Genomic DNA, 139847 nt, shown 5'->3' on the forward strand with positions numbered 1-139847 from the left:
CTGAGTCCCTGTGACAGTGCAGACGGGAGCCATGGGGGACACCCCCCCCATAGTTCCTCCTTAGTCTCCTGTCCTGGGCTCTGACCCCGTCCTGGTGTGTCCCCCCCAGGCAGTGACAGCGCCCAGGGCTCTGATGTGTCTCTCTCGGCTTCTAAAGGTGAGACCTGCCGTGGGGAGGGGTGGGCAGAGGGAGGCCTGGGTGGTGGGGAGTCTGTGGGACACTGTGAGCATGAAGTGGGTTTGAGAATGTCACCAGTTCCAGCCACTGCCCTGGATCTGCTCATGATGATTGTCCTCCACAGCGTGAGGAGCTGCCCTGTGGGGACTGAGTGATGGAAGGTGTGTCCACGCTCCCACTTCCTGACTCAGGAACCTCTGATGGGGGTGCACACCTGGCCCTGCTCCCCACACTTTCCTGTCAGCAGAGGCAGCTGGGCCCTCCCCCTCCCCTCCCTGCCTTTCCTCCCTGGGGGCTCTGAGTGACAACTTCCTGCTCCGTATTGAAATGAGGCTGTGCATTGACCTGGTTCTTCAATTCTTCCCGTGCCTGGTGACGGTCATTAAAGGAGACCCTGTAATTAAATGTCTTCTGAGAGGAAATAAACGGAAGCTCCAAGAGTTTTGCAGATTCCTGTGTATTCTGTGCTCTTTGCAGGCGGGACGGGAGGGGCTGTGAGGACGGAGCGTGGTCGGGGCCTGGGCCTGGTCAGTGCTCAGTGCATCGTGGGTTTGACGTGGTCACTCCTGGGCCGGGTCACCTCTCTGCTCCTCTGACCTTGTCCCTCAGGGGAACCCTGTCCCACCAGGACCTGTGGTCACAGGGACTCCCATCCCCCAGGCCTTGTCCCGTGTCCTAATGCAGCGCCTCTCCCGGACCCTGGACAGCGAGCTTCCTGGGGCAGGTCAGCCTGGGCTCAGGCCCGGATGCGGCCCAGCACCCATCGTCCGTTGCTTCTTTGCTCTTGTGGACACTATGCCTGTTGCTGTTTCCATGTGGGAGTTGTGGTCTCATTCTCTGGGCGTCCCCGTCTGACAGTATCGGGGCTCATTTTTGCCGTCAGTGCCCCGCAGGCCCAGGGTCCCTGCACCCAGGACTCTGTGGTGAGGAGAGATGGGTGTTCAGGCTCCTCCTGCTCCGCCTCCTTCTAGGGCCTGAACGTTCCAGCCCTCTGACCAGCTTGGTCTTTCTGGGGACCAGCCCCCACCCTGAAGCCTCCAGGCCCTCAGCCAAGAGCCACCTCATCAGCCTCCCAAAGACACCTGTCACTCAGGAGGTGCCCAGGGTTTAGGGGCTCAGTGCCAGGAGCCAGGGGCAAAGACCAGGCACTTCCTCTCATCCCACAGGTCTCTGCCCACAGATCCATTAATAGCCAAAGGGTCCCAGTAGTTAAGGACGCTGGCACCTTACTAGAGTCCACCCCCTCATGAACAAGAGTCCAGTCCATCCTCCTGGTGAGGATGGTACATGGTCCACACATTTATGGAAATTGCCCACCAGTTTTAGAGAGGACGTTCAAGTTCAGCCACAATGTGATGTTGGTGCCACCTCCCCGCATGGTGAAATGACAGTCAGACAAAACCAACTGTTCCCAGGAATGTGGGCTCCTCTCTCTCATACATTCCTGGTGGGAGAGTGATTGTCTCAAACCTGGTGGGAAATGCTGTGGCCGTACTCCCTGCACCTAGAGACAGGGCAGGGTGGGATGTCGGGGAGTCAGAGGCTGAGCGTCACCCACGGGAGGACAGGAGATCACAAATGGGACGAGGGAGAGAGTGAAAGGTCAGAAGGACAGATGGACCGAACGGAGAGACGCCTGTCAGCAAACCTGTGGAGAAAAGAGAGCCCTGACCCCTGTTGGTGAGAACGGACTTGTGCTCCGGAAAGAGATGTTCAGCCCTTACGCACCTCAAACCGCCCAACTTCCATGATGGCTCCCGTTCACCGGTTGGGCACTCCCACCGTGTCCCCCAATCTCCCCCAATGGGGGCCACACATGTGCTGTCACAGCCGGGAACCTTGGTCCAGATCCAGCTGTGCCACTTCCCCTCTTGAAAGAAGTAATAAAAGGAGGGGTTTAATGAGGCACACGGATCGCACAGATCCTGGAATTTAGGGGAAGTCGCTCTGCCCCACGGGACACCTGTACCTGCGTGAGCAGAGCCGGGGAAGACAGGGAACCAGCTCCAGTGGAGGCGAGAGGAGACGGGATGAGGCAGTCGATGTGGAAACACAAAGGTGGGAATGGGACTGAGTCTCTTCTCAGGGGACGCTGAGGGGAAGCTGTTGGCAGCTCCACTGGACAGGAGTGAAGGGACCAGGGTCTCCAATCAGTGGCTCCACACGGCCCCCGATAGAAGGGGACTTGTTCCCGATGCATTGTGACCTTTTATTACTTCGCAGAGTGCTTTTACTGCTCCTGTGGACAGTGTGGGAGCTTATAGAGAAAGTGGTTGACTCCATCAAGTCCCCAAACAGATATGGACAAGAACCCGTAACCCGTTCTCCTGCATCCCAGCCGCGATGGGAATTCATGCCCCACACTTTGTGGGGAGGGCAGGACGGAGGCAGGTCCTCAGAGCGGTGGCTGATTTCCTCTGGAGTCTGAGGAGGGGAAATGCCAGGGCAGGTCGGGCAGCCGCAGGACGGACCGAGAAAGGCTTACGTCCCCCAGGTTACAGCTGACTTCCCTGCCTTCCTTCTTCGCCCAGGATTGGTCCGTGACGTGCAGGTGGGAGGTTTTTTGTGTGACGGTCGTGAACAACGTCATGGTTTCTGCGTTCAGATCCTTTATGTCGAGCCTGAGAACACACCGAGGGAGAACTCCGGTAACCTCCGTGCTCTAGTCTGGCTTTGTGGCCTCAGGGACCCTTTTCCCCATTCATCATTCTCGGGCATTCTCGGGAGTCTTTCATGTGGACTCTGGGGAGTATTATGCTAAATGACATAAGCCAGGCAGAGAAACGCAAATCCCATATGATGTCACTTATGTAAATGACCTGAATAAACTGACAAAATACAGAGGCATGGATACATGGAACAGACTACCAGATCCCAGATCCATGGGGGTAAGGGGGACTGGAGAAAGAGGGTGAAGAGATTAGCCAAAGGATAGATACGCATCATAGCCTCTGGTCATAGACAACAGTCTGACCCAGAGGGGATGGGGGCTGGAGGCTGGGAGGAGGGGGGCAAAGGTAGGGAAATGGGGACGTCTGTAATAGTGTCAATAATAATAATGGAGTAAAACAAATTGCTAAGAGTAGATCTTAAAAGTTCTCACACCCACACCGGTGGTGACTAAGTGATGGGATGGATATGTTAACTACTCAGATCGTGGTCCTCAATTCACAATCTATTCATATATCAAGTCATTACACAGCGTTACATGTCCGTGACACCCCGATAAATCTGGAGGGGAAATAATATGGAACAACACAAGCCCAAGAAAAAACAAGGCAAGTAGGAATAGGATGGGAGGTATTGTCAGAAGTGTGTAGACGTGTGGACACAACGTTTATAGAAATGGTGGTTGGCAACCTCCAGGCTGGTTTTCAATGGTCTTCATGCCCTTGAGTGGGGGTGGCACCTGTGATTGGCTACAACCAATAGGCAACAATGAGGTGATGCCCATTCCCTTCATGCAAGAGCAGGTAAGAGAGTTACTCCTGCCCGGCTAACAAACTCTACTGCCATGCAGGATTTTAAATTTTTCTTTCTCAATTCTTACTAAAGGATACTGATTTGAGAGAGAGAGAGAGAGAGAGAGAGAGAGAGAGAGAGATCTTTTGCCCCCTGTAGGTGCCCAGACCAGAGATTAAACCCACAACCCAGGCCTGTGCCCTGAGCTTGGATCAAACCCGTAACCTTTTGGTGTTCGGGATGATGCTCTAGCCAACTGAGTCACCGTTCAGGGTCCAAGGGTTACTTTTTACTCTCATTGGCTGGGTCCTAGCTCTAAGGGTTCTACATATATTTTCTTTTTCTTTAAAATATATTTTCATTGATTTCAGAGAGAAAGGAAGAGAGAGAGTGATAGAAACATCAATGATGAGAGAGAATCATTGATCAGCTGCCTCCTGCACACCCCCTCCTGGGGATTGAGCTCACAACCCAGGCATGTGCCCTTGACCGGAATCGAGCCTGGGACCTTCAGTTCGCAGGCCAATGCTCTATCCACTGAGCCACACCAGCCAGGACTACGTATATTTTCAATATCCCAACAGAGAAGACCATTCTTCTCACTTTCTAGGTATCTGGCGCTGGCCACAGCCTCTGCCCTCACCCTGTGCAGCCTGGACCATCTCGTCACAGAATTGTCCCAGTCGCCCACAGGACAGAGCCCACTCACCCGACTGTCCGAAGGACACAATCTGGGTGAGCCAAGCCCTCGAGAAGGTGCACAATTCCTTCGTCGCCCAACTTATTTCCAAGCAGGTTGATTTTTTTCAGAGTTTTGCTGCTGCTGAGAACGGAGGCGAGGGCTGCGCAGCAGGCACCGGTGAGCATACACTCTTCCAGCCTGAGAAGAGAGCACACGGGAGGGGGGCAGTCCTTGGGGCCTAGGGGGCCAAGCACATGGGTATGGACGAGTGCCCCGAACACTCCCTCCCAAGTTGTGCCCTAGAGACCGTGCCCATAGAGCGTCATTCCGAACACCAGACCAATACATCCGGGTCTGCACTTCCCCTTTCCCGTTGTCCTTATCCCCTCAGCTCTTCCAAAGCCTACACAGGAGCTCCCCTCCCCGCCCAGGGACCTACCCGATGTTCTCCAAATTGCAGTTTGGATGTCTCATAGCCCCACACAGCAGCTCCATTCCCGCGTCCCCGATGTTATTGCTCCCGAGCTCCAGGCTCTGCAGGTTGGGGTTATTTTGCAGCACATAGACCATGTACTCACAGCCCTTAGCCGTGAAAAAGCAGCCGGATATCCTGCAGAGAGGGAATGAGCTGGAACCACGGCCGCCCGTCTCAAAGGGTCTCAGAGCAGGAAGTGGCGAGTGTCCCTGAGCCTCCCTCCTGATGTCCCTGAAGAAGGGACTCCGTGGAGACAACAGTCACCTATCCTAAGCATCCCGAAGCACCCGTTAGAACGACTGTATGCAGCCCTATGTCCACAGCAGCGTTACGTGCCATAGCCAAGATCTGGAAACTAGCCCACGTGCCCCTCAGTAGAGGAGTGCATTAAAACGTTGTGGCACATTAACTCCTGCCATTTGCAACAGCATGGATGGACCTGGAGAGCATTGTGCTAAGCGAAATAAGCCAGTTGGAGAAAGAGAAATATCACATGATCTCACTCATTTGTGGAATATAATGAACAACATAAACTGATGAACAAAAACAGATCCAGAGACAGAGAAGCATCGACCAGACCATCAAACCTCAGAGGGAAGTCAGGGGAGGGTGGGGGTAAGGGAGAGAGATCAACCAAAGGACTTGTATGCATGCACATAAGCATAACCCATGGACACAGACACCAGGGGGGTGAGGGCATGAGCGGGGTTGGGGTGGGGGAGCAATGGGGGATAAGGACACACATGTAATGCCTTAATCAATCAACCAATAAGTAAGTTGTGGCACATTTACACAATGGAATACGACGTGGCAGTAAAAAGGAAGGGAATTTTACCTTTTGCAACAGCATGGATGGGCCTGGAGACTAGGATGCCAAATGAAATAAGCCAGTCAGAGAAAGACAAATACCACATGATCTCACTTACATGTGGAATCTAAGGAACAAAATTGACCAACAAAATAGAAGCAAAGCCACAGAAGCGTGGAACATACTGACAAATGTCAAAGTGGAGGGGGAAGAGGGATCGATAAAAGAAGGTAAATGACTTGGCCAAAGAACATGTATGGATCACCCATAGACACAGGCAAGCATGTGGTGATGGCCAGAGAGAAGGGGTGGCAGGGACTGGGTAGATGGGGGGCAACGTGGGAAAGTGGGAACATCAGCAATCGTGTGAACAACAAGAATAAAAGTTAGAAAAAGAACAGTCAGGTAATATTCAAAACTAACTGGATATTAACTCAGCTCCTATTATGATTTTAGAATCAGGGAAACTGAGGCAGAACACTGTAAGCATTTTGTATATATTTTTATTGATTTCAGAGAGGAAGGGAGAGGGAGAGAGGAAGATAGAAACATCGATGATGAGAATCATTGATCGGCTGCCTCCTTCACACCCCCTACTGGGGATCAAGCCTGCAACCCAGGCATGGGCCCTGACCTGGAATCGAACCATGATCTCCTGGTTCATAGGTTGATGCTCAACCACTGAGCCATGCCAGCTGGGCTGTAAGTATTTTTGTCTGATGACTCAGATAACATAAAAAAAATTTTTTTAAATTCCAGTGGATATTCAATATTCTGTATCCATTTCCGGCGTACAGCAGAGTTGCTAGACAATTATGTGGTTGATGAAGCGATCAGATGCCATTCCCGGTCTGTGTTTTTGTGATGCTAGACTTGAGCTTCAAGGAGTTGTTTTCGGCAACCTCTTTTGATGCTCATGATTCTGCCGTCCCTACTCACGTCCACAGCCAACATCATTGCCTGGCCGCTGTTGGCCCAGTGGCCAGAGCCTCAGCCCGTGTAGCGAAGGGTTGAGGGTTCCATTCCCAGTCACGGGCGTGTACCTGAGCTGCAGGTTCCATGCCTGGCACGTGCTGGAGGCAACCCATCGATGTGTCTCTCTCATATCCACCTCTCTATGTGCCTCTGTCTCTCTCTCTCCCCTGCCCTCCTTCCCTCCCTTCCACTCTGTAAATATTAACAACAACAACAACAAAATCCTCAGGTGAGGAGTCACAACAGTACAACAAGACAACTCCCGTCCCCAAACCCTTTCTCGGAAGCCACACGGCCATCCAAGAAAGACACTGCGGTGGCAAGACTTACTCCAGCTCTCTCACCGAACAGGTTGGGAACACCAGGGCCATCATCAACACCAGCACTCCGTTATCTCGTATGTTATTCACGCTCACATCCAGATGCTTCAGAGTTTCGGTGAGGACGAGACTTTTTGCGATTAAGCTTAAAGAACGTAATGTGAGAGAACAGAAGAGCAACCTGCGGGGAAAGAAAAACACGAGGAGGAGGAGGAGGAGGTGGAGGAGACGGAGGAAGAGGAGGAGGGGAAGGAAGAGGAGGAAGAGGAGGAGGGGAAGGAGGAGGAGAAGGAGGAGGAGGAGAAGGAGGGGAAGGAAGAGGAGGAGGAGGAGGAGGAAGAGAAGAAGGAAGGGAGGAGGGGAAGGAAGAGGAGGAGGAGGAAGAAGAGGAGGAGGAGGAAGGAAGAGGAGGAGGAGGAGAAGGAGAAGGAAGAGAAGGAGGAGGAAGAGAAGGAGAAGGAGGAGGAGGAGGAGAGGAAGAAGATTCTGAGTCAATAACACAGTTCAACCACCTGAGATATTCTAGAATTAGATAGTGGTGATGGTTATAGGACTCTGAGCATATGGAAAGACCATTAGAATGTGGACCTTATCATTATTGTTTGTTAATCCTCACCTGAGGATATTTCTTTCATTGATTTTTTTTATTTTTTTATTTTTAGTATTTAAAGTATTACAGCCCTAACTGGTTTGGCTCAGTGGATAGAGCATTGACCTGAGGACTGAAGGGTCCCAGGTTCGATTCCAGTCAAGGGCATGCCCCTTGGTTGTGGGCACATCCCCAGTAGGGGTTATGCAGGAGGCAACTGATCGATGTTTCTAACTCTCTATCCCTCTCCCTTCCTCTCTGTAAAAATTCAATAAAATATATTTTTTTAAAAATAAAGTATTACAAATAATAGTACATATGTCTCCTTTTTTCCCCCATTGACCTCCCCCCAGCCTCTCGTACCCCTGGCACATGCCCCCGCTCCCCGCCCAGTGTCTATGTTCATTGGTTATGCGTATATGCATGTATACAAGTCCTTCGACTTTCTTAAAGAGAAACACTGGAAGGGAGAGGGAGAGAGAGAGAGAAGCACGAATTGGTTGCCTTCTGCACGCGTTCCTACTGGGGCCTGGGATCAAACCTGTAACTCAAGTAGGTGCCCTTGACTGGGATTTGAATCCAAGACCCTTCCGTGCCCAGGCCAGCACTCTAACCACTGAGACACACCGGCCAGGGATGAATGTAAACTGTACAGTGCATATTATGGTATGTGAATCAAATCTCAAATCTGTCCAAAAAAAATCAAACAGGAAACAAATCATGAAGATGGCATTCTGAGGTGACATTACACCTATTGGGAGTGTCAGTATTGAGCCAATAACTTCTGACCCTTTTTTGAACAGGAGGAAAATTAAGTCATACTGGAATTAATTACTTCCTGGGTTCCTCAGGGACCAGAAAGATCCTAGAATAACGAGCCTCTGAAGACAATTGTATGTATATTTTGAGACTTGGAGTTAGAAAGAAGAACATGTATTATCCTCCCTCCTCAAATCACTGAGCAAGACCATTAAGTCTAAATGACAGAGCGAGGGGCTAGAGCCTTAGGATCTCATATGTGGAGAATAATCAGCTTGATTACAAGCTTGAATGCCTTTATGAAAAGTTGATCATTTTTTAAAGATGCGCCTGAGGGTATGGATTTATTGATGAGAGAGAGAGAGAGAGAGAGAAGAGAGAAACATCAATGTGAGACAAATACTTCCATCGTTTGTCTTTTATAAGCATACTGACCAGGGATCGAGTCTTCCCCCCGCCCCCCAGTCTAGTTATGTCCCAGCTTGGGAATGGAACCTGCAACCTTTTGTGGTTTAGGACAATGCTCCAACCAATGGAGCCACCCGGCAGCCAGGGCAAAGGTTTATAATTTTTAAGTGTCAAAGATGAGGGGGAAATTATAGAGTTATGAACAGAAGGAATTAATAGAACATTTGTAAACATTTGACCTAAAAAATAAGAAAACAATAGAATACCATGTAATACTACCAGAGGGACTGGTGTTAGAAACAACCACATGAATATTTCTACAGGATAATACATGAACAATCATGACTATCAAGAGTTGTTTTAGTTCCTGGTGTCGTGTGTTGAAATCCTCTGAGTACTGAGAAAACACACATACACACACAAAAACAACAACAAAACAAACCCACACAACACACACCACAAAACAACAATAAGAAACAACAACCGCCAAAACCGGTTTGGCTCAGTGGATGGAGCGTCGGCCTGCGGACTCAGGGGTCCCAGGTTCGATTCTGGTCAAGGGCATGTACCTTGGTTGCGGGCACATCCCCAGTGGGGGGTGTGCGGGAGGCAGCTGGTCGATGTTTCTCTCTCATCGATGTTTCTGGCTCTCTATCCCTCTCTCTTCCTCTCTGTGAAAAATCAATAAAATATATTTTAAAAAAAAACCAAAAAATAAAAAAACAACAACCCACCACCAACACACCTACTATGCACTGCCCGGTAGCTCATTAAGTTGGAGCATCATCCCTATACACCGAGGTTGAGGGTTTGACTCCTGGTCAGGGCACACACAAGAATTAAAAAAAATGAATACATAAATATGTAGAACAACAAATCCATGTTTCTCTCTCTCTCTCTCAAAATCAATAAATAAGAAGAAATAAAGAAATGTAGACATAGCCCCTTGTCTACCATCTTGAAAGAAGTAGAAACTGGAATAAACAGAAGTCCCTACTTCAAGGCACCCTATCTCCACACCTTCCTCTTCTTGGCATCCTTCCTTGTACTCTCAGTGACATCACATCCCTCATGACACCCATCACGGCTACTTATCGAGAAAGTAACGATGAGTCCTCGCTCTTATCAAGTCAGTTGCCATGGCCCAGATGTGTACTGAGCCTGCACAACCCCATATTTAACTCTCCCTCCAAAGCCATAGGATTGGGAGTGTGATGACTCCCTTCTCCTGACATGAAAAAGGCAAATTGAGGAAAGCTACGTAGATAGCCCATTGGGAACAACAATTCAGGTCTGCCTGACCCCCAACACCATGCTTTCACCGTTGTTATACTTCCCCCTCATTGTGTGTAGTGTTGTGTGTGTTTTTTTTCCATTGATTTATTGCTAATCCTCACCTGAAGATGTTTTTTCATTGATTTTTAGAAGTGGGAGGGAGGGAATGAAAGGAGGGGGTAGGGGAAGAGAGGAGCATCAGTGTAAGAGAGGAATGGATTGGTCGCCTCTCCTACCTGCAACCCAGGTAGGTGCCCTTGACAGGGAATAGAACCTGAGACCCTTTGGTATCAGGGCCAACACTCTAACCACTGAGGCACACCATCCTGGGCTTAATCAGTTTGTAGAAAGAGAGGAAGGGAGAGTGAGAGAAAGGAAGGGGAGAGAGAAAGGAAGAGAGAGAGGAGAAGGAAAGAGAGAAAGAGAGAAAGGGAGAGAGAGAGAGAGAGAGAAGGAGACAGAGAGAGAGAGAAAGAGAGGGAGAGAAAGGGAGAGAGAGAGGAGAGAGGAGAGAGAGAGAGAGAGAGAGAGAGAGAGAGAGAGAGAGAGAGAGAGAGAGAGAGAGAAAGAGAAGAGAGAAAAACATCAATTTGTTTCACTTATACTTCCACTAGTAGCCCTGCGCACGAATCCGTGCACCAATAGCTCACCAATAGCTCTCCACCTCTCATAGCTCACTGCCCCAACCTCCTGCTGATCCGTGATCTGGTCGTTATGCGGTCGGTCATTATGCTTCACAGCGTAACAACCATTGCATATTACATCTTTATCATATAGGATTGGTTGTCTTTTTAAAACTGGGACTCAGCCTCAGATTTCCTTTTTTTGTTTGTTTAAAAAATGACTTTTTAGAGAGAGAGGAGAGGAAGGGAGAGGGAGAGAGAGAGAAACATTAATGTGAAAGTGCAACATTGATCAATTGCCTCCTGCACGCCCCCTACTGGGGATCAAGCCCACTACTTGGGCATGTGCCCTAACTTGGAATCTGAACAGCAACCTTGACCTATGAGGATGATCCTTTACCCAACAGAGCTACCCGGTGGCCTCTGCCACACCCACAATGGTGTTTTGACCACATGCTCAGACATTCATGCTCCGGTCCAAATGCGTACGTGGTGGGATTAAATAAGCCGACTTACACCAGCGACTCAAGAACACAGTTTGGATGGAACAAAGCGTCACAGAAGATTTTCATCCCGTCCCTGCTCAGCGCATTTTTGGACAAGGTCAGTTTCTTCAGGTTCTTGCTGCTGATGAGCAGAGAGGCGAGCTGTTTGTAGGCACTGGCTTCCAAATCACACTTCATTAAGCTGTAGGAGGAAATACACACGGATGGGGTGAGGCTGTCCAGGTTTCCAAGCCATCTCTCTTTCGAGAGGAACCAGCTCCCATCGAGGGAGAGGACACCTACTAAATATGAGCAACAAACATCCTTCTTCCGCTTCTCGATCTTGCCCCACAGCAGTTCTCCAAGTTCAAATTCAGGCAAGTTTGGAGATGGAGTAGGCAGTTCTTCCCCCCACCCCCACCCCCACCCCCACCCCCATCCATATGCATCATCCCTGTGTTTCAGAATTCTAACTCGGGTATCAAGACACTCAGCGTTCCATCACATTTACGGTGACCTCTGATTCCCCCCCCGCCCACCCCGGAATAACCTGTGTTGTGTTGCATAATTGGCTCTTGACTAACTTTCTGACTTTGTCTAACGTTCTACTCATTGCCCACACGATGCCGTCTTCCCTCTCTGCACTCTGATGTTCGTGGGAGAGAAATAAACCCCGAGCCAAAAACCTTCTAGGAACGTGGCCTCAAGGAGAAGTAGCAGGAGGTATTATCCAAAGAGCCCCCAGAACACCCAGCTCTTCCCCCCGCAACTCCCTCCCCCCCCCACACACACACAATGCACATTCAGTTGGGTGGCAACCCACCTCAGGTGCTGGATGCTGCACGTCGGATTGGTGAAGACCTGGTGCAGAAGCGAGAACACCTTCAAAGAGATGGGCATGCAACTCAGGCAAAGGCACGTCAGGTTCCGGTTGTGAACTATTGCCTTGAACAGGTCTTCGAACCTGGTGTCGACCGAGAAATAGGTCAACCTGCCGAAGAGGAAACAGCAGGAGAGTTCCAGTCAAGGTCCTCGACCGACGAGCACATCTTCTCTGCGGGTTTCCCTGCCACCCTACTTCATTCTAGAACATTTCTGAGTGTGGACCATTTCTCCACAGACCTTTCAGCATCTTCGATTCCCTGGCAAGTCCAACGACCTCTGCTAATCCCCCAATCAGACTGTTGACTTGGAAAGAACCCTCTGAAATATCATTGCTGTGATGTACACATAAACAACTGTTGGACATAGAAATCGGGACTCAAAAGAACTGTTGGCCCAGAAAGAAAAAATAAATAAAAATCCAGCCCTTAAGTGGACAACCCAGCTCTTCATGATTCGGCCCCAATAGGGCTCTGACCTCACTTCCTCCTACTCTCCTTGCACACCACAGTGCATCTGCCGGTCCACCTTCTCCGCCAGGAGTGCTTTCTTACCACACACGTAGCCAATTTCTCTACTTCTTTCTGGTACCTAATCAAGCATCAACTCAGTTTTCCCCCAGACCCCCCAAAGATTGCATCTAGACTCTTGTACTATTTTTTTCTAGCACATTGCATTTTTAAAAATATATTTTTCTTGATTTCAGAGAGGAAGGGAGAGAGAGAGAGAAATAGAAACATCAATGATGAGAGAGAATCATTCATCGGCTGCCTCCTGCATGCCCCTACTGGGGATCAAGTCCACACCTAGGCATGAGCCCTCGACCAGAATCAAACCTGGGACCTTTCAGTCCACAGGCCAATGCTCTATCCACTGAGCCAAACCAGCTAGGGCCTAACACATTGTATTTTTATTGTGTAGTTAGAATGCAATTTCTGAGAGCAAGAATTTTTGTGGGGGAGGGTTGGTGGGTGGGAAGTGATCAACCAAAGAATATATATATATATACTAGAGGCCCAGTGCACGAATTCATGCAGCAGTGGGGTCCCTCGGCCTGGCCTGTGGGATCAGGCCAAAACCTGCTCTCCAACATCCCCCGAGGGGTCCCAGATTGCGAGAGGGCGCAGGCCATGCTGAGGGACTCCACCAGTGCATGACTGGGGCCGGGGAGGGACTTGGGAGGTTGGCCAGCCAGGAAGGGACCACGGGAGGGCTCCAGGGCATGTTGGGTCCATCTCCCTCAGTCCTGATTGGTCGGACCTGAGCTCAAAGCTAATTTACCGGTTGGAGCGTCTGCCACCTTGTGGTCAATGCACATCATAGCAACTGGTCAACCGATCGACTGTCTACCTCCTGGTTGTCAGTGCACATCATAGTGAGCAGTTCAGTGGCCTTAGCATATCATTAGCATATTGCACTTCGATTGTTTGAACAGACAACTGGACAACCGGACACTTAGCATATTAGGCTTTTATTATATAAGATACTAGAGGCCTGATGCACGAAATTTGTGCAAGGGGCTCAGCCCTCGCAGCCCTGGCTTCATCCTGAAGGTCGTCCAGAAGGTTGTCCGACTGTCCAGCTGTCCAGTCTGATTAGCATATTACACTTTTATTATTATAGATATCCCATGGACACAGACAATAGGGTGGTGAAGGCCTGGAGCAGAGGGTGGGGGCGGGCTAGAAGGGGTCAGTGGAGGGGAAAAGGGACATATATAATACTTTCAACAATAAAGATTTTCTTAAAGGAATTTTAAAAATCCACACCAGTTATTCCTGTTCCCCAAAGGATTGAGATAACACCTACTTGAGTGTCCGAAGTTGACAGTCGGGATGGCTCAGGGCTTTACACAGAACCCTGTCGGAGGTATCGTCAAGGTCAGTGTTACAGAGTTCCAGTTCCCGGAGGGTCCCCCTGGTGTGGAGTAAAGTGCAGACATCCCTCCAGTGGACGAGGCTCTTGATTGTTCTACGTGGAGGAAGAATGCAATTCTCCAGGAATTTAGAAGACGAGGCATTCACTAAAACATCTGTTAACCAGCCCAGACTTAGAGCCAGGCAGGAGGAAATAAAGGACGGCCACACGCACAACAACAACATCCATGTGGCGAGCCGGCGCGGCCATGGCACACTCAGGCCCACGTTGGGCCCCTTACGTGCCGCACCAGCTCAGCCAGGTTCGGTGACCCTGAGAGGGGGCGGTGAAGGATGGAGAACAGACAGACAAGAGAAGAAAGCTGGGTCTGGGTGGGACACCCTCCCCTCTGATGGAGAGCTAGCAACAGCGCCACGGACTACAAGCCGTGTCTTTATTTTACAGCCAGATTCCACGAGGCAAAGTAAGGGCGTGGTCAAGATGTTCACAGCATTCTCTGGGTTTCAATCCTACTCAATTACATGCACCTGAACTCTATCAAGCCCACATCACTCAGGCCACGTGTTCGGACCATAGGTTCAAGCTTACAACTACAGCTGTTGGCTCTAATTGTGTTGGGAGGGCTCTGCCCTCCAAGCTGGGACTTGCACGTGGTCATGAGAGGACTGTGCCCTCTCATTAGCCCGAGGCTTGAACTTGTCCAAACACTGTAGCCGCGCCCCACACATCCAGACCCACAAAAGGAATGGATGAGTCTGTAGACAGTCAAGGGACAATGTTCTGAGTGCAGTGTTCTTGGGTGTGATGATGTTCATGATTAAGAAACACCAGTAATTGTTTAATGTGTTTTTATTGTTTTGAGAGAGAGAGAGAGAGAGAGAGAGAGAGAAAAACATCAATTGGCTGCCACCTCCATGCCCCCTACTGGAGACTGAGGCCACATCCCAGGCATGTGCCCTGACTAGGAATCAAACAGCCACCTCTCCATGTATGGGGCCCTACTCCAACCAACTGAGCCACACTGGCCAGGGCCCAGTATTTTTTTGAAACATATTTTTATTGATTTCAGAGAGGAAGGGAGAAGGGGAGAGAGAGAGAAACATCAAGGATGAGAGAGAATCACTGATCAGCTGCCTCCTGCACGCCCCACATGGAGGATCAAGCCTGCAACCCAGGCATGTGCCCTGACCGGGAATCGAACTGTCACCTTCTGGTTCATAGATCAATGCTCAACCCTGGCCGGGCACCCACCCTCCTTTATATCTAAGCCACCACCAACCCTCACCTGAATTAGTGCCGTAGCCCTCTACCGGGCCTCCTGGCTCCCGCCCTTGCCCTGACCCCTAAGTCTATTCTCACCACAGCAACAGTCTCCTTCTATTTGTTTTCCACCTTTTCTGGCTAAAACCAGTTATTACAGTGACCTACAAGGCCCTGTAATATCAGCCCCCATTATCTCTCTAACCTCATTTCCTACTATTCTCCTCCCACACCACTACCACCACCACACACACACACACACACACACACTCACTTCATTTCACACCAGCCTCCTTACTGTGTTTTGAACACCTGAGGCACACTCCCACATCAGGGCCTTTGTACTTCTATTTCCTCTATCTACACTTTTCGCCACCTCCCTGACTTAGTTCAGGTTTTTGGCCAAGTGTTACTTCCCCCTAATTATCTATAGTAATTAGAGTAATGCCCCACCCCAAAGGTCCACGTCCTCATCCCTGGAACCTATATCGATGATAACACCAGTATTGATGGTACATGTTGCACAGTCTATGCCATCAGGAACATCCCGAAGCAATTTATAAAGATTATTTCAGTTAATCCACACAGTAGGTCTGAAGAACTGAGTGAGGTTAAGCCAGTGGTTATCAACGAGGGGTGATTTGGGATATTTGTTAATGTCTGATGCCTTTTTTTTTTGTTTTTTTTTAATGGTCACAACTAGCGGAGCCATTTCTACTGGTGTCTCGTGGGTAGAGGTCAGAGCTACTAGGAAACTGCTTACAATGCACAGGACAGAAAAGAAGTGTATGGCCCCAGATGTCAATGAGGCTGATGTTCAACCCAGAAGCCCTCACTTAAACTGCAGCCGAGAGACTGTAAAAATCGCCAGTCACTAGAGATGCCCGCATCACCTTTAGTTTCAGCCTCAGGATGGTCAACAGCACTAGAATGATGGGCAGGTCTCAGAAATACAGGAAACAACAAAATGAAAGACGGTGAAGGGCTCAGCCAAAGACCCTATAGGCATCACCCATAGACACAGGCAACAGTGTGGTGATGGCCAGAGGGAAGAGGGGGTCCAAGGTTGGGTAGGGGGGCACAGGGAGGAAACGGGGACCTCTGGAATCGTATCAACAACAACAATAAAAGGAACAAATTTGAAGACTCACCTAGGAGTTGGTTGCTCATTAGACTTGTTCTCAAAGATGTTTTGAACCGTCAGCTTCAGCTTCTGTAGACGACGACAGCGCCCCAGGCAGTAGGACGACACCATCAGGTCTCGGTGGTCTCTCACATAAACAGCCGCTTCTAGAAAGGAGTCCAGGATCCGTTTCACGTATTCCTCCTCCTGGTTCTCAAAGAGACCGTGAAACAGAGGTGTGTGGTGCCCAATGGCTTTCACGTTATCACCGAAACTCCTCATCTCCGTGAGCAGGTACTGGCTGACGGAGTCTGTCCGGAGGCGGCAGCCGAGGGCCGTCTCGAAAGTGTGCCTCCTCTTCTTGTTCAGGAGCCCCAACATGGAGGCAATGACCGCACTGAGGTCATCGGACAGCTCCCGTTTCCCTTTCCACCGGCCCCAGGCCGAGGGGATCCCGCGCTCGGCCAGCGGCAGCATGAACCCTACGGCCGCACAGAACTCCTGGATTTTCGTGTGGATGAACCTGTAATGGCCTTTCAGGTGGCTGCTGGGCCACAGAATCTCCAGGGTCTGCAACGTGGAGATGTCGGCCTGGCTGAACCCCACGCTCCTGAGGTCCTCCTCGGTGAAGTGCAGCGTGTTGTGGAGCAATCCTTCCAGGGCCAATGAGCAGAGGCTTTGCAGGGGGACCCGGGGGCGCCCCTCAGCAGCCTGGGAGGTCAGCGTGTCAGCCAGGAAATGAGTGTAGATGTCGGTGAGCGTTTGGCACGAGCGTTTCAGGTCCGCCCCCTGGTCCATCTGCCGCCTCAGGGCGACGCAGGTGACCCAGCAGAGGATGGGGGCTTGGCACAGGTGCAAGAAGAGCTCGTTCTTCTGCACGAGCTGGAAGGCCGCCTCGGCCCGCTGGCCGTCCCTGAAGAACAAGGTGAAATACTTCTGCCTCTTTTCACGGGAGAACGACAGGGTCATGAGCGTGTCCGTCTTCTTCATGAGATCCCAGGTGACGGCCTGGCCTTGGGGCCTCGACGTGATGAGGAAGCGGCAGCCTGGGGCCAGCTTCCTCGTCAGCAAACTGGCCACCAGCACGGGCGTCGACAGCTGCTGCCTGCTGTCGGTGCACAGAGCCTGCCGGCTGATGCGGAAGGTGAGGTCCACGTCGTCCAAGTCCTCGAGGACAAACAGGATCTTCTGCGGCTCGGAGAGGATGTCGGCCACGGGAGCCTGGCCCTCGGGCCAGTCCTTGGAGATCAGCTCCACCAAGCTGCCGGAGGTCATCTGGTTGAGGTCGTGAGAAGGGAGGTGAATCACGTAGGAGAACACGTCCGCCCAGATGTTGCCATTGACCCACTCGTACAGCGCCCCTCTCAGGACCATCGTCTTCCCAGAGGCTTGCTGCCCTATCAGAAACACGTTCAGGGCCTTGGATGCCTCCAGACTCACGTGGCGAAAGACGAAGTCGAATTTGCCGACGAGCTCTAGGATCATGTCCTGACAGAATGTGTCATGGATGCGGTTGCGAAGGCACCTTTCCCCCTGGAGTTTCTTCTTTATGAGGATCTTGTGTGCCTCTTTGTTCCCTAAGTCAGTGAGAACCGGGCAGAGAAAAATGCGGAACAGAGATGAAAGTTCAAGATACACACACACACACACACACACACACACACACACACACAGACCACACAAAACACCAGTTTCCCCCAGGATCTCTACTTCCTAGCATTCATCATAAAGACACAGTTACAAGAGATTCGCTACCGGGAACGAATAAAGAAAAAGTGGGACAGCCCTAGCCGGTGTGGCTCAGTGGATAAAGCATCGGCCCACAGACTGAAGGGTCCCAGGTTCAATTCTGGTCAAGGGCATGTGCCTCAGTTGCAGGCTCAATCCCTGGCCACCAACCAATCAATGCGTCTCTCTCACATAGATGTTTCTGTGTGTCTCTCCTCCTCCCTTCCACTCTCTAGAAATTCATAGAAAAAATATCCTCAGGTGAGGATTAACTGAAATAAAAAAGAAGAAGAAGAAATGTGAAGATTCAGAATCAGATTCCTCGAGGAAGGAAATGGATGAACAAGGAAAACAACCCAAAACAGGTTTTCCTACGCTTTCTCCAGAAACATCCATGCCAGAAGATAGAGAAGCAATTTCTAGAACACTATAAGGAGTGACCGAAGAGCAGTGTGTCCATAGAGATGTCCAACAGACACATGGAAAGATGTCCAATGTCATCTGAGAAATGCACATCCAAACCACAGGAACATATCACCTCATACCTGTCAGGATGGCCATCATCAATAAATCCACAAACACATGTTGGCGAGGATGTGGAGAAATTGGAACCCTCAAGCACTGTGGGTGGGATTGCTAATTAGTGCAGCTACTATGCAAATCATAGTGTGGAGTGTTCTCTAAACAAATGAATAATAGAACCACCATCTGACCCAGTCATCTCACCTCTGGCCCTTAGTCTAAAGAAATCCAAAACACTAATTGGAAACACTGCAATGGACATAGGGGTGGATCGTATGTCAGCAGTGCTAAACCCGAACCCTGCCCATAAAACGATCTTGGCGAATTACAATCCACTTTTTCATTTGAGAGATTTTGTCAACAATAAGTGTGGAAAGATGCACCAAACGTTACCGATCTCCGATTTCACGTCTCACATCAGAAGATGTGGTAAACACGGGGACCACATTATCATGATTTTAAAAAATCAGCAACAAATTCAGTAGTGGATGCCCGATAACTTATTTGGGGCGAAGACCAGAGAGGATCTGAAATATTTCTTCCATAAGATGAGTTGTAACTGTCTGGAGGGGTTCAAGGGATGGCAGTCAACCCGAAGACATGGTTGTCTAGACCTGGTGACTCCTTTGCAGCTGTGAAATCACCTGGTGACTCCTTTGCAGCTATGAAATCACCCAATGGTCCCTCTGAATATTTGAGTCTTTCCAGATGGGTGGAGAACATATAAGGGATGAAAAAAGATATGAGAAAAGACCCTGGCATTTGGAGTCAGCTATGTTTGGCTTAGAGCCTCAGCTCGGGGGCACGTTGAACTAGATCCATGACCTTGGTGATTTCTCTTAGCCTCTCATATACTCTTTCTTCCCACTGGGATAAACAACTACATCCACTTGAGAGAAGTTTGGTAATGACTGAGGCAGCCCAGGAACATGATATGCTTAGCAGAGTACCTCCTATGTTAATTCTCCATAATCTTTGCACACATCCCCACCGATTTCTTTGGCCAAATCTTACAGTTCTATCCCAAAATATCATGCTTGCAATCTCTTCTAAGTACAGCCAGCACTGTAAAAGGCGGGGGGATAAAAGTTGTGTGGTCTACCGCCATACTACCCTGAATGCACCCGATCTCCTCTGATCTCAGAAGCTAAGCAGGGTCGGGCCTGGTTAGTACTTGGATGGGAGACCGCCTGGGAATACCGGGTGCTGTAGGCTTAAAAAAAAAAAAAAGTTGTGTGTTGGTTGTTTTTTTTTACTTTAGAGAGAGAAAGGAAGGGAGAGGGAGAGAGATAGAAACATCAAGGAGAGAGAAGCATCATCAACATCAATTGGCTGTTTCCTGTATGACCCCTGCTGGGGATCAAGCCCAAAACAGGGGTATGTACCATGACCAGGAATTGAACCATCGACCTCTTGGTGCATGGGTTGACGCTCAACCACTGATCCACACCAGCCGGGCCACAGACAGTACCTTCTTTGGGCAGGTCTAACCCTTCAGCCAGCTCCTTTCATTCAGTCAGTCAGCGTGAGGGAAGAAAATATGGGCAGAATCAGAAAGTCATGAGATGGGACAAAACCCACACCCAAGCCACCACTGGTCCTCTAATGGCGTCCAGGTCTGAAGACCGGCCCTTTGGGGGGGATGGAGACGTCACTTGATCAAAACGACCCGTCTTCCTAAGCACTGCCCCGTCCTTCCCCAACCCACTACTCACGGTTCCGCCTCGCGTTGATGGTCTCGCAGAGGTCTTTCCGCGGGATCTTGTGGAAGATGTTGTACATCAAGTTCCAGAGGTGCTGGGCCTCGTAAGATGTTGTCAACTGGTGGGCCAGGTCTGGCTTTTCTTCGCTTAGCTCGAGCCTGGGGATGGGCGGGAGTCCAATCTCCATGCATTCTTGTCCCAGGAGGTTCCTCAGACTGTGGCATTCCTTTCTGCTGAGCTTCTCTAAATACCACAGCAGGTCAGAGTCAGAAGAATCGGATTCTGCCATCTTGTGTCTCTAGCAAGAATCTTGAGAACCAAAGAATATTATAGGATCTAGAAAACCAAGAGGGAACCAGAGAATCATTCCACAGGGCACCCGTTCTTTCGAAGTGGACTCAGTAAAAAAAAAAAAAAAAAAAAAAAAGACAAAACAAAAAGCACTTGTGGCCCAATATGAGGTGCTTTTTGATAGTCTATTAACAAAGAGCTCTTGCCCTGGCCGGTGTGGCTCAGTGGATAGAACATCAGCCTATGAACTGAAGGGTCCCAGGTTCGATTCCAGTCAAGGGCACATGCCCAGGTTGTGGGCTTGATCCCTAGTAAGGGACTTGTGGGAGGCAGCCGATCCATGATTCTTTTTCATCATTGATGTCTCTCTCTCTCTCTCTCTCTCTCTCTCTCTCCCTCTCCCCCCTCTGAAATCAATAAAGAAACATTAAAAAGATAAAAGTGGGATATCAGTTATGTTAAAAGGCAACATTCTCATAGCCTCGGCTGGGTGGCTCAGTGGCTGGAGCACCATCCTGTGCACCAAAAGGTGGTGGGTTTGATTCCTGGTCAAGGGCACCTACCTGGGCTGCAGGTTTGATCCCTGGGCCCCAGTCAGGGTGCATATGGGAGGCAATGAGTCAATGTCTCTCTCTTTCACTCTCCCTCCCTCCTACCTCCCTTCCACTCTTTCTAAAACTCAATGGAAAAACATCCTCAGGTGAGAATCAACAATAACAAGAAAGGCATTGCAGTGTGGCCAGATGGGTGCAGAATGGTGACGTAGGTGGCTGGTGGGATTCCAGTTGGTGCACATGCTCCAGGTTTCAGGCTCAGTTCCCGGGAGGGGCTGTTGCACTCTTACATTGATATTTCCCTCCCTCCCCCTCCCCCTCCGTCCCTCTCCCTCTTGGGAGGGTCCCAACTCAATGAGGGATGTGGCTGATGACCCCCCAGCTGACCCTCCTTCTCACCCCTTTCTTCTCCCCCTCCCTCCCTATCTCTCTCCCTCCAAATCTCTCTCCCCCTCTCTCTCTATCTCTGGCTCACTCGCTCTCCAAAATAAAAAAAAAAAGAACGGTGGTGTAGAATAGTGACCTCCCTTTGGGACTCTAAATAGTGTTCAAACTTCTAATAAATGGCCCTAGCTGGTTTGGCTCAGTGGATAGAGCGTCGGCCTGTGGCCTGGAGGGTCCCAGGCTTGACACTGACTCTTTTCTCTCTCTCTCTCTCCCTCTCTCCCTCCCTCCCTTCCTCCCTGAAATCAATAAAAATATATGTTTGAAAAAAGGAAAGAAACACTCATGGGCACAGACAGCAGTGTGGGATTGCCAGAGGGAAGAGGAAGGCGGGGGATAAATGGCGATGGAAGGAGGCTTGACTTGGGGTGGTGAGCACACAGTACCCTCTACGGATGATGCGCTGTAGAACTGTACCCTGAAACCTGCACGATCTTATTAACCAATGTCACCCCATTAACTCATAAAAAAAGAAAAGACAAACAAAAGGAATGCCAACTGGAGACCAGCCTGGAGAATTCGGAGCAGATGGAGTCATTCAAGCCACATCAGCAAGAGCAAAGCTGGCTGGTTTCAGGACAGGAGCCCGAGCTGTGTCCGCAAAGGCCTCCGGTCACCACGAGCGGAGCCTCCAGCGCCTTCCTGAGAATGGCAGGAGGTCACCGCCTCCCGCCACGGCCCTGCTCCCCGGAAACCCCGCTGCCAAAGTCACGGATTGTGACGGGTGAACAGTTTCCTGGTTCTCACTGCCTGAGCCCCCGGGACGTCTGTGCTCCAAGCCTCGCCTCGGGGTTGGATTGGAAAACTCCGCCTGTGAAATGCTCCCTGGGCCCCATAAACACGGGCTGAAGGACTGAACGCTCTTACTAACCTGGTGGTCTCAATTGGGCTGTTTGGGGATTTTTTATTTTATTTTTTTTGAGAGGCCCAATGGCCAGAGATACCAGGCCTGTTAAGCCAGAAACTTTAGAAGTTGGACTCAGACAACACTGTGGGGGGGGGGGGTTTGTGTGTGTTTTTATTACAATTGACATCCAATATTATATTAGTCTCAGGTGTGAAGCATGGCGAGTAGACATTTATGTAATTCACACAGTCTCCCTGAGTAGGTCTAGTCCCCACCGCCATAGTTGTTGCAATATCATTGACTATATTCCCTGTGCTGGACTTCACAGCCTGTGACTATTTTTTTAAAATATTTTTTACTGATTTCAGAGAGGAAGGGAGAGGAGAGAGAGACAGAAACATCAATGATGAGAGAGAATCACTGATCGGCTGCCTCCTGCACCCCCCCCCACCGGGGATCGAGCCCGAAACCCAGGCATGTGCCCTTGACTGGAATCGAACCCGAGACCCCTCAGTCCGCAGGCCAATGCTCCACCCACTGAGCCACACCGGTGAGGGCCCGTGACTATTTTGTAACCACCGGTTTGTGCTTCTTAATCCCTTTACCTTTTTGCCCAGCTCCCCGGACCCTCCCCTCTGGTGACCGCCAGTCCGTCCTCTGTGTCTGAGTCTGTTTTGTTAGAATTCCCCCAGAAAACACCCAGGAGCAGCCAACCTCAAGGCCAGTGCCTCTGAGCCCGAGGGAGCATCCCTGGAGATGTGGGAGCCGCACCTGACCACCGAGAACATTCCATCTCTCTGGAACTGTCCCTCACCAAGAGGAGGTGGCGGCCAGCTAAGGCCACAAAGATGAGCTTCTGGTCAAGAGAAACAGCACAGACACACACACACACACACACACACACACACACACATACACAACACACACACACAGACACAAAGAAAGGAAGGAAGGAACGAAAGAAGAAAGAAAAGAGGGAGGGAGAGGGAGAGAAAGGGAGGGGGAGAAAGGGAGGGGGAGAAAGAGAGGGAGAGAAGGAGAGAGGGAAAGAGAGGGAGAGAGAGAAAGAGAGAGAGAGAGAGAGAGAGAGAGAGAGAGAGAGAGAGAGGAAGGAAGAAAAGTGGAGAACTTCAACAATGTTAAGGAAAGGGCTTGTAAAATCAAAAGAAGCCAGTTGGCAAGAAAGGGAACTCACCAGCCCTGACACCATGTCTGGTCTTGGCGGCCAGTTCCTCAGCCACGCAAGCCGGGAGGGAGAGCGAAAAGCTGCGCACGCTCCACGCTTCCTTTTCCTTTTTTATTGGCTGAGGAGGGTTCTCGATGACCAGGTTCACCGGGGAAGGGAACCATTGCTTCACCTGGGCTTCGGGCTCACCTGTCTTTCTCCAGCTTCTCCTTCCTTCTCTCTCCTCTCCTTCCTCTCCTTCTTCTTCTTCTTCCTTCTCCTTCCTCCTCGGGCTCCGCTGACTCCTCGGTGTCCACACCCAAGTGGTGATGTCAGAGCTCTTCGGACACCCGGCTGAGAACCCTCCAACCACTGGTTTGGGCTGTGCCAGAGGAAAAGACCTTCAGGTCACCATCCACACCACCCACCACGTGAGAGGAAAGCCCTGGTCGGGCCCCGTCGGGATCTGACGAGGAGCCTGTTTAACGGGGGCTGAGGTAGGATTGGGATGAATGTGATCAGAAGGTACAGGCCTCACACAGGTGATAGGTATCATGGAGGCACTCCTCAGCCCCAAACCCACTCACCTGGGACCTTGAAAGATGGCTGGCCTGCCCGGTGGGGTAGCTCAGTTGGTCGGAGCATCTTCCCTATTCGCCAAGGTTGTGGGTTCCATCCCTGGTCAGGGCACATACAAGAATCAACCAATGAACGCATCGAGTGGAGTAGCAAGTTGATGTTTCTGTCTCTCTCTCTTCAGCTCTCTCTCCCTCAAAAAAAAAAAATCAATAAAACATCCTTGGGTGAGCATTTAAAAAAATAAGGGAAAAAAAACCATAAAACCTCATAATTAATGAAAAATTAGGAAAGGTGTGGCTAACTGGTTGAAGATCAATCCATGAACCAGGAGGTCATGGTTCGATTCCTGGTTAGGGCACATGCCTAGGTTGTGGGCTCGATCCCCAACATGGGGCATGCAGGAGGCAGCCAATCGATGATTCTCTCTCATCATTGATATTTCTCTCTCTCTCTCCCTCTCCCTTCCTCTCTGAAATCAATGAAAAAAAAAACATATTTTTTTAAATGCTGAAAGAATACCCTTTAAGATAAGATACAAGGCAGTCATGCCCCCTGTTACCAATCCTACTTCAAAGCAATCCTCAAAGTATAGCCAGTTCAGGGACGAGACGATGGGTCTGAAAGAAAGAAGCTGAGTGGATAAACTGAGACATATTCATACATTCAGATCCTGTAAGGCAGGAGAAATAGTAAGTGGTTGCACACACAACTTTAACTCTACTACATCTCAAGAACATAACAGTAAGCAAAAAAAAAAAAAAGTCTTAGAAGGATCTTTTCATTATAAAATTCAAACCAGGGAAAATAAATACATATCTTAGGGAAGTGGTTGGCAAACTGCGGCTCTCGAGCCACATGCGGCTCTGTGGCCCCTTGAGTGTGGCTCTTCCACAAAATACCACGGCCTGGGCGAGTCTATTTTGAAGAAGTGGTGTTAGAAGAAGTTTAAGTTTAAAAAATTTGGCTCTCCAAAGAAATTTCAATCGTTGTCCTGTTGATATCTGGCTCTGTTGACTAATGAGTTTGCTGACCACTGTCTTAGGGGAACATTTATCAGTGGGGAAAATATAAAGTCGGGGGGCGGGTAGGAATAATAACATAAAATTCACTTCATTTGGCAAATATGGAGTGTGGAGAGGGCCGGGTAGGCAGAGCCTGCAAAGGACCTAATAATGTCTATTTCTTCTTAAAATTAAACGTTTTGGGGTGATGTTGGTTAATGCGACTATATAGGTTTCAGGAGTACAGTCTGTAACACATCGTCTGCATTTTGCGCTCACATCCCATGTCTAGTCTCCTTCCATCACCATACAATTAACATGCGCCCTACAATGCCTATTTATTCTTTTTAAATATATTTTATTGATTTTTTATTTATTTATTTTTTACAGAGAGGAAGGGAGAGGGATAGAGAGAGCTATGAGAGAGAAACATCGATCAGTTGCCTCCTGCACACCCCCTACTGGGGATGTGCCCAAAACCAAGGTACATGCCCTTGACCAGAATTGAACCTGGGACCCTTCAGTCCGCAGGCCGACGCTCTACCCACTGAGCCACACCGGTCAGGGCTGCATTGCCTATTTCTTAACCAGGTTCTGGACCAGAGATCTTGCTGTTCTGACTGTGGCCATTCCCTAAGTTTTCCACTACGTTGTCTGCATTTCTGTGTATGACATGTTTCACACCATCCCCCACCCCCTGACTAACGGGCCTCAGCTCACAGGATCCTTGTAAAGAAGGAGCAAAATTATAATGAGACGAGGCTAGTTCGCAGCACATTGAAGTTCTCAGAGCACGCCAGCGGTGCCTGCGGTGAGCACAGGGAAGGCCAGGGCAGGGTGAAAACCACACCTGAAGGCCCTGGCGGGGTAGCTCAGTTGGTTAGGAAGCCATCCAGATACACCAAGGTTGTGGGTTCGGTCCCCGGTCAGGACAGATACAAGAATCAACTAATGAGTGCGAATGCATCAATAAGTGAAACAACCAACTCTCTCTCTCTCTCTCTCTCTCTCTCTCTCTCTCTCTCTCTCTCTCTCAATAACAACGATAAATAAATAAAAATTTAAAGATAGAAAACCACACCTGAAGCGTGTGAAACACATGAGGTGAGTCCCGCTGTACAAACTCAGAATCACTTTGTGCCTCTCCTGTGAGACAGAAGAATGGTCCTGGCACAGTAACATTCCTCATGGAGCTTCAGAGGCGGGAAGGAGCCGATTAGACGAATCTCATAATCGTTTAGATTAAGAAGAGAGTCACCGTGTGGCCTAAATGAGCCGGTTTGGAGAGACCGGAAGGAACTTCCTCACAACCAGAAGCTCTGGGATTCCACAATCGGAATCTTGGTCTGAAATATCTACCCTGATAGGAAATCAGGAACCAAGAGCTAGGCCCCACCCAAGGTGGGGACATGGAAACAAAAAAGAGGAATTTGTTTCACCTATTCTTAGGCCTGGTCATTACAAGCCCCCTTGAGCCAATGGAAGGAGAGCAATTCATTGGCCAATCATATGGCTCCGTCGCCTATTTCTTCCCAGTCCCAGCCGCCACTCATTAAGGACCCGCCAGGAAGACCTGGAGCGGTGAGTCAGCAGATCTTGCCCCCAATCTCTCTTTTATCTGCTTTGTCACTTTAAGTCTTTGCCTTCTTCCCCTTTGTGCTGCCTCCTTTCTTGACCACCCAGATGGCGGTCCTTGTGACCTTCACCGGGGCCCTGGATTTTGACTCTAACACGTGACAAATTTGGGTTCAAAGACACCTGCCATGATGGTGTTCATGCTCTATTGGGACGCTCTACTCAAGTATCATAGCTCGGCCCTGGCCTAGTAGCTCAGCTGGTTAGAGCATCGTCCCAGTCCCCCAAGGTTGCCGGTTCTATCTCCAGGCAGGCACACACAACAACCAACCAGTGAATGCATAGACAAGTGGAACAACAAACTGAGCTCTCTGTCTCTCTCTCTGTCTCTCTCTGTCTCTCTCTCTCTCCTTCCCTCCCTCCCCTCTCTCTTTCTAAAATCAGTTTTAAAAAAATGTAAGTAGCCCTGGGCAGAGGGCTCAGTTTGTTGGAACACTGTTCCATATACCAAAAGGTGATAGGTTTGATTCCCAGTCAGGGCACATACCTAGATTTCGGGTTCCATCCTGGTCTAGTGCATACCGGAGACAACTGGTGGATGTTTCTCTCTCTCTCTAAAAAATCTCAGATGAGGCCCTAGCCGGTTTGGCTCAGTGGATAGAGCGTTGGCCTGTAGACTGGAGGGTCCTGGGTTCAATTGTGGTCATGGGCACATGCCAGGGTTTTGGGCTTGATCCCAAGTAGGGGGCATGCAGGAGGCAGCCGATCCATGATTCTCGCTCATCATCGATGTTTCTATCTCTCTCTTCCCTCTCCCTTCCTCTCTGAAATCAACAAAATTTTTAAAAATTAAAAATCTCGGGTGAGGATAAAAAAAATAAATTAATAAAATAAAGTACCATTTCTCCAACGCTGGCCCAGCCAGGCTCCTCCTACTCCCCTTAGCTGGCTTTTTAAATTTTTTTCTACTCTAAACTGGTAGACCAGATGAACTGTGTGTGCCTGTACGTTCCTTATCAGCTCAGCCTGCAACCAGCGGGAAGGGGGGGCGGGGGGTGGTCTCAAATACAAAGGAAGACATTCATGCACAAAAGGATGGGAGAACTTGGAGCTTAGGGCTGAGTTTTCTTTTTTAATTGGATTCATACCTGTTGCCCTGACCGGTTTGGCTCAGTGGATAGAGCGTCGACCTGCGGACTGAATGGCCCTAGGTTCGATTCCGGTCAAGGGCATGTACCTTGGTTGCAGGCACATCCCCAGTAGGGGGTGTGCAGGAGGCAGCTGATCGATGTTTCTCTCTCATCGATGTTTCTAGCTCTCTCTCCCTCTTCCTTCCTCTCTGTAAAAAAGTCAATAAAATATTAAAATATATATTTTTTAAAAAGATTCATACCTGTTGAGACAAACAGGAGAACAGAGACGAGGTCCAGGAATAACTTGAAAGTGCTCTGAATTTCACACAGGTTTCATTTAGTCCTCGTTCCCCGCAGTTCTCTCTCTCTCTCTTCTCTCTCTCTCTCTCTCTCTCTCTCTCTCTCTGAAGACCGTGATCTCTGTCCGGCTGGAGATGGCATCCTCTTTCTTTTCGGAATTTGGCCTTCTGTGGTACCTGAAGGAGCTCAGCCGGAACGAGTTCAACAGTTTTAAGGAGAAACTCAAGCAAGAGACTCTGCACCTGGGGCTCCAGCAGATCCCCTGGGCTCATGTGAAGAAGGCAACCCGGGAAGTCCTGGCAACCCTGCTGGTCAAGCATTACAAGGAAGCACAGGCCTGGGACGTGGCCTTCACCATCTTCCAGAAGATCAACCGGGAGGACCTCTGCCAGAAGGCCAGGAGGGAGTGTGCAGGTGAGGGGTCCGGGGATGGGGCTCGGGACAAGGGTCCTGTCATCATTGTGATAAATGGTCTCCATCCATCATCTCCATGTACTGGTCTCCACAGCAGGCTCAGCATGTCCTCGGGGGCCCTGTCATCCTTGTGCACAGAAGACAGTGGTTCTACTCTGGTTGGGTGCCATGTCTTCACCTGCATTGCACATCTGGGTTACCGATAATTTTGTGATTTTTAAAAATATATTTTATTGATTTTACAGAGGAAGGGAGAGGGAGAGAGAGGTAGAAACATCCATGATGAGAGAGAATCATGGATTGGCTGCCTCCTGCGTGCCCCCTACTCGGGATCAAGCCCAAAACCCAGGCATGTGCCATTGGCCGGAATCGAACCTGGGACCTTTCAGTCCGCAGACTGATGCTCTATTCATTGAGCCAAACCAGCTAGGGCAATTTTGTTATTTTTATTTATTTATTTTTAATTCCCACCCGAGGATATTTTTTCCATTATTTATTATTATTATTATTGATTTCAGAAAGGAAGAGAGAGATGGAAGCACCCATGATGAGAAAGAAGCTGCCTCCTGCACGACCCACACTGGGGATTGAGCCTGTAACACGGGCATGTGCCCTTGACTAGAATCGAACTTGGGACCCTTCAGTGCCCAGTCCAATGCTCTATCCATTAAGCCAAACCGGCTAGGGCTCCATTGCTTTTTAGAGAGAGTAGAAGGGGCATGGAGGGGAGAGAGAAAAACATCAATTCGTTGCCTCCCACACATACCCTGACCAGGGCCGGGGGTTGAACCTGAACCCAGGTACGTGCCCTTGACCAGGAATTGAACCCGAGACCCTTCAGTGCGTGGGCTGACACTCTAACCACTGCTCACACCAACCAGGGCTGGGTTACTGATCATTTATCCTTGCATCCAAACCAGAAACTCGGAGGTGAAGTTGTATCACAGCAACTATGAACTCGACGGTTCAGCAAAATTCGCAGTTAACATCTGTTGTGGGTCACGCACTGAACTAAGGTTAACTTGGTGTCATTGTGTGTTTGTCCAAAGCAGCCATGGAATGCCAGTGTTCAGTAAGATTTCTACGTCACTGTCCTGTGTGGATGCATTTTAATCGTCAACAAGCAAACGTTTATGTCAGAGGAGCCATGGCCTGTACCCAGTATAGCCTTAAGGGCCAATTTTTTTAAAGGGGAAGATTGTATTTTGTTCTATCAAGAGTGGCTCAGTTGGTTGAAGTATCATACAGTACACCAAAAGGTTGTGTGTTTGATTCCTGGTCAGGGCACGTATGGGAGGCAACAGATCAATGTTTCTCTCTCTCTCTCTCTCTCTCTCTCTCTCTCTCTCTCTCTCTCTCTCTCTCTCCCTCCCTCTCTTGTCTCTCTAACTCTGTGCCCCCTTCCTCTCTCAAAATCAATCATCATATTCTGGGGTAAGGATTATATTAAAAAAAAAAAGAGTTGACCATTTTACAACATGATAGCCCCAATAGCAATACTCATCATGATCTCTGAGTCACCATGATCATCATCGGCATTTGTGTATAGATCACGTTCACATAGAATGCAATTTTCTCAGCAGCTTCATTATACCCTCACGGTAGCCCTATTGGAGCATTTAACTATTGGAATGCAGCCCGGCTGGTGTGGCTCAGTGGCTGAGCGTCAACCTATGAACCAGGAGGTCACAGTTTGATTCCTAGTCAGGGCACATGCCCCAGTTGCAGGCTCGATCCCCAGGGTGGGGCGTGCAGGAGGCAGCCAATCGATGATGCTCTTTCATCATTGATGATGTTTCTATCTCTTCCTCCCTCTCCCTTCCTCTCTGTCTCTCTAAAATTAAAAAAAAAGAAGAACATTCAAAAATGTTGGAATGCATGCCATTTTGCTATAATAACAGTTGGGATAGTATGTTGACTTTTCTATTGCGGTGCCCGAATAGTTGCATATAAAACTACAGTTGTTTCAGGTGTATGTTACAGGGACTCAGCATTTATCTGCCTTACAGTAGGATCACCTCACAGTAACTACTTTTCACCAGGCAAAGTTATTGACTATTATTTATTACTAGAGGCCCCATGCACAAAATTCGTGCAAGAGTAGGCCTTCCGTCCCCCGGCTGCCGGCACCGGCTTCCCTCTGGCACCTGGGACCCGGGCTTCCCTCGCAGCCCCAGCTTCATCCGGAAGGTCGTCCAGAAGGATGTCTGCTCTAATTCGCATATTACGCTGTTATTATTATAGATTATTTTTTTAACCCTCACCCGAGGATATGTTTGTTTTTTTAATTGATCTTAGAGGGAAAGGAATGGGGGGGGGGGGGAAGGGGGAGAGAAACATTGATATGAGAGAGAAACATCAATCAGTTGCCTCCTACCCTCTCACACATGCCCCGACTGGGGATCAAACCTGCAACCTTTTGGTGTACAGGACGACACTCAGCCAGCTGAGCCACTCAGCCAGGGCTGCACTATTGTTGACGAGATTCTGCTTCAGCTTTCTCACCCATCTTTCCATCCCTCCCCTCTGGAACCATCCATTTGTTCTTTGTGTCTATGAGTTTGTTTTTGTTTTGCTTGTTCATTTGTTTATTTTTTTAGAGTCCGCATATAAGTGAAATCAGGGTATTTGTCTTTCTCTGACAGACTTGTTTCACTCAGCACAATATCCTAGGCCCCTCCATGTTGTTGCAAATGATAAGATTTCATTCTTTTTTTATGGCCGAGTGATATTCCATTGTATACATGTTCCACAGTCATCTGTCAAGGGTACTCTATCATATTGACTACACCTAATTTCCCAGTGTCGGGTCCTTCAGATAAACTCCATACCCCGAATACCGCTAGGAGTATCTAAATTCCTTGTAGGCATACACGGGTACGTAGTAGAGACACCATCTTGTTGTGTTGTTTTTTTTAATAACAATTATCCCACACTTTCCCTGGATGGGTGGCTCAGTTGGTTGGAATGTCATCTTGGGTTGCAGGTTCAATCCCTGGTCGAGGTCAAAGAGGAGGCAATAGATGGATGTTTCCCTCTCACATCAGATGTTTCTCTTTCTCTCTCTCCTTCCCCTCTCTCTAAAAACAATACATATCCTCAGGTGGGGATTTTAAAAAATATTCTACACTTTTACTATCTGTGCAATAGTCCGTAAAGAATTTAACCGGTCTCCTATCCATGGTTAGAAGTGATTCTCTAGCCGAAACCGGTTTGGCTCAGTGGATAGAGTGTCAGCCTTCGGACTGAAAGGTCCCAGGTTCGATTCCGGTCAAGGGCATGTACCTTGGTTGCAGGCACATCCCCAGTAGGGGGGTGTGCAAGAGGCAGCTCGTCGATGTTTCTTTCTCATCGATGCTTCTAACTCTCTATCCCTCTCTCTTCCTCACTGTAATAAATCAATAAAATATATATATAAAAAAAAAGTGATTCTCTAGTGTTTGCTATATAGTAGCGACAATGTGGATGTGTGTATGTATGTGTATATATGTGCATGTTTGCATGTTTATGTATATGCATGTGTATCTGTATGTTTTTGTGTGCATGTATATGTGCATGTGCATGTGCATGTGCATGTATATGTATATGTATATGTATATGTATATGTATATGTATATGTGTATGTATATGTGTGTATGTGTGAATGTCTAGACCCAGGTTTGGCAGACTGCAGTGGGCCATGGGGTTTACAGCTAGACTTCATGGGCCACCATCTCCACCATGGAGACTGCTCCTCCTTGCCTTTGTAGTGGAAAAAGCAGCTGTAGACAACATATAAGCAAAGAGCATGACTGAGTCCCGGGAACATTTTTTTACAACACGGACTGTGGACCAGCATTGGTGGCGGGCCACGGTTTTCCCAGATCCCCGAGAAGACGCAGCGAGAGGGAAAATGGCAGGGCCAGCGCCAACGCCTGAACTGGGGTTTTCACGCAGACATGTTGTGTGTTTGTCTTGTTTTCTCGGGCTCACGGACTCAGGACACACGAAGACGTATCGCGCTCACGTCAAGGAGAAATTCAGCGAGGCCTGGTCCCGAGACAGCGTCAGGCGGTGTTGCGGGTACGTTGACAAGGAGCTCACCCAGAAAGAGCGCAGATGCCTGGAGGTCCTCTTTGCTCCCGAGGAGCCCAGGAAACGGACGGTGATCCTTACGGGGGCTCGGGGGGTGGGGAAGACGACGGTCCTGGCGAAGCTGATGCTGGCCTGGGCGGAGGACTCGCTCTACCAGCGGAAGTTCTCCTACGTGTTCCACCTCTGCTGCCGGGAGGTGAGGCAGGTGACGGCCACCAGCCTGGCCGCCTTGATCTGCAGGGACTGGTCCGACTCCCTCGCCCCCATCGCGGAGATCGCCGCCGAGCCCGAGAAGCTCTTGTTCATCCTCGACGGCTTCGAAGAGCTCATGTGTGACTTGGACGGGCCCGAGTCGGACCTCTGCAGCGACTGGATGGCGCAGCGGCCCGTCCAGGTGGTCCTGAGCAGCCTGCTGAGGAGGAAGGTGCTCCCGGAGTCCTCCCTGCTCGTGGCCACGGCGCCCGCGTGCACACGGTTCCTCGAGCGCAGGCTGGGCCACGCGGAGGTCGAAACGCTCCTGGGACTCACGGAGGACGAGATGCTGCTGAGCTTCAGCTGCACGTTCCGGAAGAGGTGGAGAGGCGCGGAAGCCTTCCGTTTCATCAGGAGCAACAGGCAGCTGCTCTCCCTGTGCCAGATCCCCGTCCTGTGCTGGGCCACGGGCGCCTGTCTGAGGCGGGAGATGGAACGCGGGAAGGACCTGGCCCTGACGTGCCGGCGGGCCACCTCGCTCTATTCCTCGTTCGTCTTGAACCTGTTCACGCCCAGGGGGGCCCGCTGCCCGGATGAGGAGAGCCGGGCCCGGCTGCGGGGCCTGTGTTCCCTGGCGGCCGAGGGCATGTGGAGCGACACGTTCGTGTTCGGGGAGGAGGATCTCCGGAGAAACGGGCTGGCGGACTCTGACATCCCCGCCCTGCTGGACACCAAGGCCCTTCGCCGGGGCGGGGGCCCCGGGGGCGCCTCGTACACCTTCCTGCACTTGTGCATCCAGGAGGTCTGCGCCGCCCTGTTCTACTTCGTCAAGGGCCACGCCGCCCACCCGAGCCCGGCGGTGGGCCGTGCCGAGGCCGTGCTGGCGGCCCACATGAAGAGAACCAAGGCCCAGTGGGTCTTCCTGCCGTGCTTCCTGTTCGGCCTTTTGAACGAAGAGGAGCAGCGGAAGCTGGGTGCCTTCCCCGGCGCCCGCCTGGGCCAGGAGGAGGTCCGGCGGGCCGTGGAGCAGCACCTGCGGGGCGTCCCCCGCGGGCAGCTGGACGGCCTGGTGCTGTACTACTGCCTGTTCGAGATGGAGGACGAAGCCTTCGTGCGCTGGGCCGTGGACCTGTTCCCGGAGGTGTCCTTCCTGATCAGCGACCCCATGGACCTGATCGTCCTCGCCTACTGCTTGGCACGCTGCTCGGCCTTGAGGACACTTGGATTTTCCATCCAAAATGTCTTCGTAGCCACCCCCGTGTGAGTCCTCCAATGGCCTTCTCTCGGCCGCCTCGTCGGCATCTGTCCGTATTCCCGAGCGGGTTTCGCTCCCGGCGTTTTTCATGGGGGGTTGGGGTTGGGGACCTCACCTTTCTCTGCCCAACAGACCTCAGCTCACATCCTGGCTGGACTCCTCAGGAAACAGGTGACCTTGTCTGCCAGGGGGAAGGGGAGGTGTCTTTCTCCGTTGAAGTCGCCTCGTTGTAAAAAGGGCAACACTGAACTGCCGAATTGGGAGGCGCTAGAAGAGCGAATGGGAGGCCGTGCGAAGTGTTTCCGTTCTCGAGTATCTGCTGATGGGCTCCCAAATCAATTCTCGCACCGTTTCCATAGGACCACACTCTTCCTGGGCTTCCCAGCTAACAAGTACCTTTTATTTATTTAATTTTTAAATATATTTTCATTGATTTCAGAGAGGAAGGGAGAGAGAGAAACATCAATGATGAGAGAGAATCATTGATCGGCTGCCTCCTGCACGCCTCCTACTGGGGATCGAGCCCACAACCCGGGTATGTGCCCTTGACTGAATCAAACCCGGGACCCTTCAGTCCCCAGGTCGACGCTCTATCCACTGAGCCAAACCAGCTAGGGCACAGTTACCTTTTAAATGGATTCTGAACAATCTCCCAAATGTTAACTTACTTTAATAAAAAAAAATCATGTATGAGATAGATTCTCTCCCTCCCCTTTTTAAATCTATTTTTTATTGTTTTTTGTTTTGTTTTTAAGTATATTTTATTGATTTTTTTTACAGAAAGGAAGGGAGAGGGATAGAGAGTTAGAAACATCGATGAGAGAGAAACATCGATTAGCTGCTTCCTGCACATGCCCCACTGGGGAATGTGCCCGCAACCAAGGTACATGCCCTTGACCGGAATGGAACCCGGGACCCTTTAGTCTGCAGGTCGACGCTCTATCTACTGAGCCACACCGGCCAGGGCTATTTTTTATTGTCGATAGTATTACAGATATTTCTCATTTCCCTCCCCTTTACCCCCCTCCTCCCAGCCCATACCCCCCCCCACGTCTTCACTAACCTATTACTCATGTCCATGCGTGTAAGTATATAAGTTCTTTGGTTTACCTCTTCTCGTCCCCTGAGATAGAGTCTCTTAATTATCATGTTACAAGTGAGGAAACTGAGGCAGAGCTACCTCGAAAGCCGCCCCAGTGAGGAAGAGGTCGAGGCTCAGTTCGAGCCGAGCTGTCTTGCTAGAGGGTCGTTTAACACCTATGCTTTACGGCCGCAGCTTTCCCTACCGGATTCCCGCAGACACACGAACGTTCTTCAGTCGGGCACTGTGGACATTGGGGATGGATCTTCCTTTGTGGGTGGGCGGAGGGTGTCTGTTCATTCTAGTATGTCGAGGAGCATCCCTGGTCTCTGCCCACTCGATGCCAGGAGCACCCCTCTTCCCAAGGGGGAGCAACCACAGATGTCCCCAGACATTGCCCAACGGCCCCTGGGGGAAGGGACCACACGACCCCTGGTTGAGAATCCTGACCATAAGATGAGCTGACCTGACCCCGGGCGGGTCTGCTCTGAGCCAGGTGCCCTGCGTGTGGGAAGATCACTCACGATGCTTCTATGTCACGAACGGCCTGGGGTGACTGCTGACCCGCGGAGAACTTTCCCTGTCTCCTTCCTTCCAGGACAGGGTACCAGCTACTCTATTGGAATAACATCTGCTCCGTGCTCACGGCGAGCGAGAACCTCGAAGAACTCCGAGTGAGTGACAGTAACCTCCCCGGGCCGGCCCTGGTGACCCTGATCAATCATCTGAAGCACCCCAGGTGTCGCCTGCAGATACTTCGGTAAGTTGGAGGCCCGCCTGGACCTGAGTCTGCCGTGGAGACCAACGAGGGTCACCGCTAGCTGTTGGGGCGACCTGGAGACTCACAGCCGAGCGCAGAGTCTCACATGCCCGTGTCTCGAGCGGTGTTGCCTCTACCCCTGCTCGCCGCGTTGGAATGGGCCGCTCAAGGTCACCAAGCTGACAGAGGGCGGAGCTGGTTCCACGGAGCCCCTGCTGGTAGCTACCGCCTCTGCTCCTTCCTAAACGGCTTCCGGGGGCATTGCGCCAACCCACATCTGAGGCCCAGTGAGATGGCGGGCTTTGTGCGGGATCCCATGAAAAGAAAAGAGCTTAAGAGTTATGGTCCCGCCCTGGCCGGCTTGGCTCAGTGGATAGAGCGTCAGCCTGCCAACTCAAGGGTCCCAGGTTCGATTCCGGCCAAGGGCACATGCCTGGGTTGTGGGCTCCATCCGAGTGGGGGGCGTGCAGGAGGCAGCCAATCGATGATTCTCTCTCATCATTGATGTTTCTCTCTGTCTCTCCTTCTCCCTTCCTCTCTGAAATCAATAAAGATGTATATATATATTTTTAAGGGCATGTACCTTGGTTGTGGGCACATCCCCAGTGGGGAGTGTACAGTAGGCAGCTGATTGATGTTTCTCTCTCATCGATGTTTCCAACTCTCTATTCCTCTCTCTTCCTCTCTGTAAAAACTCAATAAAATATATTTTAAAAAAAAAGATATATATATTTTTAAAAAGAGTTGTGGTCCTGACCTCCAGGAATGGTCAAGTGTGGCTTGGTTGGTCTCTGTGCTCCCCACCATCAGACGTGTACATCCTCCTCCGTGGGAGGTGGGTATGAGAGACGTAAGTGAACCTGAGGTTGTGGTGGTCCGGAAAGTCTTTCTAGTCTAGGATTTTAGACTCCCCTCTGCCATGACGTGGAGCGTAAGGATTCCAGAGACAGGAATATGCGAGAGCGACGTTAGTCTAAGAACTGGTGTGGCAGCGATATCCAGGTGCCCCCCACCGAAGTGTGCTCCCCCTGCCCTACTGTGCTGTTGTCTTTCAGCCAAAGGCTGAATAAAAGGCTAATATGCAAATCGACTGAACAGTGGAACCACCGGTCGCTATGACATGCACTGACCACCAGGGGACAGACACTCCATGCAGGAGCTGCCCCCTGGAGGTCAGTGCGTTCCCACAGGGGGAGCACTGCTCAGCCAGAAGCCAGGCTGACGGCTGGTGAGTGCAGTGGCAATGGCAGTCAGTCGGACATCCCCCGAGGGCTCCTGGACTGGGAAAGGGCACAGGCGGGGCTGAGGGACTCCTCCCTACCCCCCCACTCCTACCCCCAAGTGCACAAATGTCGTGCACCAGTCTCGAGTATAAATAATTTTTACTGATTTCAGAGAGGAAGGGAGATAGAAACATCAATAATGAGAGAGAATCACCTATCAGCTGGCTCTTACACACCCGTATTGGGGATCAAGCCTGCAACCCCGGTATGTGCCCTGATCAGGAATCAAACCGTGACCTCCTGGTTCATAGGTCACTGCTCAACCACTGAGCCACACTGGCTGGGGGCTGGGTGAGAACTATTGTCTTAAAGGAACCTTCCTCCCAAACAGTCAGTGACATCTTCATTGAATCATTGCACGAGGAAGAAAAGCAATTTTTTTGTTAATTCAATTATTCGTGGGTGTTTGTAACAGTGGATACTATTACATCACAGATGAAAATCAGCAGATGCTCAAGCCGTCTTCTCGGGTTTTGTTGAATGGAAACCTACCCAATATTTTCTTTTTTTTTTTCTGCAGGATGAATAACGTTTCCTTCTCCGCTGAAAGCCGGTGTTTCTTTGAGTTGTTCAGTCAGAGCCCCGTGTTAAAACACCTGGATCTCAGTGGCACAAGAATCTCCCATGATGACTGCAAGTTGCTGTGTAATGCCTTGAACAATCCTGCGTGCAACATTGAGAAGTTACTGTAGGTCTCCCTGCTCACCAGCCTCCTACATTTTTCTTATCTGTCTACTTTCATCCTCTTTCCTATTCTTCATAGACAAGCTTAACTCCCCGTGAACTTGAGCGTTACATAGGGGAGTTCCAAGTTTCTAAATTAGTACAAACCACTTTGGAAAACCATTTGCCTCTCTTTGGCTTTCGCGGGTTCTGACATCTCGTGTAACCTAGCAATCTCACACTGAGGTGTACATCCAACAGAGCTGTATGCATAAGTTGGCCGAAAGATAGGACCTACAATATTCATGACGACGATGCATGATAACCTGAAAAATGGAAATACCTACTAATAGTCAGTTAGATAAGAGACCTGTCGGTATAGACCCCCTTCCTGAGAATGAACAATCTATAATGATAGCAACGAATTTGGATGAATCTCACAGATCTCCTGGATGGAAAATGAGCCAAAGTGAAGAGTAAATATCTCATATGATTTTATTTATATAACATTCGCAGATGGGCAAGACTCTGGTGTTAGAGGTGAGGATAAGTTACAGGGGTGATGGACACAATATGTTTCTGGACCTGAATGCTAGTAATACAGGTCTGGGCAGGTCAGGACAATTCAGGGTGAACAAGTACATCCTAAGTGGGGTAGAGGAGCTGGAGGGATGGAATTGGGGGAACAGCAAACATAATCAATACCTTGAAGAATAACACCTTTTAGAGGTCAAGCAACTCAACATGGCCCGTGTGACTGACCCACATGGATTTAGGAACCGGCGGGAACCTTGTCGATCACGTGATGTCTTGGGGGCTTTTCACTGGGGAAGTTGAAGCCGTGTATGAGCAATAACTTGGTGTGTATGTGTCTCACGTCTAGAGAATGGGTGTTGGGTTTCAGGGAGGGTCTCAAGCAGAGCAAACATGGGCTTCCTGACTCTGGTGGGGCTGGCCAGAGGGGTGAATCAGGGACATAGAAACGGATGGGACCTGACATTTCCTCTTTCCTACAGGCTGGCGGGGTGTGGCCTCTTAGCGGATGATTGTGAAGGCTTCAAGGAGGTCCTGATGAGGAGCACGACGCTGAAGATTCTTGACTTGTCCTACAACTGCGTGGGCAACGGGCTGTCCCTGTTGTGTGAAGCCCTGTGCCTCCCAGCTTGTGCCCTGAGGGGCTTGGCGTAAGTGACCGTTGGGAGGGCCCACTGTGGAACACCATGGCCCGCTCACTGGCTAAAATCTATCCACTGCTGGAGGCATCGCTAGCTCGCCACCTCTGCTCCATATTTCGCTGTGCCTTACCACTGTCCAAAGTAAACGCGCATCCCTCGGAAAGCCACGCCCTACCGTGATATGGCGCTAAGCGAAATGAGTCAGGCAGCGAGAGGCAAATACTATATGATCTCACGTCTATGTGGGACCTAAAGATCAAAAATACACAAGCAGAACAGACTCGTAGATGCAGAGAACAAACTGGTGGTTGCCAGAGGGGGGAGGGTTGGAGGCCTAGGGATTGAGAAGTACCAATTGGGCCCTGGCCAGGTGGCTCGGTTGGTTGGCGTGTTCTCCCGTGCACTGAAAGACTGTGGGTTCAATTCCAATCAGGGCATGTACAGGGGGCAACCGATCGATGTTTACCTTTCACATCGATGTTTCTCTCTCTCTTCCTTCCTCTCTCTAAAATCAATAAAAACATATCCTTGGGTGAGGATTTTAAAAAAGTACTATTGATATATACAAAACAGTCATGGGAATGTAAAGTATAGCCTAGGCAATATAGTCAATGATATTGTAATAACTATGTGTGGTGCCAGTTGGACACTAGATTTATTGTGGGTGATCACTTCCGAAGTTATATACACTGAGTGGCCAGAATATTATGATCTCTGAACACATAATAATCTGGCCACTCAGTATATATATATGTATTAGAGGTCCAATGCACTAAGATTCATGCAGGAATGGGCCTTCCTTACCCTGGTTGCCGGCACTGCCTTCGCTCCGGCCCGGAGCCACCTTTCTGCCTTCCCATGCTGCCCAGAGGCCCGGAGTGGCTGGGGCAGTGCGGAACACCTGTGTAGTTGCCATGGCAACGATGCAAGTACCCTGCCCCCCCACCACTTGGCACCTGTGTATGCAAATTAACCCACCAGCTTTGTTGGGTTAATTTGCATACTTGCTCCTGATTGGCTGGTGGGCGTTGCTAAGGTATGGTCAATTTGCATCTTACTCTTTTATTGGTGTGTGTGTGTGTGTGTGTGTGTATATATATGTATATATATTAGAGACCCGGTGCATGAATTCATGCATGGATGGGGTCCGGCCAACCTGGCCAGGGGGAGGGGACATGGGCCGTTGGCCGGCCTGCCTGCTGGTCGAACTCCTGGTCCAAGGGACAATTTGCATATTAGCCTTTTATTAAATAGGATATACACTGAGTGGCCAGATTATTATGCGTTCAGAGATCATCATCATCTGGCCACTCGGTATAAATGTCTAATCATGGCATATATATCTGAAATGAATACAATATTGTATGCCAACTGTAATTGAAAAATAAAAAAGGGGGAAGGAATGGGGGACATCTGCAATACTATCAACAATAAATTAAAAAGTGTAAAAAAAAAAGAAATTACAGAGAAAGACTAATGAAATTGAAAAAGTTACAGATTTTATACATAAGATAATTCAATGCACATGACCAATCCATGAGAAAGCAGTATGTTGACCAAAGACAGAATCCAATGTGGAATGAGCATTAACTTCTACATGACTAGGTCAGTTTTATGTTCTAATCTCTTCATCATGTGAGTAAGAGGCTAAAAAAGGGATGTGTTTCAGATAAGAGAGAAGTTCGTATATATACAGCGTGTCCCCAAAAGTGTACACAACTTGAATGATTATAAAGTCAGTGTTTATTAACATCCAGTTCATTTTTTAAATTTATTTATTTTATTTTATTTTTTATTAGAGAGGATATTTTATTGATTTTTTACAGAGAGGAAGGGAGAGGGATAGAGAGTTAGAAACTTCGATGAGAGAGAAACATCGACCAGCTGCCTGCTGCACACCCCCTACTGGGGATGTGCCCAGCAACCAAGGTACATGCCCTTGACCGGAATCGAACCTGGGACCCTTCAGTCCGCAGGCCGACGCTCTATCCACTGAGCCACACCGGTTAGGGCTGTTGGTTCGGTTTTTGTGTATCGTCTACTGTTGCCGGTTTTGTACCATAAACGTTATCTTTTATGCTTCCCCATTAAAAAAAAGTCCAGTGGCACTTTAGGATAAATTTTTTTTGTTCAAAGCTTTGCCTGGCTTCACCAATGACTTCAAATCAGTCAAACCTGAAGAGGACTGAAAACCACATGAGTTATCAGTGTTAACGTGTGTATACATTTTGGGGGGGACACCCTCTATAGGGTGATAGGAATACACCCCATAATATGGAGTCCCTTCCTTCCTTTTCTCCCGTGTATGTGTCCCCACAGGTTGGTTGGCTGCCAACTCAAGGAAGCTTGCTGGGAACACCTCCGTGACGTTGTCCTGGGTAACAGGAACCTGACCCACCTAGACCTCGGCATAAATGACATGAAAGACGAAGACTTGAACCTTCTCAGCGAGGCCTTGAAACAGCCATCCTGCTCCCTGAAGTCACTAGGGTAAGTGTTTGGAGGCTTCCCTGGAGACCAAGCCTCCTTCTCAGGGGTTTGGGTTGCTGGGGAGGCACCGGAAATGGAGAAAGCCCAAGGGCCCGTGACGGAGATGAAGGTGAGAAGGTGAAAAATGACTTGACTCAGATTCTTGGAGAGGCGTTTAGGTGAATCAACCTTGACTCTCGATGTTACGGATTTAATGTGGTAACTGGTCCTCCGTCAGGGTATATACAAAAGGGCTGAGACAGAGAGATGGGGACTGGGGCTGAGGGGCGGTTTTATGACTAGATGTTTTTGCCGTGTGTTCTACAAGATGTGTAAGTTTCGTCAGTTGGAGAAGGAGAGCTGAAATTTCAGGTACAAAGCTTAAACACGGGGATGGGAGACCTGGTGCTATAGGTAGGGAATTGACATGGATAAAATCAGGAGTACTTGAGGAAGGAATAAGGACAGCAAGAGAGTAAGGGGGAAGCAGAGAATGAAAAGACTTCATTTCATGTCATAAAATTGAGAAATATTTGAGTAACCGGTGGTGGTGGTGTTTTGAGGTTACCCATTGGAGTAGGATTTTTAAAAATGTGGTAACCCTGGAGAGGGGCATCACTACTGTTCTCTTGCAGTTTGTTAAACTGTTCCATAACTGCCAGTGGCTGTCGGAACCTCGCCTCCATCCTCACGGGAAACCCAAACCTGAGAATTCTGCAAATCGGGTACAACAACATAGAAAATGAAGGCGTGACGCTGCTGTGTGAAGCTCTGCTGCATCCCGACTGCCGCTTAGAGAAGCTTGGGTGGGTACCTCTTCAATGGCATGGCTACAGCTTGGTGAGTGGCCGAAGGCTGGGGACTGGTGGACGGCAAGAGAGGGAAAAATAAAATCCCATTGGGGCACATAGCAGTTAGCCGTCATGCTAAACTTACTCCAAAACAGAGTCTTTTCCTTTAAATACATTTTTATTGATGTCAGAGAGGAAGGGAGAGGGAGAGAGAGAGAGAGAAACGTCAATGATGAGGGAGAATCATGGATCGGCTGCCTCCTGCACAGTCCCTGCTGGGGATTCAGGCCACAACCCGGGCCTGTGTCCTTGAATGGAATCGAACCGGGACCCTTCAGTCTGCAGGCTGATGCTCTATGCATGGAGCTGAACCAGCCATGGCCCAAACATAGAGTCTTAAACCCATGAGCTCTGAGGATGACAGGGATGACTCTGCTGGCCTGGGGCTGGGCACAGCTCATCTTGAATGGGCACAATCAGGAACCAGGCGGGGGGCGGGGAGGGGGGGGTTGGCCAAGGTGATCGGTTGATCTAGGTGGGCCTCGCTCTCAAGTCCGGAAGTGGGTTGGCTGTCTGTGAAGTGAGACCTGCAGGGATGACTGGACCACAGGTCTCCTATCTACCTGGTGAGCCTGGCCTGGTGGGCGTGGCATCTACAGCAACGTAGATCAGTAGATTGGAATGTCCAGCTCATGGCTCTGGAGGCTGGAAGCCTGAGATCAAGGTGTGGGCAGGGCTGGTTCCTTCCGGGGCCCTCCTTGGCTGTGGATGGCCATCTCTTCCCTGTGTCCTCACATGGTCGTTCCTCTCTACACATCCATGTCTTCTTTTGGAAAAATAAATTTGATTAGAGAGAAAGAGAGAGAGAAAACATCAATGTGAGAGAGAAACATCGATCGGTTGCCTCCCGCACACACCCTGACCAGGGATTGAACCCTGCAACCTGGGTATGTGCCCGGACCGGGAATCCAACCCACCACCTTTCGGTGCCTAGGATGATGCTCCAACCAACCAAGCCACTCCACCAGGGCTTAATCTCCTCTTCTTTCTTTTAAAATATTTTTATTGATTTCAGAGAGGAAGGGAGAGGGAGAGAGAGAGAGAAACACCAATGATGAGAGAGAATCATTGATCAGCTGCCTCCTGCACGCCCCACACTGAGGATGGAGCCTGCAACCCGGGCACGTGTCCTTGACCGGGAATCAAACCGTGACCTCCTGGTTCATAGGTTGATGCTCAACCACTGAGCTACATGGGCCGCCTGTTCTTAGAAGGACACCCGTCATGGTGGAACCTATGACCTCACGCTAACTTTCCTGCCTCTGTGAAGACCCCGCCTCCAATGCAGTCACATTTCCAGGTGCTGGGGTCAGAGCAGCCACCTATGAACATCTGTAAGGACGCAACCAGCATCTCAGGGATCCGAGAGACCGAGAAATGTGCAAGGTGTCGGCTTAGAGCTCACCTCACGTGGCCTCCGCTGTGTCATATTCGCCAAAGCAAGGCGAGGCCAGCCCAGATGCAGGGGTGCCGAGCAGACTTCACCCCGAGTGGGGTGAGCTGCAAAGTCCCGTTGCCAAGAGCTGGGTTCAGAGAGGAGCGGACGGGTGTGGCCAATTGCACAATCTGCCCCAGAGCAGTAATCCGACGCCACAAGCGCGCGACCGTTGGATGCGGTGCGCGCAGAGGCGAGGGGCCGCACGGCCAGCTCACCCAGCTCACGTGCCACCTGGTGCCGCCCCCGCCCGCGGGACTGGGGCGCTTCTCACCGGGGGTCTGTTGCAGGCTGGGTGCGTGCCAGTTGACCAGCGCCTGCTGTGAGGACCTCGCTTCTGTTCTCACCGGCAGCCGATGCCTCAAGGAACTCCACCTGGCCGGGAACCCCTTGGACCGCCGCGGGGTGCAGCTGCTGTGCGCCGCCCTGAGGCACCCGGAGTGCGGGCTGCAGGCTCTGAGGTGAGTGCTGCGCGTGGGCTCGGGCCTGGAGCTGAGGGGTTTGCAGGGGCGAGTGTGGGACCTCCACGGTCTAGTCTCACTGCGTTTAAATGCCAACCAGGCGCCCAGGCTTGGGGGTGGGGAGCGGGTGGTTTGCAGGAGTGAAAGACTCGGACCCTTAACCGGGCGGAGCACAGTGACCCGTGACCCCAGGAAATGGTGGCACTGGTGTTGTGAGGGCACAAATGGTAATACAGCCCGGCCAGGGTGGCTCAGTGGTAGAGCATCCATCTATGAACCAGGAGGTCACGGTTGAATTCATGTCAGGGCACATGCCTGGGTTGCAGGCTCCATCCTCAGTTGGGGGCATGCAGGAGGCAGCCCACTGATGTTTCTCTCTCTCCCTTTCTCCCTCTTTGAAATCAACAAATATATATATATATATATATATATATATATATATATATATATATATTAAAAGACAGAGAAGGGCCCTAACGGATTTGGCTCAGTGGATGGAGCATCGGCCTTCGGACTGAAAGGTTCCAGGTTCGATTCCGGTCAAGGGCATGTACCTTGGTTGTGGGCACATCCCCAGTAGGGGGTGTGCAAGAGGCAGCTGATCGATGTTTCTCTCTCATCGATGTTTCTAACTCTCTATCCCTCTCCCTTCCTCTCTGTTAAAAAAATCAATAAAACATATTTAAAAAAAAAAAAAAGAGAGAGAGAAGGAAGGAAGCGCGTGAGTTAAATAGTGCCCCTGCTCTACCTGCCAGGCTGAATAAAGCTGAGTTTGACGAGGAAACCCAGGAACTCCTGGTGGCCGAGGAAGAGAGGATCCCCTGCTTGACCATCACCCACCAGTGATGGGACAGACCAGGACCAGAGGGGCAGGCGTGGGCTTGGAAGCAACCTGGACTTTCAGACTCAACAGCGGCTTCCAAGGATAAGTATCAGAGCGCCCCCCCCACACACACACACACACTTACACACACACACACACACACACACACACACACACCTGCTCTGTGCCCAGGAACCGCAAGTTACTGACCCCGACTCTCCGACTCTCCTGGGACCCTGTTCAGTTGTGTTTTATAAATTGTGTATTAACGTGGGTTTTATTTGCTTTGTGACTTTGTGGCTAGCCATGGGGAGGCCTTCGAGGTAACGGCTCCCTCCTGTTTCACAATGACCTGTTAAACCCTCAATAAAGTTTTGTATCTTAAAACATGTTGTAAAATCCTTTTTTAAAAAATTTCTATTTATTGATTTCAGAGAGAGAGGGGAACATTGACTTGTGGGGGGTTGGGTTTGTTGTTGCTTTTTAATACATTTTAATATATTTTTTATCGATTTCAGAGAGGAAATAAGAGAGGGAGAGAAAGAGAATGAGAAACATTAGTGATGAGAATCATTGATTGGGTGCCTTCTTCATGCCTCTCACACACACCCCCACTGGGGATAGAGCCCACAACCCAAGCATGTGCCCTTGACCAATAATCGAACCCTAACCTACTGGTTCAAAGGTTGATCAACGCTCAACCACTGAGCCGTGCTGGCCGGGCAAATACTGCCTTTATAATTATTCAAAGTGTGTGTATACATTTTAGGACACCCTATATATCTTTAAGATAGATAGATAGATAGATAGATAGATAGATAGACAGATAGATATCGATCTATCTACACCTTGTTTTTTGACCTGACACACAGAATGGCAGCGTGCATATAAGTCCTTCATTTGAGTGCTCTACTCCTCCACAATGACAGGCAGTCAGGTGGTTTCTAATAATTGACGCTATTAAATTCCACTACAGTGGAAAACTTTGCAAATGTCGTCTTGTACAGGCGTCTGAGTCTTCAAGGTAGCTACTTAGAGATACAGGGTAGCACGTGGCCATTATGAAGGCAACAGAGAGAAGGATCAAAATAACTCTAGCCCTCACCCAGCAGGTGTAGCTCAATGGTTGAGCATCGACCTATGAACCAGGAGGTCACTGTTCGATTCCCAGTCAGGGCACATACCAGGGTTGTGGGCTCGATCCCCAGCAGGTGGCATGCAGGATGCAGCCGATCCATGATTCTCCTCTCATCATTGATGTTTCTCTCTCTCCCTCTCTCCCTTCCTCTCTGAAATCAATAAAGATATTTTAAAATAATAATAACTCTAGCCCTGACTGGGTAGCTCAGTTGGTTAGAGCGTCATCCCGATATGCCAAGATTGTAGGTTCAATCCCTCGTCAGGGCATACACAGGAATCAACCAATGAATGCATGAATAAGTGGAACAACAAATCGATGTTTCTCTCTCTCTCTTCCCCTCTCTCTAAAGAGGGGATTGGATGGAAGAAGGTGAAGGGCATTTATGCATAACCTATAGACACAGACAACTGTGCAGTGATGGCCAGAAGAAAGGGGGCAAGATCTGGATGGAAGTGGGAAAAGGGTTGGGGTGGGAAATGGAGACATCTGTAATAGTGACAACAATAAAAATAAAGTTAAGAAATAAAATAAAATAAATACTCTGATGGAAGGAAGGTGGGAGGTGGAGAGCGGCCACAGTGTTTGGACAGGTTCAAGCCTCGGACTAATGAGAGGGCACAGTCCTCTCATGGCCACGTGCAAGTCCCAGCGTGGAGGGCAGAGCCCTCCCAGCACACTTATAGCCAACAGCTGTAGTGGTAAGCTTGAACCTATGGTCCGAATACATGGCCCCACGTGCCTGAGTGATGTGGGAGTGATAGAGTTCAGGTGCACGTAACTGAGTAGATTCGAAACCCACGAGAATGTTGTAAACATCTTGACCACGCCCTTCCTTTGCCTCGTGGCATCTGGTTATAAAATAAAGACACGGCTTGTAGTCCATGGCGCTGTCACTAGCTCTCCATCAGAGAGGACGGCGTCCCACCCAGCCCCAGTTTTTCTTCTCTTGTCTGTTTTTTCTCAATCCTTCACCGCCCCCTCTCAGGCTCACTGAACCTGGCTGAGCTGGCGCGGCACATAAGGCGCCCAATGTGGGGCTGAGTATGCCATGGCCGTGCTGGCTCGCCACAGTGGTAGGTGGGTGGTGTGAGGCCGTGAAATGAACTCTGACCCAGCGAGACACTAGCATGCGATGCTTGGAATCCTTGTGACATCTCAGCGGGCAGAGCTGCTGATACCAGTGGAGACGCAGTGGTGCAGAAAGGAGGTGAAGGTGGATTTGACCTCACACTGAGCCTTCAAATGCCAGTCTCCCTCTTGCCGGGAAGGCTGTGTGGATTCCCTGAGAGCCAGGTGCACACACCCATGTAGAGCATTCCCGTTCCAGGGGATGGGAGGGGGGTGCCCCTGGTGCTGTTGATCCCCAGGCCCCACCAACTCACTTTGACATGACTAAGAAGCGGCTTTGAAACCATCTTCGAGTATCCTAAACATGTTTTGAAATACTTTGACCTAATTTAAGGGACTCCGTGACAAATTCAAAAATTTTAGACTAACGGAAAATTCCGAAAACATGATGGGGATTAAGAGTGGTTCCAAAAAAAGAACTAACTAACTAACTAAATAAATAAATAAATATGTTCCTCTGACCGCGCAGCACCCACAGGGGCTGGGTCCCCTCCTGGAGCTGCGGGCTTGCCGGGCGCCTCGCCATCTTGCAAGGAAAGGAGGATTTTAGTGGAAACCTGACTTTCCGCGACAACTGCAAACACTGAACTGCTGGGAGCACCAGACCACCGGTCCCCTATCAGCGCAAACATTTGGATTCAAAGAAACTCTTCACTGCACCACGGAAAGGTCAGATTTTGTCTGAAATAAGCTGCGGTTTCTAATCCCCGCGGTGGGTGAGGGAAGCGCTGGGTGAGGGAAGTGCGGCAGCCGCAGGACCGGCAGGAGCCGGGAGGTCTGTGCCTAAAAAAATCAGCGGCAGTTGGAACTGCCGTGATCCGTTAATGAGGAGGGGGGTCTTCTGAGCTGCTAACAGAAGTGACCTCTTGAAAGCAACTCATTTTAATCTGACGAGGAGGGTCAGACTAAGAATTTTCAAAGGAGTGCAGGCTCCTTAGTCTGGGGCACAGACCCACGGTCCGCACACTTGGGCTCTTTCCGACTCTGATTGCTAAGCCCAATACAGAGGCAAACCCAGGTGGAAACCCTGAAAGACTGCAGGGGGAAGGTGTTTTTTCGGAACCTGGGGCCAGAGCTGCGTGTGACCATCAGAGAGGCAGCTCTGAGGCGCACACCTCCACAAGCTCTGAGGCGCACACCTCCACAAACCGGTAGTGAGTGCCATAGAGGGGGAAAAAAAAAAAAAAAAGAGCTAGAGAGGCCCGGAAGTCAATTCAGAAACACTGCCACCCAGGGGCTGAAACGCTAATTGTCTCTGGTGTAATCAAAAATAAATACGAGAAATTAAGACAGGGCTGGCTTAAAAAGCAGGACTGGCTTCCAACACTGAGGAGCCCTGGAATGAAGCTGAACTGAAATACCGCCCAGACTGGGAAAAAGGCGTACCAAACAGAATAATAGAGGAAGTGAATGACAGCCGCTACTGCACATTTTAGTCTTCTTATTTTTTAATTTTCAATTCTTTTTTCAATTTTTTAAATTTTTTATTCTCATATTTTTTTATTTTCATTTTTTGCATCTTTTACTTAAGAAACTAATATTTTTTTCTTTTTCCTCACTTGATTTTCACCTTTTTAATTATTACATTTTTATTTTCAATCAGCACTATTATTACTATTATTTTACTTTTTTTTTTTTTTAATGTCATTTGATTTTCTCTTTCTTTTATTTTTGGATTAGTGTCCTACATTCGATTTGCATCTTTCCCTTACAATCGCTTTACCCTATCTCAAAGCTAACATTATGCCATCACTCTCCTCCTAATCTTTCCCCTTTTGGTCCCCAGTTTATCTTAACCCTTTCTGGCTTTAGATTTTCCCTACTTTTTCAGTTTACTCCCTGCTAAAACTTCACCCTACTTATATATCTAATTCCCAACCCCCTGCTCCAAATCCATACAAACCTCTCTCTACGCTACCTTTAAAAAATTATTTTTCTCTCGGGCCTTTTGTTGTTGTTTGCTTGAATGTTGATTAGATTGAATTTTTATGCTTTTTTATGAGATTGTTTTGATTATTCTTTTTGTTGGTTTGGTTGGTTCTTTTGTTTGCTTTGTTTTTGTTTGTTTTTTACTTTTGTTTTCCCTTGCCTCACTTGATATTAGCTGCTGTTGCAGTTTGTATTAATCTCCAGGCTCGTGTTGCTGGAATTTGCTGGGAATAGTGGTTGTTCTAGTGGAGTTTACTCCCCATATATATAGTTTGTTCCCCTTTTCTCTCTTAGTATCATTCTTGTCTCTCTTACTTTTTTTTTTCTTTTCTTTTTCTTTTCTGTTATTTCTTTTCTTTCTTTCTGCTCTTTTCCCAAGTTCAGATTCACACTCTTTGTTATTGTTTTTTTTTCTTCGTTGTTGTTCTTTCTTTTTACTCTCCCTCTTCCACTCCTATTCCCTGATTTGTCTTTCTCTGGTGGTTACCTTTATTGGAGGTTATTAATATCGTGAATACAATTCTGTTCAGTGCCTTGTCTGTTGTGCCTGGTTGTGTTGTATTTTATACCTTTAAATCAACGCCAGAGAGAGAAATCTATATAACCAGACATCCGGAGAAGAGAGACCATGGGGAGACAAAGAAACAGCCCCCACAGGAAAGAGAAGCAGGCATCACCAGAAAAGGAAGTAAACGATTTAGAGGCAAACAACCTATCAGAGAAAGAACTCAGAGAAATGGTCATAAAGTGGCTGAAAAGGATGGAAGACAAATTCGACAATATGAGTAAGAACCAAGAAGAAATGAAGAAGAACCAAGAAGAAATGAAAAATGACATCGCTGCTGTAAAGAACTCAATAGAAAGCATCAAGAGTAGACTAGATGAAGCAGAGGACCGCATAAGTGAGCTAGAAGACAAGATGGAAAAAAATACCCAATTACAACAGCTTCTAGAAACAAAAATTAGAAAGATTGAGGAGAGCGTAAGGGAACTTCGGGACAATACAAAACAAAACAACATCAGGATAATAGGGGTGCCAGAAGGAAAGGAAACTGAGCAAGGAATAGAAAACCTGTTTGAAGAAATAATAACAGAAAACTTCCCTGATATAGGGAAGAAAAAACCCACACAAATCCAAGAAGCTCACAGAGTTCCAAGCAAAATGAACCCCAAAAGACCGACGCCAAGGCACATTATAGTTAAGTTGGCAAACACCAACGACAAAGTAAGAATCTTACAAGCGGCCAGAGAGAGACAGACAGTTACATACAAAGGAACCCCCATCAGACTAGCAACTGATTTCTCAACAGAAACTCATCAGGCCAGAAGGGAATGGAATGAAATATACCAAGTCATGCAAAGGAAGGGTCTAAATCCAAGAATACTGTACCCAGCAAGGCTATCAATCAAAATTGAAGGTGAAATCAGGAGCTTCAGAGACAAAAAAGGACTAAGGGAGTTTATCACCACCAAACCAGCAATGAAAGAAATGCTAAAGGGTCTGCTGTAAAAAAAAAAAAAAAAAGAAAGAAAGAAAGAAATAGGAAGCAAAGAAGGTACACAGGGGTATAGAATAAAAATGGCGTCAAATAAGTACCTATCAATAATAACTTTAAATGTAAATGGACTGAATGCCCCAATCAAAAGACACAGGGTAACAGACTGGATAAGAAAACAAAACCCAGATATCTGCTGTCTACAGGAAACCCACCTCAAAAAAAAGGATGCATACAGACTGAGAGTAAAGGGATGGAAAAAGGTTTTCCAGGCAAATGGAAATGAAAAAAAAGCTGGGGTTGCAATACTTATATCTGACAAATTAGATCTCAAAGTGAAGGACATAACAAGAGATAATGAAGGCCACTTCATAATACTAAAGGGAGAAATCCAACAAGAAGAAATAACTCTGGTAAACATATATGCACCCAATACAGGAGCACCAAGATACATTAAAAAACTCCTGGAAGATATCAAAGGAGAGATTGACAGTAATACAATCATAGTAGGAGACTTCAATACCCCACTATCACCATTGGACAAATCCTCTAAACAAAAAATCAGCAAAGAAACATCAATCCTAAATGACTCACTAGAACAGATGGAATTAATCGACATCTTCAGAACATTTCACCCCAAAGCCACAGAATATACATTCTTCTCAAGTGCACATGGGTCATTTTCAAAGATAGACCATATGTTAGGACATAGGCAAAGTCTCTCCAAATTCAAGAAGATAGAAATCATATCAAGTATCTTCTCAGATCACAGTGGCATAAAACTGGAAATCAACTACAATAAAAACAACCCAAAGAAATCAAACACTTGGAGACTAAACAGCATGTTATTAAACCATGACTGGGTTACCAAAGACATCAAGGAAGAAATAAAAAACATCATGGCAACAAACGACAATGAAAACACAACAATCCAAAATCTATGGGACACAATGAAAGCAGTCCTGAGAGGGAAGTTCATAGCTCTACAAGCCTACTTCAAAAAACAAGAAACAATGGTAATAAATTACCTAACCCAACAACTCAAAGAGTTAGAGAGAGAGCAACAAGATAAGCCCAGTGTAAGCAGAAGGAAAGAAATAATAAAGATCAGAGCGGAGATGAACGACATAGAGACCAAAGAAACAATACAAAAGATCAACAAAACCAAGAGCTGGTTCTTTGAAAGGATAAACAAGATTGATGGACCTCTAGCCAGGCTCACCAAGAAGCAAAGAGAGAGGACCCAAATAAACAAAATCAGAAATGAAAGAGGTGAAATAACAACAGACCCCGACGAAATACAAAGGATTGTTACAAAATACTACGAACAACTCTATTCCAACAAACTGGACAACCTAGAGGAAATCGACATATTCCTAGAAAAATACAACCTTCCAAAACTCAATCAGGAAGATTCTAAACAGCTCAACATGCCAGTAACTATGGAAGAAATTGAAGCAGTCATCAAAAAGCTTCCGGCAAACAAAAGCCCGGGGCCAGATGGCTTCACAGGAGAGTTTTATCAAACTTTCAAGGAAGAACTAAAACCTATCCTCCTCAGACTATTCCAAAAAATTCAAGAGGAAGGAACACTTCCAGGCTCCTTCTATGAAGCCAGCATCACCCTAATACCAAAACCAGATAAAGACAACTCAATGAAAGAGAATTACAGGCCAATATCCCTCATGAACATTGATGCCAAAATCCTCAACAAAATTCTAGCAAATCGGCTCCAGCAGTACATCAGAAAGATCATACACCATGACCAAGTAGGATTTATTCCAGGAATGCAAGGATGGTACAATATCCGCAAATCAATAAACGTGATACATCACATAAACAAATTGAGAGATAAAAATCACATAGTCATATCAATAGATGCAGAAAAAGCATTTGACAAAATCCAACACCCTTTCTTGATAAAAACTCTCAACAAGGTGGGAATAGAAGGCTCATACCTCAACATAATAAAAGCTATTTATGATAAACCCACAGCAAACATCATACTCAATGGGCAAAAACTAAAACCATTTCCCCTAAGAACAGGAACAAGACAGGGATGCCCACTCTCACCACTCCTGTTTGACATAGTACTGGAAATATTAGCTATCGCAATTAGGCAAGAAGAAGAAATAAGAGGCATCCAAATTGGAAAAGAAGAAGTGAAGCTGTCCTTATTTGCAGATGACATGATATTGTACATAAAAAACCCAAAAGATTCCATCAAAAAACTAATAGACTTAATAAATGAATTCGGCAATGTAGCGGGATACAAAATTAACGCCAAGAAATCTATGGCTTTTCTATACACCAATAATGAACTTACAGAAAGAGAGACTAAAAAAGCAATCCCATTTACCATCGCACCAAAAAAATTAAGATACCTAGGAATAAACTTAACTAAGGAGGTAAAAGACCTATACGCAGAAAACTACAGGACACTGAAAAAAGAGATAGAGGAAGACGTAAACAGATGGAAGAACATACCATGTTCCTGGATTGGTAGAATAAACATCATTAAAATGTCCATACTACCCAAAGCAATCTACAGATTCAATGCACTCCCCATCAAAATACCAACAGCATATTTCACAGACCTAGAAAGAACTCTCCAAAAATTCATCTGGAATAAAAAAAGACCCCGACTAGCCTCAGCAATCCTCAGAAAGAAGAATAAAGTAGGTGGGATCTCAATACCAGATTTCAAGCTGTATTACAAAGCCACTGTTCTCAAAACAGCCTGGTACTGGCACAAGAACAGACATATTGATCAATGGAACAGAATAGAGAACCCAGATATCGACCCAAACCACTATGCTCAATTAATATTTGACAAAGGAGGCATGAACATACAATGGAGTCAAGACAGTCTCTTCAATAAATGGTGTTGGGAAAACTGGACAGATACATGCAAAAAAATGAAACTAGATCACCAACTTACACCATACACAAAAATAAACTCAAAATGGATACAGGACTTAAACATAAGACGGGAAACCATAAAAATACTAGAGGAATCCACAGGCAACAAAATCTCAGACATATGCCACAAGAACTTCTTCACTGACACTGCCCCTAGGGCAATGGAAGCTAAAGAGAAAATTAACAAATGGGACTACATCAAAATAAAAAGCTTTTTTACAGCAAAAGAAACCATCAACAAAACAACAAGAAAGCCCACTGCATGGGAAAACATATTTGCAAATGCTATCACTGATAAAGGTTTAATCTCCAACATCTACAGGCAGCTTATGCAACTCAGTAAGAGGAAGATAAATGATCCAATAAAAAAATGGGCAACAGACCTAAACAGAATATTTTCAAAAGAAGACAGAAGGAAGGCCAAGAGACACATGAAAACATGTTCAAAGTCACTTATTATCCGAGAGATGCAAATCAAAACAACAATGAGGTACCATCTCACACCTGTCAGAATGGCTATCATCAACAAATCAACAAACAACAAGTGTTGGCGAGGATGCGGAGAAAAAGGATCCCTCGTGCACTGCTGGTGGGAATGCAGACTGGTGCAGCCACTGTGGAGAACAGTATGGAGTTTCCTCAAAAAACTGAAAATGGAACTCCCATTTGACCCAGTAATCCCACTCCTGGGAATATATCCGAAGAAACTAGAAACACCAATCAGAAAGGATATATGCACCACTATGTTCACAGCAGCACAATTTACAATAGCTAAGATTTGGAAACAGCCTAGGTGCCCGTCAGCAGATGACTGGATCAGAAAACTGTGGTACATCTACACAATGGAATACTATGCTGCCATAAAAAAGAAGGAATTCTCATCATTTGCAGCAACCTGGATGGAATTGGAGAACATTATGCTAAGTGAAATAAGCCAGTCAATGAAAGAAAAATACCACATGATCTCACTCATTTAGAGATAGTAAAGAACATTATAAAGTGGTGAACAAAAAGATAGATACAGAGACAGTAAAGCATCAAACAGACTTTCAAATTACAGGGGGAAAGTTTGGGAAAGGTGGGGGAGTTATGAAATCAAACGAAGGACTTGTATGCATGCATATAAGCATAAACAATGGACGCAAAACTCTGTGGGGGGAGGGCATGTGTGGGTGTGGGGTGGGGGGGGTAATAGTAAGATATGTACACATATAATACCTCAATAAAAATATTAAAAAAAAAATTAAAAAATAAATAAATAAATAAATAAATAAATAAATATGGGGGGAAGAGAGAAAAAAAGAAAAGAAATAATAAATAGGGGGGAAATGTAAGTATTTCTCTCTTTTCCGTGTCCAGCGAGGCTAGAGAGCGGGTCCAGTTCCTGAGTAGGGGCGGCTGGGGATTGAGAAAATGAAAGAAAGAGACAGACCCAGAGATGAAGGTAAAAACTGGGGCCGGGTGGGACCACTGTCCTCTGACATGGACTGGGACAGGAGCAGTGACCCAGAGCCGATACAGCGTGTTTATTTTATACCCCAAATACCAGGAAGTTTTACTAAAGGACAAGGAAAAGGAAATATGTGCATTCTTGTAGCTTCTTTGTAAATCGTCCCTTGTGGGTGGGCCCTAGTCAGATTCATTCCTGGTGCTTGGCTGGATTTACATAATAAAACCCACTCCCCGGCGCCGGGGCAGAAATGAAGGTCAAGCTGACAACACTCCTGCCTTTTGGTGGCTTTGCCCACCGCTCTGGATTCAGCTGACAATTTAAAGAAATGCCCATGTGCCTTCCCAGGCGCTCTCTACAGAAAAAGGAAGAGAGTGGTTCTGGAGGTCCGTCTGGCTTATTTAATCACAGTGCGATAATTATGGAATAATAATTACATCCTTACACCGCTCAGTCCACAAGAAATGAAGCTTTGGGCTTCCTCCACCTATTTTTATATGCTTTGCTTTATTGAATCTTTGCAACACACTCAAGAATTTCAAACATTACACCAAAGAAAGACAAACAAAACAAAACAAAAAAAAAAAAAACCTTAAAGCCACCATAGGCTCTCGGGTCGAACTCAGCATTCGGGGAGGGTTCTGGAGGTCGGATGTTTAATACGCTGCCCACAACACTGTGGGAAAACAACAGAGGCCACAGCCCATTTGTCCCACAAACAGTGGCACCTGAACAATTCATCGGTGAGGACCTCCTGGTGGTTGTGTTCCAGAACCTTCCACGGGAAAGCAGGGGCGTCTCATCCTTGATCACCACCACCACTTATCTTCAAGCTCATTGAAATCCCACTTACACAGGATTCTCAGAAAATGCCCCTTCTCCTGTAATTCCTGCAACTTCCCTTCTACAAGATGGTATAAGTCTTTGTCCAGCCTGCAAAAAAAAAAAAAAAAAAAAAAAGAATAGAGAATTAGAAGAGATAATTAGCTAAGGGGATAAGTACAAAAGCTCACCTGTTTGTCCTCATTTGTTATATATATATTGATTTCAGAGAGAGGAAAGGAGAGGGAGATAGAAACATCAATGATGAGAGAATCATGGATCAGCTGCCTCCTGCACGCCCCCTGCTGGGGATCGAGCCTGCAACCTGGGCGTGTGCCTTTGACTGGAATGGAACCCAGGACCCTTCAGCCCACAGGCCAATGCTCTATCCACTGAGCCAAACCAGCTAAAATTATATTTTAAAAAATAAATAATACCGGAAGCAGAGAGGCATGGAACAGACTGACAAACCTTGATGTGGGGTTGAGGGGATTGGGGGAAGACGAAAAGAGATAAATCAAAGAACTTATATACTTATATGCATGTAATACTATCAACAATAAAAATATTTTTTTAAAAATTAAAACAAATAAATAAATAGAATCTCTCTCTATATATATATAAAACCCTAATATGCAAATAGACCAAATGGTGGAACAACTGAACAACTGGTCACTATGACATGTGCAAACCACCAGGGGGCTCGCACGCAGAACATCACGGGCATCGGCCACGGCAGGATGGTGGAGCAGGTGAGCAGGGGGCACCAGACCAAGGTGGGATGACAGTCACTGTCATTGGGGCAAGCCTTTGGTGGTTACTGAAAATTCTTTGCTCGCCTGCACTGAGGTCCCACCCGGTCCCAAGCGCTCAGCGCCATCAGTGGGTGCAAACAGTGGCTGCCAGCAATGATTCCCCCTGGTGGCTTTTCTACCTCCCCCTGTTCCTGAGGGGCAATCAGGGCAGCAGCCGCTGTCGCACCCACTGATGGCCCTGGCCCTACTCACACCCGCTGCTTGTGCCAGCCCCAATCAGGCTGTGCCATCAGCAGGTGCAAGCGGGGCTGGCGCCGTCAGCGTGTGGGAGCTGTGGTGGCAGGAGTGAGGCTGCTGGCAGAGAGGGAACTGGGGGCCGTGGTGGGAGGGGCCAAGTGGGGTGCAGAGGATGGGCTGAGACCCACCCCTGTGCCCACCACAGCCTCACAGCCCACAGTTCCTCTCAAGGTGCACAAATTCGTGCACTGGGCCCCTAGTATCTATATATTACCCAACCCTTCCCCACACCTCAAGGGGGGATGTGAAAGCCAGGGGCATTACCCGAGTTTCTGCAGTTTGCATGAGGGTTTCTGCAGAGACTTCCACAGCGTGTTGACGCCCTCAGGCCCCAGGTCATTCCCCAGAAGGTTCAGGTTCACGAGGCTCTTCCTGACGCTGAGCGCCGAGGAGAGGTCGTTGCAGCAATCAGAGGTCAGACTGCAGCTCTCCAGCCTGGTGTGGGGTGGGCGGAAAGGGTGAGTGGCAGTTCTCCAACATTGAGAAATCAGAAATGAAAGTGGTACGGTTACACAGTGGAATACTACGTGGCCATGAAAAAGAAGGACCGTTTATCCTTTGGGACAGATGGATGGACCTGGAGAATATTATGCTACGTGAAATAAGCCAGTCAGAGAAAGGCAAATACCATGTGATCTCACTTACTTGTGGAGTCTAAAGAACAAAATAAAAGGATGAACAAAATAGAACCAGAGGCACGGATGCATGAGACAGACTGACAGATTTCAGAGGGAAGGTGGCTGTGGACTGGATGAAAGAAAGTGAAAGGATTAGCCAAAGGACATATATGCATAACCCATAGACACAGACAACAGTGTGGTGAGGGCCAGAGGGGGGGTGGGCAGGGGCTGCATGGAGATGGGCAAAATGGGGACATCCATAAGAGTGTCAAAATAAAAATAAAGTAAAAAGAAAAACTTTAAAAAATCTACAAGCAAAGAGATTTTTAATATCCTATATAATAAAATCCTAATATGTTAAGTGTCTGGTTGACCAGTTGGCTGTTCAATCAATCAAAGTGTAATATGCTAATGAAATGCTAAGGCTGTTCAACTGCTTGCTATGACGTGCACTGACCACCAAGGGACAGTCAACCGGTCGACCAGTCACTATGATATGTACTGACCACCAGGGGGCAGATACTTCAACCAGTAGGTTAGTTTGTTGCTGGGGTCCAGCTGATCAGGACTGAGCAAGATGGGCCAGACATGCCTTGGAGCCCTCCCACATCCCTCCCCGGCCCCGATCGGGCACTGGTAGGGTCCCTTGGCCTGGTCTGCACCCTCTCACAATCCGGGACCCCTCGGGGGATATCAGAGTGCTGGTTTCGACCTGATCAGGCCAGGCCAAGGGACTCCACTGGTGGACGAATTCATGCACTGGGTCTCTAGTGTATATAGACAGCAAGGAGATGTTTAAAGAACTTTGTCCTTCCCCGTTTCCCGCCCCCCCCTTCTTACCCCTTCAGGCCCATGTGCTGTCTGTCCCCTCCCAGGAGGGAGCAGGGGTCCAGTCCACTCACCCGAGTGTGTTCAGGGTGCAGCTGGGCCGTTTCAGAGTCGCGCACAGCCGCTTCCCTCCGGCGTCCTGAATGCGGTTTCCCCCAATGTCCAGCACCTTCAGGCCAGAATTGCGCCCCAGGGCCTCCGCCAGCACCCAGCAGCCCTCCTCCCCGAACGCACACTCTGACAGACTGGGGATACAAACGTGCAAGTGTCACATGATCTCACTCACATGGGGACCAAATAATGAACCAAATAAACTGAAGATCAAACATAGACCCAGAGCCCAGCTGGCATGGCCCAGTGGTTGAGCATCAACCCATGAACCAGGAGGTCACGGTTCGATTCCCGGTCGGGCACGTGCCGGGGTTGCAGGCTTGATCCCCAGTGTGGGGAGTGCAGGGGGCAGCCGATCCATGATTCTCTCCTCATCACTGATGTTTCTATCTCTCTCTCCCTCTTCCTTCCTCTCTGACATCAATAAAGATATATTTTTTAAAATAGACACAGAGACATAGAAGCATAGAACAGACTGTGGAACCTCAGAGGAAAGGCAGAGGAGGGTGGGTGGGAGGAGATCAACCAACAAACTTGTATGCATATGGGCACAGCCCATGGACACAGACAGTGGGGTGGGGAGGGCCTGGGGGGAGAGCAGGCTGGAAGAGGTTGGGGGGGGAGGGGAAGGAGGACCCATGTAATGCTTTCAATAATAAAGATTTTTCTTTTTAAATGTGCAAGAGGGAAAGCTATTTTGAGGCCTCAGTTTTTTGTTGTTAATCCTCCCCAAGGGTTTTTTCCATTGATTTTTAGAGAGAGCAGAAAGAAGAGAGGAATAGTGTCAAAAAAAAAAAAAAAAAACCTGAAAAAAGTCTACAAGCAAAGAGATTTTTAATATCCTATATAATAAAAGCCTAAAATGCTAAGTGTCTGGTTGACCAGTTGACCGGTCAATCAATCAAAGCCTAACATGCCAATGATATACTAAAGGCTGCTCGACTGTTTGCTATGACGTGCACTGACCACCAGGGGGCAGACAGTTGACTGGTCGACCAGTCCCTTCCTATGATGTGCTTCATGCCCCCTACTAGGGAATCGAGCCCACAACCCGGGCATGTGCCCTGACCCGGAATCCAACCTTGACCTCCTGGTTCATAGGTCCACGTTCAACCACGGAGCCATGCCGGCCAGACATGAACCGCTGCTTTCCGCCTGAATGTCTGGGGTCTCAGGACAGGCGAGGCAGGCGCATCCACAGGACCAGCGCCCAGAAAAATCCTGAGCTCAGGGCCTGCGGGGTCTGTGGGGACCCACCCAGGTGCACGGCCTTTACCCACATTGGCACCGCTGGGGGCATGATGCGTCCTGGCTGAGCGACCCACAGGGGAGAATTCCTGGGCGCTGTTTCCCGCAGACTCTGCCGGAGGCACCTGCCCCTGCGGCCACGTCTCCATCTCCTCGACTGGAATGGCCCACGGCTGCGCACGCGGCTCCATGCGGAGCTCCCTGAGGCCTCGCCAGGCATCAGACCCAGGGGACCCGGACATTGCAGTCACCCCGCTTTCCACTACGCGCCCCGCACACCCCCACCTCCAACACACGCTAAGGCTCCCCGGTGCCAAGAATCCCCCGTCTACACGCAGAGGAACCCCCGCCTGGAACGCGGGCCTGCACGCAGGTGGCCCGCGGACCGCAGGGCGGCGGGTCCCCACGGACCGAGCCGCGGGCACTTACTCCAGGCTCTGCAGGCTGCAGTCCGCGTGGCTCAGGGCCTCGCTCAGAGAGCGCACCCCCTCGTCGCCCAGGCGGTTCCTCCTCAGACTCAGGTGAGTCAGGCCCTGGTTCTGCAGGAGCACGTCCGCCAGGTGCCGGCCGCTGGGCGCGCCCAGCTCACAGGAGCAGAGCCTGTGGGTGGAGAGGGGCGCGGACAGACAGCAGCTCAGGCCGCAGCACACCCCAGGCCCCGGGCACAGCCCCTGCCCGCTGCCGCCTGGCCTGGGGGTCACCACGTGTCTCCCTGCCCCCCACCCGGGATGTGAGGAGGATATGTGTGCTGACGGGTCCTGTCCTGTTCCAGCCTCTGACCACAGCTCAGCAAGAATGCGCCTGCCCTGGCTGGTGGTTCGAAGAGTCGTGGGTTGGATTCCTGGTCAAGGGCACTTACCTGGGTTGTACATTCAATCCCTGGCCCCAGTCAGGTGCGTGCAGGAGGCAACTAACAGATGTCTCTTTCTCCCCTTTCCTCCCTCCCTTTCAATCTTTCTAAAAATCAGTGGGGAAAATACATATCCTCAGGTGAGGATTAAGAAAAGAAAAAGAAATGAAGTAGTCTGGCCTAGCAGGTGTGGCTCAGTGGCTAGGCCAAAGGTAAAGGTTCAGGTTCAGGTTTGATTCCGGTCAAGGGCACACGCCCGGGTTGCGAGCTCAATCCCTAGTGGGGGGCATGCAGGAGGCAGCCGGTCAATGATTCTCATCACTGATGTTTCTGTCTCTCTCCCTCTCCCTTCCTCTCTGAAATCAGTCTAAATAGATATATTTTTTAAAATAGCCTAAGACAGTGGTCGGCAAACTGCGGCTCGTGAGCCACATGCGGCTCTTTGGCCCCTTGAGGGTGGCTCTTCCACAAAATACCACGGCCTGGGCGACTCTATGTTGAAGAAGTGGCGTTAGGAGAAGTTTAAGTTTAAAAAATTTGGCTCTCCAAAGAAATTTCAGTCATTGTGCTGTTGATATTTGGCTCTGCTGACTAATGCGTTTGCCGACCACTGGCCTAAGAAGGCAGATGCCGTGGTAAGTGTTAGAAAAATAATAATCCCATATAATAAAAGCTTAATATGCTAAGTGTCCAATCAAAACGTACCATGCTAATGATATGCTCGATATGATGTGCACTGACCACCAGGGGGCAGACGCTCCGACCAGTGAGTTAGCTCGCTGCTGGGGTCCAGCCAATCGGCACTGAACAAGATGGGCCAGACATGCCCTGGAGCCCTCCCACGTACCCTCCCTGGCCCCACTGGTACACGGTGGGGTCCCTTGGCCTGGCCTGCACCTTCTCGAAATCCGGGACCCCTCAGGGGATGTCAGAGAGCCAGTTTCAGCCTGATCCCACAGGCCAGGCCAAAGGACCCCACTGGTGCATGAATTCAGACACCGGGCCTCTAGCAGTCTGGTAGTAATAATAATAGTAACATAGGTCTCAGTGACGGAACTACTGTTCCCCCTTTTACCCCCCCCCCCCCCCCCCGCAGGATCGTGTTCAGACTCGGGGCCCAGGAGCTCACACCAGCCTCCGTAGGGCGCAGCCGGGCAGGCTGAGGGAGGCACACAGCCACCGCAGCCCCTCGTCCTGCAGCTGGTTGAATGCCAGGCACAGGTGTGTGGTCCGCTGGGTGCTGGAGAGAACCGAGGCCACCTCCTCCACGCGGGCCCCCGACAGGCTGCACTTCTCCAGGCTGGGGGAGGGGGAGGCGCAGGGTGAGCCTGGCCCCGCCCACCTTCCTTCTCACACTGCCCCTCCCTGGGGCCACACCTGTGTGGGACCCAACCATCCTGGGCCCTGACGGGGGAGCTCAGTTGGTCAGAGCGTCATCCTGATGTGCCAGGGCTGTGGATTCCATCCCCGGTCACGGTCAGGACACAGGGAGGAATGAACCAATGAATGCATCAATAAGTGGAACGGCAGAAATGGATGTTTCTCTCTCTCTTTCTGGCTCTCTAAACATCAATGAAAAAAGAAAATAGCCCTGGCCGGTGTGGCTTGGTTGGTTGAGCGGGACCCGTGTCAGGGCACAGGCCCAGGTTGTGAGCTGGATCCCCCATAGGGGGCTTGCAGGAGGCAGTGAATCAATATTGTGCTCTCCCATCAATGTTTCTCTCTCTCTCTCTCTCTCTCTCTCTCTCTCTCTCTCTCTCTCTCTTTTCTTCCTCTCCCTCTGTCTCTCAAATCGATAAAAACATGTTTTTTCAATAAAAATAAATTAAATTGGATAAAGAACAACAGCTTCAAGGAGAAAAAAGTGGCTCAAGGTACGGCTTCTCAACTCTTGTCCTGCTGAGTTCCGGGACGACCTTGGTTTTGGGAGGGTGGTCCCCCGGGCAGTGTAGGGCGTTGATCCTAACTGGTCTTTACCCACAGCACACCAGCCGCGTCCCCCCCCTCACCCCGCCCAACTGTGAAAATCCAGTGTGTGTCTGGGCGTGGTCAAATGCTCTCTGAGGGACAAAATGGTCCCCAGTCAAAACCCACTGGGTTTCGGGGAGGCTGACGGGAGCCTACAGGGTTAAACCAGCGAGGCCGTGGGGCCCACAGTGACACTGGAGGCAGAACGAGCCGAGACTGAGCCCGAAGGAGAAAGGTCGGGAGAGAAAGGCCGTTGTGGCTCAGTTGGTTGAATGTCACCCCATGTACCCAGAGGTCGCCGGTTCAGTTCCCGGTCAGGGCACATCCCCGGGCCGTGGGCTTGATCCCCGTCAGGGTGCGTACAGGAGGCAACTGATCAACGTTTTTCTCTCACATCAATGTCTGTCTGTCTCTCTCTCTCTCTCTCTCTCTCTCTTTCTCAAACAAGTTTAAACCAAAGAAATGTGTCCACAGCATAGGTAAATACAACTGCCATGTTCATAGCAGCACAATTCACCACAGCTAAGATTTGGAAACAGCCTAAGTGCCCATCAGCAGATGAGTGGATGAGAAAACTGTGGTGCATCTACACAATGGAACACTACGCCGCTATAAAAAAGAAGGGGCTCTTACCATTTGCATCAGCATGGATGGACCTGGAGAGCATTATGCTAAGTGAAATATGCCAGTCAGAGAAAAAAAAAATATCACATGATCTCACTCACTTATGGATAATAAAGAACATTATAACCTGATGAACAAAAATAGATACAGAGGCAAAGAAGCATGGAACAGACTGTCAAATTACAGCGGGAAGGCTTGGGGAGTGTTGGGGGGGGAGGTAAGAAATCAACCGAAGGACTTGTATGCATGCATATAAGCATAACCAATGGACACAAGACACTGGGGGGGAGGAGGAGGGCATGTGCAGGGCGGGTAGGGGAGGTCAATGGGGGAAAAAGGAGACATATGTACTATTTGTAATACTTTAAACAATAAAATAAATAAAATAATAAAACAAAATAATAAATAAATAAAACAAATAAAATAATAAAATAAAAAATAAAATTATAAAAAATAATTATAAAATAAAATAACACATTCCTGCCCGGCCACTCCCACCTGCAAAGAAGGCACTTGGACCCAGGGAGAGACTCACGAGAGCTCCTTCAGGGCACACTGGGACGTGTGGAAGGACTTCTGAAAGCTCTTCACCTCAATTTCAGAGAGGTCGTTGTCGCCCAGGCTGAGGAAGCGCAGGCTGGCGTTCTTTCTGAGTTCCAGAAAGAGGATGCGACACACCGAGGTGAGGTCGCAGGATTCCAACCTATCAAAGAGGCCCCGAGGCGGGGAGTGACTCCCGGGCGGCGTGGTGTCCCCTCAGAGGTCGCCTCGCTGCAGGAACAAAGGCGGACTTCTCCCCACGCCTGGGCCCGGTGGTGGCCTCTGGGTTAGTGCCACTCCAAGTGTGGTCCAGGGTCCAGCATCACCTCAGAGCTGGCGCCACCTGCTGGAGCTCAGAGGGTGTGTTCCAGGAATCTGTGCTGTAACACGCCATCCTCTCCATCTCCCCGCCCCCCATCCCACCCACCCCACCCATCCCTGATGATTCTTTTTTTTAAATTTCTTTATTGATTAAGGTGTTACATATGTATCCTTATTCCCCCATTACCCCCCACACACCCCATCTCCCCCACCCATGCCCTCACCCCCCTGTTGTCTGTGTCCATTGGTTAGGCGTCCTGATGATTCTGTTATACATTAAAATGTTATGACCCAGCAATCCCACTTCTGGGAATATATCCAAAGAAACTCGAAACAGTAATTCCAAAGCATGTCTGCACCCCTAGGTCCACAGCAGCCTTATTTACGATAGCGAAGACATGGGAGCGGCCCAAGTGCCCGTCAGTAGGTGAGCAGATAAAAAAGCTGTGGTCCATTTACACCATGGAATACTACTGGGCCGTCTGAAAAGAGGGCGGAGGGGGGATCTTACCTTTTGCAACAGCATAGATGGGCCTGGAGATTATTGTGCTAAGGGAAATAAGCCAGTCAGAGAAAGACAAATACCAGGTGATCTCCCTTATATGTGGAGTCTAATGAACAACAGAAACTAACAGAGTGGAGACAGGCTCGTGTGGTAGCAGAGGTGCAGCTGGAGCTTCCGTAGAGCTAACACCAGGGCCAGTGCTCTCAGCTTCCTTTCCAGGTTGGAGCAGAGCCCAGTCCAGCATCAGGCTGGCACCGTTTGTGTTCCTCCCCGGGAGGCCAGAGACTTACCACAGGTACTTGAGTTTGCACGCGGAGTGCCTCAAGGTTCTGAAGATCATCATGGACAAAGCATCTCCCAGTTTGTTAGAACTCAAGTTCAGATGGGTCAGCCGGTTGTTACCGCGCAGAAGCAGGACCAGCTCCTTCAGCGCCTGCACGGGGGTGATCGATTTGCACCTGTGGGAGCGAGAGGCACCGAGAGAGCTCGCTTGGGTGGTCCATTTACCCCCGTGGAATACTAGGCAGCGGTAAGAAAAGGAGACTCTCTTACCCTTTGAGACTGCGTGAAGGGACCTGGAGGGTATCATGCTAAGTGTAATAAGTCAGTCAGAGAAAGACAAGTATCCAGTGATCTCACTCATGTGTGGAATCTAAGTAACAAAATACACTGATGAACGGAGTGGATCCAGAGACATGGAGCATAGAACAGAGTGTGGAATCTCAGAGGATGGTGGAGGGGGGTGGGTGGGTGGGAGGTAGTCAACCAAAGACCTTATATAGGCATAAGCCATGGATACAGACAATAGGGTGGTGAAGGACTGGGGCGGGGGGGGGGGGAAAGTAAGCTGGAGGGGGTCAATGGGGGGGGAAGAGGGGCATATGTAATACTTTCAACAATAAATAATCCTACCTAATAATAGACAAATATGCAAATTGACCGCACCTTCGCTATGCCCAAGCCACGCCCACCAGCCAAGCCATGCCCACCAACCAATCAGGACGAGTATGCAAATAACCCCAACAAATATGGCGGCTAATTTGCATATCAAGACAGTGTAGAAAGAAGCGAAGAGCTGCAGAAGGGAGCAAAGCTGAGGAGAAGCAAGCAAGCCGGTGGGAGGAGAAGGGAGGAGTGGAGGCAGGGCCGGGGGCAAAGGAAGGAGAGCGGGCGGGCTGGTGGAAAAGGGAGAAAAGCAGGTGGGCTGGCGGAGAAGGCGGGGCAGGGGAGAAGGGAGGAGTGGAGGCGGGGGGGGGGGCGCAAGGGAGGAGAGCAGGCTGGGTGGGTGGGGGGTAGAGTGCAGTAGGATACCCGATTGCAGGATTTTTCCTGCAACGAGAACGCTAGTTATTGAAATAATAATAATGAAGAAAAAAGAAAGCTAGCTTGGGGGTGGGCGGACATTGCTTCCTCATCTTCCCTTTCCACCATAAATACTCACATACACACCCTCAGGATGTCCGCCCCCCCACCCCCAAGCTAGGAAGAAAGGCCCATTCTTGCACGAAACTTTGTGCATCGGGCATCTAGTAAACAAATGAAAGAATAAAGTCAGGCATCAACCGAGCTGTCTCCCTTCCCTAATCTGCCATGACGAGGGGATACCCCCTCTTCTGGGTAGGTGACCACCAACATCAACCCGGAGAGGCCTGATGAAAACCACTCTCTCCTGTTGTTTTGTGTGTTTCGTTAGCTTGTTTCTCCTTATCTTGAGGACTAAAAATGATAGAACCAAAATGTTGGGTGGGGGGAAGATGAAAAAGACCACCATATAAGCCCACCTCCCCTGTACTCGATCCAGCTCCTTCAACACTAAAGTTTGAGGCAAGTCGTGATCGCCAAATCTTCTGCTCTTAGTTCCTTGCATCAGCACGTGTCTGATTTTTTAAGCCTTGAGGTATGATGGAACGGTGGAGGAAGAGTGGGATGGAACTCGCTGGCCAAGACTCCAGACAGAGCATCCCACCCAACGCCATGTCCAATTCAACCCTAAGCGGGACTCACTCTGTCCTCCATCAGGTGTTGCTTCCCTGGCTTCTCCTACAAGGTCCTCTTCCATCTGCTCATGATTTCCCATCCTCATGCTGGATTTGAGACCCTGTCATTTCCATTTGCATCATGCTAGAGGACCAGTAAGTCCAAAACTATGCTTCCATTTCAAGGACTGGGTCTTTACTCAAATTTTTTTAGATAGTGGAGGCCCTTCTTTAAAAAAAAAAAAATACTGATTTTTAGAGAGAGAGAGGAAGGGAGAGGAACACTGATTGGCTGCCTCCTGCAGCTCGCACTTACGTGAGCTTCTGGAGTTTGCACCTTGGGTTTCTCAGCTCGTAGCAGAGCTTCCTCATCACCAAGGCATTGAGCTTGCTGTTGCTCAGGTCCAGCTCACTCACGTGCCCATAGTGGAACACAGAGCAGACATCCTGCCACCGGCGCATCTTGGGACTGACAAGCCCGGTCCTTGATCCATGCGAGAGAGAAGGCTGGAGATTAAAATGTGTAGCCCCTAAAGCATTGTTCCCAAAATACCACATGGGTAATCCCCACAATCCTCAACAATTCTTGTCAGAGGAAAGCAACCTCCTAAGTGAGGCGAGGCGGAGGGTGGAAGTTAAGTCTTAAAAGTTCAACCCTAACAAGTTTGGCTCGGTGGATAGAGCGTCGGCCCGAGGACTGAAGGATCCCAGGTTCGATTCTGGTCAAGGGGATGTACCTTGGTTGTGGGCACATCCCCATAGGAGATGTGCAGGAGGCAGCTGATTAATAAAAAAAAGTTCAGACTACGTTCAGCAGACCCCAGATGAATACAGAACTCTGCTCCCTAGAATTATGTAATCTCTGTGCTTCAATTTTCTATCTCTGGAAGGTCATTGAAAGGTCACAACATTTTTTAATCCTCACCTGAGGCTATTTTTCCATTGATTTTTAGAGAGAGTGGGAGAGGAAAGGTGAGGGACATATTGATGTGAGAGAAACACATCGATTGGCTGCCTCCTGCACACACCCTGACCAGGGCCTGGGCTGGGGAGGAGCCTGCAACCTAGGTATGTGCCCTTCAGTCTGCAGTCCAACATTCTATCCGTGTGCAGTGTCTGAGATAGAAGCCCGGTGCACAAAATTTGTGCATGTGGGGGTGTCCCTCAGCCTGGTTTGCATCCTCTCCAATTTGGGAACCCTCAGGGGATAGAATCAGGCCTAAATCAGGACATCCCTCTAGCAATCTAAGACCACTGGCTCCTAACCACTTACCTGCCTGCCTGCCTAATGCCCCCAACAGCCCTTCCCTGCTGGCCTGATCTCGCCCCAACTGCTCTCCCCTGCCAGCCTGACCTTGCCTCCACTTGCCTCTGCCTCGACCCCCACCACCATGGCTTTGTCTGGAAGGAAGTTGGACATCCAGAAGATGGCCAGTTGACCCGGTCTAATTAGAATATTATCCTTTTATTAGTATAGGTATTTTTTATTGATTTCAGAGAGGAAGGGAGAGGGAGAGAGAGAGATAGAAACATCAATGATGAGAGTGAATCATTGATCGGCTGCCTTCTGCACGTCCCCTTACTGGGGATTGTGCCCACAACCCACGCATGTGCCCTTGACCGGAGCCAAACCTGGGACCCTTCAGTCTGCAGGCGAACACTCTATCCACTGAGCCAAGCCAGTTAGGAGCCAGGGAACCCAATCCAATACCTAAAGGAGAATCTCCTCCCAGGGTGATGCCAATCAGTGATGTTTAATCGATCACATCCATTGACAAACACAACTACGATAGCCGAATCCCAGGTTTCCCCAGGAACTGAGCCAGAGCCCGCAAAGACGAGAGATGGCTGGGGACGAGACGACGCTGCGTTACTCACCCTGACGTGTCCCTACCACTGGCCAGCTCCGTTTGCAGGAGGAGGCAGCTGACGGAAAGCCTGAGCTTACTCAACCTCTGACAGTGCTTCAGACAGAACGCGGTCGCCTGGAGCTGCAGTTCGCCAACCTCCAGGTCGGCTTCCCGCAGGTGGCCCAGAAGCTGCTTGACCAAGGTCTCCTCCTGTGTCTCGTACAAGCACTGAAAAAATGGCGCCAACTCAAAACTGTAGGGCACCACGTCGGACGCCGACAGCTCCTCTGCCCACTGTAACAACTCGTCCGTGATCCTGGGAGACATCTGGCAATGCAACGCGTCTTCCACTTGCCTTGCGAGGTCTCGGTTCAAGAGACCGAAGGTGAAGAGCACCGTCTGGTGCCAGTAGGGGTTCGCGTCCACCAAGGCATCAACCAGGACCGCCCTCATCTCCCGGTGCTTCGAGAGGCCACCGACGGCTCCGGCCTTTCCCCTGAGCACGTAGAACATGGCCCCCAGGAACACCTGGAAGCTTGGGTGAGTGAAGGTCACGCAGTCCTCGCAGTCACTGACCTTCCGGAGGACGTTCAGCTGGAGGAGACAACGGATGAGGGGTGCCCGCAGGCGCCCGTGCCCCACGTCCTCTTTGGCAAACGTGAAGTTGGAAGACCACATCCCGCGGGCGGCCAGAGAGCAGAGAGCCTGCCACTGCTCTGCCCAGCTCTGCTGTGACCAGCTCACCTCCGCCCTCTCGAAGACGCTGGAGAAAAAGGAGGCGTACAGGCTGGTGGCGGTCTGGGCTTTCAGCCAGAAGGAAGGACGTCGGGCCATCTGGCGCTTCAGGCAGGAGCACACGGTCCAGCACACGAGGGGGGCGGAGCAGGCATGGAACAGAGCTTCGTTCTTCCTGACCCACTGCGAGACCTTATTGGCTTCGTTCCGGTCCCTGAAGTACCGGAAGAAATACTCCTTCTGGTCTCCCTCGGTGAACCCTGGGATTGGTAGACACCATGGATGCAGTAACAGCTGTCTAAGGTCCTCGCTGTGACAGTCCCTGGTGGTGACCAGTAAGGTGGCCGCGGGAAGGAGTTCCTTCTTCAACAGGTGGAGTAGGATGCTGGCCGCCGGGAGCCGCTGGTCCCAGTCTGTACACGGCGGGCGGTGGCCCACGTCGGAGGGCAAGGTCATCTCCTCAAAGCCATCGATGACGAACAGGAGCCTCTCGGGGTGAGTCATGGCGTGTTCGATGGGGATCTGCGAGTCAGCCCAGTCCCGGGAAAGCAGGCCCACCAAGGTGGTGTCTTCCATGTCTCTGACGCGGTGGCAGCTGATGTAGAAGACGTACTCAAATCTGTGCTGGAAGAGCATGCCCTCCGCCCAGTGCAGCGCGACCTTCATCGCCAGGGTGGTCTTCCCAACCCCCGCTGGGCCGTGCAGCACGATCGTCCGGGGCTGGGCTCCCGACCCCTTGGGGTAGAGGAGGCGCCTCAGCTCCTCATGCTCCTGCTCTTTGAAACTACGAAGGTAGATGTGGTCTTCGGGCCAAGGGATGTTGTCCCACATGGCCAGTAACCGCGCCTTCAGCCTCACTCGGTACCTTCCCCTGTGGACTGAGCGAGAGAAGTGAGTCAAACTACAACAATGCTCGGAAGACATTTCAGCATCAGCAATCGTTCAATCATGACGTCGTCGAGCCCCGGCCCGTGTGGCTCAGTTGCTTGACCATTATACCATGCACTTAGTGGTCACTGATTTGATTCCCAGTCAGGAATGCTGGGTTGTGCAGGCTCTGTCCCCAGGAGGGGGCATGCATGAGGCAGCCAATCGAAGGTTCTCTCTCATTGATGTTTCTCTCTCTCTCTCTCTCTCTCTCTCTCTCTCTCTGAAATCAATAAAAAAAAATTTTAAATAATGAAGAATGAAATCTCCTGGAACAAGATAAACAATTTCTGCCTTCAAGCGTCTCGCTTTTGGGAAGAGGCGCGATGGGGGCACGTGTCAAAAGGTAGCAAAAATGATCTCGTTTTATGACACACACACATAAAAAACCTACGACGACACAGAAGATGAAGGATGTCTTTGGAAGTGGGAAAAGGGAGCAGCAGAGGCTTAAATCGTGAGAAGCATCTGGTCCAAAACACAGAAAGAGGTGCTTTTGGGCAGGGAGAGCTGCTCGTGCAAATGCCCTCAGATGGGGACTGAGGACGTTCTAGAGCAGTGGTGGAGTGTCTAGCACACACACAAAAATACCCAGCTACCTATTAAGGAAGGCAACACTGTTAGGTCTGATCAAATAATTGAATCGATTCCCGCTCCCCTGGGAACTGACCTTTGGGCCGCTTCACAACGGGCATTCCACTTGCTTAGACCACTCTCTCTCCCCTCTAGACTTTCCCAGAATCCATACCTGTACAGAGAATTCTCTGCCCAGGAAAAGCCTGCCTCGAGTCCTTTAAAAACCTATGACTCCCCATCTTTTTTGTGCTGGTGCCATTTTGGGTATCCAGATGTCCTAATAAATTCATAATTCTTCACCCCTTTGGGCCTCATGCGTTCCTCCTTTGGTGACACCAACACAAAGTCCAGAAACAGACACTGGCGTTTAAGAACTTAGTGTAGAACCAGACAGAATGTCCAGCTTGCGGGTGGCCTCCGATTTAACAAGCCGTACCAGAAGAACAGACGGGGAAGGGTGTCGTTTCTGGAATACTATCCATTGGATAAAACTTCAGGAAAAAATGGCCAAAGCGGGCCCGGTAAAATGTTCCATCAAGCCATGTGTCTGCGATCATCGTAACATCGTGAGCACACACCTGATAGTTCTGGGGCCTCTGGTTCTGCTTCTCCTCCTCCTGGGCCTTGGGAACCCTGATCCACCTCTGAAAGAAGCAGTGATGATGGGGAATGAGAAACCCCGGGCTGGAAAGGGTTAGGTGCTGGTGGGTGCCCTCAGTAGGACCAGCTCTCTCTCGGACAAACCTGGGGGTGACTGGGGGAGTCACATCCCCCAGCTCCATCAGCCCAACTACTTCAGAAGCTCTCCACGTTGCAAAGTCCACGCCACACCTCAAACCCCTCCCTGCCTCTGGGACTTGGGTCCAGCCAGACCCCCTGTCCGGCTCTTCCCCCAGGTGTCCACTTGGCCCACTCCCTCACCTCCAAGTCTTCCCTCAATTCTTACCTCCTCGTGGTGACGATGACCCCATTAATCCAGCACAGACCCGCAAAGACCCCCACAGACGCGCCTTGGGCTCTCCCCACCCCCCTCATTCCTTCTCTTTCCCATTGCACCTGTCACCCTCTAACACACCGCATGACGTACTTATTGGTCCTATAGCTCATCTGTTACTGGCAATGTGGATGGAGCCCATAAAAATCCAGCAGCGGGGAGGGGGGGGGGTGGGAAGAGAACAACCAATAAACTTGTGTGCGTATACGCATAACCTGTGGACACAGACAACGAGGTGGTGAGGGCCTGGGGTTGTGGGGTGTGGGAGCGGGATGAATAGATTAATGGGGGTGAAAGGAGGACCTATGTAATACTTTCAACAATAAAGATTTTATTTAAAAAATTTAAACCCAGCAGCACCATCCTTGCTTCTATACCCCGATGTCCCCATCCCCCATGGCCCCCCCAAACCCTATCATGTCCCCCTCCCCTCGGTCACCCATCCCGCATGTCCCCTGAGGCTCCCCCATGTCCCCATCCCTCATGCGCCCCCCCATGCCCCATCATGTCCCTATCCCCCATGTCCCTCCATGTCCTCTCCCCCTCCCCCATGTCTCCATCCCCTCGGTCCCCTATCCTCCCCACGTTCCCCCAACTCCGTGCCCCCCATGCCTCCAGCCCCACTCACCATTCATCAGGGCCCTCAGGTCCTCACAGAGCGCAGTCAGCCTCATGTCCTCAGAGATGCGGAGGGTCACCTCCCACCCCCGCTGTCCGGGGAAGTGCTCCTTCAACAGACACAGCAGATCCGTGGCGTCCGCCGCCTTCAGGTTGGCCCAGGGGATCTTCGGGGAGTTCTCGGGCAGCAGCTGTGGGGACTGGAGGCCGAGTTTGAATCCCTCCAGCTGATACCGGTCCAGGCGCCTCAGGTGAGAGAGCAGCTTGTCATACAAGCGGCCGTCCACAGCCACGTCGGCGGAGGAGCTCATCCTGCCACACGCCGGAGTCCCAGCTCCCCTGAGACCTGTCCCGCCCTCAGAACAAACAGGACCTGCACACAAGGAAGAGTGAGAACCGTAAACATGGCCTGGCTGGGTAGTTCAGTCGGTTAGAGCAGTGGTTGGCAAACTGCGGCTCGAGAGCCACATGCGGCTCTTTGGCTCTTGAGTTTTTAGCAAAGGCCAGGAGTACCCTAATTAAGTTAATAACAATGTACCTACCTATATAGTTTAAATTTTAAAAATTTGGCTCTCAAAAGAAATTTCAATCATTGTACTGTTGATATTTGGCTCTCTTGACTAATGAGTTTGCCGACCACTGGGTTAGAGCATCGTCCCCATACACTAAGGTTGTGGGTTTGATTCCTGGTCAGAGCACACACAAGAATCAACCAATGAATGCATGAATGAATGGAACAACAAATCAATGCTTCTCTCTCTCTCTCTCTAAAAATTAATCAAAACATATACATGCCCTAGCCAGTTTTGCTCAGTGGATAGAGCGTCAGCCTGTGGACCAAAGTGTCCTGGGTTCGATTCCAGTCAAGGGCACATACCTCAGTTGCAGGTTCCTCCCTGACCTGGCCCGTGGTTGGGGCACATGCAGGAGGCAACCAATTGATGTGTTTCTCTCACATTGATATTTCTTTGTCTTTCCCCCTCTCTTCCACTCTCTCTAAAAGTCAATGAAAAATTATCCTCAGGTGAGGATTAAAAACGAAAAAAAGAATCAACCAATGAATCCATGAAATGAGTGGAACAAATCAATGGTTTTCTCTCTCTCTCTCTCTCTCTCTCTCTCTCTCTCTATCCTCTCTCTAAAAATCAATAAAAACATACCCTCGAGTGAGTATTAAAAAAGGAAATGCCAACAGGGTGTCAGATGGGGAGGGACACTAGGTTTGGGGAGGGTTTGGAGCAGAAGAGAAAGGAGCCATCACACACCAATCAGACTTCTAATCTCGGGAACTCGGAGAAGAGGTCAGCTCCACTCCTACCCCAGCCTGGGACTGGCCTTCTGGTCGACCTCAGCCTCCTCCCAGGTCTGTCTGTGGCCCCTCCTGATTGATGGCTCTTCTCCCGCCCCCTCTGGGCAGGTGCAGAATAACAGGTCCTGATAGGTTGAGAAACCACCAAGACCCAACCGTTGTGTGTTATCTCTGACCCCTTCTCCTCCAGGTGTAAATCATCGCTAGCCAGAGGGGGAGCAGAAATGGGTTTCTAACTAAAAAACCACACTAGCCCACCCTGGCTGGTGTGGCTCAGTTGGTTGAGTGTCATCCTGTGCACTGAAGGGTCGCCAGTTCGATCCCCAGTCAAGGCACATGCCCAGGTTGTAGGTCAGTCCCCAGTTGGGGTGCGTTTGGAAGGCAACCAATCGATGTCTCTCTCTCCCTCTCTCTCTCTAAAAACAAAACCACACTAGCCTGGTGTAAATGGAGTCCTCCCTCCCCAAAACCACTGATACCTCTCTGGGCTCCGCTGGCACCTGGGAGACCTCATACACCAATGAAAGACGAGAAAGGGGAAGAAAGAGTTGAGGAGGCTCTAGGATCAGAGGCAGCAACACCACTGCATGCAAATTGTAACTGAAAAACAAAATTAGAGCCCGGCCAGCATGGCTCCGTGGTTGAGCGTCAACCTATGACCCAGGAGGAAACAGTTCGATTCCCGGTCAGGGCACAGGTCCGGGTTGTGGGCTCGATCCCCAGTGTGGGGCGTGCAGGAGGCAGCCAATCCATGATTCTCTCTCATCATGGATGTTTCTATCTCTCTCTCTCCCTCTCCCTTCCTCACTGAAGTCAATAAAAATATAGTTTTGAAAAACAATGATTAAATTTAAAAATGAATCAATAAGATAAAATCCCAGAGACAGCCACAGGCAGTGAGACTGTCTTCTCCCGGCTCCAGGAACCCGTCCCCCCGCCCCCGCCCCCGGTGACACCATTTCATCACGGACCTGACTGTTTGCCCACGGAAGCCAGGAGCAAGGCAGACTCGTCCGAAGGCCACCACTATATCTACCAAAGGCGTTTGCCCAGGGCATCAGCGATTTCCAATTGAAATGAGCCGTTTTCAATCAGCAATGAGGAAGCAATGAGGAAGCCACAGGAGAAAGGTGTAAGAATTAGAATTAGGGCCCTAACCGGTTTGGCTCAGTGGATAGAGCGTCGGCCTGCGGACTGAGGGGGTCCCAGGTTCGATTCCGGTCAAGGGCATGTACCTTGGTTGCGGGCACATCCCCAGTAGAGGGTGTGCAGGAGGCAGCTGATTGATTCTTCTCTCTCATCGATGTTTCTCTCTGTCTTTCCCTCTCTCTCCCACTTCCTCTAAAAATCAATGAAAAATCAATGGAAAAATATCCTTGGGTGAGGTTGAAGAAGGAAGAAGAGGAGGAGGAGGCGGAGGAGGAGGAGGGGGATTGGAAAGGTACCAAGAAAAACTACTTGTAACGTGTGTGTGTGTGTGTGTATGTCCTAAACGCTCTCTCATCTCCCTTTGATGGGGTCTGCTGCTTTGGGCCCCACATCAGGCCAGTAGAATGACATTCCGGGCGGGGGAGGCTGGACAGGTGAGCAAGGTCAAGCGGGGAATGGCTCTGGATGCTTCCAAATGGGAAGCGAACGTTTGGACGGACTCCAGGAGTCCGGGGCGCCCTCCATGCCCGCCACTTTCCCAGGCTGCTCCTTGTGGATTGAAGAGGCCGGACGGACAGACGGGCTTCCTTCACACTCGCACAGCACCTGTGGGAACAGCAGGGCAGCACCTGTGGGGACAGCCGTGCGCCCACCTTCACCTCCAGCCCCCGAGGCTAAGCTTTCAAACCTGCGCCAAGCGGAGGAGTGACCAGGCCCAGCCCAGCCAATGGGAAGGGGGCCTCCGCCAATATATGAGGCCGTCAGGGCCCACGAGTGCTTTTTCCTTCTGCTTTCCCAGGTGTATTTAACAGGAAGGCGCCAGGAAGCCTAATTCCCCTCAGGGGTGAGTGGGGTTTGGGGGTTTCTTTTTGAAAATATATATTTTATTTATTTTTTACAGAGAGGAAGGGAGAGGGATAGAGAGCTAGAAACATCGATGAGAGAGAAACATCGATCAGCTGCCTCCTGCACACCCCCTACTGGGGACGTGCCCGCAACCAAGGTACATGTCCCTGACCGGAATCGAACCTGGGACCCTTCAGCCCGTAGGCCGACGCTCTATCCACTGAGCCAAACCGGTCAGGGCGGTCATGCTTTTAGCTGCTGGCTTGTACTCCTCACCGTTGAGGCTGAACTTCACCTTCATAAATGTCCCTCTTGGCCCCCCTTGTAAAACAAAGGGGAGAGGATCGATGGGATAAAATTCTTAGGAAAATGTAAGGTTATACGGCCCAAGGGTGGTCCGGATTCTACCACTGGCCCCGTCAGAGACGATAAACTGTTACCCGTGCCCTGGCCGGCGTGGCTCCGTGGGTTGGAGGGTCATGACCTTAGCAAGTGCACACTACGGTACTCAACACCACAGCCACGGCGCTGTGCGTGCGGCTGCTGGGACCTCGTCTTGTAACCGAATGTGTGGACCCCGCATAGCATCTACTAGCCCCGTGGTCGGCAAACCGCGGCTCTCGAGCCACATGCGGCTCTTTGGCCCCTTGAGTGTGGCTCTTCCACAAAATACCACGGCCTGGGAGAGTCTATGTTGAAGAAGTGGCGTTAGAAGAAGTTTAAGTTTAAAAATGTTGGCTCTCAAAAGAAATTTCAATCGTTGTACTGTTGATATTTGGCTCTGTTGACTAATGAGTTTGCTGCTCACTGCACTAAGCCAAACCCCTTAGGGCTCCATTGATTTTTAAAGAGAGTGGAAGGAGGAAAGGCCAGGAGAGAGAGAGGGGGGAGGGAGAGGGGGGGAGAGAGAGAGAGAGAGGAAGGGAGAGGGAGAGAGGGAGAGAGGGAGAGAGGGAGAGAGAGAGAGAGAGAGAGAGAGAGAGAGAGAGAGGAGGAGAGAGGGAGAGAGAGAGAGAGAGAGAGAGGAGAGAGGGAGAGAGGGAGAGAGAGAGAGAGGGAGAGAGAGGAGAGAGAGAGAGGGAGAGAGGGAGAGAGACGAACATCCACATGACAGAGACCCATTGGTTGGCTGCCTCCTGCAGGCGTGCCCTTGACCAGAACCGAACCCGAAACCCTTTGGTCCTTGGGTGGATGCTCTGACCACTGAGAAAAACTGGCCTGCCTCTTTTGTTAATATATATATTTAATTTTTTTTATTCACTTATTTTAAACTTTGGAGAGAGAGGAAGGGAGAGGGAGAGAGAGCAAGCAACATCAACGGGCTGCCTCCTGCAGGCCCCCTAATGGGGAATCGAGCCCACAACCTGGGCATGTGCCCCAACCACGGGGATAGAACCTGAAACCCAGGTATGTGCCAGATGGGGGATCAAACCTGCAATCCTTGGTGTACGGGTGACACTGCAACCAACTGAGCCACACCGGCCAGGGCAATAATTGTATGTATTTATGTATTTTACTTTTCAGTTACAGTGAACATTCAATACCGTGTTCTATGAGTTTCAGGTGACCCCCACCCCATTCTGAAGAGTAGGCAAAAAGAAAGCCCTAGCTGGTGTGGCTCAGTGGATAGAGTGTCGGCCTATAGACTGAAGGGTCCCAGGTTCGATTCCCATCAAGGGCATAGGCCCGGGTTTTGGGCTCCATCCCCAGTAGAGGGCGTGCAGGAGGCATGCAATCAATGATTCTCTCTCATCATTGATATTTCTATCTCGCTCTCCCTCTCCCTTCCTCTCTGAAATCAATAAAAAATATATATCTTTTTTTAAAAGGCCCACCCAAAGTCAAGCTCTGTTGTGAATATGCTTTAGTCTGTTCTCCAGAGCCCAGAATTTAACAGCTGGAGCCGATCCCGCTGCCTCACTAAGAGCCGACCCCACCCCCCCATAAATGAAGGTCTTGGTGGGGTCAATGGGCTCAGAGGTGGGCCCCATGAAACCAGAGACCCCACCCACTGAGGTGCTCCCCCAAATGGCCCAGGAGACACCCCCTTTCCTAAAGCGATGAGGACACATGCCTTGGGAAGACCAGGGCTGGGAGGAGGACAGCGCTCCCCGGTCTTGGTGGCACGTTGAATGACACGGTGACCTCTAAAAGTGCATACAGGGGGGCAGGGGGACAAGGACACATGTAATACCTTAATCGGCCAAGGGTGACCCTGAGTGGGGGCGGTGAAGGATTAAGAAAAGACAGACAAGAGAATGAAGGCTGGGTCTCAGTGGACCACTGCCCTCTCTCGTGGAGAGACAGCGCCACGGATTATAAGCCATGTCTTTATTTTACAGCAGATGCCACGAGGCAAAGGAAGGGCGTGGTCGAGATGTTTACAACATTCTCGTGGGTTTCAATCCTACTCAATGACATGCACCTGGTCAAGCTTTGTTTACTTGCAGCCTATATCACTCAGGCACGGGGGCCACGTGTTCGGACCATAGGTTCAAGCTCACAACCATAGCTGTTGGCTATCATGGTGCTGGGAGGGCTCTGCCCTCCAAGCTGGGACTTGCACGTGGCCATGAGAGAGAGGACTGTGGCCTCTCATTTTTTTTTAAAATATATGTTATTGATTTTTCACAGAGAGGAAGGGAGAGGGATAGAGAGCTAGAAACATCGATGAGAAGAAACATCGATCAGCTGCCTCCTGCACACCCCCTACTGGGGACGTGCCCGCAACCAAGGTACATGTCCCTGACCGGAATCGAACCTGGGACCCTTCAGCCCGTAGGCCGACGCTCTATCCACTGAGCCAAACCGGTCAGGGCGGTCATGCTTTTAGCTGCTGGCTTGTACTCCTCACCATTGAGGCTGAACTTAACCTTCATAAATGTCCCCCTTGGCCCCCCTTGTAAAATGAAGGGGAGAGGATCGATGGGATAAAATTCTTAGGAAAATGTAAGGTTATGCAGCCCAAGGGTGGTCCAGATTCTACCACTGGCCCCGTCAGAGGCGATAAACTGCTACCCGTGCCCTGGCCGGCGTGGCTCCGTGGGTTGGAGGGTCATGACCTTAGCAAGTTGCAAGTGCACGCTACGGTACTCAACACCACAGCCACGGCGCTGTGCGTGCGGCTGCTGGGACCTCGTCTTGTAACCGAATGTGTGGACCCCGCATAGCATCTACTAGCCCCGTGGTCGGCAAACCGCGGCTCTCGAGCCACATGCGGCTCTTTGGCCCCTTGAGTGTGGCTCTTCCACAAAATACCACGGCCTGGGAGAGTCTATGTTGAAGAAGTGGCGTTAGAAGAAGTTTAAGTTTAAAAATGTTGGCTCTCAAAAGAAATTTCAATCGTTGTGCTGTTGATATTTGGCTCTGTTGACTGAGGAGTTTGCTGCACACTGCACTAAGCCAAACCCCTTAGGGTTCCATTGATTTTTAAAGAGAGTGGAAGGAGGAAAGGCCAGGAGAGAGAGGGGAGGAGAGGGAGAGAAGGAGAGAGAGAGAGGAGGGAAAGAGGGAGAGAGGGAGAGAGGGAGAGAGAGAGAGAGAGAGAGAGAGAGAGAGAGAGGGAGGGAGAGAGAGAGAGAGAGAGAGAGGGAGAGAGGGAGAGAGAGAGAGAGAGAGAGAGAGGGAGAGAGGGAGAGAGGGAGAGAGACGAACATCCACATGACAGAGACCCATTGGTTGGCTGCCTCCTGCAGGCGTGCCCTTGACCAGAACCGAACCCGAAACCCTTTGGTCCTTGGGTGGATGCTCTGACCACTGAGAAAAACTGGCCTGCCTCTTTTGTTAATATATATATTTAATTTTTTTATTCACTTATTTTAAACTTTGGAGAGAGAGGAAGGGAGAGGGAGAGAGAGCAAGCAACATCAACGGGCTGCCTCCTGCAGGCCCCCTAATGGGGAATCGAGCCCACAACCTGGGCATGTGCCCCAACCACGGGGATAGAACCGGAAACCCAGGTATGTGCCAGATGGGGATCAAACCTGCAATCCTTGGTATACGGGGTGACACTGCAACCAACTGAGCCACACCGGCCAGGGCAATAATTGTATTTATGTATTTTACTTTTCAGTTACGGTGAACATTCAATACCGTGTTCTATGAGTTTCAGGTGACCCCCACCCCATTCTGAAGAGTAGGCAAAAAGAAAGCCCTAGCTGGTGTGGCTCAGTGGATAGAGTGTCGGCCTATAGACTGAAGGGTCCCAGGTTCGATTCCCATCAAGGGCATAGGCCCGGGTTTTGGGCTCCATCCCCAGTAGAGGGCGTGCAGGAGGCATGCAATCAATGATTCTCTCTCATCATTGATATTTCTATCTCGCTCTCCCTCTCCCTTCCTCTCTGAAATCAATAAAAAATATATATATATATTTAAAAGGCCCACCCAAAGTCAAGCTCTGTTGTGAATATGCTTTAGTCTGTTCTCCAGAGCCCAGAATTTAACAGTTGGAGCCGATCCCGATGCCTCACTAAGAGCCGACCCCCCTCCCCCATAAATGAAGGTCTTGGGTCAATGGGCTCAGAGGTGGGCCCCATGAAACCAGAGACCCCACCCACTGAGGTGCTCCCCCAAATGGCCCAGGAGACACCCCCTTTCCTAAAGCGATGAGGACACATGCCTTGGGAAGACCAGGGCTGGGAGGAGGACAGCGCTCCCCGGTCTTGGTGGCACGTTGAATGACACGGTGACCTTTAAAAGTGCATACAGAGGGGCAGGGGGGCAATGGGGGGACAAGGACACATATGTAATACCTTAATCAATAAAGAAAATTGTGCCGCGCCAGCACCGCCAAGGGTGACCCTGAGTGGGGGCGGTGAAGGATTGAGAAAAGACAGACAAGAGAATGAAGGCTGGGTCTCAGTGGACCACTGCCCTCTCTCGTGGAGAGACAGCGCCACGGACTACAAGCCATGTCTTTATTTTATAGCCGATGCCACGAGGCAAAGGAAGGGCGTGGTCAAGTTGTTTACAACATTCTCGTGGGTTTCAATCCTACTCAATGACATGCACCTGATCAAGCTTTGTTTACCTGCAGCCTATATCACTCAGGCACGTGGGGCCACGTGTTCGGACCATAGGTTCAAGCTCACAACTCCAGCTGTTGGCTATAATGGTGCTGGGAGGGCTCTGCCCTCCAAGTTGGGACTTGCACGTGGCCATGAGAGAGAGGACTGTGCCCTCTCATTTTTTTAAAAAAATATATGTTATTGATTTTTTTTACAGAGAGGAAGGGAGAGGGATAGAGAGTCAGAAACATCGATGAGAAAGAAACATCAGCTGCCTCCTGCACACCCCCTACTGGGGATGTGCCCGCCACCAAGGTACATGCCCTTGACTGGAATCGAACCTGGGACCCTTCAGTCCGCAGGCCGACGCTCTATCCACTGAGCCAAACCGGTTTGGGCTGTGCCCTCTCATTAGTCCAAGGCTTGAACCTGTCTACACACTGTGACTGCTCTCCACAGAAAATGAATTTTTAAAAAGTGCATACAGGCCTGGCCGGTGTTGCTCAGTGGATAGAGCATCGGCCAGCAGACTGAGGGGTCCCGGATTTGAATCCTGTCAAAGGCAGGAATCCTGGCCAGGCCTCGGTTGCAGGCTCCTCCCTGGCCCAGGCCCTGGTCAGGGCGCATGCAGGAGGCAACCAACCGATGTGTTTCTCTCACATCGATATTTCTGTCTTTCCCTTTCTCTTACACTCTCTCTAAAAATCAATGGAAAAATACCATCGGGTGAGGATTTTTTTTTTTTTTAAGAAGTGCATATGAGCCTTGGCTAGGTGGCTCAGTTGGTTAGCGTTGATCTGATGCATCAAGGTTTCGAGTTTGATCCCTGGTCAGGGCACATACAAGAATCAACCAATGACTGCATCAGTAAGTGAAGCAATGAATAGCTCTCTCCTCTCTCTCTCTCTCTCTCTCTCTCTCTCTCTCTCTCTCTGTCTCCCCTCCATCTCCTTTCCTCTCTCTTTAAAATCAATAAAATAAAAGTGCACACGACAGCCTGGCTCCCACCCCAGACATCCCGACCATTGGAACACGGTGGGGCTCAGGCACCGAGGATCTGAGAGGTTCCCCCAGGTGAGTCTAAGCTGCGGTGAAGTTCGGGGAGGACTCGTAGGAGATGGCCTCCCCTTTCACAATAGGGCCGCGGTGGGCAAACCGCGGCTCGCGAGCCACATGCGGCTCTTTGGCCCCTTGAGTGTGGCTCTTCCACAAAACACCACGGCCTGGGCGAGTCTATTTTGAAGAAGTGGCGTTAGAAGAAGTTTACGTTTAAAAAATGTGGCTCTCTTGCCGAAACCGGTTTGGCTCAGTGGATGGAGCGTCGGCCTGCGGACTGAAAGGTCCCAGGTTCGATTCTGGTCAAGGGCATGTACCTTGGTTGCGGGCACATCCCCAGTAGGGGGGTGTGCAAGAGGCAGCTGATTGATGTTTCTCTCTCATCGATGTTTCTAACTCTCTATCCCTCTCTCTTCCTCTCTGTAAAGAATCAATAAAATATATTTAATAAAAAATAAATAAATTTCAATCGTTGTCCTGTTGATATTTGGCTCTGTTGACTCATGAGTTTGCCGACCACTGACCTAGGGCATCAGGTCAAGCGAAGCCTGCACGGCGATGCCAGTTCTATCTCAGCCAAGCTGAGGGCAGGGGAGGAAAGAGACTGAGAGAAGCAGGAATGGGAGAGAGGAGGCAGGAGGCCTGGCATTCCTGCTGCCCCAGGTGGGCCCTGTAGAATGTTAGAGAATATTCATTGGTTGACCCATGGGAACGCCCACTCCGAGGCCACGGGGAGCCCAGGTGAGCGTCTCATGTGGAACGTCGGTTGCACAACCGCTTCCTTAGTGAGAGGTCAACGAACGCCAGGGGAGCCCTGGTTGGATGGCTCGGCTGGTTGAGCATGGTCCCGCACACCAAAGGGTTCCAGGTTCAATCCCTGGTTGGGGCACGTACAGGAGGTGACAGATAGAGGTCTCTCTCTCTCTCTCTCCTCTCTCTCTCTCTCTCTTTCTCCCTCCCTCCCTCCCTCCCCCTTTCTCTAAAGTATCAATAAAAACATATCCTGAGGTGAGGATTAAAAATAATAATATGCCTGGCCAGTGTTGCTCAGTGGTTGAGCATCGGCCCATGAACCAAGAGGTCATGGTTCGATTCCTGGTCAGGGCACATGCCCAGGTTGTGGGCTCGATCCCCAGTGCGGGGTGTGCAGGAGGCAGCCGATAGGTGTTTCCCATTGATGGGGTTTTTGCTGTTTATTTGTCAATCCTCACCCAAGGATAGTTTCCCCATTGGATTTTAGAGAGAGTGGAAGGGAGGGGGGGAAACATTGATGTGAGAGAGACACGTCGATTGGTTGCCTCCCGCACGAGGGGGATGGAACCTGCAACCGAGGTACGTGCCCTCGACTGGAATGGAACCCAGGACCCTTCAATCTGAGGGCTGATGCTCTCTCCACTGCGCCAAACTAGGGCTCATTGATGTTTCTATCTCCCTATCCCTCTCCCTTCCTCTCTCTAACGTCAATAAAAATATTATAAAATAATAATGGTGATAATTAATAAAAATAAATGCCCGATGAAACGTCCAGGTCAGTAAAAGAACGCACACATGTTCGCACACAATTATTGCTGCAGGACGAGCAGGTGAAGGCCATGCTCGCCCAGGGGCCCTGGCACAGGTGTGCCAGGGGGTGCACGCAGGGGCAGGCGGCAGCTGCCCCTCATCACTGGGCCTCGCCCTTCCCAGCCCCAGGCAGCCAATGGCCTGAGGCAGCCATCGGCCCGTGGCCACGTGACCACCCAGGATTCCCCAAATGCCCTCTGCAGGTGGTGCTCATTGGGATGTGACCCTGGCGGTGAGGACGGCGTCGGTGAGTGCTTCCTCGGGTCCTGTCCCAGCGCCTTCCTTTCCCTGTTAGACACTCAAACCCACTCGCTGAGCCCCCGTCTGGGCCCCCACCCTCCCCACGGAGGCTCTCCGGAGCCCAGAGCCACCTTGAGAAAGAACCAACGGCCCCGTTTCCCAAGCAAAACGCTCCCGTTTGGGGCACTTAGGAACCTGCCTCACCCTTCCCAGTCTCTGCGTCTAAAACTGAGGACGGTGCTGGGGCTCACGGTCAAGGTCAGCGGAGGTGGTGGGAGTCGGGTGTGGTGCTCACATGAACTGTGGCCCAGCCACGCACCCTGAGGGAGCTCTCTGTCCTGTGAGGAAGCAGTCGCAGGTGAGGTAACCCGGTGGGGAGGGGGGGACCCCCTTTGAAACCTCGCCGTAATGGGAACGGCCTCTGTGGGGTCCCTGAAGACCCCGGTCATGTCCTCAGAGAGGAGAGAAAAGGTGGGCGCCAAGTGGAGCTGGGGGGGGGGGGCAGGGGAGAGAAACATACCTCCCCATCCTGTTTGCTTTCTCCAAAACACAGACAGGTGTCTCCCCTGAAAGCATTTCAGTGGGAGCTGGTAGAAATAAGTGGGTTTTACTAACATGATTGAACTGTTACCTTTACCCCCATCTATAAATAACAGAGACGGGGGGCGGAGGGGGGGTGTTGCGGGGAAGGGTGAGAGAGAGGGGGGGAGAAAGAGAGAAATGGGGAGAGACAGAGCTGGGGATAGAGAGACAACGTGGGGGTGGGGGGAGACAGAGAGCCATGCCCTCTCTCCCTCTCCCTCTCCCCTCGTCATTCAGTCTCAGAAAATAGCCCTCACCGCCCAGCTTTTTTTAGTTGAGACAACGTTGGTTAATAAAACTGTGTAGGTTTCAGGGGTACAGTTCTACAACACATCATCTGTGTATTGTGTGTTCACCACCCCAAGTCTCCTGCCATCACCATTACTCCCCGCTTAACCTTTTCCTACCCGCCCCCCCCCAACCCCCTTTTCCCCCTCCGGTAATCACCCTGCTGTTGTCTGTGAGGATTAAGCAAAGAAAAAAAAGACTCATCTGGGGTGGAGACAGAAGCAGGGTCAATGGGGAAAAAGAGGGAAGTTGGGGTAGCACACCTGTAATACTTCCAACAATAAAATTTCAAAGAAGAGAACAAACTCAAACACACATCACCCCTCTTCATTCACACCCTCCAGCCTACCCTCCTGCTGGGGCGCCGCGTCCCCTCCCCTCCCCCGTCAACCCTTCCGTTGGGCTCCAACCCCGTTCTTTCGGTGTCTGTCTGTGGGCTTCAGGCACCACTCCCCTCTCTGGGATGTACTGGACGAGGGGTCACAGTAGCATCCGAGGGGCCTTCAGACGCTTTTCCCTGAAACACGGTGAGCTGCTCACGTGTCAGAACTTTGTCCTTCAATTCCATGGAGCGAGGACAAGATCTCAACACTGAGGTCGTTGACAGAAAGCCTGAGTGGCGTACCGTCCGCCACGGGAGGAGGGGTTTAGACAAGAACATGCGTTCCGGTGTTTTTGTCTCTTTGCTGGTTCTGCTTTTATGGATCCTTTATTTTTATTTTTCAATTAAATGTATTGCCATAGCACTGGTTAACAACATAATGTTCAGCGGTAGAGTTATTGGGGTGATGTTGGTTAATAAAAGTATATAGGTCTCACGTGTACAGTTCCATAATGCATCCTCCGAATATTGTATTGTGTTCACCACCCCGAGTCAAGTCTCCTATCACCATATGTTTGACCCTCTTGACCCTCCAGCCCCCTTCCCCTCTCGTAACCACCATGCTGTTGTCTGTGACTGAGTCTGTGTGTGTTTGTTGCTTTCTGTTTTATACCCACATATGAGGGAAACCATACGGTTCTTTTTTCCATCCGACTTACTCAGCATGATACTCTCAAGATCCATCCATGCTGTATCAAATGACACTTTATTTTTCATATAGACTTTCTCTTTTTTTAATGTTTTTATTTTTTTTAATCCTCACCCGAGGATATTTTTCCATTGATTTTTAGAGTGGAAGAGAGGGAAAGACAGAAATACGGATGTGAGAGAAACACATTGATTGGTTGCCTCCTGCACGAGCCCTGACCAGGGGAGAGCCTGCAACCGAGGTGCATGCCCTTGACCGGAACCAAACCCGGGACCCTACGGTCCGCAGGCCGACAATCTATCCACTGAGCCAAACCGGCTAGGGCTGGGCTGTATGTTTAATTTAAACATTTTCTTCAAGTCGTGGGTGTGTATGAAAGTGTTTCCTTGTGACCACCCAAAATTCATTCTCTTTTATAGAAGCTTCCTCGTTAATTTAATCATTCAACCAAGCAGTTGAGAGATTGTGTGTGTGTGTGTGTGTGTGTGTGTGTGTGTGTATTTTCTATCTCCATGTATCCAGGTTCCTGCATGTTAGAGGTTTGGGAAAACCAGGAAATCTTCATTTTCATTTTGACGGAGGAAATTTGAATTAGGATGTAACCTTTTCCACTTGTTCTTAGAAATAAGTGGGGTCATTATTTTCCCCTTTAACCACCAATGGGGTCGATTGTTTTCCTAGATATTACATGGGAATGTGCAGAAACGCTCATTTTCTTGCTAGGGTTCTGTTTTGAATAATCGGCACATAAACTTTCTCATCTGTCCATTGTCAGTAATTCTCTCCTCCGTCTCTCTCTCTCTCTCCTCCATGTCTCTCTCTCTCTCTCTCTCCTCCGTCTCTCTATCTCTCTGTCACTCATAGATGGGTAATGGTAACAGCTCAATCATTTTAGTAAAACACTCTTATTTCTACCGGCTTCCTCTAAGAGGATGCTTTCACGGGAGATGCCTTTTCATATTTTAGAGAAAGCACACACTGTGGGGAGGTCTGAAGCAAAATGTGTCCTTGGGTTCACCCTCCCCACTCCATCCATGTCCTGCTCATCCCCCAAAACAGTGTGTTTGGGGTGGGGCACTAACATCTTACAGGTGAGCCACCGTTCTGCGCTGGTGGTTGGGCATTGAGGATGCAGGGCTTGAATGGACACACCTGTCTCATTGTTTTTGAGAGTATTACAGATGTCCCCCATTTTTCCCTATTTGCCCCCCCTATACCCGCTCCTGCCCCCCTCCCCAGGCCTTCACCACACTATGGTCTGTGCCCATGGGCTATACCTGTACCCATATAAGTTCTTTGGTCAATTTCTTCCTGCCTCCTCCCCCTTTCCTGTGCTGGTTGAACTCAGGGGTTGAGCTTCCATCTATGAACCAGGAGGTCACAGCTCAATTCCCGGTCAAGGGCACATGCCCAGGTTGTGGGCTCAATCCCAGTGAGGATCATGCAGGAGGCAGCCGATCAATGATTCTGTCATCATTGAGGTTTCTGTCTCTCCCCCCGCCACTTCCCTTCCTCTCTGAAATCAATAAAAATACATTTACTTAAAAAAAAAATAAGGAAGCCCTAGCTGGTTTGGCTCAGTGAATAGAGCATCAGCCTGCGAACTGAAAGGTCCCAGGTTCGATTCTGGTCAAGGGCACATGCCTGGGTTGTGGGCTCGATCCCCAGTAGAGGTCATGCAGGAGACAGCCAGTCAATGATTCTCTCTTGTGGGGTGCGGCCACAGTGTTTGGACAGGTTCAAGCCTCGGATTAATGAGAGGGCACAGTCCTCTCATGGCCACGTGCAAGTCCCAGTTCGGAGGGCAGAGCCCTCCCAGCCAGTGATAGCCAACAGCTGTAGTGGTAAGCGTGAACCTATGGTCCAAACACGTGGCCCCACGTGCCTGAGTGATATAGGCTGCAAGCAAACAGAGCTTTGCAAGCAAGCAAATCAGGTGCATGTGGTTGAGTAGGATCGAAACCCACGGGAATGTTAACATCTTGACCACGCCCTTCCTTTGCCTCCTGGCATCTGCTATAAAATAAAGGTACAGCTTGTAGTCCATGGCACTCTCTCTCTCCACGAGAGAGGGCAGCGTCCCACCGAGACCCAGCTTTCTTGTCTGTCTTATCTAATCCTTCACAGCCCCCTCAGGCTCACCGAACCTGGCTGAGCTGGCACGGCACGTAAGGCTCCCTGGGGCAGAGAGAAGCATTGACTGGCTGTCTCCTGCATGACCCCTACTGGGGATCGAGCCCACAACCCGGGCATGTGCCATGCCAGCCCACCGCACTCTCACCATTGATGTTTCTATCTCTCCCCCTCTCCCTTCCTCTCTGAAATCAATAAAAATATATTTACTTTAAAGAAAAGGAAATCTTACCTTTTGCAACAGCATGGAGGGACCTGGAGAGTATTGTGCTAAGTCAGTGGTCAGCAAACTTATTAGTCAACAGAGCCAAATGTTTTAAACTTCTTCTAACGCCACTTCTTCAAAATAGACTTGCCCAGGCCGTGGTATTTTGTGGAAGAGCCACACTCCTGGGGCCAAAGAGCCGCATGTGGCTGGCGAGCCGCAGTTTGCCGACCACTGTGCTAAGTGAAATAAGCCAGTCAGAGAAAGACAAGTCCTCTCACTCATGTGTGGAATCTAAGGAACAAAATAAAGTGACGAACAAGATAGAACCAGAAGCAGAAGGCATGGAACAGACGGACAGATCTCGGAGGGAGGGGGGCGGGAGGATGGCCGTGAATGTGATCCTGTGATGCACGACTCTCCTTTGAATCTTGTCACTCTCCCCTCCCACCCCCACCAGGTCCCATCTGCTCCCTGCAACCCGGGAATCGACTTCTCCATCCACACAGGGGGCCCTCGGCCTGGCGTGGCGATGGGGGAAGCCAGCGTGTCCCCCTTTTCCGACTGTGGACTGCGCTGGTGTCTCCAGCAGCTGGACAAGGAAGAGTTCCAGACGTTCAAGGAGCTGCTCATGGGAAGCACGTCGGGGCTGGTGCCCGGCTCCTTCCCGTGGGTGGAGGTGCCCGGGGCGGACGCGCAGCACCTGGCCCTCCTCCTGCACGAGCACTGCCAGGCGCTGGTGGTCTGGAGCATGGCCATGGACATCTTTCTGGAGATGAACCTGCCCGTGCTCTCTCAGAAGGCGAAGGAGGAGATGGAAAGTGAGTAAGGCCGCCTGGCCGGCCAGCGTGGCTCCGTGGTGGAGCGTCGACCTAGGAACCAGGAGATGGCGGTTTCAATTCCCAGTCAGGGCACACGCCCGGGTTGTGGGCTCCATCCCCAGTAGGGGGCAAGCAGAAGGCAGCTGATCCATGATTCTTTCTTTTTTTTTAATACATTTTTATTGATTTCAGAGAGGAAGGGAGAGGAAGAGAGAGAGAGAGAGAAACATCCATGATGAGAGAGAATCGTGGATCGGCTGCCTCCTGCACACCCCCCACTGGGGATGGAGCCCGCAACCTGGGCCTGTGCCCTTGACCGGAATCAAACCCAGAACCCTTGAGTCCACAGGCCAATGCTCTATCCACTGGGCCAAACCGGCCAGGGCCCGTGATTCTCTCTTATCATTGATGTTTCCCCCCCTCTCTCTTCCTCTCCCTCCCTCTGCTCTCTCTAAAAAATCAATGGAAAAAATCCTTGGGTGAGGATTAACAACAACAAAAGACTGAGGCCTCGGGATAGTTTCCCTTCTTGCACATTTAAAAAGAAAATCTTTATTATTGAGAGTATTACATGGGTGGAGGGGGTGGGGATGGGAGTTGGGGGGGTGAGGGGGGTGCTGGAGGCAGCCAATCCATGATTCTCATCATTGATGTTTCTCTCTCCCTCGTCCTCCTTCTCTCTCTGAAATCGAGCACCCGTCACATAAATCGGTTATTTCTCTGACGGTGGCACTTAGGATCCGACGCCACTGTCCCCATTACAGGCTGGTCATGGGGTCAAGGCTCGTCCTGGTTGCCCTCAGTCATTTGGGCAGAGAGTGAACTTAAAAAATTATTTTTTCTTCATGAGAGCTGGGGGCGGGGGGAGAGGGGAGAGGGAGATTTGTTTTCCCTCTTATTGATGCACTCATTGCTGGATTCTTGTATGTGCCCTGCCTGGGGATCAAGCCCACAAATAATGGGTGTATGGGGATGATGCTTTAACCAACTGAGCCACTGGCCAGGGCCGTTGCTGTTTCGTTGTGGCCACTGTCCTGTCATCTGCTCTGCATTGCAGAATGTTCACTGGCTGAAATACTACAAGATTTTACACCCCCAAAGACTGACCAAGGAACAAGCAGGGGCCAGCCTTCAGGTCAGTGTGGGGGGGCTGGGTCAAGGGTTTCCTATCTCGGTCCATGGTCCTGCCATCCACTGTGCTACTCACACCAGAAGCCTGGTCATTATTTTTAGTATTAGAGGCCCGGTGCACGAAATTCGTGCACGGGTGGGGTCCCTCCGCCTGGTGAGCAATCGGGGCTGATCAGGGCCATCTCACCCAGTCCCGATCAGGGCTGGTGGCCAGGGAGGAACCGCAAGAGGGCTCTAAGGCGTGTCTGGCCCCATCTTGCCCAGTCCTGATTGGCCAGACCCCAGCAGCAAGCTAACCTACCAGTTGGAGCATCTGCCCCCTGGTGGTTAGTGCATGTCATAGCGACTGGTGAGTTGACCAGTCGGCCAGACACTTCCAACATACTAGGTTTTGATAGATATAGATAGATATAGATAGATGTTTATTTCTGATTGACTATTTTCTCTGCCTTCTACCTACTTCATCAGGAAATCATATGAGACCTACCTCTGAAGTAGCACTTGTTTCTCTTGTGTGTGTGTGTTTCTTTTTAATTCTATTGATTTCAGAGAGGAAGGGAGAGGGAGAGAGAGATAGAAGCATCAATGATGAGAGAGAATCTTTGGCTGCCTCCTGCACGCCCCCTACTAGGGATCAAGCCCACAACCCAGGTATGTGCCCTTGACCAGGAACTGAACCATGACCTTCTGGTTCATAGGTCGATGTTCAACTGCTGAGCCATGCTGGCTGGGCAGGACTCGTATTTCTACACATTTCTTACCATAGCCTGTATATCAGAATCATCTCACTTGAATCTCTAATCTGTTTCTACTCTCGTTACACAGAATCCATTTTCCCCATGGTGATAGGCAAGGTGATCTTTTAAAAATGTCCATCTGGACAGATTCATAGATAAAGAGCAGGCCAGGCAGACAGCTCTGGTGGGGATGGTATTGGAGGCGTGGAGGGATTGAGCAAAAGAAGGAAGAAAGGGGAAAGAACCCATCCCTGGCCAGTATTTCTCAGTGGTTAGAGCCTCGGCCCTGGCCCCAAAGGGTCCTGGGTTTGCTTCCCAGTCGAGGGCTCATTCCTTGGTTGCAGGTTTGATCCCTGGCCCCAGTTGGGGCTCATGCAGCCAATCGATGTGTCTCTCTCACATTGATATCCCTCACTGGGTTTGACCTTCATTTTATCAACTCACCCAAAGGTCTCCAAAGAATAAAAAGCAGAAATAAGACCAGAACCCATACCCTCTGAGCTCATTTTCGATCCACTGTGCCTCTCCAGCTGAGGCGTGGTTCCGGACAGGTCAGAAGGTGAAATCGGGCATTGCAGACCCTATCTTGGGGATACTGTGGGTCTGACCTGGTTAATTCACCTCTTAGTGTGTGGGATTTCATTCTTCTTCCCTCTCTTTTCTGCAGAAATGTCAGAAGTTATAAAGCAAGATGATACCACAGCAGCAAAGACAAAAGACCAAGGTAAAGAACTCTGGCTTATTCATATTTTCTCTCCCTCTCTCTCTCTCCCCCCTTCCCTTTTCTCTCAAAATCGATAAAAAAACATATCTGCCCTAACCGGTTTGGTTCAGTGGATAGAGCATCAGCCTGCGGACTGAAGGGTCGCAGGTTTGATTCCAGTCAAGGGCATGCACCTTGGTTGAGGGCACATCCCCAGTAGGGGGTGTGCAGGAGGCAGCTGATCGATGTTTCTCTCTCATCGATGTTTCTGACACTCTCTCCCTCTCCCTTCCTCTGTGTAAAAATAAATAAATAAAAATACAAATAAATTTTAATAAATAAAAAACATATCCTTGCACCTGACCAGCATGGCTCGGTGGTTGAACATCAACCTATGAACCAGGAGGTAAGGATTCAATTCCCAGTCGGGGCACATGCCTGGGTTGCAGGCTCAATCCCCAGTAGGCGGCATGCAGGAGGCAGCCAATGATTCTCATCATTGATGTTTCTAGCTCTATCTTTCCCTTCCTCTCTAAAATAAATATATATTTTTGTATGTGCAAGTGAGGAATAATAATCACAATAATACATTGCTGAGAAGGAACAAAGTCTCCTGTGTGTAGAGTGTCTTTCAACTTTGTCTCCTTTTTCTCTTCTGCCCTCTGGTCCGTCGTAGGCCAGGGAGATAACGAAGGGGACTACAAACGTCATGTGATGATAAGGTTCTCCACGGTGTCGGACGTACACCACAGTTTCCAAACCTTTGCCGCTGATTGTCCACAAATGCAAATGTTGTCTAGTGCTTTTGCTCCAGACGAGCAGGGCTTCCGGCCACTCACCGTGGTCCTGCACGGAAGACCCGGGGTCGGGAAGTCAGCTCTGGCCAGAAGAATCCTGCTGCACTGGGCCCGCGGGGAGCTCTACCCGGACGTGTTTTCCTACGTCTTCTTCCTCAATGCCCGGGACATACCACGGAGGAGGAGAAGCAGTTTCACGGAGTTAATTTCCAGGGAGTGGCCAGACTCTGAGGTCCCCGTGGTAAACATCATGTCCCAACCGGAAAGGCTCTTGTTTGTGGTCGACGGCTTTGATGACCTGGACGTTGCCTCCGAAGACGCTGACCTCAACGTCTGTGACAACTGGACAGAGAAGCGGCCCGTGTCCGACCTGATGTGCAGTCTGCTGAAGAAGGTCCTGCTGCCTGAGTGCTCCCTGATCGTCACCGTCAGAGACGAGGGCCTGGAGAAGCTCCGATGGATGCTCCTCTCTCCCCGGTACCTCTTCATCGAAGGAATCACGATGGAGAAGAGGATCCAGGTGTTCCTCAAGCAAGTCAAGAACGAGGACCAACAAACGCAAGTCTTGCACGCGGTGCTGGACAACCACGTGCTGATTGACAGGTGCCAGGTGTCCGTCACGTGGTGGCTGCTCTGCCGGGCTCTTGAGCTGCAGACGGCTTCGGGGAAGGGCCTGCCCCCTACCTGCCAGATCCTCACGGGCTTGTACGTCACCATCGTGGTCCATCAGCTCACCCCTCAAGACGGCCCGGGGCGCTGCCTCAGTGCGGACGAACGCGTGGTCCTGAAGGGCCTGTGCCGGATGGCCGCGCAGGGCGTGTGGGCCAGGAAGTTCGTGTTCCACAGCGATGACCTGGGCGTTCACGGGCTGACGGAGCCAGAGCTCTCCGTCCTGTTTCACAAGCACATCCTCCTGCGGGACAGCCAGGGCGGGAGGTGCTTCACGTTCCTGCACCCGAGCCTGCAGGAGTTCTACGCGGCCCTGTCCTACGTCCTGGAAGGCCTGGACGCCGCGTGGGAGCCCCACGCCCTGCGCATCGAGAATTCCAAGAGCCTGAAGGAGCTCAGGCAGATCAGCTTCAACGCCCACGTGCTGCAGATGAAACGCTTCCTGTTCGGCTTCCTGAACAAGGAGGTGGTGCGGGCCCTGGAGGACCTGCTGGGGTGTGCCGTGGCCCCGGGGCTGAGGCGGGTGCTGCTCCAGTGGGTCTCCCTGTTGGGTCAGCAGGCCGCCGCCGCCTCCCCGCTGGACCTCCTGGACTCCTTCTACTGTCTCTTCGAGACCCAAGACGAAGAGTTTGTCCACTCGGCGTTGAGCGGCTTCCGGGAAGTGAGGCTAATGGTGAACCGGCCCATGGACCTGAACGTGTCCTCCTTCTGCCTCCAGCACTGCGGGCGCCTGCGGGAGATTCAGATGGACATCGGGGAGATCTTCCCGGAAGACGAGTCCACCGAGGCGTGGCCCGTCATTCAGCAAGGGTGAGTGGCCCCCGCTGCGACGTTCATTCTTTCCATCTCCACGCGGAGGTATTGGTGTTTCGAGATGATAAGCGCCACAACCACGCTAATTAGCATAGCCATCCCTCACACGGCTGCCGTGGCGGGGGAAGACACGTAAGACCTACCGTCCTGCCCTGACCGGTGTGGCTCAGTGGATAGAGCGTCGGCCTGCAGACTGAAGGGTCCCGGGTTCGATTCCGGTCAAGGGCATGTACCTTGGTTGCGGGCACATCCCCAGTGGGAGGTGTGCAGGAGGCAGCTGATGGATGTTTCTCTCTCATCGATGTTTCTAACTCTCTCTCTCTCCCTTCCTCTCTGTAAAAAATCAATAAAATATGTTTTTAAGAAAGGCCTACCATCCTAGCCAATTCCCAGTGGGAAACACCATGGTTATATGTTACTTGTAACTGAGAATTTGCACCTTTTGGCCCATGTGCCCCTATCTCCCCCCCACCCCCACCCTCCACCACTGGCAACCACCACGGACGCTCGCTCTGCCTGTGTGAGTCCCACTGTTTTTTGTTTTTGGGTTTTTTTTAAAACTAGAGGCCCAGGGCATGAAATTTGTGCACGGGTAGGGTCCCAAGTGGCTGCCAGCTGTCAGTGGGGGCCTTCCTTCGTTCCACAATGCCCCCTGGTGGTCAGTGCACGTCATACTGAGTGATTGAACTCCCGGTCGAACTCCCAAGGCGACACTTTCATATTAGGCTTTTATAGATAGACATAGACATAGACATAGACATAGACATAGACATAGACATAGACATAGACATAGACATAGACATAGACATAGACATAGACATAGACATTTTTTATTTCAGAGAGGAAGAAAGAGGGAGAGAGAGATAGAAATATCCATGATGAGAGAGAGTCATGGATCGGCTGCCCCCTGTGAGTCTCCCACTGGGGATTGAGCCCACAGCCCAGGCATGTGCCCTTGACTGGAATCGAACCTGGGACCTTTCAGTCCGCAGGCCGGCACTCTATCCACTGAGCCACACCGCCAGGGCTGAGTCCCACCGTTTCAGATTCTGCATGCGAGGTCACGTGTGTCTTTCCGTGTCTGGCTTGTCTCGCTCAGCATCATGTCCTCTGGGTTTGCCCGTGTTGTTGCCAATGGCCGCACCTCCTTTTACAAGGCTGAGTAACATTCTATGGGGGGTGACTGACATGTTCTTCATCCATTCATCCACCCATGGACATCTGGGTTGTTCCTATAGGGTGCCCACCCCCCAAAATGTAGACACACACTTTAAATACTTACAAAGGCAGTCTTTGTTAAAAGACATTTCATTTTCAAAATTGAGCTCTCAGCTGTGAGAGTATGTATACATTTGGGGGGGGGGGGGTTGTGGGTTCGATTCCTGGTCAGGGCACGCATCTGGCTTGTGAGTTTGATCCCTGTGGGCAGGACGGGTGAGAGGCAGCCGGTGGATGTCTCTCTCTCACATGGATGTCTCTCTCTCTCTCGATCTTCCCCCTCCTCTCTCTAAACATATCCTTAAAAAGGAAAGTGAGACCCAGACCCGGGACTTGCCTCAAAGACTCCAACAAGCAGTGTGGGTGCCGTAAGGCCTCCTGCACCACCCCGATGTCTTCCTGCTGCAGGTGCACGTTGGCCAAGCTCAGGTGTTTAAGGTGATGGATATAGATATATAGCTTTTTAAATTCATCCGGTGGAAGCCAACGTTTCCTTCCCTCTCCCATGTAGGCTGCAGACCAAGCCCCTGGTCACCGAGTGGTGGGAGAACCTCTGCTCGGTGCTCAGCTCCCACCCCAGCCTGCAACAGCTGGACCTCTCCGGCAGCATCCTGAGCGAGTGGGCCATGAGGACCCTGTGCGTCAAGCTGAGGCAGCCGGCCTGCAAAATCCAGAAGCTGATGTAAGGCTGTGCGGCCCCTGCTCCGTGCCCCTCGGCGTGGCCGTGTCACAGCGCTAAGGCCAATCTATAAACTGTATTCGGAGGGGACAAGAGCCGTGGGAGGTATAGGAAACGAGCTCCCAAAAGGGATGGGATGGGAAGGGACTCAAGACCCTGTGAAGGGATTACCGAGGTGGGTTCATGTATTCGGGTTTTGAAGGATGAATAGGAGTTGGTTAGGGGGAAAGAGAAGGGAGTTCTTTTCAGGTGAGTGGTCCAGCATGAGGCAGTGAATGTAAAGCTCAAAATGCATGATTTACTGCAGCATTTCAATCAGTTCTTAGTGCTTTTAAGGTCATGAGGTCATGTCGTCAATATATCTAAAAGGCTAAGGGACCGACCGTATGGCCGACCAGCTAACCCGTACATATGTGCACTGGAAATTTAAAAACAAACGTTGATTCTCACATGCGTGATACACATTAAAATACGTTGTGTTTTAATTTTTATTACACTATATTATGTACTAGAGGCCCAGTGCATGGGATTCGTGCCCTGGGGGGACGTGGCCTGTGGGGATCAGCCAGCTGTGGGAGCACTGCTCATCCTGGTCCTAACTCTCTCTCCCTCTCCCTTCCTCTCTGTAAAAATCAGTAAAATGTATTTCTTAAAAATCAGTGGGAAACATATCCTCAGGCGAGGGTGAACCACAACGAAAGGAATAATTAGGCTGCACCCGACCGTCTAACTCTCGCTCCCTCGCTCGCTCTCCTGCAGATTTAAAGGGACACAGCTTACCCTGGGTCTGCACCATCTCTGGAAGACGCTGGTCGTCAGCCATCACCTTAAACACCTGAGCTTGGCCAGCATGCACCTGCAGGAGGAAGACATCGGGGTGGTGCAGGAGGCCTTCCGGCACCCACACTGCTTGCTGGAGTCTTTGAGGCAAGTCCCGGGTCTGGTTCCCACTCTTCCTCCTTAATCCTCAACTCGAGGATATGTTTAGAGAGAGGAGGGGGGAGAACGAGAGAGAGAGACATCCGCCGGCTGCCTCCCACACAGCCCTGACCAGGAATCGAACCCACAGCCCCAACCAACGGGAGCCACCCAGCCAGGGTGGTTTTCTCTTTTTTGTTTTGTTTTCTTTTTTTTTCTTAATCCTCACCCAAGGATATGTTTCCATTGATTTTTACAGAGAGTGGAAGGGAGAGGGAAGGACAGAGAGAAACATTGATGTGGGAGAAACACATCGATTGGTTGCCTCCTGCATGTACTCTGACCAGAGCCCGGGCCAGGGAGGAGCCTGCAACCGAGGTACATGCCCTTGACCGGAATCGAACCTGGGACCCTTCAGTCCCCAGGCCGAGGCTCTATCCACTGAGCCACACCGGCCAGGGCAGGGTGGTCATTTTTATGTTGCGTATATTTTACCACAATACAAAAGTCACTTGTGATGTTCCATCAAGTTTGGGGGGGAAGTGGGGGAGGTGCGTGTGATCTCCCCCAGCATGGCCGGGGTGGCTCAGTGGGTGAGCATCAACCTATGAACCAGGAGGTTACGGTTCAATTCCTGGTCAGGGCACATGCCCAGGTTGTGGGCTCCATCACCTGTGGGGAGTGGGGAGGAGGGGGGGGGGCGTGCAGGAGGCAGCTGATCCATGATTCTCTCTCATCATTGATGTTTCTCTCTCTCTCTCCCTCTCCCTTCCTCTCTGAAATCAATAAAAAAAATATTTTTTTAAAAATTTAAAAATAATCACAGTGGTTAGAGTGTGGGCCCCACACACCCAAGGCTCTCCGGTTCGATTCCTGGTCAAGGGCGTGCACCTGGGTTGCAGGTCCGGTCCCGGCCAGTCTCGGGGGCCACAGCAGACAGTGTCCGGGGACCAGCGGAGGGGCCCCGCCAGGGGCTGGGGGCGGCCGAGGGGGTGTCTCACGAACCTCCTCTCCGTCCGCAGGTTGGATCACTGTGGGTTAACCGACTCCTGCTGCCCGCTCATCGCCCAGATCCTGCTGGCCTCCCACCACCTGCGGTCCCTGAGCCTCGCGGGGAACAAGCTCAAAGACCAGGGCGTGGCGTCCCTCTGCGAGGCCCTGAAGGTGCCCCAGTGCGCCCTGCGCAGGCTGATGTGAGCGCTCCTTTCACACGGGGTCTTTGTCTTGTCTCAACCGAGGTCCTCCCAGGGCTGGGGGGCCCGGGTGGGGGTAGGGGGAGGCAGGGATTGGCTGATGGCATCCGCCAAGGGTGAGAGCAGGCGCTGTGACCTCGTGGGAGGGCCCCAAGGTTAAGGCTGGAGAAAGACCCAGGAAATAACGCCTGTGTCTTGGCTGCAAAACTCTGACCTGATGGGAAAGATTGAGCCCTAACAGTGTGGCTCAGTGGGTAGAGCGTCGGCCTGCAGACTGAAGGGTCCCGGGTTCGATTCCGGTCAAGGGCATGCACCTTGGTTGCGGGCACATCCCCAGTAGGGGGTGCGCAGGAGGCAGCTAATGGGTGTTTCTCTCTCATCGATGTTTCTAACTCTCTCTCCCTCTCCCTTCCTCTCTGTAAAAAATCAATAAAATACATTAAAAAAAAAAAAAGATTGAGCGGAGACCTGGCTGGTGTGGCTCAGTGGATAGAGCATCAACCTGCCGACTGAAGGGTCCCAGGTTCGATTCCAGTCAAGAGCACATGCCAGGGTTGAGGATCCCCAGCAGGGGGTGTGCAGGAGGGAGCCAATCGGCGATTCTCTCTCATCATTGATGTTTCTCTCTCCCTCTCCCTTCCGCTCTGAAACCAATAAAAAACAACAACAAACAATTCCAACAAATTAAGACGAATCAACCCTGTCAAAAACTGGGCTTTTACGGAAATCTTCTTCTATAAAAGCCTAATATTCAAAGTGTCCCCTCCCGAGTTCGATTGCTCACTATGGTGTGCGCTGAACACCAGGGGGCAGCGTGGAACGAAGGAAGGCCCCAGCCAGCAGCCGGAAGACCCTGATCGCAGGCCAGGCCTAGGGACCCTACCTGTGCACGAATTTCATGCACCGGGCCTCTAGTGCTGATATAAAAGACAGCAGCCGGTCCTGTGTACTCGGCTCTCGGCCCTGCTTGTGGGAGTCCAGCACTTGCTCTGGGGGGCTGTCTCTCCTTGCAGACTAGGGAACTGCAGGCTCACGGAGGACGCCTGCCAGCACCTGTCCGAGGTCCTCACCAGCAGCAAGAGCCTGACGCACCTGGACCTGTCGACCAACCCGCTGCGGAAGGATGGCGTGATGCTGCTGTGTCGCGGCTTGAAGTCCTTCACCTGCACTGTTCAGAGGCTGATGTGAGTCCCCCTCGCTCCCCGTGGGGGCTCCGTGGCTCCGTGACCACGGGCGTGGGCCTGTCTCAGAGAGCACGGAGCCAGGAAAGGTCAGGGGGCCCTGCCATGTGCCCCGGGCCGTCCCTACGGGCCACCTTCTAGCCTTCGCGCTTCCTTGGAAAATTCTCTCTTTCCATCTTTCTCTTTTTCTATTTTATTTTTTAATTCTTTATTGTTTTAAGTATTACATATTGTGTTTTTTTATTGTTTAAAATACTACATATGTCTCCTTTTTCCCCGATTGACACACCCAGCTACTCCTGCCCCGTCCCCCCCCCCCCAAGTCCCCATGGCCCCATTGTCTGTCCATTGGTTATGCTCATGTGCATGCACACAACTCCTTCGGTTGATCTCTTACCCCCCACTCCCACCCTCCTCTTCCCTCTGATGTTTGATGGACTGGATTTATTTACTGCCCTGGCTGGTTTGGCTCAGTGGATAGAGCGCCGGCCTGTGGACTGAAGGGTCCGGGGTTCGAGTCTGGTCAAGGGCAGCCTGCAAACGCAGGGGAAGGCAGGAAAGAGCTCTCCCCCTCCTTGGGTCTCCAGGGGGAGCAGGGCCAGGCCGACAGCGAGATGCTGACCTCCAGGGCTGCAGGACGGGTGGTTGGTTAGAGCAGCAACCGGCAGCTAACACGTTGAGTCAGGAAGAAAATTGAAAGAGAGGGTCACCGCCCTGGCCGGTTTGCTTAGTGGTTAGAGTGTCAGCTTGCGTACAAAGGTCTCGGGTTCTATTCCTGGTCAAGGGCACGTACCTGGGGTGTAAGTTCCATCCCTGGCCCTGGTCTGGGTGCACGCAGGAGGTAACCAATCGATGTGTCTCTCTCACATGGGTGTTTCTCTTTCTCTCTCTATATATATATATCTCCCCCTCCCTCTCCCCCCCTTCCTCCCTCCCACTCTCTCTAAGAATCAGTGGAGCCTGACTGGTGTGGCTCAGTGGTTGATCGTGGTTTGATTCCCTGTCGGGGCACAGGCCGAGGTTGTGGTCTCGGTCCTAGTGGGGGGCGTGCAAGAGGCAGCCAAACGATGATTCTCCCTCATCATTGATGCTTCTCTCTCTCGCCCTCCCCCTTCCTCTCTGAAATCAATAGAGCGTTGATCTAGATGTTTCTCTCTCATAAAAAAAATATATTTTTTTTGCCCTGGCTGGTTTGACTCGGTGGATAGAGCGCCGGCCTGCTGACTGAAGGGTCCCGGCTTTGATTCTGGTCAAGGGCACCTACCTTGGTGGTAGGCTTCTCTCTGTCTCTCCCTCGCCCTTCCACCCTCTGAAAATCAATGGGAAAAATATCCTTGCGTGAGGATTAACACGTTAATTAACAAAACAGAGAGAGTCATAGCATACAGCAGGTGCATTAGGCATCGTGCCAAGAACTTCAAGGTCGTCCGACATTTACACCTAACGACCTTCTTCTTAGTTTTGTTTTTAATTTAAATTCTTTATTGTTGGAAGTATTGCACATGCCTCCTTTTCCCCCACTGACCTCTCCCCGGCTGCGCCCGCCCCCCGCCCTCCAGCACAGGCCTCGCCCCCTCCTGCCTGTGTCCATGGCTTAGGGTACCTGCAGGCCGTGGGCTGATCTCTTACCGGCCCCCCAACAACCTTCCTAGGTACTAGCATAATCCCCTCCCAGGACAGGCGGCCGACACGAGGGGTCGCGGGGTCGGGCGTGTGACCTCCCCCTGTCCCTTGCGCGTGCCCTGCAGGCTCCGGTGCTGCCGGCTGGACGTCATTGGCTGCGGCTTTCTCTCGCTCGGACTCATGGGCAACCGCCACCTGACGCACCTGAGCCTCAGCATGAACCCCTTGGGGGACGACGGCGTGGACCTGCTGTGCGAGGTCCTGTTGGAGCCCACCTTCCATCTCCAGGACCTGGAGTGAGTGTCGGGGGGCCGGGGGTCACCTCTACCAGCGGGGGGGCGGGGGGGCTGGGTCCTGGAAGGTCGGGAGCCGGGGGACGAGCCCAAGGTCGGCGTCGGGGTGCACAGAGCCGCGTGCTCCCCGCGGACACTGCGGGGACGTGGGAAGGCTGGGGCGCAGGGGGCCCCTGAGCGGGAGCCCACGCAGGCCCCGGGGATCCTGGGCCTCCCGCCCCAACTCAGTCTTCACCTCTTTGTTCTTTATTTTTTCACTTTTCATTGATGAGAGAGACAGAGATATACTGGTTTGTTGTTCCTGTTATTGATCACTTATTGGTTGGTTCCTATACGTGCCCTGACCGGGGATCGAACCCACGACCGTGGTGTATGTGGACGATGCTCTCACGCACTGAGCAGCTGGCGGGGGGCCAGGGCGAGCAGGCCCAGGAACCGAGGCTCCGCCCACGGAGAACATGGCAGGGACGGGGGGATTGCATTGAAGTGCTCAGGACGGCGGGCGTGGCTCAGGGGTGGAGCGTGGACCTATGAGCCAGGAGGTCACAGTTGGATTCCCAGCGGGACACAGGCCCGAATTTAGGGCTCCATCCCCAGTGAGGGGCGTGCAGGAGGCAGCTGATCCATGATTCTCACCATCTCTCTCTCTCTCTCTCTCTCTCTCTCTCTCTCTCTCTCTCTCTCTCTCGTTCTCACTTTTCCGCAGGCTGGCGAGGTGCGGCCTCTCTGCCGCCTGCTGCAAGAAGCTGTCCCAGGTGATCGTGACCAACACGCACCTGCAGAGCCTGGATCTGGCGGCCAACGCCCTGGGGGACAGCGGGGTGGCGGACCTGTGCGACGGCCTGTGCCTGAAGACGGCCCCGCTGCGGAGACTCGGGTAGGCCCCGGGGTCAGGCTCAGGGCCCGGGGGTCAGGGCTCCGGCCCGGGGGTCAGGGCTCGGGGCCCGGGGGTCAGGGCTCGGGGCCCGGGGGTCAGGGCTCGGGGCCCGGGGGTCAGGGCTCGGGGCCCGGGGTCAGGGCTCGGGCCCCGGGGGTCAGGGCTCGGGGCCCGGGGGTCAGGGCTCGGGCCCCGGGGGTCAGGGCTCGGGCCCCGGGGGTCAGGGCTCGGGCCCCGGGGGTCAGGGCTCGGGCCCGGGGGTCAGGGCTCAGGGCCCCGGGGTCAGGGCTCGGGCCCCGGGGTCAGGGCTCGGGCCTGGGCAGAGGCAGGGCCAAGCGCGGGGTTGCTGGAGCAGAGACCGCGTCCCGATGCCCTTCAGTCGGACAGAGCGCACCCTCGAGCCCAGGCGTCCTCCGTGGATGCCCAGGGCCCAGGGTGAGGCGGCGCACACCAACCAGCGGGAAAGGGGGGCGAAAGGGCAGGGATGACCTGGGGTTTCCCACCCTTAGCGGCAGCGGCAGAATCACCCCCGCGGCACGGGCCTCGGTTGCAAACTCCTCCCCAGCCCGGGCCCTGGTCCAAGCTCGTGCAGGGGGCAGCCCATCGGTGTGTTTCTCGCACGTCCATGTTACTCTCTCTCCACACTGTCTTCCACTCTCTAAAATCAATGGAGCCCGGGCCGGGGTGGCTCAGTGGATAGAGCGTCGGCCTGCGGACAGAAGGGTCCCGGGTTCGATTCCGGTCAAGGGCATGGACCTTGGTTGTGGGCACATCCCCAGTAGGGGGTGTGCAGGAGGCAGCTGATCGATGTTTCTCTCTCATCAATGTTTCTAACTCTCTATCCCTCTCCCTTCCTCTCTGTAAAAAAATCAATAAAATACATTTTTTTAAAAATCAATGGAAAAATGTCCTCAGGTGAGGATTATTTAAAGTAGTAATAATTTTTAAAGGGTTAAAATGCCCTCCTTTTTCGTAGCTGCATAGTATTCCATGGTATACGCGTCTCACTATATATATATATATAATTCATTTCAGAGAGGAAGGGGAAGGGAGAAATAGAAACATCAATGATGAGAGGGAATCATGGATCAGCTGCCTCCTGCCGGACTCTACTGGGGACTGAGCCTGCAACCCTGGGCATGTGCTCTTGACTGGAATCGAACTGGGACCCTTTTTTTAAAATATATATTTTAATTTTTTTTACAGAGAGGAAGGGAGAGAGAGAGTTAGAAACATCATGAGAGAGAAACATCCATCAGCTGCCTCCTGCACACTCTCCACTGGGGATGTGCCCGCAACCAAGGTACATGCCCTTGACCGGAATGGAACCTGGGACCCTTCAGACCGCAGGCCGACGCTCTATCCACTGAGCCACCCCGGCCCGGGTCCCCGCTTTTTCATCCACTGCGGTGCTGACGGGCGCGATCTCCGCTGATGTAAATTGTGCTGCTTCTATGAACATCGGGGCGCGCATTGCCCCTGTAGGAATGAGTCCGCTGCTTTTTTTTTTTTTCTCTCTCACTGTCAAAGGGGCGGGAGGAAGAAGGGCGGAGCGTTGATCTCGGGGGTCCCCCCTCCGTGTCCGGCCGCAGGTTGGAGGCGTGCGAGCTGACCTCGCGGTGCTGCAAGGCCCTGGCCTCCGTGCTGCTCTGCAACCGGTACCTGCGCAGCCTCAACCTGCTGCGCAACCAGCTCTGCCCTGAGGGCGTCCGCGCGCTGTGCTCGGCCCTCGCGCGCCCCACGTCCAAGCTGCAGGTCCTCGGGTGAGTGCACGGACCTCCCCGCCCAGACGCGGGGTGCAGCCGGGAGGGGACGGTCCCGGCTAAGCGAGCAGAATGTTAACCAACCGGTCACGCCCCGTGTCCCAGGCCCTGTGCTTGGGTGTGGCTCAGTGGATAGAGCATCAGCCTGAGGACTGAAGGGTCCCGGGTTCGATTCCAGTCAAGGCCACGTCCTTCAGGAGGCAGCCGATCCATGATGCTCTCTCATCACTGATGTTTCTCTCTCCCTCTCCCTCCCTGTCTGAAATCAACAAAAACATATTTTAAAAACAAAAAGAAATCAGTAAACATATCCTCTGGTGAGGATTTTTTAAAAAGGGGGAGGCGGGGTTCAGCCCTAACCGGTTTGGCTCAGTGGACAGAGAGCTGGCCTGTGGACTGAAGGGTCCCGGGTTCGATTCTGGTACCTCCGTTGCAGGCTCCTCCCAGGCCGGTGCGCTGGTAGGGCGCGCAGGAGGCAACCTATCCATGTGTTTCTCACATCATGTTTCTCTTTTCCTCTCTTCCACTCTCTAAAAATCGATGGAAAAAATCCTTCAGTGAGAATTTAAAAAAAAAAGGGGGGGGGGGCGGCCAGGTCCTTACTAGGGGATCCGGAGGGAGGCAGGCGGGCTGAAGCAAAGCCCTGCGCCCCCCGCCCCGCCCCCTGTGCCCCTGCCCCGCCCCCTGTGCCCCCGCCCCGCCCCGCCCCCTGCGCCCCCGCCCCGCCCCCTGTGCCCCCTGAGCCCCGGCCCCGCCCCCTGCGCCCCCGCCCCGCCCCCTGAGCCTCTGCCCCGCCCCCTGAGCCTCTGCCCCGCCCCCTGAGCCCCTGCCCCGCCCCGCCCGCCCGCAGGCTGTGGAAATGGCAGTACCCTGATCCGGTCATCAAGCTGCTGGAGGAGGCTGAGCTCCGCAGGCCGAACATGGTGATCGACAGCTGCTGGTACTCCGCGGGCGGAGAGGACGAAGGTGACCGGTACTGGTGGAGAAACTGAGGCCCAGACCCCCCCCCCTCCCTTCCCCGCCCGGAACCTGGAAGCCGACTGTGCCCAAGGATTCCTCCGCGGGGGCGGCCCTGAGGTCCCACAGTCCCAGAGCCTCACTGCGGGATCCTGGGCGCCTGGACGTAGGGCCCGAGGGGCTAGGCACTGCCTCTCCTCCCTCCGAGCCTGCGGAGTGGGCCCAATAAACACTGAGCATTTGGCAAACGTGTCCAATGTCCTTTATTTTTTTACTTTTTAAAAAATATATTTTTATTGATTTCAGAGAGGAAGGGAGAGGGAGAGATAGAAACATCAGTGATGAGAGAGAATCTTGATCAGCTGCCTCCTGCACGCCCCACACTGGGGATGGAGCCCACAACCCCCGCATGTGCCCTTGACCGGAATCGAACCTGGGACCCTTCAGTCCCCAGGTCCACGCCTTATCCACTGAGCCACACCGGCCGGGGCTCAAGTGTCCTCCTTGCTCAGTGGAGACTTGACTCCAGAGCAGAGAGGGTGGGCCCTGGCGGGGTAACTCGGTTGGTTAGAGGTTTGCAGGTTTGATTCCCTGTCAGGGCACATATGCGAATCAACCAAGGCATCAAATACAGGGTGTCCCCCAAAAATGTACACGCTCTTTGAAGGGTTCTAAGGTCCATGTTTATTCATGTGCAGTTCATTTTCAACATTTAAAAGATTTATCTACAAAAATGAATTTTTGGGGGGAGGGGTTCAATGCCTGTTTTCAAGCTGATGACTGTTCTGGACCAGCTATGGCTGATAAACATCAAGAATCATTTCTGCCCTGGCTGGTTTGGCTCAGTGGATAGAGCGTCGGCCTGCGGACTGAAGGGTCCCAGGTTCGATTCTGGTCAAAGGCATGTTCCTTGGTTACAGGTACATCCCCAGTGGGGGGTGTGCAGGAGGCAGCTGATGGATGTTTCTCTCTCATCGATGTTTCTAACACTCTATCCCTCTCCCTTCCTCTCTGTAAAAAATCAAGAAAATATTTTTTAAAAAACAGACTCATTTCCATCCTTGCTGATTTGGCTCAGTGGATAGGGGGTTGGCCTGTGGACTGAAGGGTTCTGGATTTGATTCCGATCAAGGGCACCTACCTCAGTTGCAGGCTCAATCCCCGGCCTGGGTCAGGGTGAGTGTGGGAGGCAACCAATCACTGCCTCTATCGATTTTTTTCTGGCCCCTTCCCCTCCACTCTCTAAAAATCAATGGAAAAGATATCCTTGGGTGAGGATTAACAGGGGGAAAAAATGATAACCACTTCATTCCGTATTTTTGTGCCCTCAATTCATCAACTGCTACTGGTTTTTCTACCATAAACTTCATCTTTTATGTATCCCCATTCAAAAAAAGTCTAGTGGCACTTTAGGATAAATTTTCTTTGTTCAAAGCTTAGTCTGGCTTCACACATTTTTTTTTTTATCAGTTAATCCTGAAAAGGTGTGAAAATGGAGTGAGTGATCAGCTGTTTGATAGATCATAGATACATACATAGATAATAGATACATAAATGCATAGACGTGTAGATAGATAATAGATACATATACATAGATACAAGGATAGACACACGGGGGCACAGACACATGTGGCAGAACAGCATTCAGAGCATGCTCCCGTTTGATTTTTTTTTTTTTTATTGACTTCGGAGAGGAAGGGAGAGGGAGTAAGAAACATCAATGATGAGCGAGAATCACTGATAGGCTGGCTCCTGCACGCCCTCTACTGGGGATCGAGCCCGAAACCTGGGCATGTGCCCTTGACTGGAATCCAATCCGGGACGCTTCAGTCCGTAGGCCAACGCTCTATCCACTGAAACACACCAGCTAGGTCTTTTTAAAATATTTTTTTCTTATTGATTTCAGAGATGTTTGATTAATTTTAAAAGGCATTTGTAATTCACTGAGTATCCTCCAAGGATAATGTCAGGTGAGGAATGAGGAATCTGGGTATAAGTCTCAGGAAGTAACCTTTTCCACCAAGTGTCTATTCCTTTTTAAAATATATATTTTTATTGATTTCAGAGAGGAAGGGAGAGGGAGAGAGAGAGAAACATCAATGATGAGAGAGATCATTGATTGGCCGCCTCCTGCAGGTCCCCACACTGGGGATCGAGACCGCAACCTGGGCATGTGCCCCGACCAGGAATGGAACCAGTGACATCTTGGTTCCTGGGTCGACGCTCAACCACTGAGCTACACCCGGCTGGGCTATTCCTTCTTTAAAAAGTCTCATTTGTGACCAAACGTATCTATTCCTGAGCCGGAGGCCCCATCTGTCTAATGCCGTGAGCCATCAGAATGGTCCCTGCTCTGCACGCTGGCGGCCACAGCTGTTCCGCAAGCGGATGGAGCAGGGTGGCTGTGGGCGTCTCGTTCAGACGTTTCAGTTCTGGTGCCCAGCACCTGGGGGAGACACCCTCCCCTGAGCCTCTGTTTGCTCCTCTGTGAAATGGGGACCACTCCTGCCGCCTCCGGAGAAGCTGTAGGTGATGGAGGAAGCGGAAGCTGAGCTGTCACCCAGACCCCGCAGTGGGCTCTGTCCGTGGTGCTGAAGGGCTCGCCCTGGAGGCACGGGGCCGGTGGGGTGGGGGGTGTTGGGCAGGCTTTGAGCGCTGGCAGAGAGGAGGTGAGATGGAGGCCAGAAACGCCCCCTCACCCACAGCCTCTTTGGGAGGTAAGTGGAAGAAAAATGATGAGTGGATTATCACACACACACACACATACAGCTGCCCAGCCAGCGTGGCTCGGTGGTTGAGCGGGAGGTCACGGTCCAATTCCCAGTCAGGGCACAGGCCCGGGTTGCAGGCTCAATTCCCAGTGTGGGGCGTGCAGGAGGCAGCCGATCGAGGATTCTCTCCCATGGATACGTCTCTCTCCCACTCCCTTCCTCTCTGAAATCAATAAAAATACTTTTGTTAAAAGATGCGTATAGTCCCCCCTCAGTAGCCGCGGGGGTTGGTTCCCGGACAATCCGTGGATGCGGAGTCCCTTATGTAACAGGACGTGGCACATATGTGCATGTAACCTGTAGTTGCCTTCCTCAGTTGCAATGTATGTAGAGTGTTTATCCCAGAGGCCAGAACCAACTCTACCAACTGGAAGAGAAACCCAAAGTGGGTTGGGCCTGCAAGTCGCAAAGACCCTGCTTCGGGGTCCTGGTACCAAGAGCCACTGGCACCCCTGACTCTGGGCTCGGGGTGTCTGACGCTGAAGGACGCGCACACCTCCAGCCAAGTGTCCCGTTCAATACGAATCCCCATGTCGCCAGGTTAACTGTCCCAAGAGAAGCAGAGCCGGATTTTCGTTGTTGCTGTTAATGCTCCCCTGAGGGTCTTTCCCCAGACAGACTGGCTGCCTCTGGCAGTGCCCCACCTCCACACGTGCACTCAAGGTGAAGTTCCCTTGACCAGGAATCGACCCTGCGACCCTTGGATGGGTGAGCCAACGCTCTAACCACTGAGCTACCGGCGAGGGCCCGCCCCTCCCCGCTTTAAAGTGACCTGAGTTCTCAACATAAATGGAACCAATTCCAAGCAGGTGATGGCCCTTGGCCCTCGAAAAACATGCCTTTCTGACCCCAGATCACGCCCAGGACGGCCTAATGCGTCCTCGGAGAGCCGCGCCCCGCACAGAGCAGTCCGGACAGCCGCCCAGATCCTGGGGACGCGGGTCCCCTGAAACCGGGAGAGCATCAGAGGGCCCCACCCTGACGAGCCTCCCGCCCCCCGCCCAGCTGCCCTCACCTGCAGGACTGACCGCTGCAGGGACTGGGGGGCCCCGGTCCCCTCCCCCCTGGCTGGCCCCTGCGGGTGGACCCCGTGGCAGCGGTAACCGCCCGCAGGTCCTATTCCTGCTCCCAGGGTCGCCCTGACGCTGGGAAATGGCCGCCTTCCCGCCCCATCGGGACGTGAGGTGGGAGAAGGGTGCGTTTCCCGGCCAGCCCCCCGGAAGCGGGGCCGGGGAGGTCCTCGGGGCGCGGGGAAGCAGCCAGGGGCGTGGTGCGGGCCTTCGCCCCGCGGAGAGGAAGCCACCTGCCCCCGCTTCGGGTGAGCGCGACCCCTCCGTGGATTTAGGGAGCAGCAGTGCCCTGGCCCGTTTGGCTCAGTGGACGGACCTCGGCCTGGGGATGCAGGGTCACGGGTTCGATTCCGGTCAAGGGCACGGATCTCGGCTCCTCCCCGGCCGCGGGGCCCTGACCGGGCGTGAGCAGGAGGCAACCCATCCACGTGTTTCTCTCACATCCTAGTTTCCCTTTTCCGCTCCCCGACGGCCTCCGGCAGCTCCCAGCCAGCTGCCTCCGCCTCCGCCTCCGCCCCGGCCGGCGCAGGCCCCCAGCGCAGCCCCCCCACCCGCCCCCCTCAAGAACCACGCACAGCGGACAGTCGGATGGTGCCATTTATTGGCCCGCACCCCTCCTCCACGCGCCCAGGCCACGGAATGGGACGGTTCTCCGGGGGCCCCTCCGCTCCGCACTCCGGCGCCCCAGACCCAGGCCGGGGAGGGCGGGCTTGGGCGAGAAGGAGGGTGGGGCCCGCGGGGGGGAGAGAATAATGGTGACGGGTGGGGCGGGTACAATTGAAAGAAAACTCTAAAAGGGAGAAGGACCCTCTTCCCCTCCCCCTGGGCCCCTCTGAATGGAGGGCCGATTGCTCCCGGCTCTGCCGCGCCCCCTCGGAGGGGGAGAAAGCGGCGCGGGGTTCACGGTGGGCTTGTCGCTTGGTCGCTAGTTCACATCGTCGATCTCGGGCTCCGCCGAGAACCTACGGGGGCAGCCGGTCCGCGCTCGGCGGGGAGGGCGCAGCGGGCTGGGTGGCGAGGGAGCACCCGGCGCCCCTGCCCTGGCCCCTGCGCCCCGGGACGGGCCCGGGAGGGAGGTCGCTGCGGGTCCGGGCCCCTCGGTCCATTTCTCCCGGGTCTCTGGGTCCTGCGCCGTCGCTCCCGCCGAGCCCGAGGGGCCCTGCCCCCCCGGGCCCCCACCCCTACCGGGCCTCCCCGCCGCGGCACTCGCTGCACCGGCCGCCCGCCGCCTCGTCCCCGTCGTCCTCCTCGTCCCCGCCGGCGCGGTAGTAGCTCTGTCCGCAGCGGCTGCAGACGGAGGGCGCGCCCACCGCGTGGACCTTCTTGTGTCTGCGCAGCGCCGCGCCCTGCACGAAGCCCTCGCCGCACTCCACGCAGATGTGCGCGGGCTCCTCGCCGCCCGCCCCGAGCGCGTCCTCGTGCTGGGCGCGCTGGTGCGCCAGGAGCGCGGCCGCCTGCCCGAAGCCCTGGCCGCACTCCACGCACACGTACGGCTTGGGGGCGGGCGCGCGCCGGGAGCGGGGCCCTGGCGCCTTGGCCCCCGCGCCCGCCCCTGCCGCCCCCGCCGCGCCCTCCCCGGCCGCGCCCACCACGATGATGCCGTCGCCGTCGCCCACCGGGATGGCGATCTCGCCGTCCGCCGCCGCCGCCTCGTCGGGCGCCTTGGCCCGGCGCACGCTGGCCGCCAGCACCTTGGCCGCCACGCCGGGCCCCGACAGCTCGGGGTGCAGCCGCAGGTGGCGCGCCAGGCTCTTGGGCTGGCTGAAGCCGCGGCCGCAGCGCGGGCACACGAAGGGCTTGAGGCCGCTGTGCGAGCGCCGGTGCTTGGCCAGGCTCTTGCTCTGCGTGAAGCTGCGGCCGCAGTCGGGGCAGGCGTAGGGCTTCTCGCCCGTGTGGATGCGCTGGTGCTGCATGAGGTTGGAGCTCCAGCTGAAGCGCTTGCCGCACTCGGAGCAGGCGTAGGGCTTCTCGCCCGTGTGGATGCGCCGGTGCTGCACCAGGTGCGAGCTCTGCGAGAAGGTCTTGCCGCAGTCGGTGCAGGCGTTGGGCCGCTCGCCTGTGTGCGTGCGCTGGTGCCGCGTCAGCTTGGACCAGTGGCTGAAGCTCTTGCCGCACTCGTTGCAGATGTAGGGCGCCGGCGGCCGCGGCCGGGGCGGAGGGCCGGCGGGGGGCGCCGACGGGGGCGGGGACAGCTTGGTGGGGGGCCAGGTGGGCACGTCGTCATCGTCCATGATGAGGATGTCCACTGGAAGGCAGAGCGGGGAGAGGGTCAGAGACCAGCTACTGCAGGGCCTTCCGCGGGAGTGCCCGCGCAGGTCGGCCAGGGCAGGGCTTCGACCCGCCGGCTGCCTGCCCCCCCTGCACGGCCTGGGTAACCCACTCACCCTCTGGCATGGGGCGTGGCAGCAAGCCCTGCCCCCTGGGCTTTATCAGCGCACCCCCCCCCCCGCCCACACACACACACACACACACACACACACACACCCCCACCACACACACACACACACACACACACACCCCGCCACACACACACACACACACACACACACACACATACACTCACACGCACGTGGGCACCGAGCACTCAACACTGGCCTGAGCCCCGCTGGCGAACAAGCGAGGACTGATGTGCGGACGCCAGGGCCGCAGGCTGCTGGCCTGTCCCGCCAACTCTATTTGGGACGCACGGGGACACCTTCGTACTGAAGCAAAGAAGCATAATAACGTTCCTCTCGGTAACAACTGCTGTTCAAACTTTAACCCCGCCAGTCTGGCTTCTGTCACACCCGCCTGCTTAAACAATAGGGTAGTTACCTCAGTCTCCAGACTGAGACCTGGAAACTCGGTAAAACACCCCATTGTGTTGCCGGCCCACACTGTGGTTTTACAAAGGTTATTTTCGGCGCCTGAGAACCAGAACTGCAAACATGGCTTCCGCTGACTCGGTGGCTCCGGGAGCTGAAACTGTAGGTGACCTTTGGAGATTATTAACTTTGCCCAATTTTGCTTCTGCACAATCCTTTCCCAAGGTAGTTCCACATTCCAACGTCCAGCAGGGTGTGGGTTTGGCCTTTGTAAGCTCGCTACGGTCCTCACTCGGGCTGCGCCCCTCGTAGCCGCCGGCTTTTGAATTAGAGAGACGCCTTGATTTGGTTGCGTGGCTGGTGTCCTCTGTTCCACTCGCAGGTACACTGCAGCAGGGCCTACGGCATCCTGTCAGCACGGCCCGGGGGGTGGCGTGCCCTGTGGGCTGTGGCTTAGGTGGGGCTCGGGGCCCAGGACCCAGGCATGCACCTGGGGGACCTCTCCCACCCTGGGGGACCTCTCCCACCCTGGGGGACCTCTCCCACCCTGGGGGACCTCTCCCACCCTAGGGGACCTCTCCCACCCTGGGGGACCTCTCCCACCCTGGGGGACCTCTCCCACCCTGGGGGACCTCTCCCACCCTAGGGGACCTCTCCCACCCTGGGGGACCTCTCCCACCCTGGGGGACCTCTCCCACCCTGGGGGACCTCTGTGAGCTGCCCGGACGCCAGAGCTCCCTTCCCTGTAGATGACGTCATCCTTCCCCCCTCAGCGTCGGGACCCTCTGTAATTCTATGCATTTTGGGGGGTCGCTTGCCTGTCTCACACAGTGGGACCTGTAATTAAGGCCCCATGATGGACCTGGGTAGCTGTTATCCTGTCGCTGCCGGGCCCACACCCCTCACATCCCACCCTGGGGACTCCAGGCGGGGGCCACCCGGACGAGGCCGGGCAGCAGGCCGGGGAGCCAGCCAGCAGGGGCGCCAGCCAGCAGGGGCTGTGGTGTGCCCTCCAGATCCCGCATTCACCGGGAGATGGTGCTCTGACCACGGTGAAGGCTGTGCTCACCCGCACCTCAGCGGCACCCCCCCAGGAGGGAGTGAGAATCTGTGATGACGGCGGGGTGGCTGGTGCAGCGCGGGGCACAGAGCTCAGAGCCGGGCACTGCCAAGGCCCCAGCCCGGGAGCCTGGTCACCCTGCCCGCGGTGTCCAACAGGGAAATGATTGATGTTCTTTTGGTTTTTAATCCTCACCCGGGGATATTTTTCCATCGATTCTCAGGGAGAGTGCAAGAGGGAGGGAAGACAGTGAGAAACATGATGTGAGAGAAACACACCGATTGGTTGCCTCCTGCAGGCGCCCTGACCAGGGCTCTGGCCCGGGAGGAGCCTGCGACCGAGGTCCGTGCCCTTGACCGGAATCCAACCCAGGATCCTTCTGTCCTCAGGCGGACGCCCTATCCACTGAGCCACACCGGCCAGAGCATGATAACATTTCTGAGGTCCCCCCAACGCCTTGGTGTCTTCGCCCCCGACTGGGAAGCACAGCGCTGAGCATCAGGTCAGGGGTCCCGCGGCGAGGTCACGGGGTCCGGCCTGCGGATGGATGGCAGGTGGGAGGGCCCGCCCGGTGTGAGCACCGAGGCCTGCTCCCGGGAACTTGCGTTCAGTCCCACGTAGACTCGCGGGGCCGGGTGTGTGCGGGGCCGGGTGTGCGCGGGGCCGGGTGTGTGCGGGGCCGGGTGTGCGCGGGGCCGGGTGTGTGTGCGGGGCCGGGTGTGCGCGGGGCCGGGTGTGTGTGCGGGGCCGGGTGTGCGCGGGGCCGGGTGTGTGCGGGCCGGAAGTGACGGCGGTAGAACTGCGCTCAGCCCCCAGCGGCGCGGGGCAGCCAGGCCCCGGTGACCGTGTCCGTCCGCCTCTCCGCGGGGCGGGGCAGAGGGGCTGGAACCTCTTCTTCAGACGCCGCACCCCGAAGCCCGGCCTCCTGGTCCGCGCGGGGGGCCCCACGACCTGGCCTGGGCTCCAGGCACCGAGTCTGCAAAGCCACTGCCTCGGAGGGAGTCCTACCCGCGGCGACCCGGGGGAAGGCTGCCTCCACCGGACCGTCCCGGCTCGGCCTTCCCCGAGGCCGCAGGCAGCTCCCGCCCAGGAGCCCGGGCGCTGTTCTCCTGGGGAGGGTGCGGGCTGCCGGCCAGTCCCGCTTCCCCGCCGGGAGCCCCGAGCTCGGCCTGAGCCAGAACAAGCCAGTCCCGGGGCCTCCGAGGCCCGTCCGTGTGGGGAGACCCAAGCTGAGGGCGGGAGGGCGGCCAGGATGCAGACCCCTCCCCCTCCCGCCTCCCTGAGATGAGCGATGGCTGGCCGAGGCTCATCCCAGGGCCCGGCCGCGCAGCGACGCCCGTTAACCACCGGGCACCGCCCTCCCGCCCGCTGCCCACTGTCCCAGCCCTTTGGCGGAGCCACTGTGGGGGCCCCCGGGCCCGCCTCGCTGCCTCCTGTCTTCCCTCCACTCCCCGCACACTGTCCCCTCCCGGTCACGTCACGGCGTGTCCTTCAGCGGGCAGCCCTTCCTGGGCGAGGCCCGTGCTGGCCGAGGGCCTCTCCGGAGGCCGGCTGTGCTGGAACCCCGCTTGTGACGCTGAACAAGTTAGGGCTCCCCTGTCGGGGCGGGGGACGCATCCGTGCCGGGTGGTCAGAGGCCAGAGGGCGGGCAGGGATGGGCACTCCTCCGGATCAGCTGGGACCTGGCTCCCTGTCAAGAGACTCGCGCTGGCAGCTGTGGACAAGGCCCGGCGCCGCGAGGGGAGCAGGGATGCGGGGAGGTCGGTGCAGCGCTGATCCTGGTGTTGAGACGCGGCTGGGGCCCGGCAGGCCCGATGCCTCATGCAGGAGAGATGCACGGAAGTCCACTGTCCAGCGGGGAGGGGTGGAGGATGGGGAGGGGTGCAGGGCGCCTCCTGGGCCCTCCGCCACGTGGCTGTGCGTCTGGGCTGGCACTGCCCACTTTCTCCTCGGAGCTGCAGCCTCCACTGGTTCCCCCACCTCCTCAGAGCTCTGCCGGGCCCCCCACCGCCCAGATCCTCTCTGCCCGTTAGGGCTCAGCGCCCCCTCCCTGCTCCCCTTCGCCCAGGCTGTCCTTCTCCCCCTCGGTCACTCCTCCGTGGGCCCGGGGCCTCGCAGCTGGAGGACCGGCCGGGGCGCTGGGGCTCTCAGGCTAGACGGCGCCTTGTGCTGGGAAGGGAGCCCGCAGGCTGACCTGCCGCCTGGGGGTGCCCACTCACCTCTCCATGGGAGCCGCCCCAGGCCCCCACATCCCTCACGGCAGGCCAGGGGGAGACAGACGGGGCAGCGCCTGGGGGCTGAGCCTGCCCCTCTTGGGCCTGAGCCTGAAGCATGGTAGCCATCATCTCAGGTAGAAACTGCAGTTTTGACTTTAACTTTAACCTGCTGTTTGGCCTCTGTGCTGATTTGCTTGCTAAAACAATAGAAAGTTACTTTGATTTTCTGAACTTATGTATGCTATCCCAATCGATTGAACACGCCATGGATGGTGGTTTGAATGTCCCATTGATTGTGATCTCACTGGTCACCGAAGCACATTCTTTTGGGACCCAGGACAGCTCAGTTACCCTAAATTGTCTCAGTGGCTACAGATAATGCATTCCTGTTGACTCAGTGGTCCCGGAATCTGGACAGCACAATTCTTCTGAATTGCCTCGGTGGCCCCAGATACTGTGTTCCTGCTGATTCAGTGATCCGTAGACCCAAAACTATACTTACCTTTATAGATAACTAACTTGCTCAGTTTCGCTTCTGTAACTGCTTTGTGCAAACCAGGCTCCTCATTCCAAACCCAAAGATGTAATCGATACCTTTGTGACATTCTGCCTATCTGAGCCAGATGTGGCGAGCATTTCGGGGCTGCGAGATCTGGAGTGCTGATTGGCCCCTCGTAGCCGCCGGCCTTTGAATGAATGACTCCATAATTCGACTTTTTGAGGCGTCCTTTGTGAGATTCGGGGTACACCACAAGCCCAGCACTGTCTGCCACAGGCGCCCCGAGCTCAGCTGACGAAGGGCTGCAGCCAGGCCACAGGGCCTATTGGTGCGCCAGGGGCGGCACACGCGGGGTGAGGGGCATGACGGGGGGGCCCGCCTCAAAGTTGTCTGAAGAGTAACATGGCGACCTTAGAACTAAAATTCCCTGACTCCACGGCGCACACGCATGTTGGAGACCACCTGGGACATTGGACCCGGACTGGGTATTCGATGGCAGTGAGCAGTGACAGTTCATGGGAGACACACGTGTAGCTGGGGAGGGAGGGGCGTCTTGTGTGGTTTTTAGTCCTGATCTACTGGAGCAGTGGTTCTCAGCCTTTCTAACGCCGTGACCCTTTAATACAGTTCCTCACGTTGTGGTGACCCCCAACCATAAAATTATTATTGTTGCTACTTCATAACTGTAATGTTGCTACTGTTAATGAATCGTAATGTAAATATCTGTGTTTTCCGATGGTCTTAGGCTCTACAGCAGCGGTTCTCAACGTGTGGGTCGTGAGCTGAGAACCGCTAGCGGGGTCGCCGAAGACCATCGGAAAACACAGATATTTACATTATGATTCATAACAGTAGCAAAATTACAGTTATGAAGTAGCAACGAAAATAATTTTATAGTTGGGGGTCACCACAACATGAGGAGCTGTATTAAAGGGTCGTGGCGAGGAGAAACCAAGATGGCGACATAGGTAAACACCTAAACTGCTGCCTCGCACAACAATTTCAAAACTACAACTAAAAGACAAAACGGACATCATCCAGAACCACAGGAAGGCTGGCTGAGTGGAAATTCTACAACTAGAAGGAAAGAGAAAAGCACACTGAGACTCAGAGGAGGTGCAGAAGTAAAGTGCAGAGGAATAGAGGCACGCGCGGAGAGGGCTGGCAACTGAGTGCACGGCTGGCTTTCTCAAGCAGGAGGGAGACAAAAGCTCCCGACTGCACTGAACTCCAGTTCCGGGCGAGACTCTGGGGACCCAGACTCATTCGGGGAGAAACTGGACTGTCTGGCAGTGGGTGGAACTCGAGGGTGGCTTTCTCTCAGAGGTGCTTGCAGCGATTACCACGGGACACTGAGACACAGGGGCCTATTAGGGCAGGGCTGACAGGAAACCAATGCTGTCTGCTCCGCCCTGAAACTCCGCCCCATTCAAGCTGAGCACAGAGGCTTTTGCAGGTCTTGTCTCATAAGGCTGTCTCCAGCACAGAAGTTCTCCCATCGTAGACACAGCTGATCCTCACAGCCAATTGGCCTGGAGGTCAGTTCCTCCCAGTGATACCAACAACAATCAAGGCTTAACTACAACAAGACTGTGCACACAGCCCACAAAGGGGTGCACCAACAGTGTCCACCTCAGGTAACTGGGAGGCTGAGCCACTGGGCCCTATAGGACACCTAGCACACAAAGCCACTCTATCAACTCAGGGAAGCAGCCAAAATGCAGAGACAAAGAAACAGGTCACAAATGAAAGAAATGGAGGAAAACAAACTACTGGATATAGAGTTCAAAACCACGGTTATAAGGTTACTCAAGAATCTTCTAGAAAAGGCTGATAAATTTACTGAGAGCCTTGAGGATATGAAAAAGGACCAACTAGAAATTAAGCATACACTGACTGAAATAAAAAAATAATATAAAGAGATCCAACAGCAGACTAGAGGATCCCAAGAATCAAGTCAAAGATTTGAAATACAAAGAAGCAAAAAACACTCAACTGAAAAAGCAAAAAGAAAAAAAAAGAATCCAAAAATATGAAGATAGTGTAAGGAGCCTCTGGGACAACCTCAAGCGTACCAACATCAGAATTATGGGGGTGCCAGAAGAGAGAGAGCAAAATACTGAAAACCTATTTGAAGAAATAATGACTGAAAACTTCCCCCACCTGGTGAAAGAGACTTACAAGTCCAGGGAGCACACAGAACCCCAAACAAAAGGAATCCAAAGAGGACCACACCAAGACACATCATAATTAAAATGCCAAGGGAAAAAGACAAAGAGAGAATATTAAAAGCAGCAAGAGAACAACAGTTAGTTACCTACAAGGGAGCATCCATATGACTGTCAACTGACTTCTCAACAGAAACTATGCAGGCCAGACAGGAGTGGCAAGAAATATTCAAAGTGATGAATAGCAAGAACCTGCAACCAAGATTACTCTACCCAGCAAAGCTATCATTCAGGATTGAAGGGCAGATAAAGAGCTTCACAGATAAGAAAAAGCTAAAGGAGTTCATCACCACCAAACCAGTATTATATGAAATGCTGAAATGTATTCTTTAAAAAGGGGAAAAAGAAGAAAAAAGTAAAGATAAAAATTATGAACAACAAATACATATCTATCAACAAGTGAATCTAAAAATCAAGTGAATTAAACATCTGATGAACAGAATAAACTGGTGAATATAATAGAATCAGGGGCATAGAGAGGGAGTGGACTGACAATTCTCAGGGGGAAAAGGGTGTGGGGGGTGTGGGAAGAGACTGGACAGAAATCATACACCTATGGATGAGGATAGTGGGGGGGGGAGGTAAGGGCAGAGGGTGGGGTGGGAACCGGGTGGAGGGGAGCTATGGGGGGAAAAGAGGAACAATTGTAATAATCTGAACAACAGAGATTTACTAAATTAAAAAATAAATAAAACAAAGGGTCGCGGCATTAGAAAGGTGGAGAACCATGGTACTGGAGAGTGGGAGGTGAACTCAGATGGTGGGCAGGGTTTTTATTCCGCAGGAAACACGATCCCACACCCCGGGGCGCCGCCACCTTGTTGGGAATGTCCACAGTGAACCCCACTTTCCAGTTAATCTTCCAAAGGCACCAAGGCCGCACGTGACAGGGAGGAGGGAGCCGCTCCGGGGAGCTGGGGGAGCGGCCCTCTGGGGGTGCATCGCAGACCGGGCGCGGGAGGGGCTGCAGGACCGGGGCCAACGATGACGGCAGCGGCGCGGAAGACGTTTTAGCGCGAGGCGCGAGGCGGCGCCCACGCACTTCCGCTACCGGGGCGGGGCCTGGGGAACAGGAAGTGCTTCCGCTCAGACCCTTTACGGCAGCGTTTGCGACCACGTGGCAGCGCGGTCCGGGCTCGAAGCCGCCTCAGCAGCAGGCGGAAGCCCGGGACGGAGCACGCTGCCGCCGGGTGAGTTTTCTTCCACCCGAACAGCGTTTTATTGAGTGACACCCGCCTCCAAGTTTGAAGGGAGAGCTCCCCCACCAACCCCGACGCCCAGCTCTCCCCGCAGTCGGTCCCGGCATTCCCCGCGGCAGGCTCACCCCAGCCCGCCCGTCTCCCCGCACCGGTTCGCACCGGTTCGCCGCCCTGGTCTAAAGCTTCCTGCCGGGAAAGTCGAGGCCCACAGAGAAGGGGCAGAGCGCCCAGGGCTCTGGGGAGCAGGAGCACCCCCAACGAGGGGCAGGGCGGTGGCCACTACGGAGACTCTCCAGCCCGGGAGACGGCCCGTCGGAGGCCGGGTGACCCCAGGGACCAGGAGGGGGTGCAGGGGGCCAGGCCCGGGGGGAGGGCCACCTCACCTGGGTTCTCGTGACTGGCCATCTGCTGGTCCTCGGAATCCAGCGGCCCCGGCGACCAGGCCTCCTCCCGCAGCTCCATGTGTGGGTCCCTGCGAGGAGGGACCAAACGGGGCAGGTCACAGGAGGGTGGGTGCAGCTCGGCTCCCCTCCGCGCTGGAGCTAAGAGCGCCCGCGTGGTCCTGCGGACGGAGCGGCGGTGGGGAAACGGCCCCCTTGTCCCCACCGGACGGGGGACCACCCAGGCTGCAGCCACCCGGAACCACCGGCCCGTCCCAGTGACGCCGCCCTGCCACACGCGCAGAGACCTGCGGACGTGCAGCCCGTCCTTCCCCACATCCTCAGGTACGCAATCCCGCAGGGCCACGAGGTCTGGGAAGATCTCCGGGGAGGGGGCACCGAGGCCTGGCACCGTCCCATTGTGTAGCAGGTGCGGAAGCGGCGGGGCTGAAGCCAGCACACCTGGCCCGCAGCGGCCAAGGGGGCGCCAGTCACTCGGTGGGTGCGGGGCTTAGGCCGGCAACGCGGGCCCTTCACGGGCTGTGATGTCAGGCCGCGGAGGGAGACCGCCTGCCCGCAACCACCTTCCCCTGGGCAGGTGCTTCCTCAGCGACCCCCCCTCCCAGTGGCCCCGAGACCACCCAGCACCTGCAGCAGGATCACCGGGCAGGTGAAACCCGCACAGCCCAGCTGACCCGGCCCCTGGAGGCGGCTCCTCCGGCTCGGGAAGGGAGAACACACACTGCTTGCACCATCATGGCGGATTCGGGTCAGGGGAAACGAAGGAGCCGGAGCCCCGTGGGAGGGAGTGGGAGGGCATCGGGGGGCGCCCACGGGTGGCACCGCTGGGGGAACAGCTGCCCTCCCTGCGATGGCGGGGAGAGGGTTGTAACTTTTCTTAAAACCTTCCTTTCCCAATCATTTTTTTAAAAATATATTTTATTAATTTTTACAGAGAGGAAGGGAGAGGGATAGAAAGTTAGAAACATCGATCAGCTGCCTGCTGCACACCTCCTACTGGGGATGTGCCCGCAACCAAGGTACATGCCCCTGACCGGAATGAACCTGGGACCCTTCAGTCCGCAGGCCGACGCTCTAGCCACTGAGCCACACCGGTTTCGGCCTTTCCCAGTCTTTACAAAGGTGGAGGAGTGGCTCTGTGGGAAGGGGAAAGACTGCGAGTTGGTATTCTGGTGGCCCCAGGACTGTGCCTGACGTGGGACAGGACATGGGACAGGCGCAGGGGCTGAGCATCACGGTTCAGTTCCTGCTCAGGGCACACGCCGGGCTGTGGGCTCCATCCCCAGGGGGAGCGTGAGGGGCAGCCGATCAATGATTCTCACCATCGATGTTTCTCTCTCCCTCCCTCCTCCTCCCTCTCTAAAATCAAAAATACATTTTAAAAACGATAATCTTGGGGCACTCAGGCCACGCCTGGTAGACTGGGGCACCACAGGGGCCCTCGCCGGGTCGCCCCGCAGCCGCTGTAGAGACGGCCTGGCGGGTCCTTGGAGGGGACGCAGTTACAGGTGAGGCTGCGGCTCCGCCCCAGGTGCGCCCGGGTCCAGCAGGTGCCCACCGGCCCGCAGTCAGGGCAGTGCTGCCCCTCGCATCAGCCGGAAGCCAGAGGACCAGAGGCGGGCGAGAGGGGCGGCCGGCACTCGGGTGTCTGCCCTGCGGCTGCTCGCTGTGGGAGGGACGGGGAACTGCGGTGTGATGGAGGGGAATAGGCAGCGTGTGCGGCTCCGTTAAAAAGCGGGTAGACTTCACCAGCTGCACAGCCTTCTGCTGACACCGTAAACAGTAAACATGCGGAAAGTGGATAGGAAGCTGCCAAGCTTGTGTGGGTGGAGGGAGGCGGGAGAGGCTGTGCTCTGCCTTCGCCACCAAACTCGTTTGCCAGGGGCTCCCGTGCTCCCGGAGTGGCTGGGTGTGCAGCCAGAGGGGCTTCCCCGCCGAGCCTCCTGGGGAGCCAGAGGCTTGGAGGGGGGGGGGCGGTCCTGGGCTAAGCAGTACGGGACGGTGGTCCTCTGTCTGCAGCGGTCAAGGTTGGCCGCCTAAGATCCCCACACGTTCCGTAGGTGCTTACGGCCAGGACACAGCAGAGACCAACACGGAAACACCACGCACACGCGCACAGTCTCCACGCGGGAGAGCCAGGAAGACAGTGAAGGGGACGAAGCAGGAGGCTGGTCTTGAGAAAAAGTCCGCCCTGAACAGTCCACTCGGCCGGTTAATCTTGGCTTCAAGGCCACAGCAGGTACAGCAAGTGCTCAGCCGCCTTCCTGGAGCGGGAGCGGGAGCGGGAGCTCTCTCCCCTCCCCTCCCCGCCCTTCCCCTCCCCCACCCCGGGAAAGTGCCCGCTGCGCAGGAGGAAGTCTTATCTCCCGGCAGGGAGGCCAGCCCAGGGAGAAATCTGTGCAGCCTGTCTCAGAGGCCCGCTTCCCGTGTCCCAGCCCCCTGCCGCCCGAGCCCGGGCCGGCCACTCCCGGCCACGGAAGCAGTTCCCAGGCTCCTGTTACCTGAGTCCGTCCCAGCAGGACACGGAGAGCCGCAGGCAGGGGACCTGGCTCCCTGCAGGCCGTGGGGAGGCCTCTGGGACAGGAGATGGTGTGGCCTGGGCCTCAGGGACCGGCACGCACTGGGCCTGGGAGGTGCGAGCTGCCTGCGAGGGTCTCGGGGAGGTCAAGAAGGGCACGCACGCCTGGCAGCTGTGGCTCAGTGGACAGAGTGGCGGACTGCAGGGTCCCAGGTTCGAGTCCAGTCAAGGGCACATGCCCAGGTTGTGGGTAGGGGGCATGCAGGAGGCATCGGATCAACGATTCTCTCACATCACTGATATTCCTCTCTCTTCCCTCTCCCTTCCCCTCTGAAATCAATATTAAAAAAAAAAAAAACTACTGAAGATGGCACATAAAATTTAAAAGGGGGGGCATTCACTACATGTGACCCACTCCCGCCCGCCCGCTCGCTCACAGCAGCTGCGGCCTCGGGGTGACTGCACAGAGAAAGAACCGGGCTGTGGCCGGAGCAGCCCCAAACCACTGGCAGGGCCCGCAGCCCGCAGGGCAGTGCGGAGTCAGCCTGACCTGGGATGGGACAACTTCTGAGGCTGCAAGGGGGCTCCCGTCCTGCCCGACGTCCCACCCAGCTCCCCAATTCTCAGCTGGAAGCGCCAAGCCCCCCACAGGCCCCGCTCCCCAGCCACCCCGGCAGGGCCCTGGGGCGATCCAATTAGCAGGCAGAGCTGCCGGCCCGGGGCTGGTGCGCTGCAGACAAATTACTGTTATTGTGTGATTAGCTGCCTCCCACCTCCTGGACGCCTGCCCGCCATCCCCGCTTTCTTCTGCTGCCAGCCTCCTCCCGCAGCCGCCGGCTTCTCCCCTCTCCCCTGGCGGGAAACGGCTGCCCCCCCAGTCTGCTCTCTGCCCCCCTTTGCTCTCCCTGCCCCAGACCCTGCTCCCCCTCCACCGCCTCCCCTGACCTCCGGCTCACTCCCTAACCACTGCCCCCTCCTACCCTCTGGTCACCAAATCCAGTGGCTACTTCTCAGCCTTGACCCCCACCCCTCAGCCATGTGCATGCGTGCCCCCCTCTTCACACCAGAGGAGCCCATCTTTGTAAGTCACTCCTTCCAAACAGAAGTTAAAAAGGGGCCGGCCAGCTCAGTGGCTGAGCGTCCACCGAGGAACAGGAGGTCACGGTTGGATTCCCATCGGGCACGTGCGGGGTTGTGGGCTCCATCCCCAGTGTGGGGCGTGATCAGTGGTCCTCTCTCTCCTTGATGTTTCTCTCTCTCCCTTCCTCTGAAATCAATGAAAATGTATCTATTTTTAAAGGCAAAGGATCGGAACAGCCATGTCTCCAAAGAACGTGCCCAGGGCTGCCAGGCAGGTGACAGATGCCCAACATCACGCCACGGACCCACGTGCACGGGAAGGCCGTGCAGGCAGGTGGGCAGGACGGGGGGGGGGGGGCGCCGCGGTGGGACCGTGGGACCCGCAAACCACTTCTTGGGCCGCCCCCCCACCGGAGAAATGACCCGGCCACAGCACAGCACCGCCCCCCAGAAGCAGGGGCCCAGGGCCCAGTGCCCACAGCAGCCAGACACCGGCCGTCCCACAGGAGGCTGAGCCGCGGCTGCGTCCCCAGCGACCCCGAAGCGCTGGCCCAGCCAACAAGGGGAGGCCGCGGACGCGCAGGCCCACAGGCGAGTCTGGGGACCACAGGGGCCCCGAGCGCGCTGTGCTGACACCAAACGCCCTGGGGGGGCCTCACCCGGCCCCTGCACGTGCCCTGCGACCCCAACACGACCCAACACCCGTCCCAGGCCAACGTGCCGCCCTCGCCCCTCACTCCCAGCCCACCGCCAGGCCCCACCTGCCCGGCGGCTCCCCTTTCCAGCGGGAGCTGTGTCCCCGGCCCCGGCGCCCCGCCCCCCTCACATCGCAGGCCTCCCCTCCCGGGTCCGCAGGTGCTTCCTTCCGCAGCGCCGCCTCGGACCCTCACTCGTCCGTCCGCAGCCGCGGGCACTGCCCTGCCGGGAGCGGCCGCGGCGGGAAGCCCCACAGCAGGAGCCTGCCCCCACTTCCCTTTTCTGTGAGCTCTGCCCCTCCCTCTGGCCCCAAACTCAGCGTCCCCCTCCCCCCGGCATTCTCTGCGACCCCCCCAGAGCCTAGGCCCCGCCCCCGCCGGGTCTGTACAGAGTCCCGCCTCCCTCGGTTCCCGTGTGGGTGACCGGGTGACCGCGCTGACCGGCAGCCCCGCGCCCTCCCCTGAGCAGGAGCCTCACTGCTTTACCCCCTCAGCACCTGGCCTCCGGCCGCGGACTCACCCCTCGCGGACTCACCCCTCGCTCAGCCCTCGGCAGCCCCCCAGGCACCCGGGGAAGGAGGGAGGGAGGTCCGGGTGCAGGCGGCCGGCACACCCCCTCCTGCAGCGGGGAAGTTCTAGAACTCCCGGAACCTTGACCTGCGGCAGGCCACCTGGGAGTGGCAGGGGCCGGCCCTGGCTACCTGCTGCCAACCCGCATTTCCAGATTTCTAGATGTCGGTGAGTGACACACTGTTTAACAAACAAAAGCACTCTCAGGCCAAGAACACCTGGAGCGCCCCCCCCCCCCCCCCCCCGCGGGCCGACAGGGGCCCTGGTGCCGGGCCCACGGGAGCGGGCCTCCCCGGGAAGCCTTCCCTCTTGTCCCTTCCCTCGGCCCCGGGCCTGCCCCTCCAACAGCAGGACGTTCACCAGGCAGACCCCAGGCGCGGGGTGCTGAGGGCCCCACAGCCCCCCAGGGAGACGAGGACAAGCTGGGCAGGCTGCCCGGGTTCGAGTCGCCCGCCCCCCCACCACCACATGACCCTGGCGTCAGGATCCATGAGTGGAGGCGTGAGGTGCCCTGAGCCGGTGCTCAGAGAGGCCCGAGTCCTGCTGACCGGGCTTAGACGGACCTGCAGTGGCCCACGTCACAGCCAGAGCAGCGGGCCGGGGCTCAGGGGGCCGCGGTCTCCACGCAGCTCTGCCTCGGGGCTGCACCATGCGATGCCTCGCTGGGTCCCCAGCATCAGTGAGGAGGCCACACAGGGCTCCCCGTTCCGTTCCCACGGGAGGGAGGGAAGCGGTGTTCTGAGCCCCAGGCCAGGACAGAGACCAGGAAACCCCGCACTCTCTGCTCCTGCAGCAGGGCCGCTGGCCTGCCGGTGTCATCACCCCAGCTCCCCTCCTGCCCCGGCCTGGCCCCCTGAAAGTCCCGCCTGACCTGAGGGGCTGGTCTCAGCAGCCTGGCTCCCAGACCCCACCCTCGGGCAAACGGGGTCCGTGCCCGGCGTGCCTCCTGGGGAAGGCAGGGCCGAGCTCTGGCGCCGCCGGCAGCCGTGCCCGCTGCTGCGTGGGCCTGGACAGTCCCCTAACACGGGGGCCGCTCCTCCCCAGGCTCTGGGGGCTCCGACAGGGCGCGGGGCGCAGGCAGGCACCTGCCAGTTCCCGGTCAGCGAGAGGGGGCGTCTTCACCACGAGGAGTGGGGTCAGGAGGCTGTGCCCACCCACCACCCTGGCCGCCCGCAGCTCGCCACTGCCTCCTGGAGGCCAGGGCCCTTGGTCAAGTCCTCCCTCCTTGGAGACTCAGGACAGCCATTCCCAAGAGCGTCCGCCCTGACCACGTGAGGCAGGGAGGGGAGAAGCTGGGATGTTCCTTGCGGGTGCGAGGGAAACTGAGTCAGCGATGCAAACAGCCCATCCAGCACCTGCCTCAGCATCAAGCCTCCAGGCAGTGAGGTTCTGGCGGCATCAAATACTCCCAGGAACAAGGCCTCGGGGGAGCCAGTTTCGGTCAAACCAGAGAGAACATCCAGGCCTCGGTGGTGGTTCAGCTCCGGGCCAGGAAAGAGGCGGAGGCAGAGGAGACGACACCGCGGCTGCCATCGGGACCCGCTGCAGGGACCAGTGACCCCTGCCCTGGCTGGCCAGTCAGCAGTGACCACAACCCTGCGGACTCCCTGGGACGCTGACGGATATTGTACTGGGGCCCTCCCCGAGGCTTCCCCTAGAGATCCCGCCTTTCGACAACACACAGGAACCGGAAACCTTGAAGACAGCCCTGGCAGGGGTGGCTCAGTGGACAGCGCGTCGGCCTGCGGACTGAAGGGTCCCGGGTTCGATTCTGGTCAAGGGCACGAACCTCGGTTGCAGGCTCCTCCCCAGCCTGGGCCCTGGTCAGGGCTCATGCAGGAGGCAGCCGATAGATGTGTTTCTCTCACATGGACATTTCTCTCTGTCTTTCCCTCTCTTTTCCACGCTCCCTAAAAATCAATGGAAAAATATCCTTGGGTGAGGATTAAAAAAACACCTTTAAGACAAAGAACCCCGCATGCCCACCCTCCCCCTTCTTTCCTAAGGGGGTGCCTTGGCGTCCTTTCTCCGGGGCCCTTCTCCCCTGTGACTCATCTGCGGGGGCTGCTGGTGCCTCCCTGACTCCCCTCCAAGGGCCAAGGCAGCCCAGCGAGGCTCATTCCTGCGACTGTGACCTTTACCCCCTCCTCCGCCCAGTCCCGCTTTGATAAACGTGCTCTCCTCTCCGAGTCACCTCAACTCCCTGTGAGGGCAAGAACCAAGAGAGCTCACAGGGGAACACCAACCCCCCCCCCAGCAGGGCTCCGGGGAACTATTCTGCACCCCCAGCCACTCTGCCCGGCTGTGCGGTCTCCCCACAGGCCTCGGAGCTGCTCGGGGGCAGGACCGCTGCCAGCTCTGGGCCTGGCCCCTGGGAGCCTGGAGCCATGTGTGGGGCCGACCTCCTCTCCCACCAGAAGAGGGGGAGCAGGGGCTGCACCGGCCGTGTGGCCACACAGGGCGGACATGGCTAGTCCAATGAAGAGCGGGCGGTGCTGCCACCTTAGGGGAAGGGGAGGAAACAGCCTGGGAAAGAGGAAGTGACAGGTCCAAGGTCACGGGGCTGCAGGAAGGGAGCAGAGGGCAGCCCGGGAGCACCTGGCTTGGGCGCCCTTTGCACACTGCACACCCCTCCTCCGGGTGTGAGGAGGAAGCATTCCAAGGTCAACCCTCCTCAGCCCGGTTCCCTGCGGGCACAGACCCAGCTGCCTTACCTAAGGTCACACAGGTCTGAGTGTGGGGCTGGGACTCAGACCCGAGAGCCTGGGCCAGCGCCCTGATAACCCCTTCCTGTACCCCCGGGGGTGGGGGTGCGGACGGGCCCTGGACGGCCTCCAGAAGGAAAAGGCACAGACGGGGATAACGCCAGGAGGAACCTGAGAGGAAGGCTCTCGGGCAGAGGCGGCCCGGCACCAGCTGCGCCTCGCAAAGCGGCTTACAGACTCAGGGAGATAAGCCGGATCAGCAGCACCTGTGCGTCCGGGCCGGGCCTGCCGCTGGGCCTCGGCACTGCCCAACCCGGGGCCTGGCACCGGGAAACAGAACAGCCCGGCCAAGCCACTCCTCCCTACGACGGGCCGCCGGGGGCTGGGCTGGGCTGAGGGCCCCCCTGGGCTCCCGCGGCCTGCGACCTCCGCACAGGGGTCCCAGTTAGCGGGCGGGGCTGTGCCCAGGCCTGCGTCTCTGCCCAGGCCCCGTCCTTGGTGCCCGCACCGCAGGACCTGCGTGCACTCTCGCTGCCGCCTCTCGAGCCTGCGGGTCACTTCCTCCTGATCTGGCAGGATCCCGGGGGTCCCAGGGGCACTCAACTCCATGGACTGGGGTGTCCCCCGTTGTGGCCGGGAGTGGGGGACACAGCGGGCCCGGCCACCGTCTTCGCCCTGCACCGCGCACCACATGGGGCCTGACCTTGGCCCGGCCGCTCCCCCCCGGGGCGCACGCGCTTTCTGCCCCCGCCCGGGCACGGCGAATGAATGAGCCTCCGCCGCCGGAACGCCCGTAATTACGGCCCGGACCGAAGTCCGCACGCGGCCCGCCCGGGGCAGCAACGGGCCCAGGTGCTTTGAAAAGGGGAAGGAGTGGGGGACAGGCTTCCGGTCAAGCAGGCTCCTCCGCGCGGCCCCCACCCCCACCGGGGCCTCAACTTCCCTCCGGAGTCGCCACGACTTCCGGCCACCACCAGCCGGCAGGATCGGGGGGGCGGGGCGGGGTTCGCGGCGACCCCACCCGGAGCCGAGCCCCGGGGCAAAGCCCCCGGCGCTGCGCACGCGCGCTCCTCCCGGGCGCGCTCCCGAACGCCACGGCCGCGCACGCGCACTCCCCGCCCCGCACGCGCTCACCGGCGGGACCCCCCGCCCCGCCGGCCGCGCGCCCTCACGCCCCCCCAGCGGCGCGCACGCGCACTCACGCCCAGTCGCGCTCGCCGTCCGCCTTCCCGCCCGCCCCCCGTCCGCAGCCCGGCTCCGGAGGCGCGCCCCCCCGGCCCTGGCCGCACGCCCCCGGCCCCCGCGCCCTCCCCTCACCTCCTCGGTCCCGGGGCCGCCGCGCCGCACTCCTCCTTCTCTCGCCTCCCTCACGGATGGTGGCAGCGGCGGCAGCGGCGACTCAGACCCTGGGGTCAGGGGGACGGGCGCCCAGGCCGGAAGTGACCTTCCAGGCCGCTTCCGCCCGCGCCGCTCCCCCCTCCCCCCAACCCCCTCCGGCCGCCACCCCGTCCTGGCCGCTCTAGGAAGGTGAGCCCGCGACCCCCTGGCCGCCGCCCCCCCCGCCCCCCGGCTCGATGGTGCGGAGCCGGCGCTCAAGGAAACCACTTCCGGGCACGTCTAGGACGCGGGTCCTCCGGCCGCGCTCTATGGCGCCGCGCGCGGAGGGGCTGCGGCCCCGCCCCCTCCCAAGAACGGAGGCGCGGGCTCGGCCCGTTAGGCGGAGACTTCCGGTGTCTGGGGAGGTGCCCCCCTCCCCCCCACACCCCGGGAGCCGGGCCCTCGCGCCTGCGCAGAGTGCTCCTCGGGCCGGCCGCGGGCGAGAGGTGCGCGGCGAGTGGCCAGGGCCCCTCGTGCCGCCGGGTCCTCCAGTCGTCTCTATCGTCGTAACCCCTTCCCTGCCAACGCCCTCGCGGTGACCGGCGCCCGCGAGCTGCGGGGGACTGTCCGCTGCGACCCTAGTCCTTCCCATACTGGACAGAGCGTGCTGCTGGCCTCAGCGCCCCCCGGGCCCACGTCCACCTCTCAGCCTCAGTTTCCCCTTCTGCAGCAATCACCCCGTTCGGGCGTCTCCAAGGGCTTTGCATGCAGAGGAGAGGTTAGGTCCTATTCCTAACCTCTCCTCTGTGCCCACTACAGATAAGGAGGCGCAGAGAGGTCAGCGCACTTGCGGAGTGTCCCGGGCTCGAACCCCGGAACCTGGCCACCGCCTCTCACATGTAACTGTGGCCGATGGATCACACTGCGTCCTGGAACAACAGACTATCGGTCACAGCTGCCAGGACTCGCCTGCTGGCCTCATGCAAGGAGGGCGCCGAGTGCGCGCTGCTGGCTGGATGTTGGCTGGTCTTGTGAGCATTCTTCTGTTGTGGTGTACCCCGAATCTCACAAAGGACGCCTCAACAAGTCCAATTATGGAGTCATTTAGTAAAGGCCGGCGGCTTATGAGGGGGCAATCTCGGAGCCCTGAAAAGCTCTCCACATCTGGCTCAGATAGGCAGAATGTCACAAAGGTATCCATTACATCTTTGGGTTTGGAATGAGGAACCTGGTTTGCACAAAGCAGTTACAGAAGCAAAATTGAGCAAGTTAGTTATCTATAAAGATTAAGTATAGTTTTGGGTCTACGGATCACTGAATCAGCAGGAACACATTATCTGGGGCCACCGAGGCAATTCAGAAGAATTGTGCTGTCCAGATTCCGGGACCACTGAGTCAACCGGAATGCATTATCTGTAGCCACTGAGACAATTTAGGGTAATTGAGCTGTCCTGGTTCCCAGAAGAATGTGCTTCGATGACCAGTGAGATCACAATCAATGGGATATTCAAACCACCATCCATGGCATGTTCAATCGATTGGGATAGCAGACATAAGTTCAGAAAATCAAAGTAACTTTCCTATTGTTTTAGCAAGCAAATCAGCACAGAGGCCAAACAGCAGGTTAAAGTTAAGGTTAAACTGCAGTTTCTACCTGAGGATTGCTACCGTACTTCATTGTGAGCATTCTTCTATAAAATGTGGTTTATAAATCACTAGAGGCCCGATGCACGAAATTCGTGCAAGAGTACGCCTCCCTTCCCCAGGCTGCCGGCACCGGCTTCCCTCTGCACCCAGAACCCAGGTTTCCCTCCGGCACCCGGGACCTGGGCTTCCCTCGCAGCCCCAGCTTTGTCCAAAAGGTCGTCTGGAAGGACGTCTGGTCTAATTAGCATATGACACTTTTATTATTATGGGTGGTTTGCCCCTGCAGCCCCTCCCCTGCCCTGTCCTTAGCTGGCTCTCATCCTACACCCTAACTTCTCAGTGAGCATCAACCATAAGATGTGTGTTGTGGCGTTAATAGCATCTCCCAGGAGAGAAAAAAACAAAAACAAAAAAGCAAGCACATACACAAATCAGGACTGTATTGCCCAGACGGCGTGGCTCAGGGGTTGAGGTTCGACCTATGAACCAGAAGGTCACGGTTCAATTCCCTGTCAGGGCACATGCCCGGGTTGCGGGCTCCATCCCCAGTGTGGGGCGTGCAGGAGGCAGCCGATCAGTGCTTCTCTCTCATCATGGATGTTTCTCTCCCTATCCCCTCTCCCTTCCTCTCTGAAATCAATAAAAATACATTTAAAAAGAAAAACAAAACACAGGACTGTATTAAAGGTATATGGAATAGCAAGATGTGTCTGCCTCGCCTTTGGAAAGGGAAATGTTCCAATGCCTCTTAGAACAGAGGGACGGGGAGAGCGTAGGCCTTGCATCGAAGGATCTCAGGTTCGATTCCTGGTCAAGGGCATGTACCTGGGGTGCAGGTTGGATCCCGGCCCCTGGTTGGGGCACGTGTGAGAGGCAACCAATTGATGTGTCTCTCCCACATTGATGTCTCTCTGTCTCTCTCTCTCCCCACCCTGCCCCGTCCACTCTCTCTAAAAAAAAAATCAATGGAAAAGCCCTGGCTGGTTTGGCTCAGTGGATAGAGCGTCGGCCTGCAGACTGAAGGGTCCTGAGTTCGATTCCGGTCAAGGGCACATGCCTGGGTTGTGGGCTCGATCCCCAGTGGGGGGCTTGCGGGAGGCGGCCGATACATGATGCTCTCTCATCATTGATGTTTCTATCTCTCCCTCTCCCTTCCTCTCTGAAATCAATAAAGAAATATACACCGAGTGGCCCGATGATGATGACCTCTGAACGCATAATCATCCGGCCACTCGGTGTATGTGTACCTCCAATGGGCACCAAAAGTATTCCAGACTTTTGCTGGAGATCAACCACCTGTTTGCCCTGAGCTTTCTGTCAGCCAGTGCAAAGGGGAACACTGACCAGGTGCATGATTTATAGTATCTGTGATATCAAACAAATGAGGTGCTCAGGAGAAGTTCACTGAGTGGCCAGATGAGTATGCGTTCAGAGATCATCACCATCTGGCCACTCAGTGTGTGTGTGTGTGTGTGTATTTTTTTTTATTGGTTTTTTACAGAGAGGAAGGGAGAGGGAGAGAGTCAGAAACATCAATGAGAGAGAAACATCAATCAGCCGCCTCCTGCACACCCCCTACTGGGGATGTGCCCGAAACCAAGGTACCGGAATCGAACCCGGGACTCTTGAGTCTGCAGGCTGACGCTCTATCCACTGAGCCACACCGGCCAGGGGCAGTATATATATATATATATATATATATATATATATATATATTTTTTTTTTTTTAATATATTTTATTGGTTTTTTACAGAGAGGAAGGGAGAGGGATAGAGAGCTAGAAACATCGATGAGAGAGAAACATCGATCAGCTGCCTCCTGCACACCCCCTACTGGGGATGTGCCCGCAACCAAGGTACATGCCCTTGACCGGAATCAAACCTGAGACCCTTTAGTCCTCAGGCTGACGCTCTATCCACTGAGCCAAACCGGTTTCGGCTCGGCTATATTTTTAAAAAATCAATGGAAAAATATCCTCGAGGGAGGATTAACAACAACAAAATAATAATAAGATCCACTCAGGTGTAGCCAGCTGGTCTCTGCAGTCACGTTCTCTCATTGCATCCTCCCAGGAGCAATAAACAGACGGAGGTGCACGCGCGCACACGTACACACACGTACACACACACGTACACACACACGTACACACACGTACACACACGTACACACACAGGTGAGCACCCTGGCCGCAGCCCGCCCGGCGGTCTGACAGCACACCGCTCACCCGGTGGCGTAACGAACAGCAGCGGTGTCCTGCTCGAAGTTCTGGAGGCTGGAAGTCGGGGTCAGGGCTCGGGCACGGTCACCTATGGGGCCTCTGCCTGGTCCGTGGCTGGCTTCTGGGGGCCAGGGGCCGGGGCTTCTTTCCCTGGGTGTTTTATGAGGACACCAGCCCATTCACGAAGGCTCCGAGCTCAGGACCCAGCCACCTCCCAGAGGCCCCATCGCCCAACACCATCAGCTGGAGCATTAGGATTTCAACGCGAATTTGAGGGTGACTGGGAAGCGGGGGGGGGGGGGGGGGGCGCGGTTCCCTGGCTGGGTAGCTCAGTTGGTTAGAGCATCGTCCCCATAAGCCAAGGTTGTGGGTTCGATCCCCGGTCAGGGCACATCCAGAAGCAACCAATGAATGAAAGCATCAGTAAGGGGAACAACAGATCAATGTTTCTCTCTCTCTCTCTCTCTCTCTCTCTCTCTCTCTCTCTCTCCCCTCCTCTCTCTCTCAAATAAATAAATATTTAATGAATGCAGAGGGAACATAACCATTCAGATCAAAGCAACTCCCTTAGGAAGAAAGAAAATACAAACTTCTTTTTTCCTTAATCCTCACCAGAGGATATGATTTTTTATTTTTTTTAGAGAAAGAGGGGAAGGGTGTGGGGAAGGGGGGTCTCTGAACGCATAATAATCTGGCCACTCAGTGTATATATATCAGAGGCCCGGTGCATGAATTCGTGCATGGGTGGGGTTTGGCCAGCCTGGCCGGGGGAGGGGACATGGGCGGTTGGCCGGCCTGCCTGCTGGTCGAACTCCTGGTCAAGGGGACAATTTGCATATTAGCCTTTTATTATATAGGATATACACTGAGTGGCCAGATTATTATGCGTTCAGAGATCATCATCATCTGGCCACTCCAGAGCCTCGCAATCCGGGCGAAAGCTGCTGGGGTCACAGGAGGTTATGGGAACATTAACGAGCTCGTTAACTGCACAACCTGCTGCCCTGCGGGCGGGCGGGTGGGAATTGCTCTGGGAGCTGTAAAGCCTCAGCCGGGAAGCCCGGTGCCGGTGAGGGGCCTGGGACCTTCCCTCTCATGCTGGAGGGGCTCAGTTTTAAATCCTGATGTTATCACCGGACATAAGATGGGTTGGGGTGCTGGTTCCAGGGCGGACCTCACATCTCCCTGGCCCCTGGCTCCTCAGTGGGGTCCCTGGAGAGGAGGGGAAGGGCAGAGGGCCCGCTGGGAGTCTGTTTCTATGGCAATCTGTCTCTGTCTCTCTCCCTCTCTCCCTCTCTCTCTCTCTCTCTCTCTCTCTCTCTCTCTCTCTCTCTCTCTCTCTCTCTATCTGTGTTGGGCTCTATCTCTAGGTCTCTATTACTACTACATCTCTATGTTTGTCTCTGTTTATCTCTCTACCTTTATCTCTGTCTATTCCTATATCCATGTTTATCTCGATCTCTACGTATATGTTGGTATCTATCTCTCTGTGTCTCTATCTAGGTTTAATCTATCACTCTCTTTTGTTTTAATCCTCACCCGAGGGTATTTTTCCATTGATTTTTTAGAAAGAGTGGAAGAGAGAAGAAAAGACAGAGAGAAATATCGACGTGAGAGAAACACATCGATGGGTTGCCTCCTGCACGTGCCCAGACCAGGGATCAGGCCGGGGAGGAGCCTGCAACTGAGGTACGTGCCCTTGACCGGAATCGAGCCCAGGACCCTTCGGTCCGCAGGCCAGCGCTCTACCCGCTGAGCCACACCGGTCGGGGCACGTTTGGGGGTAAGCCCGGGAGGAGGTGCTGCTGCCCACTGCTCCCCAGGTTGGAAGTCTTGTGTTGACCCTACGACTTCAGTGGATAGAGCGTCGGCCTGCGGTCTGAAGGGTTCTGGGTTCGATTCCGGTCAAGGCCACATGCCCAGGTTGCAGGCTCGATCCCCAGTGTGGGGCGTGCAGGAGGCAGCTGACCCATGATTCTCTCTCATCATTGATGCTTCTCTCTCTCCCTCTCTTCCTTCCTCTCTGAAATCAATACACACACACACACACACACACACACACACACACACACACACACACAAAGTAAAGGTTCGTGCCCGGGAAGGGGTGAGGGCATGCTCTAGACCAGTGGTTCTCAGCCTTCCTAACGCCGCGACCCTTTAATACAGTCCCTCATGTTGTGGTGACCCCCAGCCATAACATTACGTAAGTTGCTACTTGATAACTGTCATTTTGCCACTGTTCTGAATCGTAATGTAAATATCTGATATGCAGGATGCCTTAGGCCAGTGGTCGGCAAACTCAGTCCACAGAGCCAAATGTCAACAGGACAGCTTTCCAGGTGCGTGTTTCACGCGCTGATGCGTCACAGTGAGCGCGTAGGGGGTGTGGGGGCGTTCTCCTAGGCCCGTGGTCGGCAAACTGCGGCTCGCGAGCCACATGCGGCTCTTTGGTCCCTTGAGTGTGGCTCTTCCACAAAATACCACGGCCTGAGCGAGTCTATTTTGAAGAAGTGGCATTAGAAGAAGTTTACATTTAAAAAATGTGGCTCTCCAAAGAAATTTCCATCGTTGTGCTGTTGCTATTTGGCTCTGTTGACTCATGAGTTTGCCGACCACTGGGCTAGGCCTGCTTCGTTGCTGTACTTTCAACTTGGGCCTGTCTGGCTTTCACGGCGTTTTTTTTTTTTTTTTTAATATATCTTTATTGATTTCAGAGAGGAAGAGAGAGGGAGGGAGTGATAGAAACATCAGTGATGAAAGAGAATCACTAACTGGCTGCCTCCTGCACGCCCCCCTACTGGGGATCGAGCCCACAACCCGGGCCTGTGCCCTTCATCGGAATCGAACCCGGGACCCTTCAGTCTGCAGGCCGACGCTCTAACCACTGAGCAAAGCTGGCCAGGGCTCTCACGGCGTTTTTGTTACTTCATCCCCAGCCTCACCTGTCCTTGGGTTGAGCTGCCACCGACGACATGAACTGGGTCTTTGTCCTCTGCCCCCCAGGCCAGCGTGACTTACGCTGCATGTTCTCGGGTCGGGGCGGAGGTGTCAGCCACTTGCTACTTGCTCCCTGTGTCCTTGGTTAGGGGAGACAAGGTCCGGCGAGTCACCGGACGGACAGCCGTGAGCGGCTCCGACTGCTTGGCCTTGTTGAATGATCTGGTCTCATTTCCTCCTTCCACTGGCCCAGCGGTTTTCCCAGCTTTTTACTCCCCTGCCTCAGGATTCTCTCCCAATGAAAGAAATGAAACATTATTGCCCTGGCCCGTGTTGTTCAGTGGTTAGGGCAGCATGTCAGCCTGCGGACCAGAGGGTTCCGCATTCGATTCCAGTCAAGGGCACGTACCTGGGTTGCAGGCTCCTCTCTGGCCCCGGGCCCTGGTCAGGGCACGTGCAGGAGTCAACCAATCCATGTGTTTCTATCACATCGTTATTTCTGTCTTTCCCTCTCTCTGAAAATCAATGGAAAGATATCCTCAGGTGACAATTAAAAAAAAAAAGAAAGAAACTAAACATCCTACATAATAAAAGCCTAATATGCTGTGTCCTACCATTCGACCTTTCAGCCAGTTGCTATGATACGCACTGACCACCAGGGGGCAGACGCTCCGACCGGCAGGTTAGCTTGCTGCTGGGGTGCAGCCCATCCGGACTGGGCGAGGTGGGCCAGACCCGCCCTGGAGTCCTCCCGCGGTCCCTCCCCGGCCCTGATCGTGCACTTGTGGGGTGGGGTCCCTCAGGCTGGTCTGTGCCCTCTGGCAATCCGGGACCCCCGGGGGATGTCGGAGAGCCGGTTTCGACCCGATTCCGCGCACCGAGCCTCTAGTTAGTTATTTATAAAACATAGTCCATCCTCTTCGTAGCTGACTTCCAGATCGGCGAATTCACCTGCCCGCTAAAATGTGTGCTCCCCCCAAATCAATCCCCGGGGGAACCCTCTCCGGAGCTGCCGACACCCGGACCTGTGGGCCATCGAGCCTCGTCTGACTCCTTCCTGCCTGGGCCCTGCTCACGGTCCCTGTGTCCAGGGACGAGGGTACCCAGCCGGGGGAGGCCCAGGGTCCCCCAGGAGCCAGACCAGGCCCCACAGCTGCCGCCGGCCACCAAACCTGGGCCTGGGCGGCTCCTGCTGAGTCCCTCGGGGAAGGTGCCAACCTCGCCCACCTCTCCTCCAGCTGTAGCGCACCCCCATCTCACAAAGGGCGCCTCGAGAAGTCCGATCATGGAGTCATGTATCAAAGGCCGGCGGCTGACGAGGGGCTAAAGCGCTCCAGACCTCGCAGCCCCGAACGGCTCCCACATCCGGCTTAACGGGCAGAATGTCACCAGGGCATCGATTACATCTTTGGGTCTGGGAGAGGAACCTGTTTCGCGAGAAGCATTTTACAGAAGCGAAACGGAGCAAGTTAGTGATCTGAAGTGTCTCCGGATCGCTGAGTCAGCAGAAACTCGTTAGCTGGGCCACCGGGGCAATTCAGAAGAATCGTGCCGTCCGGAGTCCGGGACCACTGAGTCCCCCGAAACTCAGTTATCTGGAGCCACTGAGACAATCTGGGATAACTGAGCTGTCCTGGGTCCCAGAAGAATGTGCTTCGTAACCAGTGAGATCACAATCAATGGGACATTCAAACCGCCGTCAAGGGAGTATTCAATCATCCGTAAGTTCAGAAAATCAAAATGACTTTCTATTGTTTTAGCAAGCAAACAAGCACGGAAGCCAAACAGCAGCTTCTACCCGAGGTGACGGCTACCGCACTTCACTCCCTCTCCTCCCGCTACAAACGCTTTGGCTGGCGGACGCTTTGATCTGGGGCAGCCCATCATTAAGCAATTCATTTGCAATTTAATTATTTATTCTTAAGTGTTTCCTGAGGCCCGGAGCAGATGAGTCACGCTCAAACCCAGCCCCCTCCCCCAGCCATTCCTCCCAGGAAACACCCCTCCCCCCCCCCCCCCCCCCTGCATTCACCTGCTCGTCCATCACCTGTTCTTCCAGGAAACATTCCGGAGCCTCCAGGTGCCTGGGCTGGAGACCCAGAGAGGCCCCAGGTCCCCCCCACTCAGCCTCTGCAGCCCGGAGCCCGGCACAGAGGGAAAGTTAATTATTATTTTGGGTAATAATTACATCGGGGCTCGGAGCACAGGCTGGCTCAGTAGGATATGAGCTGCCAAAGGAATCCTCGCCCTCGGGCCTGGGAAGTGGGGTGAGAGCCACCTGCCTTAGCCCTTGCTTACTCCGCAGCCCCTCCCCCCCCACCCCACCCCCACCCCCCCAGGAGCTGGCAAGGCCTGGGTGTCTGTTGTTGAGTTGTTCACGGGAGGATGGGGAGGGGGAAGACACAGGAAATCAATAGTCCAGGCAGGAGATGGAGAGAGAAGGGGCACCCCGGGGAAGCTCCCATGAGGCGCCAGGTTGACTGGGGTGGGAGTGGCCTGGGAAGGCTTCATGGAAGAGGCGGCGTTTGAACTGAGGGATGTGCCCTGTTCGCTGGTGGAGAAGAGGAGGGCGGGCATCCCGGGAGTCAGCCCTTCATCCCACCGCCCACCAGTGCTGACGGTGCACTGGGTGCTGGGAGACTGTGTTGGGGGGTACCTGCCGCGCACACACCGGCAGGCAGGTGGTGTTAGGGAGCAGCTTGAAGCATGGTAGCAATTGTAGTGTACCCCGAATCTCACAAAGGACGCCTCAACAAGTCCAATTATGGAGTCATTTATTAAAGGCCGGCGGCTTACCAGGGGGTAATTCAGCACTCCAAACCTGGCAGCCCCGAAATGCTCTCCACATCTAGCTCAGATAGGCAGAACATCACAAAGGTATCCATTACATCTTCGGGTTTGGAATGAGGAGCCTGGTTTGCACAAAGCAGTTACAGAAGCGAAACTGAGCAAGTTAGTTATCTATAAAGATAAGTATAGTTTTGGGTCTACGGATCACTGAATCAGCAGGAACACATTATCTGGGGCCACCGAGGCAATTCAGAAGAATTGTGCTGTCCAGATTCCGGGACCACTGAGTCAACCAGAATGCATTATCTGTAGCCACTGAGACACTTTCGGGTAACTGAGCTGTCCTGGGTCCCAGAAGAATGTGCTTCAATGACCAGTGAGATCACAATCAATGGGACATTCAAACCATCATCCATGGAGCATTCAATGGATTGGGATAGCATACATAAGTTCAGAAAATCAAAGTAACTTTTCTATTGTTTTAGCAAGAAAATAAGCACAGAGGCCAAACAGCAGGTTAAAGTTAAGGTTAAAAACTGCAGTTTCTACCTGAGGTGATGGCTACCATGCTTCATTCCCCACTGGTTTTATGTGCAGGAGTCAAATCATGGACTCATCCTTATCATTTAGGGTTTGTACTGCCCCCTAACTTCAAGTAGTCTGACTGCATTAATTTTTCTAAACTGCCTGCTTGGCACAATTAGTTTTCTTTTTTAAAAATATATTTTATTGATTTTTTTTACAGAGAGGAAGGAAGAGGGATAGAGAGGTAGAAACATGGATGAGAGAGAAACATCGACCAGCTGCCTCCTGCACACTCCCCACTGGGGATGTGCCCGCAACCAAGGTACATGCCCTTGACCGGAATCGAACCTGGGACCCTTCAGTCCGCAGGCCGACACTCTATCCAATGAGCCAAACTGGTCAGGGCGGCACAATTCGTTTTCTATCCACTCACCCCACTTCCTTTAAGGGCATTCTCTGTCTGTTCCTGCTCTCCCGTCCCCTGGCACATCCAGCCCTCCTTGGCCCTGGACTTGCTCACTGGCTAGCAAAAATGAGCGAGCCGCACAGGCATCCTCTCTCTTTAGGGTTTTCTTTCTTTTCCAAGGGCAAAAAATTTAGGGGAGGGTTTCAGCAGAATATTCATCAGTTTTCCTCTCTGAAATCAATAAAAATATATTAACAAAAATAATAATATTGTATTAACTTTATATATGGTGCCAGGTGGGGACTAGAATTACTGGGGAATCACTTTGTGGTTTCTTCTTTGTTGTTTTACTTTATTTAAAATATATTTTTACTAGCGGCCCGGTGCATCAAATTCGTGCAGGGAGGGGGTCCCCTCAGCCCAGCCTGCACCCTCTCCAATCCAGGACCCCTCTGGGGATGTCCAACTGCTGGCTTAGGCCTGATCCTGGGGATTGGGCCTAAACCAGAAGTCGGACATCCCTCTCACAATCTGGAACCACTGGCTCCTAACTGCTCACCTGCCTGCCAGCCTAGTCGCCCCCAACTGCCCCCAATGCCGGTCGCCCCTCACTGCCTCCCTGTTGGTCTGGTCACCCCTCACTGCTCCCCAACCCCCACTGGCCCGGTCGCCCCCAATCGCCCCACGCAGCCTGCTGTTCGTTGGTTTGGAATCTTCTTCTCCCCATTTCTGAGATGGGGAAACTGAGGCAGTCGCCGTGTCCGATGGGGGCACGTCGGGAGTGTGGCAGGAGGTACCCTCCCCGATTCACAGAGGGGAAACCGAGGCTGTGTATCCGGTTCGCGCGGACATAGCCGAGCCAGGGCGCCCGGGTCACGTCCGGACCCCGCCAGGACCGGGGACCTGGTTCGTTCCGCCGGGCGGGGGAGGGGTGAGAGGCGACCCGTTGTCAAGGAGACCCACCCAGCTTGCCGGGATTGGCGCGGAGGTTCGGGCCAGGCCCCTCCTCCTTCTTCCTCGGCCCGTTCCTCGGACCCAAGGGCCCCATTTCCCAAGTGCCCGGCGGCGTCCCGCCTCCTCCGGTCTCCACGACGACGCCACCACGGTCCCTCCTCCTCCCTCCCTCGGCACTCCGCGGGTCCCCCCACCTCCTCCCCGTCCGCACGTCTGCGCACGCTCGGCGTCGGCGCGCGACCCAATGGGAAGCCCTGTCTGCATTCTGGGAAATGTAGTCCGAGAGCCTGGCGCGCTGGGCGAGGCCGTATTTGTGACGGCCAATAGGCCGGCTGGTAGCCCTCGGTGCATCTTGGGAAGTGTATTTCTGGCGCTGGCGGAGCCATTCGGGGGACGGACGTGCACGGGTCACCAAGGAGAGAGCCAATGGGAAGCCTCTCTTGCCGCGCGGCTCCCTGGGAAATGTAGTGCCGGCGAGGTCCGTGGGGCTGGGGGCGGTTCGTCAGGCGGAACGGACCACTAGGTCCCCGGCAGTGGTAGGGGGAGGGGAGGACGGAAGAGTTTGGCGCAAGGCCTGCCGGGGCATGGAGTCCCGGTGAGCTTTGTGCGCATGTGCGAGGAGGTGAGGGGCTTGGGGGGGCCTCGCCTGGGAGAGTAAGGTGAGTGAGGGGACTATGAGGGAGGGATTGGGGGGAGGTGGTTGGAGCCTTGGGGTGGGGGGGTGCTGGGGGCCGGTGAAGGGAGGGAGGGAGCGTTGTGGGGAGGGGATAAAAAGGGGGTCGCGGTGGGGGTGAGGGAGGGGGAGGGGGGAGCGAGCGGGAGGGGGAGGGTTGGTAAGTGGGGGGGGTCGCAGAAAAGAGTTGGAAATGGAGGGAGTGGAGTTGGGGAGGGCCTTGGAAGTGGGGCGAGGGCAGGGGGAGGGGGCCCGGCTGGGGGAGGGGCGGGGCCCTAGGGACGAGACTGGGACCCGTGGGAAAGGTTTGGAGAAGGGCTTTAGGGGGAGGTCATGACCCCCCCCCAGACGGGGTGCAGGTGGGCCCTTTCGCGCGCGCTTTCCACGCCCTTGGAGAAGTTGTGGGGTTCCCGACAATTTCTGGGATTCTCTCTTGAGGAGGAGTGTGTCCCGCCCCACCTCCTCCCTCAGCTTGCTGCTCTTATCACCCGAGGCCGCCCCCTCCCCCCCCGTTTCCCCTCCTCCCGTTTCCCCTCCCCCCCAGCCTCCAACCACTGTCTTTTATTTATGTCTTTACTTTTAAATATGT

At 53.2% G+C, this 139847-nt stretch overlaps 6 protein-coding genes, 1 long non-coding RNA gene and 1 other non-coding gene across 12 annotated transcripts in view; 5 read left to right on the forward strand and 3 right to left on the reverse strand.

The window, feature by feature from the left end:
* Positions 1 to 20: 20 nt before the first annotated feature.
* Positions 21 to 618, forward strand: LOC114229940 (uncharacterized). The gene is made up of 2 exons (XR_008555479.1): positions 21 to 157; positions 303 to 618. It is a non-coding gene; the product is annotated as an uncharacterized LOC114229940 (long non-coding RNA).
* A 1675-nt stretch (positions 619 to 2293) lies between these two features.
* Positions 2294 to 20424, reverse strand: NLRP11 (NLR family pyrin domain containing 11). The gene is made up of 8 exons (XM_054713492.1): positions 20148 to 20424; positions 16211 to 17759; positions 11863 to 12030; positions 11071 to 11241; positions 6911 to 7081; positions 4762 to 4932; positions 4350 to 4520; positions 2294 to 2799 (listed from the first exon to the last, which is right to left on the reverse strand). Exons 1-8 carry the CDS (start codon positions 20422 to 20424, stop codon positions 2574 to 2576), a joined length of 2904 nt encoding a protein of 967 aa, XP_054569467.1. The 3' UTR covers positions 2294 to 2573.
* Positions 19529 to 19647, forward strand: LOC129148509 (5S ribosomal RNA). Its single transcript, XR_008555480.1, has one exon. It is a non-coding gene; the product is annotated as a 5S ribosomal RNA (ribosomal RNA).
* A 7734-nt stretch (positions 20425 to 28158) lies between the features above and the next one.
* NLRP4 (NLR family pyrin domain containing 4) lies at positions 28159 to 44983 on the forward strand. Its single transcript, XM_054713488.1, has 9 exons — positions 28159 to 28438; positions 32419 to 33964; positions 35639 to 35800; positions 37604 to 37771; positions 38763 to 38930; positions 41241 to 41411; positions 42026 to 42196; positions 43967 to 44137; positions 44893 to 44983. The coding sequence occupies exons 1-9, from the start codon at positions 28159 to 28161 to the stop codon at positions 44981 to 44983; spliced, it is 2928 nt and encodes a 975-aa protein (XP_054569463.1).
* A 12177-nt stretch (positions 44984 to 57160) lies between these two features.
* On the reverse strand, positions 57161 to 72502 carry NLRP13 (NLR family pyrin domain containing 13). The gene is made up of 8 exons (XM_008161434.2): positions 72202 to 72502; positions 68370 to 69954; positions 66808 to 66975; positions 64806 to 64973; positions 61687 to 61857; positions 60137 to 60307; positions 58423 to 58593; positions 57161 to 57335 (listed from the first exon to the last, which is right to left on the reverse strand). The coding sequence occupies exons 1-8, from the start codon at positions 72500 to 72502 to the stop codon at positions 57161 to 57163; spliced, it is 2910 nt and encodes a 969-aa protein (XP_008159656.2).
* Positions 72503 to 83768: 11266 nt separating this feature from the next.
* NLRP5 (NLR family pyrin domain containing 5) lies at positions 83769 to 104030 on the forward strand. Its single transcript, XM_054713489.1, has 12 exons — positions 83769 to 83831; positions 88060 to 88420; positions 90956 to 91012; positions 91668 to 93267; positions 95000 to 95170; positions 95927 to 96094; positions 97108 to 97278; positions 98292 to 98462; positions 100208 to 100378; positions 101082 to 101252; positions 102845 to 103015; positions 103866 to 104030. The coding sequence occupies exons 1-12, from the start codon at positions 83769 to 83771 to the stop codon at positions 104005 to 104007; spliced, it is 3417 nt and encodes a 1138-aa protein (XP_054569464.1). The 3' UTR covers positions 104008 to 104030.
* A 4362-nt stretch (positions 104031 to 108392) lies between these two features.
* On the reverse strand, positions 108393 to 127295 carry ZNF787 (zinc finger protein 787). Of its 2 annotated transcripts, none has more exons than XM_054713490.1 (3): positions 127106 to 127295; positions 118203 to 118291; positions 108393 to 110058 (listed from the first exon to the last, which is right to left on the reverse strand). In XM_054713490.1, exons 2-3 carry the CDS (start codon positions 118279 to 118281, stop codon positions 108995 to 108997), a joined length of 1143 nt encoding a protein of 380 aa, XP_054569465.1. In that variant the 5' UTR covers positions 118282 to 118291; positions 127106 to 127295; the 3' UTR covers positions 108393 to 108994. The 2 variants fall into 2 exon arrangements, with proteins under 2 accessions (XP_054569465.1, XP_054569466.1); XM_054713491.1 differs by lacking the exon at positions 127106 to 127295 and adding an exon at positions 120722 to 120957.
* Positions 127296 to 139069: 11774 nt separating this feature from the next.
* Positions 139070 to 139847, forward strand: part of ZNF444 (zinc finger protein 444) — a 10669-nt gene continuing 9891 nt past the window's right edge. For all 4 annotated transcript variants that reach the window (XM_054713496.1, XM_054713493.1, XM_054713494.1 and 1 more), the window contains exon 1: positions 139070 to 139244. The gene's annotated coding sequence lies outside the window, so the exon portion shown is untranslated. The remainder of the gene's footprint in view (positions 139245 to 139847) is intronic.

The sequence above is a fragment of the Eptesicus fuscus genome, unplaced genomic scaffold (genome assembly GCF_027574615.1).
Source record: "Eptesicus fuscus isolate TK198812 unplaced genomic scaffold, DD_ASM_mEF_20220401 scaffold_69, whole genome shotgun sequence".
Classification (NCBI taxonomy): Eukaryota; Metazoa; Chordata; class Mammalia; order Chiroptera; family Vespertilionidae; genus Eptesicus; species Eptesicus fuscus.

Excerpts from the sequence above, each read along its gene's own strand:
- NLRP11 (XM_054713492.1), bottom strand. The coding sequence starts at position 20,424 with ATGGCAGAATCCGATTCTTCTGACTCTGACCTGCTGTGGTATTTAGAG. Across the intron at positions 4,521-4,761 it reads TGCAATTTGGAGAACATCGG|GCTGGAAGAGTGTATGCTCA; the intron begins GTAGGTCCCTGG and ends CTCTCTTCTCAG. Across the intron at positions 2,800-4,349 it reads TGTGTCCTTCGGACAGTCGG|GCTCGACATAAAGGATCTGA; the intron begins GTGAGTGGGCTC and ends GTGTGTTCTCAG.
- NLRP4 (XM_054713488.1), top strand. The coding sequence starts at position 28,159 with ATGGCATCCTCTTTCTTTTCGGAATTTGGCCTTCTGTGGTACCTGAAG. Across the intron at positions 28,439-32,418 it reads GGCCAGGAGGGAGTGTGCAG|GACACACGAAGACGTATCGC; the intron begins GTGAGGGGTCCG and ends TCACGGACTCAG. Across the intron at positions 35,801-37,603 it reads TGTCGCCTGCAGATACTTCG|GATGAATAACGTTTCCTTCT; the intron begins GTAAGTTGGAGG and ends TTTTTTCTGCAG.
- NLRP13 (XM_008161434.2), bottom strand. The coding sequence starts at position 72,502 with ATGAGCTCCTCCGCCGACGTGGCTGTGGACGGCCGCTTGTATGACAAG. Across the intron at positions 64,974-66,807 it reads TGCAAACTCCAGAAGCTCAC|GTGCAAATCGATCACCCCCG; the intron begins GTAAGTGCGAGC and ends TCGCTCCCACAG. Across the intron at positions 60,308-61,686 it reads TGCGCCCTACGGAGGCTGGT|GCTCTGCTCCTGTGAGCTGG; the intron begins GTGAGCTCCTGG and ends CTCCACCCACAG.
- NLRP5 (XM_054713489.1), top strand. The coding sequence starts at position 83,769 with ATGGGAACGGCCTCTGTGGGGTCCCTGAAGACCCCGGTCATGTCCTCA. Across the intron at positions 88,421-90,955 it reads GGCGAAGGAGGAGATGGAAA|AAATGTCAGAAGTTATAAAG; the intron begins GTGAGTAAGGCC and ends TCTTTTCTGCAG. Across the intron at positions 93,268-94,999 it reads TGGCCCGTCATTCAGCAAGG|GCTGCAGACCAAGCCCCTGG; the intron begins GTGAGTGGCCCC and ends TCTCCCATGTAG.
- ZNF787 (XM_054713490.1), bottom strand. The coding sequence starts at position 118,281 with ATGGAGCTGCGGGAGGAGGCCTGGTCGCCGGGGCCGCTGGATTCCGAG. Across the intron at positions 110,059-118,202 it reads GGCCAGTCACGAGAACCCAG|TGGACATCCTCATCATGGAC; the intron begins GTGAGGTGGCCC and ends TCTGCCTTCCAG.